The 114,859-nt window shown below is 56.2% G+C and overlaps 4 protein-coding genes and 1 long non-coding RNA gene across 11 annotated transcripts; 3 read left to right on the forward strand and 2 right to left on the reverse strand.

Annotated features, from left to right (window-relative positions):
- Window positions 1-27,270: 27,270 nt before the first annotated feature.
- On the forward strand, window positions 27,271-48,502 carry LOC131834844 (tripartite motif-containing protein 26). 3 transcript variants are annotated; one of them, XM_059179532.1, is made up of 8 exons: window positions 27,271-27,517; window positions 38,337-38,823; window positions 38,939-39,034; window positions 39,654-39,884; window positions 41,168-41,190; window positions 41,569-41,684; window positions 42,437-42,469; window positions 42,847-48,502. In XM_059179532.1, exons 2-8 carry the CDS (start codon window positions 38,386-38,388, stop codon window positions 43,530-43,532), a joined length of 1,623 nt encoding a protein of 540 aa, XP_059035515.1. In that variant the 5' UTR covers window positions 27,271-27,517; window positions 38,337-38,385; the 3' UTR covers window positions 43,533-48,502. The 3 variants fall into 3 exon arrangements, with proteins under 3 accessions (XP_059035515.1, XP_059035516.1, XP_059035517.1); XM_059179533.1 differs by lacking the exon at window positions 27,271-27,517 and adding an exon at window positions 28,230-28,361; XM_059179534.1 differs by lacking the exon at window positions 27,271-27,517 and adding an exon at window positions 28,261-28,328.
- Window positions 48,503-50,934: 2,432 nt separating this feature from the next.
- Window positions 50,935-52,377, forward strand: LOC131834847 (uncharacterized). Its single transcript, XR_009354974.1, has 2 exons — window positions 50,935-51,059; window positions 51,874-52,377. It is a non-coding gene; the product is annotated as an uncharacterized LOC131834847 (long non-coding RNA).
- Window positions 51,613-63,036, reverse strand: TRIM15 (tripartite motif containing 15). Its single transcript, XM_059179535.1, is given in 9 exon segments — window positions 51,613-52,343; window positions 55,284-55,456; window positions 56,276-56,308; window positions 56,665-56,780; window positions 58,370-58,392; window positions 59,122-59,346; window positions 60,466-60,561; window positions 61,512-61,784; window positions 61,786-63,036. Coding segments are annotated over 9 exon segments (1,050 nt in total). The 5' UTR covers window positions 61,882-63,036; the 3' UTR covers window positions 51,613-52,328.
- A 377-nt stretch (window positions 63,037-63,413) lies between these two features.
- LOC131834848 (tripartite motif-containing protein 10-like) lies at window positions 63,414-71,222 on the forward strand. Of its 4 annotated transcripts, XR_009354975.1 has the most exons (9): window positions 63,414-63,728; window positions 63,930-64,435; window positions 65,540-65,635; window positions 66,120-66,350; window positions 66,939-66,961; window positions 67,242-67,357; window positions 68,398-68,430; window positions 69,392-70,023; window positions 70,196-71,222. XR_009354975.1 is itself a non-coding variant. In XM_059179540.1 (8 exons), exons 2-8 carry the CDS (start codon window positions 63,992-63,994, stop codon window positions 69,907-69,909), a joined length of 1,461 nt encoding a protein of 486 aa, XP_059035523.1. In that variant the 5' UTR covers window positions 63,414-63,791; window positions 63,930-63,991; the 3' UTR covers window positions 69,910-71,222. The 4 variants fall into 4 exon arrangements, 3 of the variants coding, with proteins under 3 accessions (XP_059035523.1, XP_059035520.1, XP_059035521.1); XM_059179540.1 differs by having other exon boundaries at window positions 63,414-63,791; window positions 69,392-71,222; XM_059179537.1 differs by having other exon boundaries at window positions 69,392-71,222.
- Window positions 71,223-71,963: 741 nt separating this feature from the next.
- TRIM40 (tripartite motif containing 40) lies at window positions 71,964-85,243 on the reverse strand. 2 transcript variants are annotated; one of them, XM_059179542.1, is made up of 7 exons: window positions 85,059-85,243; window positions 83,388-83,725; window positions 81,486-81,707; window positions 79,283-80,451; window positions 73,522-73,674; window positions 73,234-73,253; window positions 71,964-73,066 (listed from the first exon to the last, which is right to left on the reverse strand). In XM_059179542.1, exons 4-7 carry the CDS (start codon window positions 80,015-80,017, stop codon window positions 72,916-72,918), a joined length of 1,059 nt encoding a protein of 352 aa, XP_059035525.1. In that variant the 5' UTR covers window positions 80,018-80,451; window positions 81,486-81,707; window positions 83,388-83,725; window positions 85,059-85,243; the 3' UTR covers window positions 71,964-72,915. The 2 variants fall into 2 exon arrangements, with proteins under 2 accessions (XP_059035525.1, XP_059035524.1); XM_059179541.1 differs by having other exon boundaries at window positions 73,234-73,256; window positions 85,059-85,238.
- Between the last annotated feature and the right edge of the window lie 29,616 nt (window positions 85,244-114,859).

A 114,859-nucleotide genomic window follows, 5' to 3' on the forward strand; every position in this document is an offset into this window, starting at 1 on the left:
TGCTCAGCAGGAAGCCTGCTTCCTCCTCTCTCTCTCTCTCTGCCTACCTCTCTACCTGCTTGTGATCTCTGTCTGTCAAATAAATAAATAAAAATTAAAAAAAAAAAAAAAACTCAAGTATAATGTCAAGTAAACTAGATGGCTTTTAAAGACTTTTCCAGTGCCCTGACTGTAGGATTCTGACTACTGTACGTTCAAGTTTTCAGTGTTATCCAGCTGAAACTCAAACTCCAGAAACTCATGTCCAAACTTGTCTTTTTGCCCTTTGTAGTAGCACAGGTAGAAACCACTGGACATGGCCATTTTTGGCCCTGCAGAGCCTACCGAAGACCCAGCCAATGTGCCATAAGCTGCCTTATGACTGTCAACTTTTAAATGCTGGTTATAACCCACAAAATTGATGTCATGATACAACGTATTGCAACAAACGCTTGGAAAAACACTGATTTGAACTATAACAACTTTACCACTAACCCTGAACTCTACCCAGAAATGCAACTCTAGGGAGCTACAAAGACCTCCTCTATGACCACTTGAATGTGCTGAAGAAGATGTACCATATGAGCACTAACCGAAAGACAGCTGGAGTAGCTACGTTAGTATCAGACAAACTAGACTTCAGAACAAGACACACTACAAGAAATAAAGACAATTATCACATTATAACAAAGTAGTCAATTTTCTTTTTTTTTTTTAAGATTTTATTTATTTATCAGAGAGAGGGGGGGGGAGAGAGCGAGCACAGGCAGACAGAATGGCAGGCAGAGGCAGAGGGAGAAGCAGGCTCCCCACCGAGCAAGGAGCCTGATGTGGGACTCGATCCCAGGACGCTGGGATCATGACCTGAGCCGAAGGCAGCTGCTTAACCAACTGAGCCACCCAGGCATCCCAAAGTAGTCAATTTTCTAAGACCCTTATCAAATACACGTGTCCCAGAGCTGCAAAGCACAGAAAGCAAAAAACTCCACAGAATTGATATGAGAACAGGTAAACCCACAAAGAAGCTGGACATTTCGACCACTCACAAATAAAAAAGAGGCACTTGGGTGGCTCAGTTGTTAGGCATCTGCCTTTGGCTCAGGTCATGATCTCAGGGTCCTGGGATCGAGCCCCGCATCGGGCTCCCTGCTCAGCGGGATCTGCTTCTCCCTCTTCCACTCCCCCTGCTTGTGTTCTCTCTCGCGCGCTGTCTCTCTGTCAAATAAACAAATAAAAATCTTTAAAAATAAAATATTGAAAAAAATGGGGGAAAAATTAGACAGACTGCCAGTAAGGTTGAAGAGGACCTGAAAAACCCTGTCGGCAAACTTGACCTGGTGAGATTTACAACACATTCTTCCCAACAAAAGCAGAAGGCACCTTCTTTTCAAGTGCAGACAGAATATTTGCACAAAGGGACCATATTGTTCACCATAAAACAAACATTAACAAACATAAAAGAATTGAAATTGTATAAAGTATGTTCTTAGTATGTAATACAATTAAACTAGAAATAGATAATTGAAAAATTTTGGAAAATCTCCAAACATTTGGAAATTAAACAACACACTTTTTAAAAAGATTTATTTATGTATTTGAGAGAGCGAGCACAGGCAGGGCGCAGAAAGGGAGAGAGAATCTCAAGCAGACCCCGCACTGAGCACGGAGGCCAACACGGGACTCCGTCTTAGGCCCCTGACATCATGACTTGAGCCAAAACCGAGTTGGACACTTAACCAGCTGTGCCACCAGGTGCCCCGAAACAACACGTTTAAATAAGCCATGAGTTAACAAGAAGAACATGAGGGCACAGCTTGTGATGAGCACTGGGTGTTAGCAACAACTGATGAATCTTGAAAAAAAAAGCTAATGATGTACCATATAGTGGCTGACTGAACATAATTTTAAAACAAGAGAAAAAGCGGAAAAAGGGGGGGATAAATACATATGTGCATGCGTACTTACTGGTGGGGAAAAGGAGAAAAGCAAGAGGGTATTAGAAAGAATTCTGAAATGAAGGTAAATAAAAATATAACATATGAACATTTGTGAAATGCGATTAAAACATGTCTATATGCAGGATGCCTGGGTGGCTCAGTCATTTAAGCCGCTACCTTCAGCTCAGATCATGATCCAGGGTCCTGGGAGTCAGTCCTGCACTGGGCTCCTAGCTCAATGGGGAGTCTGCTTCTCTCTCTGCCTCTGCCTGCCACTCTGCCTGCCTGTGCGGTCTCTCTCTGACAAATAAATAAATAAAATCTTTTTTTTTTAAGCATGTTTATATTAGACAAGGAATGTCCTCTAGTCAATTATTGAAGATTTCACTTGAGGAAATGGTAAAAAAGAAAAACAAATAAAACCCAAAGCAAGTAAAAGGGGAAAATACAGATAAAAACTGAAATCCTAAAACAATCTTAAATTTTGTATGGAACCATAGAAGACCCCAAAAAAACAAAGCAATCCTGAAAAAGAAACCCAAAGCTGGCAGCATCACAATGTCTGACTTCAAGCTCTATTACAAACCAGTCATCATCAAGGCAGTGCGGTGCTAGCACAAAAACAGGCATATAAAATGACATATCAGATAAAGGACTGGTATCCAAAATCTATTAAGAACTTCTCAAACCAAACAGCTGAAGAACAAACAATCCAATCAAGAAATGGGCAGAAGACATGAACAGACATTCCTGCAAAGATGACATCCACATGGCCAACAGACACCTGAAAAATTGCTTGACATCACTCGGCATCAGAGAAACACAAATCAAAACCACAATGAGATATCACCTCACACCAGTCAGAATGGCTAAAATTAACAAGTCAGGAAAGGACAGATGCTGGCGAGGATGCGGAGAAAGGGGAACCCTCCTAATGCACACATTGTGATTATAGTAAATAGTACTCCACTTTAGACTTAAAAATTACTAAAAGTAGGTATTGATGTTCTCACCACAAAAAAGTGGTAAAGGTGTGTGTTAGCGCAGTATGATGTGATTAAGGCGTCAGCTAATGCAAAGCTGGCGATCATGGGGCAATACGTACATGTATCAAACCGACACGCTGCACAAGTTCAACTGACAGTGTTATGTGCCCACCGTACCTTGCTCAGGCTGGGGAAATGAGGAAATGCCAGAGATTCCACAAGAAGTGGACAGAGTAATAAAAGAGTTTAGTAAAGGCTTCAGGATATAGAGTCAATATGGAAAATCAATTTTATTTCAATAAATACAAATAAATAAACAACTGGAAATTGAAATTTAAAAATAAAAATAGTACCATTTAAAGTAATAACATAAATCATGAAATACTAAGGTATAAATCTTAGAAGGTATGCATAAGACCTCTATCCTATAAACTAAAAAGGTGATAAAAGAAATCAAAGAACAGCTCAATAAATGGTGGAGTATACTGTTATTTATGGAGCCAAGACTCAATATTCTTAAGGTGTCAGTTCTCCCCAAACTGACCTACTGATTAAACGAAATGCCTATCAAAATTCCAACAGGATTTTTTGTAAAAATTGAACAGCTGATTCTGAAATTTTTGTGGAAAGGAAAAGACAGTATAATTGCCAAAACAATTTGGAAAAAAAACACTCAGAGGACTCACACTATCTGCTTTCCAGACTCCCTCGAAGGGTACAGAATTTAAGGCAGTGTGCTGTTAGAGAAGGAACGTGCGTACAGAGCAACAGAACGGAAGAGAGTCTAGAAGCAGGCCCCCACATTGGTATGAACTATCAGTGCTGGACAAAGGACTCAGTAGAAAAAGGGTAATTTTTTCAACAAATGTTGCACCTGGGTGACTCAGTGGGTTAAAGCCTCTGCCTTCGGCTCAGGGTGTGATCTCAGGGTCCTGGGATGGAGCCTCACATCGGACTCTCTGCTCATCGGGAAGCCTGCTTCCCCCCCCCCCACTCTCTCTCTGCCTGCTTGTGATCTCTCTGTCAAATAAATAAATAAAATCTTTTTTAAAAAAATGATTCAGGATCAACTGGATATTACATGCAAAATATAAAAAATAAACCTCGACTCATCTCTCACATCATGTACAAAAATTATTACAAGAGGGATCACAGACCTAAAGGAAAACCTAAAATAACTAAACTCCTAGAAAAAAACAGATTAGAGTCTTTGTGTCTTTCGACTGGGCAAAGACACTTAGATATGATGCCAAAACCACCATCCACACACTAAAAAATTGATAATTTGGACTTTATCAAATTTAACAACTTCTGCTCTTTTAAAGATTGAGAAATTAAAAATTCAAGGCACAGATTGCGAGAAAACATTTGCAAATCATTTATCTGATACAGGACTTTTTAAAAGATTTTATTTATTTATTTGAGAGAGAGTGGGTGACAGAGAGCATGAGCAGTAGAGAGGGGAGCAGCAGAGGCAGAGGGAGAAGCAGGCTCCCCACTGAGCAGGGATCCCAATGCAGGACTCGATACCAGGACCCTGAGATCATGACTGAGCCAAAGGCAGACACTTAACCGGCTGAGCCACCCAAGCACCTGATTAAGGATTTTATCCAGAATATTTAATAGCCCAATAAAAATATGATTAACAGTTTAAGAAAAAAAATCAGCGAAGAGCACACACACACACACAAATGTATGTAACAGGTGACAAGATACCCCATGAGAAGATGCTAAACATCACTGACTCTAGGAAAATATGAATGAGACATACTATACAATTAGGTATCACTACAGCTACTGAAAGGGCTAACATTAACAAACAAAAAACTTACAAAACCAAGAGCTGATGAGGATTTGGAGCTAGTGGAACTCTCACACACTACACACAGTATGTCAATGAGGGGCTCCTGTGGGGCTCAGTCAGTCAAGGCTCGGCCTTCAGCTCAAGTCATGATCCCAGGGTCCTGGGACTGAGCCCCGCATTGGGCTCTCTGTTTAGCGAGGAACCTGCTTTTCCATCTCGCTCTGCCTGCTCCTCCCCCTGCTTGTGCTTTCTCTCTGACAAATAAATAAATAAAATCTTAAAAAATAAATACATAAAAGAAGGCAGAATGGCACCACCACCTGGAAAACAGTGTGGCAGTTCTTTTTTATTTTTTTTTTTTAAGATTTTATTTATTTAGGGAGAGAGAGCAAGCGAGCGCAAGCAGAGAGAGAGGCAGGCAGAGGCAGAGGGAGAAGCAGGCTCCCTGCCGAGCAAGGAGCTGGATGTGGGACTCGATCCCAGAACCCTGGGATCATGACCTGAGCCAAAGGAAGCTGCTCAACCAACTGAGCCACCCAGGATTCCCAGTGTGGTGGTTCTTGTGAAGTCAAACAGACACCACCGGAGCCAGCACTCCCAGTCCCAGTACTGGTCCAGCAAGGGGAGTACATTCCTGCAAATGTTTCCAGCAAGTCTGTCCCCTCGGCCGAGGAAAGCATGAACAAACCGTGCTCTAGCCATACAATGAAATACCACACGGCAATAGAAAAACGACTGATACCTTCAATAACACGAATGAATCTCAAATGCATTCTGCCAAGAAAAATAGGCCAAACTCAAAATTTTATGATTCTAATTATACGAGAATCTCGCAGAGACAAAAACAGTGGGAACGAAAACAGAACAACTCTTGCCCCGGGCCAGGCTCACGCGGGAATTTGAGGGGAATGATAGGTCGGTTCTGCATCTCCGTCGTGCAGGTCGTTATAGGACCATACATCTATCAAAACTCACGGTACTGCATGTGAATACATGTTCACTGAAAAGGGGGGAAAGCCAACAGACAACTCAGCACTACACTGTGCTCCCAGAGCACCGGCTCAAAATCCTATCCCATTAATTTATTTGCCCACATGTCTCAGTTCAGATTCTTAAAAAGGACAGTGTTGTCTTTATTTATTCGTATCCCTAGTCCCTAGTTGTTTGCAGAACCGCCCTCATTTGTAAGGGGATTTAAAAAGTCTTTCTCTTTGCGCCAGTGACAACCTTTGTCGACTGCTGTCCGCCCACCATCCCTGGGAGACACGTGTGATCTCCATTCATTACGAGAGGAAACCCAGTCGGACTGCAGACCTGTGAAAAGTCACAGGTCAGGATAGGCAGAGGCCAGGACTGGACCTGGGGCCGTCCTTGTCCACAAGCCACCTTCCAGCCCTGGATGAACCGCGGGGCAAACAGGCCCCGGTCAGGGTCCAGGTTGTTCCCTGGGCTCTCAGGCCTCCACGCTTTCCCCACCACATGCAACTTCAACAGTTTTTTAAAAATTGTAATTGTCAAGATGGACTTCCCTCTGCATTATTTAAAGCTGATTTTATCCGACTTGGTGAATGACTAAACTTGAGGAGTTTGGTCTGAAAAAAAAAAAAAAAACCAGTTTGATTTGAAGAAGTCATCAGATGTCATATTCTTTTCTGTCGCCTGCTGATTGGGCACTAGAGCCCTGGGCTCTTCTATTCACCCAAAGCAAGGCCAGGGGCGCTGCTGGCGCGTGGGGGGAGGGGTCAGGGCCTTAATCGAGCCACGAAGCCCCCACTGGCACCACCATGCCCAGTAAAGCGGGATGACCATGATCACACACCCCGAAGCCATGGCAGGGGCTCAGTGAGATCGGGGGCACAAGCACCACTTTGCACAGAGACCGCTGGTCAGGTTTCCCGCGGCAGGTCCGGCCTAGGATGCGGATGACCGCGAGCCCCAACCTCACCCGCCGCCCTGCGCCCGCCGGCCCTCTTCTCGGCGCGGTCCCCGCGCCCGGTCGGTGGCGGAGCCTGACCCACCGGTCCTCCAACCCTCAGGCCCGGCCCACACTCACCTGGGCCCGGGCTCTCCGGGGCACTCGTGGCCGAAGGATGCTCGCCAATACTGTCTGTCCGCCCGTGTCCACGCGGCGAGAAGGCGCGCGGGTGCCGGCAGCCCCGGTTCGCGGACGCAGGCGACTCCGACCTCGCTCCGACCAGTCCCGCCGCCGGCTGCCTGGCCACGGGCACCTGCTGGACCAAGGTGGGCACTTCCCCCGGGAGCGGGACGGCTTCTCCGGGCTCGGGCAGGGCTGCCGCGCTCGTCATGCAGTGGCTCCCGCCCTCTGGCACCCCCGCGCCACTCCCGCGTTTTGAAGAGGTTGTGAACCCTTGGCGCCCGGCCCCGTGACGGTGGCACCGGCCGGCTCTAATGGGCATCCGAGGTGGGAGGGCGCAGAGCCAACGCAGGGAGGGCTGCTGGGACACCGGGCCGCGGGGTCCGGCTGACCTACGACACACTGAGCGCTTATCTGGACCAAACCTTACTTTTTCGCAGAAAGGAAGAATCGGGAGAGCCCGGTCACTACTGAAGACAAAGGCACCCTTCTGTGCTGAGACTCCAAGACAGCTACATCCATTGCTCCCCAGAATTCCTACCCCACCTTTTCCCTAGAAGAATGTGTAAGGTCCTAGCAATGCTTCGTGGGAAGCCAAGCACCCCCTTATTTCGCATCGCAGCCTGGGCGTGCGTGATGGCGAGGCTCAATGTCCCCTATAGCTGACCAGTCAGTCCGAGGACATCGGAAGCCCCCCAACCCCAAAGAGGAAGCCGAGGACAAGTAGTGGGTGTTAGAATGTGGGCCTGACTTTGGGGGGTCATCATTCAATCTGCTACTGAGGAAGTCCACACGAGGGAGAGTGAGCCACTTCCCAGGCCTAGAGAATGCAGAGGAATCCGACTTGTCAAGAATTTTTACTGCAGAACACGGCAGGGATGTCCATTATCACCACTGCTATTCAACATCGTACTAGAGGTCCTAGCCTCAGCAATCAGACAACAAAAGGAAATTAAAGGCATCCAAATCGGCAAAGAAGAAGTCAAATTATCACTCTTCGCAGATGATATGATACTATATGTGGAAAACCCAAAAGACTCCACTCCAAAACTGCTAGAACTTATACAGGAATTCAGTAAAGTGTCAGGATATAAAATCAATGCACAGAAATCAGTTGCATTTCTCTACACCAACAGCAAGACAGAAGAAAGAGATATTAAGGAGTCAATCCCATTTACAATTGCATCCAAAACCATAAGATACCTAGGAATAAACCTAACCAAAGAGACACAGAATCTATACTCAGAAAACTATAAAGTACTCATGAAAGAAATTGAGGAAGACACAAAGAAATGGAAAAATGTTCCATGCTCCTGGATTGGAAGAATAAATATTGTGAAAATGTCTATGCTACCTAAAGCAATCTACACATTTAATGCAATTCCTATCAAAGTACCATCCATCTTTTTCAAAGAAATGGAACAAATAATGCTAAAATTTATATGGAACCAGAAAAGACCTCGAATAGCCAAAGGGATATTGAAAAAGAAAGCCAACGTTGGTGGCATCACAATTCCGGACTTCAAGCTCTATTACAAAGCTGTCATCATCAAGACAGCATGGTACTGGCACAAAAACAGACACATAGATCAATGGAACAGAATAGAGAGCCCAGAAATAGACCCTCAAATCTATGGTCAACTAATCTTCGACAAAGCAGGAAAGAATGTCCAATGGAAAAAAGACAGCCTTTTCAATAAATGGTGCTGGGAAAATTGGACAGCCACATGCAGAAAAATGAAATTGGACCATTTCCTTACACCACACACAAAAATAGACTCAAAATGGATGAAGGACCTCAATGTACGAAAGGAATCCATCAAAATCCTTGAGGAGAACACGGGCAGCAACCTCTTCGACCTCTGCCGCAGCAACATCTTCCTAGGAACAACGCAAAAGGCAAGGGAAGCAAGTGAAAAAATGAACTACTGGGATTTCATCAAGATCAAAAGCTTTTGCACAGCAAAGGAAACAGTTAACAAAATCAAAAGACAACTGACAGAATGGGAGAAGATATTTGCAAACGACATATCAGATAAAGGACTAGTGTCCAGAATCTATAAAGAACTTAGCAAACTCAACACCCAAAGAACAAATAATCCAATCAAGAAATGGGCAGAGGACATGAACAGACATTTCTGCAAAGAAGACATCCAGATGGCGAACAGACACATGAAAAAGTGCTCCATATCACTCGGCATCAGGGAAATACAAATCAAAACCACAATGAGATATCACCTCACACCAGTCAGAATGGCTAAAATCAACAACTCAGGAAATGACAGATGCTGGCGAGGATGCGGAGAAAGGGGAACCCTCCTACACTGTTGGTGGGAATGCAAGCTGGTGCAGCCACTCTGGAAAACAGCATGGAGGTTCCTCAAAATGTTGAAAATAGAACTGCCCTATGACCCAGCAATTGCACTATTGGGTATTTACCCTAAAGATACAAATGTAGTGATCCAAAGGGGCACATGCACCCGAATGTTTATGGCAGCAATGTCCACAATAGCCAAACTATGGAAAGAACCTAGATGTCCATCAACAGATGAATGGATCAAGAAGATGTGGTATATATACACAATGGAATACTATGCAGCCATCAAAAGAAATGAAATCTTGCCATTTGCAACAACATGGATGGAACTAGAGCGTATCATGCTTAGCGAAATAAGTCAAGCAGAGAAAGACAACTATCATATGATCTCCCTGATATGAGGAAGTGGTGATGCAACATGGAGGCTTAAGTGGGTAGAAGAAGAATAAATGAAACAAGATTGTATTGGGAGGGAGACAAACCATAAGTGACTCTTAATCTCACAAAACAAACTGAGGGTTGCCGGGGGGAGGGGGTTTGGGAGAAGGGGTTGGGATTATGGACATTGGGGAGGGCAAGTGATTTGGTGAGTGCTGTGAAGTGTGTAAACCTGGTGATTCACAGACCTGTACCCCTGGGGATAAAAATATATGTTTATAAAAAATAAAAAAATTTAAAAAAAAAAAAAAAAGAATTTTTACTGCATTTACCCACATATTCCCCATCCCATGCATCAAAATTCTATTCTTTCCCAAACAAGTCCCCAAGGTGGGCATAACTGACCCGTTAGTGCTGAGAACTCCCCCTTCTCTGGGGCTCTGCTTGCCTGAGAATTACTGCTGGGCCTGGTCCTCAGCCTCCTGTAGCCCTGACTGCAGGAGGTGAGAGCGCCGTGGACACTGCAAGGAGCTGGGTCATGGGGCTTTCACACGTAGCCTCTAGTACTGACGATTACCGATTACCGTCAGCGCTGACCTCCTCCCGCTTCGGCGGCTGCCCTCAGAGGCGGCCCATCCCACTGCATTTTTCTAGTTCTCTTTTTCCTGTATCCCTCAGTCAGCTCGCGCACTGTGTGCACAGTGCACTTCCTTTCACCGACTAGGGGAAGTTGGAACACCACGCTCCCACCTATGCCAGGGGCCACGAGTGCCCCGCCCAACACTAGGTAATAAACACAGCCAGCCTGAGTGAATGCGGCTTCAAAACCCATAGTTGAGAACCTACTTCTCAGACTGCAGAGCTGGTAGCCTCTGTCACAGACGGTTCCCTGAGAGCCGACTCTGAAACAGAGAGCAGTGTGAAGGGAGTGGTAGGGAGTGCTCTCCCATCAACTCCGGCAGGGAGGGGAGGCCGAAGGAGGGCAGAAGCAGAAGCTGACGTGACACAGTCACAGCAGAGGCCTCAGGCCGTCCTGTGAGGAGCTGGGAGCTGAGATGTCCCTGCAGCATCTCCCCAAAGAGCAAAGAGCTCAGGTCTTTATAACCCCTTATTGACTAGAGGGCATGTGGGCAGCCACGGGGACGGGCGCATAACCTTGAACAAGACAACTGTCTAAGGCAAAGGACAGTCTTTGGAGGTAGCGTCCCCAAGACTCAGCCGCTGCGGGAATTGTACTTGGTCCTGACGGCGGGAAAATCTGGGAGGCACCCCTGAGCATGCATTACGCGACCCACTGCTGCTTCATCAATGGGCCCATATGCAAAGTAGCCAAAGCTGGTGGCCTCAACAGAAACAGACCTCCGCTCTCGGTCAGCGCTCAGCCTGAAGGTCAGTTCCTAGCTCCCAGTACAGCATCGCTCCTGAGAGACCCCAGCTAGCTGCCCAGGGACAGGCTCGTTTTACTGGGCCCTTTCCTCCAGGGACGTCCCAGGGATAGGCGCCCTGATAGATGGGGACAAAGCCATCACAGCCCAGCCTGGATGGCCAGCTGGGAAACTCGTATTCGCAGTTACGGCTTATTACATAACATGCACCATAGCACGTAACAAACAAAACTATGCCAAGTAAAATCCGCAGAGGAATCAGGCACACGGGGTAACGTCCAGAGGACGTCAGAAGTCCAGGACGCCCGAGCAGTCACACCGCACATACCGAATTCCTCCGGCAGCACCGTGTGACAGCATGGGGGACATGCTGCCCATCAAGGAGGCTTGCCCAAGCCAAGGAGTCCGGGTTTCCCTGGGAGTCACTCACGCAGACACACAGTGACTCTCCAGAGGGGAAGCAGGCATTCACCATAAAATACGTACGTCCGTATAAACTGTCCAGACGAACTGGTACAGCGTGACGCAAAACCCCCACAAGCACTTTCATCATCTCCTCTTCAGATTCCCGCCTCAGGGCTACGGGGTGGCCAGACAGAGGACACCCCGACACTGGACGGGTGAGTTCAATGGCAGGTATCAGCCACGCGTCCTCACAGCTCCCAGGACACCACACACCCGAGATGATCAAATACATGATGGACGGCACTGGCCCAGCCCTTTCTTGTGAGCTCCTGTGTGGGCATTTCTAGGTCCCCAGTGAGTGTCCAGCGACCCTCCTCAGAGAACATCGCCTTCGACGTAAGGTCATTTGTCAGTGTGCTCCTGGGCAGTCAAGTAAGGTCTCCCTGCAAAGGCTGTGCGATGGCAGAGTCCCCCACGGTGCGGCGTGCGGGGCACACGGGCTTTGCTCTGGTGACACAGTGAGAAACCGGGGACTGTGGGGGCAGACTGTGCGGTGCCATGAGGCGCGGCGGCGGCCCCTGGTTCCAAAAGGGCATGTGCTTGGCTTAGTGGAATGATTCTGTAGCCGTCGGAAAGCTGAAAATCAGTGCTCGGGGTACATGGGGCGGGCCGGTGCCTCGGACAGGAATGTGCACCCACAGGAGCCGAGTGGGGAGGTGACCACAGAGTGAGGCCCCCCGGGAGCTCTCCCGAATTTCCCAGACGTCAAGGCGGCACACGATAACTTCATGAAAGTAAACACGCAAGTCTGGGCCTTCTGCCACAGGGTGAAAAGCATGTTACCAGTCAGGACATCCCACAGGAAACAAAGTGCCAGTTCAACCAGCGGCCAGCTGTAAAGTCCCTCCCGGCACCACCACACACTCTGTGGCTTAAAACAACACAAGACTCATTATCTTCCCAAGGCCACAAGTCCAAGTGCGAGTTGAGAGGCTAGCTAAGCTACTCCAGGTATGGCTGCCGTGGCATCCACTTTCCGTGGCCTGCAGGGACCATCAGGGACCCTCGGACCTCCTATAAGGGCCATGCAGAGCAGCCCACAAAGTCACCAGCAAATGTCACCTCCTGTGAGGACTTCCCCAACCCACCTGTGATCAACAGTCTCCCCCTGCCTCCCAGGACCATGACCTGGTGCTGTCCTTAGATTACACCCCCGTGGATCCCCTCCAAACCCCTCTTGTGGTCCAGAATGACTAATCCAGGCTTAGCCCCGGAGCGCCCAAGCACTCCACTCACAGACCCTAATGCAGGCAGGTTCCCAGGTCCTGCCTCCCTCTCCGTCTCCACTCTCACTCGCCCTCCCCCTGAGGATCCTGTGCACCTCGTCTGGGACTTCTCAGTAAGAAGCGTCTCTATTTCCATTTCCCTCATGCTCTGTGGACAAACCACAGCTCACCATGCGGGACTCCATGCTTCACTTAACAAAAATTAATTTTAAAAAGTCGTGATGATGAGTCTTACAGGACTAACCTCAAGGCGTCAGTACATCTGATTGCTTCTGGAGGTTCAGAAGGGAGCACCCCTTTCTTCACCTGTTTCTGATTCCAGGGGCCACCGATATTCCTGGGTCTGAGGTTCCTTCTCCCACGTTTGCACCACTCTGGTGTTTTCTTCTCTGCTGCCGTCGAATGTCATTCTTCGTATGCGGACACTTGTGATTGCGTCTGCGCCCACCTGGACAATTGAGGATGTGCTCCTCATCTCTAGACCCTTCGCTTAACTCCCATCTGCCAAGTCCCCTTCTGTCGTGGAAGGAACATGTTCTGGGAATTGGGCACTGATCTCTTTGAAGCCTATTCTTCAACCTACCACACACTCTACCCTCTGGCGCACTAAAATTCATGTCCATCCCATATGCAAAATATGTGCGCCCCAACATTCCTAAAAGTCTCCACCCATGATAGCACCAAGGCAAGTCCAAAGTCTCATCGGTCTATCACCAGCTCAGAAGACCCAAACCTCGTAATCTAAATAATGAAACCAGGTCTGCGTGCTCTCTGGGCGTGATCCTCCCTGGGTCAAAATTCCACTCTGGGGAGCTTGGGAAGATGGCAGGGCCGGAGGACCCTGAGCGCACCCCGTCCCACATGCACCACTAGGTAGCAACCCCACCCGAGTCAATAACCCAGTGAGCCATCCGAAGACCGGCAGGACAAACTCACAACTCAATACAGAGAAGAAGCTGCATCTGAATGGCTGGGAAGGTGGGACAGGCAGAGGCAGGCACCTGTGCCCATGGGGAGGACACACGAGCCCTGCAGGAGGGAGCTCGTAGGGCGAAGACTAGTCCCCATAATATTTGGCTTTAAAAACCAGAGGGGCTGAGTTCCCCGACGTTTTAAACACCAGTGGTACTTGAGCCTGGCGCTGTAACAGTCAGCTGACCCCGCACCGGCCAAGCCTTGGAGGGTGAGTGAGAGCGGGGGCTTCACCCCCGTGGAGAGGGTAGCCTGCGTGGACAGACAGCACTAAAATGGTGGGGTTTGCGCTTCCAGGGGCAAATGGGAGACAGGTCTGTTCACACTGATTGCGGGCATGCCGGGGGGCTTCTCTAAAAAGGAGGCAGGAAGCAGGCAGCTGCCACTTCCTCTCTCCTCCCCCTGCATGAATACCGAGTTTCCCTGGAGCGAGTAAGGCTACACTTACAGTCTTGGTACAGGACCCTGGGCAAACTTTGTTAAAGCTGTGCCTGCGATCTACCCAGCTGCCGGGCACACACCCGCTGCCCGTGTTGGCTGGGCCACAGAGCCTTGGTCAGCCGCCACGCTGCGCCCAACGGCCCTCCCCCAGCCTCCGCAGCAGGGATCTTGTGTAGGATTAGTAACCCAAGACACATTTTGCTGACGCTGCCACCAGGCTCACAAGACCCCTGGCGGGCATGCCCTCTCGCAGCCCACCTGCCTGGGTCGCACTCACGCCGCAGAGAGCAAGCACGGGCCACAACAGGCAGAGCGTCAGTACAGACGGCTGCACTGTTAGAAGAGGGACTCAGAAAATACGCATGGGACGCTCTCCCAAAGTACCGGGTCCGGGCGAGCAGGGGACACCACCCTGCATGGCACACCAGGACCTCCTCTGCGTGAAGTCACTACTTCCAAGAGCAGAGGACAGAGTTGACTTGATCCACACACAGGAGCAGACCAAGGGAGGCAGGCAAAACAAGAAAGGAACAAGGCCGTGCCCAGATATGTCAGCAAAACAGATATAAGTAGATGCTTGATAGAAAATGTAAAGCAGGGGCGCCTGGGTGGCTCAGTGGGTTAAGCCTCTGCCTTCAGCTCAGATCATAGTCTCAGGGTCCTGGGAGCCATCCCGGCATCGGGCTCTCTGCTCGGCAGGGAACCTGCTTACCCCTTTCTCTCTCTCTGCCTGCCTCTCTGCCTGCTTGTGATCTCTATCAAATAAATAAATAAATAAATCTTAAAAAAAAAAAAGAAGAAAAGAAAAGAAAACCTGAAAGACTCCACCAAAAAAATTGCTGGAACTGATACACAAATTCAATAAAGTATCCAAGATACAAAATCCACATGCAGAAATGTGTTGCATTTCTAACACTAATAACAAAGCAGCAGAAAGAGAAATTAAGGAATTGATCCCATTTATAACTTCACTGAAAATCATAAGATACCTAGTATTAAGCCTCACCCAAGAGATAAAGCATCTGTACTCTGAAAACTATAAAATACTTATAAAAGAAATTAAAGATGACACAGAGAAATGGAAAAACATTCCATGCTCACAGATTGGAAGAACATCGTTAAAATGTCTATGCTACCCAAAGCAATCTATATATTCAATGCAATCCCTATCAAAATATCATCAACATTTTTAACTGAGTTAAAACAATCCTAAAATTTGTATGGAACCATAAAAGATCCTGAATAGCCAAAGAAATCCTGAAAAAGCAAAACAGGAAACATCACAGTTTGGGACTTCAAACTCTATTACAGAACTGTAATCATCATGACAGCATGGTACTGGCACAGATACACAGATCAATGGAACAGAATAGAGAGCCCAGAAATGGACCCTCAACTCCATGGCCAACTAATCTTCAACAAAGCTGGAAAGAACATCTAATAGAAAAAGGACAATCTCTTCAATAAATAGTGTTGGGAACACGGGACAGCCACATGCAGAAGAATGAGACTGAACCATTTCCTCACACCAACACAAAAATAGATTCAAAATAGATGAAAGACCTCAATGTGAGAAAGCAATCTTCTTGAGGAGAATACAGGCAGCAGCCTCTGTGACCTTGACCTCAGCAACATCTCCAAAAGCAAGGAAAGTTGGGGGGAAAAGGAACTATTGGGACTTCATCAAGCTCAAAAGCTTTTGCACAGAAAAAGGAAACAGTTAAAAAAACAAAAGACAACTTACAGGATGGGAGAAGATATTTGCAAACGACTATCAGATAAAGGGCTGGTATCCAAAATCTATAAACTTAGCAAACTCAACACCTGCAGAACAAATAACCCAGTCAAGAAATGGACAGAAGACATGAACAGACATTTCTCCAAAGACATCCAAATGACCAAAAGACACATGAAAAAGTGGTCAGCATCACTAGACATCAGGGAAATACAAATCAAAACCACAATGAGATCCCACCTCACACCCGTCAGAATGGCTAAAATTAACAAGTCAGGAAATGACAGATGCTGGCGAGGATGCAGAGAAAGGGGAACCCTCTTACACTGTTGGTGGGAATGCAAGCTGGTGCAGCCACTCTGGAAAACAGCATGGAGGTTCCTCAAAAAGTCGAAAATAGAGCTACCCTATGACCCAGCAATTGCACTACTGGGTCTTTACCCCCCAAATACAGATGTAGTGATCTGAAGGGGCACGTGCACCTCAATATTCATAGCAGCCATGTCCATAACAGCCAAACCATGGAGAGAGCGCGGGTGTCCATCAGCAGATGCACGGACGAAGGAGATAAAGAAGATAAAGGGAAGTTGCCCAGAGCCTGCACTTACCGCCCTAGTGCAGGGTCTGCGCGACTTCTGTTAAACATACACAATGGAATATTATTCAGCCATAAAGAGGAATGAAACCGTGCATGGACGCAGCTAGTGTATTATGCTATGTGAGATAAATCAGTCATAGAAAGACAATTATCGTATGGTTTCACTTCTATCTGAAACTTAAGAAAGAAAACAGATAAAGACATGGGAAGAGGGAAGAGAAAAAGTGGAGAGAGGGAAACAAGGCTTAGCAACTCTTAGTGATAGAGAACAGACTGAGGGTGGACGGAGGCAGGTGGGTGAGAAAAGAGGCTAAACGGGTGGCGGGCGTTAAGTGGGCGTGTGCTGGGATGAGTACTGGGTGTTGTGTGCACTAGATTCTACTCCTGAAACCAGTATTATAGTATCTGTTCACTAACTAGAATGTAAATAAAAACTTAAAACAAAGAAAGAGATGGATTTGTGAGGCTGAAGATGAAAAGGGAATTATCTTTTCCATTCAGTTAGCATCAGGAGAGACTGCAGAACCCAGCTCCCGCCCTGCCCAGCCAGTGAACCATGCACTCTGGAGCTCATGCAAGCTGAGGGCAGTTTTATTCCTGCAGACCCTAGTATCACTGCTGTGGGTAGAAAATCTACCGCCTCACCGGCACTTGGGCTGCAGCTTGGGAATTGCTAATACTGGTTTCCTGCAGGCTACCGAAGAGGGCTAAGTCTTCTTTAGTTACAAGTCATGCCATGTACTCTCGCCATACTTCACAGAGGTTTCAAAGCATTCTGTAATATGCCAGGCATGGATTAAATAAACCTCAGCACATTTCCTGGTACTGCATTGAGAGCCCCCGGAAACCACTTAGATCACATTGCATCCCTGTTTAAGGCTGGGTGGTCCTTCGGGGAAGGTAAAATCCAGAGCCCTAGGTCTTTCTCAGGAACGACCTAGACATTGCACAAGCTAGAATGGATAGATGGTTAGTCTTACATCCTCCAATTACAAAGAGAAAGTGCCGCCACCCTCCCGCCAACATCTGATCGACCTTTTTAGGTATTGGAGGTAAAACATCCTATGACTTTTGTAGCAAATTCCCAGACAAGCAACAAAACTTACACAGGACCCTGATCATGAGAAGCTTGGGAGGCACCAAAGCTGCTCTCACACGAGCCGTGCCATTGGGGTTCCTGTGTCCCTTTGCAATAGGACTGTGACCACTCTCCCTGTAATCTCTGGCGAGGACATTTTCTCAGCATCCACCAGCCCCGGTCTTGTGAACCCGAGAGCTACCTCCTACAGATGAGAATGGCCCCCTGGACAGCAGCTGTCAGTGAGCTTGAGAGCCAGAGGACCATCTCTCCCACAGGAAGGCTGCCAGTCTCCAATCAGCATCCTCATCAGCTGTGGTTCTATTGTGGGGCAGCTATGGCCACTTTCTTTTTTTTTTTTTTAAATATTTTATTTATTTGTCAGAGAGAAAGAGAGAGCACACGCAGGGGGGAGCAGCAGGCAGAGGGAGAAAGAGGCTCCCCACCAAGCAAGGAGCCCAATGTAGGACTCCATCCCAGGATCCTGGGATCACGACCGGAGCCAAAGGCAGGCGCCTAACTGACTGAGCCACCCGGGCACCCTTATAGGTAACTCTTCTCTTTTATTTTTAATCTCCATATGCTTTGGTAATTTTCTGTTTTAAAAACTTAATATCAAGTTATTTACATGATTCTATAGTCAAACAGTAAGAAGTTTCACAGGTATTTTTGCCCTAATGGTATGTGTGCATTCCTGAAGGAAAAAAATCACAAACAGCAAAATGTCCACAAAAATAATAGGATTACAGGGAAGCAGAGATCTCACAGCCAACTCAAAATCCTCACCTCTGTGACCATACCACCAAGACGGTAATTGCAATAACCAGTATAGTTTGGAAAAGACATATTAAATGCCAACTAGATAAAGATTATAACATGAAATAAAGGATTCCACACATCTAAGAGGAAAACATACAGAGACCTTGAGACTGTGAGGAAAGCTGGAGGCTGGTGGTGCACGCAGACGGGCGGGGGAGAGGCCCTGAAGGTTCGCGATGAGCGGCTGAGGTTTTGCACAAAATGAAGATGCCAGTTATGGCTGGCTTCCAAGGGGCCCCTGCACCCCAGTGCTTCTGAAAGACCCCCCCCCACGTTAACTAATTAACTGCTCTTTTGTTGTGTAAAAGTACCCCTCCTCCCCTTGCAATGAAAAGACCCTTCCCCCAGGGTTGAATTCAATGTAACTGCTCTTTTGCCTTTCTGTAACCGCTTGGCTTTTAGGGCATGACACTTGTCTCCTGTTTGAACAAGATACCTTCTCCTAATAGCCGGGGCATGGTCACGTAGGCAAGGGGGCTGCATGGTCTCGTAGGTCACGTAGACAGGGGGCTGCATAGTCACGTAGACAGGATGTCTTTCTGCTGAGTAATAAGGTCAAACTTCCCCTCTTTGTTTCCCCTTCCCGCCTTTCTTTTCCCGCGAGGGGGTCTTCCAGGGCCAATCCACTAACACCAAGTATGCCTTTTTTCAAATGTTCAAATTGTCAGCCAATCGCCCCGTCCCATCCGGGACTTGTTTGTACCTGTCTATAAAAATCCTGCACCACCCCAGCCTGGGGTGCTCAGCTAGCAGGAGCTGCTGACCACCTGCAGGCGCGCGCCGACCACCCGCAGGCGCCTGCATAACAATAAAGAACCTCTTGCTGATTGCATCCAGTGGCAGTGTTGGATTCTTGGGTAAGGGGATCCGCGGGTCTTTCACTTCCAGCAGCAAAGTCCATAATAAGCGAACTGGAAGACAGCCGAGAGGCCGGTGGGCAGAGGAACGGAGAGCGAACCTGCGCCCGGGGGCCGCAGCCGGAGGGCAGCGAGGCAGGCACCCGGGGGCGCCGAGTGCTGCGCAGCCAGCCCGTGGGCTCGCAAACCGCGCACACACCGGCAGACGGCGCGGAGGCCCGGGAGAGGAGCAGCGGTTCTCGGCGCAGGAAGGCCACCGCTTTCTGGAGGGCGACGTCGAGGAAGAGAGACCGCCCGGCCGAGGTCGAGCCGCGGAGCGCGAAACCGCACCCGCAGAAGCCGGCTCCGCGCACGGACGCTCCCGAGGCCGGGCGGGCGGAGCGCTCCTGCGGACCGTGTGGCCTGCGGACCCGCGGGGTCACAGGGACACCCGCGCTGTCGGGGGTGGCAGAGCCCCAGGCATCGGAGCGGGGAAGCCGGCCGCAGACGTGGAGTCCAGCCGTCACTTCTCGGCTCGGCCTTACCGCCAACTGGGATCCAGGGTCCAGTGGGCCGCGGCGCGGGCGGCAGACGCGGGAGACTCCCCGCCCTTCTCGGGAAGGATCTGCGGGCTTGGGAGACCCCAACGGACGTGCGCCAGACAGAGAAGCACTGGGCGCGGCCGGGGGAGCTGGAAGTGCGGCGGGAGACCGGGGACACAGGAGGGACTGACTGTCCCTCCCCGAGGGCGCACTGACGAGCCCCAGGGCGCTCGGCCTCTCCCCGCGCAGACTGGGGGCCGCCGTCTTAATTCCGGTCCTCCAGAGCGCTCTGGAGAGCCTCCAGGGAACAAAAGCTCCGGAGACCGGAACTGCGCGGATACCTAGACTGGCCCCTGGCAAGGGCAGGGCAATTTGGCCCGGGCAAGGACGTTTGAGAATCACAGCAACAGGCCCCTCTCCCGGGACATCAGCGAGGAGATCCCGCCGAGTTCTGATCCACGAGAACTGGGGAACCAGGGGAATGCAACACATAGGATTCATGGCTTTTTCCCCATGAGTCTTTAGTCTTGCAAAGTTCATTTTTTTAGTTTTGTTTTTTTCTTACTCAATTTTTTAAAAATTTTTCCTCTTTCCTATATTAACCTATTTTAACTATTTTATCTTATCAATGCCTTTTTAAAAATCTTTAATTTTTCATTGTTGAAGCGCCTGGGTGGCTCAGTGGGTTAAAGCCTCTGCCTCCGGCTCAGGTCATGATCCCAGTGTACTGGGATCGGGCCCTGCATCAGGCTCTCTGCTGAGCAGGCAGCCTGCTTCCTCCTTTCTCTGTCTCTCTCTGTCTCTCTCTCTCTCTCTCTGCCTACTTGTGATCTCTGTCAAATAAATAAAGAAAAAAATTTTTTTATTTCATTGTTATAGTTATATTCTCTCCCTTCATTGTATTTAACCTTATTTTTTGTATACAAATAGTATTTTTTTCTTTAAAATGTGGGGATACAATTTCTTCTAATAGATCAAAATATACCCTAAATCTAGCAAATGTTAGTTTATTCTAGTTAGTTTGTTAGTTTATTCTAGTTTCCAGCCTGATCACATTCTTTTCTCTCTTTTTTTTTCTCTTTTCAACCAACTTCTTATTTTATCAATTCCCTTTCAAAGAATATTTTTTGGCTTTCATCTTCACAGTCATATTCCATCCCTTCATTGTGTTTACCCTTATTTTGGTAATGTATATAAGTTTTTCTTTCTTTCAAATTTTGCAAGGCAGTTTCTTCTAACAGATCAAAATACACCCAAAATCAAGGGTATGGCTCTGTTCTAGTCACCAGTCTAATATATATATTTTTTTCTTCCCCTTTTCTTCTTCCCCCTGGTTTTGGGTCTTTTCTGATTGGCTAGCGTATATTTTTCGGGGGTCTTTGCCATCCTATTAGTATTTTACTCTCTCATTCATATATTCTTATCTGGATAAAATGACAAGGTGGAAAAACTCAACACACACACACACACACACACACACAAAGAACAAGAGGCAGTACTGAAGGCTAAGAACCTAATAAATATGGACATTGGTAATATGTCAGATCTAGAGTTCAGATGACGATTCTCAAGGTGCTAGCTGGGCTCGAAAAAGGCATGGGCAATATTAGAGAAACCCTTTTGGGAGAAATAAAAAAAAAAAAACTAAAATCTAACCAAGCTGAAATTAAAAAAAAAAAAAAACTATTAACGAGGTGCAATAAAATATGGAGGCTCTTACTGCTAGGATAAATGAGGCAGAAGAGAGAATTAGTGATACAGAAGACCAAATGACGGAGAATAAAGAAGGTGAGCTAAAGAGAGACAAACAACTACTGGACCACGAGGGGAGAATTTGAGAGATAAGTGATACCATAAGATGAAACAGTATTAGAATAATCTGGATTCCAGAAGAAGAAGAAAGGGGAGCCGAAGGTATATTGGAGTGAATTATTGTAGAGAATTTCCCTAACATGGCAAAGGGGAAAAGCATCAAAATCCAGGAGGCACAGAGATCCCCCTCAAAATCAATAAAAATAGGTCCACACCCCATCGTCTACTAGTAAAACTTACAAGTCTTAACGACAAAGAGAAAATCCTGAGAGCAGCCCAGGGCAAGAAATCTGTAACATACAATGGTAGAAATAATAGATTGGCAGCAGATTTACCCAAAGAGACCTGGCAGGCCAGAAAGAACTGGCATGATATATTCAGAGCACTAAATGAGAAAAACATGGAGCCAGGAATATTATACCCAGCTAGGCTGTCACTGGAAATAGAAGGAGAGATAAAAAGCTTCCAGGACAAACAAAAATTAAGATAACTTGCAAACACCAAACCAGCCCTACAGGAAACATTGAAAGCGCTCCTCTAAGCAACGAGAGCCTAAAAGTAGGAGACCAGAAAGGAACAGAGACAATATACAGTAAGAGTCACCTTACAGGTAATACAATGGCACAAAATTCATATCTTTCAGTAGTTACCCTGAATGTAAATGGGCTAAATGCCCCAATCAAAAGATATCAGAATGGATAAAAAAACAAGACCCATTGATATGCTATCTGTAAGAAACTCATTTTAGACCTAATGACACCCCCAGATTTAAAATGAGGGGGTGGAAAACAATTTATCATGCTAATGCACATCAAAAGAAAGCTGGGGTGGCAATCCTATATCAGGTATATTAGATTTTAAGCCAAAAACTATAATAAGAGATGAGGAAGGATACTATATCATACTTAAAGGGTCCATCCAACAAGAAGATCTAACAATTTTAAATATCTATGCCCCTAACATGGGAGCAGCCAACTATATAAACCAATTAATAACAAAATCAAAGAAACACATTGACATTAATTAACTGCCCCCTCACTGAAATGGACAGATCATCTAAGCAAAAGATCAACAAGGAAATAAAGGCTTTATTTTTTAAAAGACTTTGTTTATTTATTTGACAGAGAGAAACACAGCAAGACAGGGAACACAAGCAGGGGGAGTGGGAGAGGGAGAAACAGGCTTCCTGCTGAGCAGTGAGCCAGATGCAAGGCTTGATCCCAGGACCCCAGGATCATGACCTGAGCTGAAGGCAGCTGCTTAATGACTGAGCCACCCAGGTGCCCTGGATATAAAGGCTTTAAATGACACACAGATGGACATCACAGATATATTCAGAACATTCCACCCCAAAGCAACAGTATATACAGTCTTCTCTAGTGCACATTGAACATTCTCCAGAATAGATCACATCCTGGGTCACAGATCAGGTCTCAACTGGTATCAGAAGATTGGGATCATTCCCTGCATATTTTCAGACCACAAAGCTTTGAAACTAGAACTCAAGAGGAAAGTTGGAAAGAACTCAAATACATGAAGACTAGAGAACATCCTACTAAAGAATGAATGGGTCAACCAGGAAATTAAAGAATTTTTAAAATCATGGAAATAAATAAAAATGAAAATACAGCTGTTCAAAATCTATGGGACACAGCAAAGGCTGTCCTAAGAGGGAAGTATATAGCACTACGAACCTTGCTCAAGAAACAAGAAAGTTCTCAAGTGCACAACCTAACCCTAAACCTAAAGAAGCTGGAGAAGGAACAGCAAAGGAAGCCTAAACCCAGCAGGAGAAGAGAAATCATAAAGATCAGAGTGGAAATCAATGAAGTAGAAAGCAAAGAACAATGAAACTAGGACCTGGTTCTTTGAAAGAATTAATGAGATTGATAAACCCATGGCCAGACTTATCTAAAAGAAAAGAGAAAGGACCCAAATTAATAAAATTATGAATGAAAGAGGAGAGATCCCAATCAACACCAAAGAACTACAAACAATTATAAGAACATATTATGAGCAACTATACACCAGCAAGTTTGACAATCTGGAAGAAATAGATGCACTCCTAGAGATGTATAAACTACCAAAACTGAACCAGGAAGAAACAGAAAACCTGAACAGACCCATAACCAGTAAGGAGATTGAAGCAGTCATCAAAAATCTCCCAGAAACAAGAGCTCATGGACAGATGGATTCCCAGGGGAATTCTACCAAACATTTAAAGATGAATTACTACCTATTCTTCTGAAACTGTTCCAAAAAATAGTTGGAAGGAAAACTTCCAAACTCATTTTATGAGGCCAGCATTACCTTGATCCCAAAACCAGACAAAGACCCCCTCAAAAAGGAGAATTACAGACCAATATCCTTGATGAATGTGGATGCAAAAATTCTCACCAAAATACTAGCCAATAGGATCCCACGGTACATTAAAAGGATTATTCACCACGACCAAGCAGGATTTATGCCTAGGCTGCAAGGATGGTTCAACATGTGCAAATCAATCAGTGTGATACAATACATTAATAAAAGAAAGAACAAGAACCATATGATACTCTCAATAGATGCTGAAAAGGCATTTGACAAAGTACAGCATACTTTCTTGACCAAAACTCTTCACAGTGTAGGGATACATACCCCAAGATCATAAAAGCCATCTATGAAAACCCCAAAGCGAATATTGTTCTCAGTGGGGAAAAACTGAGAGCCTTTCCCCGAAGGTCAGGAACATGGCAGGGATGTCCGCTATCACCACTGCTATTCAACATAGTACTAGAGGTCCTAGCCTCAGCAATCAGACAACAAAAAGAAATTAAAGGCATCCAAATCAGCAAAAAAGTCAAACTCTCACTCTTTGCAGATGCTACAATACTATATGTGGAAAACCCAAAAGACTCCACTCCAAACTGGTAGAACTTGTACAGGAATTCAGTAAAGTGTCAGGAAGTAAATCAATGCACCAAAATCAGTTGCATTTCTATATACCAACAGCAAAAGAGAAATTAAGGAGTCGATCCCATTTACAATTGCACCCAAAACCATAAGATACCTAGGAATAAACCTAACCAAAGAGGCAAAGAATCTGTACTCAGAAAACTATAAAGTAGTCATTAAAGAAGTTGAGGAAGACACAAAGAAATGGAAAAATGTTCCATGCTCATGGATTGGAAGAACAAATATTGTGAAAATGTCTATGCTACCTAAAGCACTCTACACATTTAATGCAATGCCTATCAAAATCCCATCCATTTTTTTTCAAACAAATGGAACAAATAATCCTAAAATTTATATGGAACCAGAAAAGACCCCAAATAGCCAGGGAATGTTGAAAAAGAAAACCAAAATTGGTGGCTTCACAATTCCAGACTTCAAGCTCTATTACAAAGTTGTAATCATCAAGACTGTATGGTACTGGAACAAAAACAGACCCATAGATCAATGGAACAGAACAGAGAGCCCAGAAATATACCCTCAACTCTATGGTCAACTAATCTGCAACAAAGCAGGAAAGAATATCCAATGGAAAAAATAAAAACAAGTCTCTTCAACAAATGGTGTGGGGAAAATTGGACAGCCACATGCAGAAGAATGAAACTGGACCATTTCCTTACACCACACACAAAAATAGACTCAAAGTGAATGAAGAACCTCCATGTGAGACAGAAATCCATCAAATTTCTTGAGAAGAACACACACAGCAACCTTTTTGACCTCAGCTGCAACAACTTCTTCTTAGAAACACCGCCATAGGCAAGGGAAGCAAGGGCAAAAATGAACTATTGGGACTTCGTCAAGATCAAAAGCTTCTGCACAGCAAAGGAAACAGTCAACAAAACCAAAAGACAACTGACAGAATGGGAGAAGATATTTGCAAATGATATATCAGATAGAGGGCTAGTATCCAAAATCTAGAAAGAGCTTAGCAAACTCAACACCGAAAGAACAAGTAATCCAATCAAGAAATGGGCAGAGGACACAAACAGACATTTCTGCAAAGAAGACATCCAGATGGCCAACAGATACATGAAAAAGTGCTGCATATCACTTGGCATCAGGGAAATACAAATCAAAACCACAGATACTACTTCACCCCAGTCAGAATGGCTAAAATTAATAAGTCAGGAAACGACAGATGCTGGCGAGGATGCGGAGAAAGGAGAACCCTCCTACACTGTTGGTGGGAATGCAAGACGGTACAGCCACTCTGGAAAACAGCATGGAGGTTCCTTAAGAAGTTGAAAATAGAGCTACCCTATGACCCAGCAATCTCACTACTGGGTATTTACCCTAAAGATACAAACATGGTGATCCGAAGGGGCATGTGCACCCAAATGTTTATAGCAGCAATGTCCACAATAGTCAAACTTTGGAAAGAACCTAGATGCCCATCAACAGATGAATGGATAAAGAAGAGGTGGTATAAATAGATAATGGAATACTATGCAGCCATCAAAAAAACAAAGTCCTGGGGCACCTGGGTGGCTTAGTGGGTTAAGCCTCTGCCTTCGGCTCAGGTCACGGTCTCAGGGTCCTGGGATTAAGTCCCACATCGGACTCTGCTCAGCAGAGAACCTGCTTCCCCTCTCTCTCTGCCTGCCTCTCTGCCTACTTGTGCTCTCTCTCTGTCAAATAAATAAATAAATCTTTAAAAAAAAAAAAAAACAAACAAACAAAGTCCTGCCATTTGCAATGCCATGGATGGAACTAGAAATTATTATGCTAAGCAAAATAAGCCAATCAGAGAAAGACAACTATCACATGATCTCTCTGAAATGAGGAATTTGAGAGGCAGACCCGGGATGTCGTGGGGGGGTGGGGTGGGTAGGGAGGGAAAAAATGAAACAGGATGGGACTGGGAAAGGAGACAAATCATAGGAGACTCTTAATCTCAGGAAACAAAGTGAGGGTTGCTGGGGGTTATGGAGTAGGGAGAGGGTGGTTGGGTGATGGACACTGGGGAGGGTATGTGCTATGCTGAGTGCTGTGAAATGTGTCAACTGATGATTCACAGACCTGTACCCCTGAAACACATAATACATTTTATGTTAATTTTTTTTAAAGATGTGGTTCATATACACAATGGAATATTATTCAGGCACCAGAAAGGATGAATACTCACCATTTGCATTGACACAGATGGAACTAGAAGGCATTATGCTAAGCAAAATGTCCATCCGAGAGAGATATCATATGATCTCAGTGATATGTGGAAGTTAAGAAACAAAACAAAGGATCACAGGGGAAGCGAGGGGACAATAAAATAAGAGAAACCAGAGAGGGAGTCTATCACTGGAAGCAAACTGAGGGTTGCAGGAGGGGCGGGTACGAAGGAGGGCACGTGGTGTGATGAGCGCTGGGTGTTGTCCGCAACTGACGAATCACTGATCTCTACCTCTGAAACCAATTATATATTAATTAATCAGATTTAAATAAATAAAAGTGAAATGGGTGAATGAAGGACAGCCCGCGCACACAGCAAGTGAAAGAGACGCTGCCCGACGGGACCTGGCGCGGCGATGGAAGGCCCTCCGAGATGCGGGTTGAGCCGACCCGCAAGAAGCGGGCAGCCGCGTCCGGAGCTGGGACCCCGCGAGCGATGCGCGGGGCCTCCTGGCTGCAAGTGTGCGGGGAAGAGACCGACTGTCGCAAGCAGGGCACCGGGCCTCTCCGGCGGGGCGATCCCCGAACGGCCTCTGAGTGGGGCTGCGGGTCCCAGGGACGCGCGGGGGCAGATCCGTGGCCGAAACCAGCCGCCGTCGTCCGGGCAGCGCCCAGCGGAGCCGGCGCTCTGACCGCAGCCAGCGCCCGCGCGCCCCGGTCCCGCCCGGGAGGGGCGGGCCACACCCCTCGCCCGGGAGGAGACCGAGAGCGAGAGGACGGCCCGGCGCGGGGGCGGAGACCGAGGGCGCGTAGGTCGGAACAGGCACCCGCCACACCGCCACCCTAGAAAGCCGGTGCTTTCGCCTCAAACTCCTGCCCCACCCCGCGCGAGGGGCGGGTCCCGGGCAGGTTCTAGGGTTTGGGACCCTGAGAGCCACCCTCTTTGCCCCCGCGAGACGGCCGACCCGCGCCCACTCCGGGACCTCGCGACCACCCTTCCGGGCGGGAGCAGGTAGGTGGCTGGCGCGGTGACCCTTTCCCCGCCGCCCCGACCCCGCGCAGCCCGGGGGTGCGGGGGATGCGCCGGAGCCCCAGGAAAGCCCCCCCACCGCCGCGAGGGCTCGGGGCACCCCGGACCCAGCCACCGGGAGGGAGACAGCTGCACCGAGCGGGTCCGGGCCGCTAGCGCCTGGAGCCTCGCTTGTCCCTTCTGTGCAGTGGGGACAGTCGTGCTGCCCTACGGAAAGGTGTTTTGGGTAAAGCTCCTCGCGCATCGCGGACGCCTCGAAAAGGGGAGCTGATTTTTGTAAAAAACCCCCTTTAAGGACGTGCTTGGTAAAGGCCTTCCGGGTTCAGGAAGCAAAATTAGGCCAGGTTGGGGGCAGGGAGTCCCAGTTAATGCCCGGCCTGTGGCGAGACCCGCTCGGCCGCGGAGCCCCGCTCCGGCCTGGAGCGCGCGCAGGGGGAGGGCTGGGGTTCCGGCTCAGCTAGGCCTCGGCACGGCGCCCCTCTCCAGCGCCCCGGGAGCGCGCCCTGCCCGCCCCACCCCCGCTGCGGCTCCCGCGCACCCCGGCTCCGCCCGCTCGCAGGTCCGTGCGCTCCGGCCCTCGTCGCCCCGCCCCCTTCAGAGGCCCCCGGATTTGCCCGGTGATGGTGACGTAGAGGAGACTCGCGCTCCCATTGGGAGGCGGTGTTAGGCAGGAGCCAATCCGGGCGCTGATCCGGGGAGAAATCTCGGAGCCGCGCTCGGCGGATCCCGGAGGCCGCGCGGTGGGGACGCGACCCGGAACCGGCCGCGGCGGGAGAGCCGGGAGGCCCCCCAGGTCGGTGTTCGCGGCCGGGAGCGCGGCGGTGCGGTGAGTCGGGGAAGCCGACGCGGGGTCGGGGGCGAGGTGGGGGGCGATCTGCCGCGGCGCGCGCGCTGGGCCCGGGCCGGCCTGCGCCCCGAGCGCCAGCAGGTGCCCGGGGCCCCGGGCGGGGCGGGGGGGTGGAGGTTGTGCAGTAAGGCAGGTGGGGCCCCTGTGCTCGGAGCCGTGCACGAACTCCCTCCGCCGGCCGCGAGCGCCCTCCCTCACTATCTGTCCCCACTTGGCTCTCGAGGAAGGTCCGGCTTCCCTCTGCACCCTGGATCCTGACCCCACCGCGAGGATGGGGGAATGGCATCCGGTCATGCCTGCTGCAGATCGTGCGGGGACACTGCCCGAGCCTCCCCCAAGTTTAGAAGCAGCAGCTCTTTGAACAAACAGGCTTTATGGGTTTTCTTCCCCAACGTGCATTTTTTTTTTCTGAATAGATTTGTTTAGAACAACTCTAAGCTCATAAAAGAAATTGCAAAGATAGTAGGGTTCCCACATATCCCAGACCTTTCCTCCCTTGATTAACATCTTACGTTCTCATGATGCATTTGTTACAGTTAATGAACCGGTATCGATCTGTTATTGACCCAAGTCTGTCCTTCTCCCGACTGACCACGTGTCCACCTAAGCACCTGTTCTGTGGGTGATCCCGCCACGTTACCAGGTTGCATTTGGTTGTCATGTCTGGTGAGGCTCTGCTTGGCTGTGGGGTGATCTTGACAGTTTTGAGAAATGCTGGTGGAGTGTAGGGTGCCCATCTACTGGAATTGGATGTTTTTCTCCTGAGACCCGGCTCTCGCTTATTGGAAGGCTACTGAGGTGGGTTGCCCTGTTGATGACCTGGCGTCAAGGGTACATACTGTCCACACGATTTAAGACTTGATGTTGGTTGTGATCACCTGAGAAAGTGTTTAGCAGGTTTCTCGGCTGTCAAGTTACTGTATCTCGCGTCCCCCCCCCCCCGCCCCGCCATTTCACACTGTACTCTTTGCAAAGAAGTGACTGTGCAGCCCACACCCGAGGAGGGGCCGGTGCGCTTCTCCTCCTCGAGGACAAGTAGCTACACCCAGGGTTTGGAACTGTTTGCACGGCAAATCATCTCTCTTGTCCTTATTAACTTCTTCAACCCATTAGCACCAGCACGGACTCGTGGGTGTTTATTTTGTACTTTCGGGTATAATCCAATCCTTGATTTTGTTGCTCCAGTTGTTGTGGCTTTGGTTCCTGGGGGCTCTTCCAAGTTGGCTCCTGTGGCCTTCCCAGCGTGTCGTTTTATAGAGCTTTTTACTGTTGAAAGCACTTTGACTGGGGGGCGTCCCATGAACGTCAGTGTGATGAACTTGACAAGACTGTTCTTCCCCTCCTTGAGAGGTAAGTCAGGAAGCGGAGGCCCAGGAGAAGGTGATATCTTAGCCGTCTCTTTCCTGCAAGGGAGGGACAGGCTGGTGTCAGACCACCCCAGAACGCATCACGAGCCGCAGAGGAAGTCCATGGTCCGAACTGAGGTTTCTTGAGGTGACTCCAGACTTGGGCCTCGGGATCAGAATGGAAAGACAGTGGCTTTGGAAAACAAAGGCTTAACTGGACTGTTAGCCAGGAGGAAGTACAGCTCACCAGATCGGTACACATGAAACGTTGACCTTCTCCCCAAAACAGTGTGTGTGGAGGGAGGCAGGGGGAGATCCGGGAAATGTTTGTGGTCAAGAACGTCTAATCAGAGGGGGCCTTCTGCAGAAGCAAGATTCTGAAGGGGCCAAGGGAAGCCTGGTGGGGGTGGGGGTTCTGGAGGCATGGAGCACGTCTGTGCCAGGTCCTGGGGATAGGGACCGGCGAGGAATGGTGCCTGGGTTCACCCTCTGGCCGGGGGAGGTGGGTAGCCGCGTCAGCTGCTGGTAGTACTGTAATGACCCGTGGCACTTGCAGAGCTGCGGGAGCCTCCCAGGGTGGGGGGAGCCGTTCAGCTGGAAGGTGGGATGGGCATGGGGGCCTCACACGGGTGGTGTCTGATTCCAGCCGTCCACGATGTGCTGGGACAGAGACCATGTGCAGGCACAGGGCGTGGGGAGTGGAGGCCCTAGAGAAGGAGCTGTGTTAGATCGTGGGGGCTGTGTGGGCCCTGTGGTGCAGTGCTGGCCACGGCTAGGACGGAAGGGGGAGAGGGCCAAGAGGAGAGGGGTGTGTTCACGGCGCCTGGTAGGAGGCGGGCTGCACTGCACCAGATCTAAGAGGCGGTCGGGTTATACATGCTCCACGTGGAAAACGCGTCCCCCCAGTTCAGTTAGGATATGCTACGGATCACATTTCGGAGAGGCTGCAGTGCAGTGTGTGGGTATCTTACGTTCGATGAGAAGTGTACCCCCTTGCCAGTTCTCAGATCCCTCCTCGCTCCAGGAAGTGAGTGGTCGAGCATCTCCGTCTCACTAACCTGCAGATGGTGAGTTCCAGGCTCCACTGATGATCTTGAAAGAACTCGTCTGATAAGCTGGCCCTGTCCTGCCTGATGGCCAGATTGTGGAAACCAGCACAGAGGGTGCCTGACCCACAGATTCCATCTGTGTGTAGTAATGTCGGCCGTGACGTTAGGCTGCACACAACGCTCGTGCGCTCGCCGCGCACTGACTTTGGTCTGCCTGCACATGGCCTAGGTACCCCCCCACCCCCACCTCTTCCGGTCCTGTGGAGCTGTGCAAAGGTCAAGAACAGGGCCCCAGGCTGCACAGCTGAGTCGTGGCCGCTGGGTGAAAACGGGGTTTCAGTGGGGAGTCTTCCTTGTCAGCTTTGGTTAGAGTAACAGCCAAGGACGGAAGAAGATTCTGATCGTGTCCCCGGAGCTGCGAATGGGGCCCGAGCGCCAAGAGCGGCTGGGGCATCTGGCAAGCCCTGGCTGGTTGCATTCCACCTGTGGGGCGTGAGGGGGAGCCGCCACCGGGTGTCTATCTTTGTGTAGAGAAAGGGGCAGATATTTTGGGGGGGGGGGCACAAATTCTTTGTGTATTTCAGCCCAGTCACCTTCAATAATGTCCTGTGCTGTATCAGGCAGGATTCCCTTTTTGGGTCAGGTGACTCCTGGGTGCACGGGGCTGAACAGAAAGGCCATTTACTGCCTCGAGCAGTGGCACAGGTCAAGGGTCGATCCAGCTCCAGGCGCACGCAGCCCGAGGAGGGTTTTAAGAGGTGCCCTGAGGATCCGGTTTCTTCTGCTTCCTCTCCGGGTTGGCTTCCTTCTCCAACGGGCTGGCCCTCTGCTTTGCAGAACTGCTCTTGTAGCTTCAAACCGTGCTGATGTCGCCTCTCGAAATTGTTCTCGTCTCAGCAAGGACTCCTTGTGACTGGCAGACTCGAGTCGTAGCCTCGCCTCTGAAGCAAGCCCCGAGGTCAGGCAGGTATAGACCCATTCCCTTGCTCCACCGTGAGCCGAGGGGGAGCTGTGGGGGAAGAACCTGCTCCAAGGGAGCAATGTTAGCAAGGGAAGGGCGCGTGGAAGCCGGGCAGACCCCTCCCTGAAGGTAAAGCGCCTGCAGGGCGACTGCTGGGAGTGGGGAGCACGGTGCCGTCCTGCTGTCCTGCTGTCGTCTGCTGCAGGGCTCTGCCCCAGCTGCCCTGTCCTTCCCACTGCGTCCCCTCCCTTCCCTCAGCATTCAGCACGTACATGCACACACCGCGGATTCCCTTTCCCTCCTGGAGACGCACCCACGTCGATGCCCACAGCGGCAGGCGCTGGCAAGGCCGTGAGGCAGCATGAGCGCCCGTGGCCTGCCACTTGGAACGCACACTGCTACAGTCAGTGTGGGAACAGGGTGGCCCGACTGGGTCAAGGATGCATCTGCTTGCTTGTGTGTCCCAGGACACGTGTACGGACCTTCACAGAACGGTGTTTGCCATTGTCCCAAACAGGAAACGGTCAGGGAGCCGGGAGAAGGGGCCCGCAGGCACACTTCATCTTCGTGCGTGCCACAGACGCCGTGTATGTTACGGACAGGGGTTCGTGGCGACCCTGCAGCGGGCACGTCTGTCGAACCCAGTTTGCAGCTGCCGTTTCTGGCTCTGTGTCTGTGTGTCTCAGGATATCTCCGATTTCTCAGACTGTGCGTCGTTAGTATAGTTAATGTAGTTGTTACTGTGATCTCGTGGGCTACTGTGACTAACGCTTAGGTGACAGCAGTTCTTGGAATGAGTCATTTCGTAATCAAGGTCTGTCTTTAGCTCTGACACGACTGTGCACTTTGTGCACTGCCACAGAGCGTAAACACAGCTTTTGTGTGTGCTCCTGGCTGGCCCTGTGGCAGTATTCACTCCGTTGTGCTGGTCTGGGACCGAGCCGCCAGTATCTCCAAGGTAGAGTCACGTCGGAAAGCAGTGAAAATGAACAGAGGCAGCTCCGTCCTCGTGAGTTAGCCGCACAACATGGTGTTTCTGCGCACCCCTGCAGACAAATGCACTGCGATCACGTCTGTACCAGGGAGCCTAAAGTGTGCTTGACGAACGCACGGTGCGGTGTAGACGGGAGGGAGTGACGGGCATGGTCCCGCACGCCCCTGCCCCGCATCTCCCAGGCCTGCTGTTCTTGTCGCTCGGGGCACCGGGCAGTGGGGCTGTCTGTGCCGCGTCGTGGAGCTTCCGGTCAGACGGGAGGGGCAGGTGGGGAGGATGGCTGCCTCCTGCGGGTAAGGCAGACACGTCCGCGTCCACACGTGATAGGGAGAGCTGCCGAGAAACCGGAGGGTCCTGATGAGCCTGGCCTCACCCCTGCCGAGACGTGCACAAGGGCAGTGTGGGGGCAGAGCATGTGGCCTCTGCTTGTCCCTCAGGAAGGATCCGATGAGGGGGGTGGCTTTCAGCAGATACTGTGGGCTGGGCCAGGAGTGGGGCTCCCTGGGGGTGAGGGGGCAGCCCTTTCGGATGGCTCATGCGGCAGGGAGGCTTGGGCAGGGGGAGCGTGGCACCTTCCGGGGCCTGGAGAGGGGTTTGGTTTGGCCATGGGGTCAGGTCTGGGGGGGAATAGCGGGAAATGAGCCTGCAGACCAGGGCTGGGCGTCGCAGAGGCTGGAGGGAGATGTGACTTTGCCCCTGGAGCCGCAGAGAGCCTTGGAGGGGTTTCCCTGGGGTGGCCATGCGGACACAGGGATGTTTGAGCACAGGGAGGGGTGTGTTTGGAGAGCTGAAGGCCAGCCTTGGGGGCTGGCACGCTGAGCAGCGGAGGCCGGAGCCATAAGTAATCCTTGGGAGCCATACGTTTGTTGGGAAATCCTCGGGGTTTGTGGCCCCCACCATCAGCCCCAGTCCCAACCCCCAGAGTCTCACCCGGCCGTAGGACAGTGTGCTGGGGGCTCTGGGAGGGCAGGGATTTTGCCCTGTGTGGTGTCCCCAGTGCCCAGCACATAGTAGGTCTCCAGCACAAATCTGTGAACTCTTGGAGGAGCTCTGCCCCCGAGAGCTCCTCCTTGGCACCCTGAGGCCCGTCCCATGCCCCGCTGAGCCCTGGAGCGGTTCCCGCCGTTCAGAGCGCATCTCATTCTGGCCCCGGGGATCCAGAGCACGCTGACCCCGGCCCTGAGGAGAACCGTCACCCACCCATGACCTCAGGAAGGCACTGTCCAGGGGCCTGTGTCCCCTGAGGCCACCCAGCGCCAGGCCCATAGCCACGGCTGTAGACTCTGAGGGGCCCTGTGATGTCATCCGCCGCGCTGTGGCCGCTCATCCGGAATCCGAATTCCGTCCTCTCGAGGTTTGGAAGAGGTGTCACAGGCATTGACTTCGAGGGGAGTTTGCTCGTTGAAATGGGGCTTCACCGCATCGGGCTCCCTGCTCAGCGGGGAGCCTGCGCCTCCCTCTCCTGCTCCCCCTGCTTGGGTTCCCTCTCTCGCTGTCTCTCTGTCAAATAAATAAAATCTAAAAGGAAAAAAAAAAGCAATGGGGCTTCACCTGGGGCCCCAGGAGCCCCGGGTGGGTTTCCCACAGGGATGGAGCCCTCAGCTACGTGCTCTGATGATGGGAAAGGCGGGGCTCCTGTCAGACCCCCGAGGGAGGGCACGAGGAGCAGCCCTGGAGGCCAGGGTGCAAACCACGGCCCATCTGCTCTCTCCTCCGAGCGGCGAAGACTGCATCTGGGCTGGGTGTCTCCTGGGCGCTTCCCAGGGCATCCTGGGGGGACTGGTGCGGGGCAGCAGGAGCCACGGAAGACGGAAGGAGAGTTCGGGTCCAGAGCAGAAGTTGGCAGCTGTGAAGAAACAAGGGCGGGAGCTCTGACCAGTTCTGCGGCTGCAGGGCCGGCGCAGGGGTGGGGCGAGGCGTGTGAGGCGCGACTCCGACTGCAGCCTCCTTCCGCTGGATCTTGCGGCTCCCCGCCATTCTCTTCGGCAGGAGTCGTGCCGGGTCCTGCAGCCTCCAGTGTGCTGCCTGCACCTGGCCCACCTGGCCCACCTGTCGCCGTGGACTGAGGGGCCTTTCTGAGGTCAGAGAACAGTGAGGAGGGGAGGGGGGGAGGGACCGCCCACCCAGACAGGGAGGGGTGTTTCCAGCTCTGCCTGCCTCCAGTTCGCACCCAGCCTCTGGCTTCTAGAAGGGACGGAAGAACTGGCCACGCCGGAGTGGGGATGCGTGGCCTCTGCCACAAGCGCCCCCATGGATGACCCCAGGCTTCTGAATTCTCATCTGGGGACAGGGGTCTGGGTAGGCGTGGCCGTTGTGGAGGCTTTTTCCAGCTCTGGCTTTCTGTGGTTCCTGTCTGCCCCAGCTCCAGGCATGGAGCTTGGCATGACGGCCGCCCCCAGCTCTGGAAGCCTGAGAGATAGAATGTTCCAGAAGCGTGAAGTGGTAGAGAGGGCAGAATGTAGGGGAGGTACTGGGGGTCGGTGTTTTGCTGGCTCTGAATGTGGGGTGGGGAGCAGACTCCCTGGAACCCCTGTGTCTAGCGTCTACACTGGCCAGCCCACACTGTCCAGCTTGAGAAATGCGTCCACACACACGGCCCCATCTGAGCTTCCTGGTGTCCCACGGGCTGGGACAGCCTTGCCATGAGGCCCCCCACCCCAAGCTGTGCCCCTGGGCCACCGCCAGCCCTCACCGAGCCTCTGTGTTCTCAGGAGAGCATCGTGAGCGCTGAGTAACGTGAGACGTGCGCATGGCAGCCGAGGCAGTCTGAGTGCGTGCAGGTCACGCGGCCCTGCCTTGCGGGACCTCAGCCTTAATGTGCAAGCAGAAGCTGCCGTGGGCTCCGTCCGTGGGCTCAGTCCATGGACTGGAGTGGCGGGACCACGCGGGAAGTGCTGGCCGCCGGCCGTTCTGTGCACAAGCGCCTGTTCAGCTCCCCGGAAGCCACTGCTCTGTGCAGACGGAGCACTGGGCCTCTGCCCGCGGCAGCACCCTGATCGCCACCGGCGACCTTTAACGTCTTAACTGCCTGCGCAGCCTCATACCCTTCCTTTCAGGACGACAGAAAACCGTAGCCCTGTGCTCACAAGGTTCCCGTGTGTCGTTCTGCTGAGCCGCGCAAAGCTGCTGTCCCCAGCTCCGGAGGTGGAGGCATGTGTCACCCACCTGGGATGTCCCCCTCACGCCTTCCGTAAACCCCAGCAGAAGTTAGGAGCAGCCCCGTAGTGCCTGGCCTTCTGTCAGCCTCTTTCTCGTTGTCCCAAAACTATCTTAATGGCTTCTTAACAGGAAACAAAACAGGATCTAGTCAAGGTGTTTGCCTTTGGCTGTTTTTCCTCTTTTGGTCTTTTTAAGTCAAGAACAATTCTTTTTTTTTTTTTTTTTTTTTTTTTGTGACATTCACTTTTTCTTAAGATTTATATATTTATTTATTGGCGAGAGTGCACTGAGTGGGGAGGGCCAGAGCGAGAGGGAGACCAGCAGACTCTGCACTCCACGTAGAGCCCGACGCGCGCCCCATCTTACCACCCTGAGGTCACGACCTGAGACCAAACCAAGATCCAACACGTGGCCAACAGCACCCCAGCGCCCCCGACATGGCTGGGCCAGTGTCCTCTGGAATGTCCCGTATTCTGGATGTGTCCGTTTCCTCGGGATGTGCTGGGGCTCAGCTCCCTGTCGCTTCTGTTTTCTGTAAATCAGAAGGCATGCCCAAAGGCTCGGTGAGGTCCCATCAGGCCAGTTTGGGCAGGATGACTTCAAAGGGGATATCCTGTCTCCCCGTGATGCCCTTTGGGGAAGCAGATGCCGGGTTGTGCACCTGTGAGCGCTGTGGGCTTGGGCAGGGCTTTGGTGATCGCTGGACTTCTGCATTACCAAGGTTCCATGGCAGGCCATCCACGGGGGCCATCGGCAGCAGGGACATGTCCCCTGATCTCCCTCGTGGTCGGGCCAGCCTCTGATAATGAAGAGGGCTGCAGGGCGGTGTGCTGCGAGCGCCATCATGCCTGCTACACCGATGCGCCGCGTGCTTCTGTAGCCTGACTGGTTGGTACGTCGTGCCCGTGGGATTGCGGTGATGCGGGGTTGGCATGGAGCCTGGCTGCGAGCACCTGCTGTATGGGACAGGGCAGGTCTCGTGCGGACAGTGAGCTGGGGCCGAGTGTCCGTAGCAGTTACCCTGCCGGCCCCGCAGCCGGGACAGAGACCCACGGCCTCTGCTTTTCAGCTGCAAGCCACTCGGCAGTCACTGGGTGAAGGGCTCCCAGCCCACGGATCCCCAGCGCCGACCGCTGCCCTGTTTGTGTCGGGCCTGACGGCTCGGGTCAGATGACGTCCCCAGCCAGCATCCTGGACGCCGCCTGGTCTTTGTTCCTGCACATAGGCTCTGCACGCACAGGAGCCCTCCAGATCTGTGCCAGGGCGTCTGGTCCGAGGCGTGGTGACCCCACGTGGCTGGACCGTCCTGCGCTTTGTATGGCTCAGCTGTCGGACTGCGTCTGCCATGCAGAAGCAGACCCTGTCTCCTGTTTTATTTCTGGCTGGGGTTCCTCTGCAGCTCCCTCGTGTTGCAGCAGGGAAGGGAGCGCAGGGTCCCTGGGCTCTCGGTGATGGGCTGACCGTGTCCAGATCCCAGAATCCACGGCAGCACTGACTCGCCCGTGGCCCCAGGCACTCCCCTCACGCCACAGCCGCTGGCTACCCTCCTTGGGTCCCAGTGCCGCCTGCCACCAGGGACTGCAACACCCGTCCCTGTGGCGGCTTCGAACGCAGGTCCCCTCTTGCTGCCACGGTGCATGTCCACCCTGCTCTGTCCCTGCCTGCTCTCGCTAGATGTGGGAGGCTCCCCTTCCCTGGTTCCCCTGCAGATTCTCGGACTCAGCCTACTCAGCAAGCCCAAAGTCTGCATTTTATGATGGGCAGACTGAGAGGCTCAGAGCATGTAAGAGCGGTTCCTGTGGTCACACAGGACGGGGCAGGAGGCCGCCCAGCCCTGTGGAAGCTCCTCGGACAGGACGTGGGCTGGGGCCGGCAGGCACGGAGGTCCGTGGGGGTGCACAGGGCTGAGGTCCGGTCTGCGCCACTGCCCTGCTCCCTCCGAGGGTCAGATCCCCAGCCACAGGCCACAGTGACTGCCCGCTGGGAGTCCCCTCCACGCTGGTTTCCCGGGAGCGCGGCCCCACGGGCCACACCTGCCTACAGCGGGGTGGCCAGGCCGTGTATGGCGGCACACGGCGTCTGCAGGGAAAGGGCACGAGACCGAAGCCACGGCGCAGCCCAGGGCACGTCCCTGACTCTCCAAGCTTCTGGAGTCTGGGCTAAGAGCCTCCGCATCTCCTGGGCTCCGGTGCCCGCCCCCACAAGCCCCGGGGCTGCTTGCGCTCTGCCCCACGCAGTGTAGACGCGGGAGGTGTGTGGGTGACGCGTCTCCTGCTAACCCGGATCTCGCTCCGTCATAAGCTGTGCCTCAGAGCAGGTCCCCGCGGCGCGGTCGGGCCAGCCACGCTGTGCTCTCTCCCCGCACCCCTGCACCCGCTCTGTGCCGCGCCACCCCTGCCCCTGCCCCTCCCTGGGCCTGCTCCTGACTCTGCGTCTGTCTCCCAGGACGAGAAGCCTCGTGGGCGCAGCGCGGCCCCTCCCAGCCAAGGGCACCATGGCCACGTCGGCGCCGCTGCGCAGCCTGGAGGAGGAGGTCACCTGCTCCATCTGCCTCGACTACCTGCGGGACCCCGTGACCATCGACTGCGGCCACGTGTTCTGCCGCAGCTGCACCACGGACGTGCGGCCGGCGTCGGGGGGCCGCCCCGTCTGCCCGCTCTGCAAGAAGCCGTTCAAGAAGGAGAACATCCGGCCGGTGTGGCAGCTGGCCAGCCTGGTGGAGAACATCGAGCGGCTGAAGGTGGACAAGGACAGGCAGCCGGGGGACGCGGCCCGGGAGCCGCCGGACGCCAGGCTGTGCGAGCGGCACCGGGAGAAGCTGCATTACTACTGTGAGGACGACGGCAAGCTGCTGTGCGTCATGTGCCGCGAGTCCCGGGAACACAGGCCACACACGGCTGTCCTGGTGGAGAAGGCCGCCCAGCCCCACAGGGTAAGCCGGCTCCACCCCGCCCAGGGGCGAGGCCGGGCACTGCCCCCCGAACGCTTGTGGCCCGCAGTGGGGCTCCGCCGCAGCGCGCCCATCCCCGTGGCTTGTCTTTCCGCAGGAGAAAATCCTGAACCACCTGAGTACCCTGAGGAGAGACCGGGACAAAATTCAGGGCTCCCAGGCCAAGGGAGAAGCTGATATCCTAACTGCACTGGTGCGTGGGCTGCGAGAGCCTGAGGCCGCGGCCACGTGGGAGGGAGCTGGGGGGCCGCGTGGTGGAGGCTGAGCCCTGACGGTCTGAGCTGGGGGGCTTCGGGCTGGCTTCCTCGTCTGGTGTGCGCGGGTGCTCCTGCACACGTGGCACTCGCTGCAGCCGTGGGCCACATCCGGCAGCAGCTGTCGGGACTGCCAGAGTACGCAGGGGACCGAGGAGGTCCCGGCAAAGCCCTTCCTGTTACAGATGGGGGGACCGGACTCCCGAGGTGGTGGGGAGCCAGGGGCTTTGGGAGGGGGGTGCTGGCTGCAGGATGAGCACAGTGGGGAGGCCTGGGGCATCCTGGGGACCCTGTGTGCTGAGTCCTGCAGCCAGGGCTACCACACTTGGGAAGCAGAGACAGCACTTCGTGTTTGATTAGAGATGGGGTGCGAGGGCTGGCCCCGCATCTCCTGCAGGGGAGTCTGTGTCGGCGGGAGGCTGGCCCAGCCGTGCTCTGAAGTCCCACAGTGCACGGATAGGGGTGCGAGCCAGCCTCATGCGGCCCCCCCGGAGAAGCCGCCGGGGCTCTCCAACCTGGGGCAGGGCAGTCACCCGTCTCCCCTCCACACCCCTGCAGAAGAAGATCCAGGACCAGCGGCAGAACGTCATGGCCGAGTTTAAGCAGGCGCACGAGTTCCTGCGGGAGCGGGAGCAGCACCTGCTGGAGAAGCTGGAGGCGCTGCAGCAGGAGCTGACGGAGGGCCGCGAGAAGTACAAGAGCAGGGGTGTCGCGGAGCTGGCCCGGCTGGCGCTGGTCATCTCTGAGCTGGAGACCAAGGCGCAGCAGCCGGCCGCAGAGCTCCTGCAGGTGAGATGCCTCCGGGGCGGCCAGTCTCTGTCCCCCGTGCCCACATGGGACCCTGGGAGAGCCGCCACCTCTCAGGCTGTGACTTTCTCTACTGAAATGTCAGGAGAGTCACCCCCACCTGCCCCGCCTCCTCCCGTGGTCACACGAGCCCAAGAGGACGTGACCTGCATGGTGTCCCTTCAGAGGACAAAGTACCAAAAACCAGTTGGAGGGGATTGGAAAGTGCCGTGGGAGAGGAAGGGAGAGCTGGAGTGTTTGCGTCACACCGTCCATCCTCGCCACGACCACCACGGCTCCCTGGCCATCCACCCTGCAGGGGAAGCTACGGGCAGCCCGTGCTGCCGGGGTGGCCGAGGGAGGGCGGCTTCTCCCAGGGAGGTCTGGAGGAGATGAGCAAGGTTTTCTTTGGGATGGAGAGCAGGCCGGGTGCCCCGGCACACTTCCTGAAGGAGGCAGCTTTGATGCCAAGGGGGAGCGCCTTGAACTAGAGTGGAAACAGCACCGTGCCGCCTTCCTCCTGGAGCCTCCCTGGACCTTCCCCCTGTGGGCCAGGAGGAGGCTGTGGTGGCTGGGCAGGTCAGCAGTGGAGCCCCCCACCTCCTCCAGGAAGATGCTGTCCTGGCCAGCAGCCCGGCCTCAGGAGACACAGCGTGGCAGGCTCTCCAGGACCCACAGGGGAGCCGCCTGCTGCCTCTCCCTGAGCATTCTGGCTCGCGGATTGGGACTGGCGGGGGGTGAGGGCCCAGTATGAGAAGAACTCGCACGGGCCCAGTGCCCAGTATGAGAAGAACTCGCGCGGGCCCAGCGGCCAGGCAGGTCAGGAGCCCGGCCCCAGCTCCACTCCTGGGCCCCTTGTTCTTGTCCCTCGTTTGGTCTAAAATGTGTCTCTGGCATTTTCCACAAATTCCTCCATCAGACGGGGATTAGGTCTCTTCCTGCCCCGTTCTCTGCCCCCGGGGAGGGGCAGCCCCCCCGTTCCCCATCACGTGCGGTTGTGTGGGGGGCAGAGAGAGACTGGCTGCGGTGCTGCTGGGGGCTGACATCCCGACGGGAGCCCCTCCCGCTCCACCCGAGGGAGCCGCAGGGGCCAGGGGAGCCTCCGACGCCGCTCAGATGGAAGGCGCACCCGGGGCACAGGTGCCAGCATGGGGCGAGGGCACAGGGCGGGAGGAAGGGCCTACAGCCTTCTATTCACTGTGCACCCCTGGCTCCCAGCGCTGTGGCACCTCTGTGAGTGGGGTCTGAGGCCACTGGGCTGATGCTTGTGCTTTCTTCCCCTCCAGGACACCAGGGACTTCGTGAACAGGTAATAGAGCTTCCTTTCCATGAGGCACCGCCCCCCCACGCCCCCTCCATGGGACTCTTGGAACAAACGGGTCCCACCTCGGTTAGGGTTAGGGTTAGCTGGAACAGGGCTGGGACCTGGAGACTTGCTCTCTGAAGCAGCCAGGGCTCCGCCGGGGTCTGAGAGGAGACGGACATGAGGGCAGAGACATGCTCGCAGACAGAGTGTTCCGGATGCTCACGTCCCGGCCCAGCTGGCGGCTGTTCACTCCGTGTTTCTGTGCCCGTGTTTCTCCGCTGATGGGGGACGGTCGTACCTTTCCTTCCCGCTTCATGGGGGAACGGGAACGGGAGAAGCGCAAGGAGAGCTGAGTGGTGCGTCCGCCTGTCGCCTTCCCAGGTACCCGCGGAAGAAGTTCTGGATCGGGAAGCCCGTTGCTCGGGCGGTTAAGAAGAAGACGGGAGAGTTCTCCGAGAAACTGCAGTCCCTGCAGCGAGGCCTGAGAGAGTTCCAAGGTGGGCGTCGGGGTGCGCTGGGGTGGGGGCCGGGGTGCGCTGGGGTGGGGGCCGGGGTGCGCTGGGGTGGGGCCGGGGTGCGCTGGGGTGGGGGTCGGGGTGCGCTGGGGTGGGGGTCGGGGTGTGCTGGGGGACGGGGTGCGCTGGGGTGGGGGCCGGGGTGCGCTGGGGTGGGGGTCGGAGTGTGCTGGGGGCCAGGGTGCGCTGGGGTGGGGGTCGGGGTGCGCTGGGGTGGGGGTCGGGGTGCTCTGGGGTGGGGGCCGGGGTGCGCTGGGGGCCGCAGTGCGCTGGGGTGGGGGTCGGGGTGCGCTGGGGTGCACTGGGGTGGGTGTCGGGCCTGGCTGGGGGCCGGGGTGCACTGGGGTGGGGTCGGGGTGCGCTGGGGGCCGCGGTGCACTGGGGTGGGGGCCGGGGTGCACTGGGGTGTGTGTCGGGCCTGGCTGGGGGCCGGGGTGCGCTGGGGTGGGAGTCGGGGTGCGCTGGGGGCCGGGGTGCGCTGGGCTGGGTGTCGGGCCTGGCTGGGGGCCGGGGTGCGCTGGGGTGGGCGTTGGAGCTGGGGCTCTGCATGAGAGGAGGGGCCACGTCCTACTGTCATCTTTGGCCTCACTCTTGTGTCTCCTGGTTGTTTTCTGTTTTCTTCTTGGGAGGTCAGGCAGGGAGGCCCCATCTGGAAATCAATCCTGTCTGAGCAGAAAACGGGCCCATAGTTTTTCTGGGCGAGGGGGTCATTCCTGTCCTTTTCTCCTCCCCAGGGAAGCTGCTAAGAGACTTGGAATATAAGACAGGTGAGTGTCCAAGGGCCATTCCCAGTTCCCCTCCCATGAGGAACTCCGTCCGCACAGAGACTCTTGACTGTCCCCTGCTGCCCCAGGGAGTCCTTTCTCTTACGCGGCTGAGATTTCCCAGCAGCAAGTCTGTACCCCGCGCCGGGCCTCTGGTCTGCAACAGAAGTCCGTGCTTGACTGCCTGACCCTCGTCTGCACCATGTTCTCCTCCGCCTGACCGCGTGGCTTCTGTTCCGAGGCCGTCTCTGCTGCCGACCCCGCATTGCGCTCCCTCTGTGCCCTGCTGTCAGGTTGTGCACTGCACAGCCCTTGCTTGTAGGCTGTGGCAGCCCTGCGGGGCCCCCAGTGACCGCACTTCTGTTCCGTTGTGCCCACAGTCAGTGTCACGCTGGACCCGCAGTCGGCGAGCGGGTACCTGCAGCTGTCGGAGGACTGGAAGTGTGTGACCTACAGCAGCCTCTACCAGAGCGCTTACCTGCACCCCCAGCAGTTCGACTGTGAGCCGGGGGTGCTGGGCACGAAGGGCTTCACCTGGGGCAAGGTGTACTGGGAAGTGGAGGTGGACCGGGAGGGCTGGTCCGAGGAGGAGGAGGAGGGCGAGGAGGAGGAGGAGGGCGAGGAGGAGGAGGAGGAAGAGGCGGCCGGCGACGGCGACGGCGACGGGCACGAGGACTGGGAGACAGATGAGGACGAGGAGTCGTTAGGGGAGGAAGAGGCGGAGGCGGAGGAGGAGGAGGAGGTCCTCGAAAGCTGCATGGTGGGGGTGGCCAGAGACTCTGTGAAGAGGAAGGGCGACCTGTCCCTGCGGCCGGAGGACGGGGTGTGGGCGCTGCGCCTCTCCTCCGCGGGCATCTGGGCCAACACGGACCCCGAGGCTGAGCTCTTCCCAGCCCTGCGGCCCCGGCGGGTGGGCATCGCCCTGGATTATGAAGGCGGCACTGTGACATTTACCAACGCGGAGTCACAAGAACTCATCTACACCTTCACCGCTACCTTCACACGGCGCCTGGTCCCGTTCCTGTGGCTCAAGTGGCCTGGGACTCGCCTCCTGCTGCGACCCTGAGCCCACCGCTGCTTCCCTTCTCGGGGATTCCAGGACCGTGACGGGGAGGGGGGGTGTCTGGCCGCGGCACCCGGAGCAGGTGCACTCCCCGCCACCGCCCCGTGGCTCTGGCCCCTCGAGGCTCGCTCAGCGCCGCCGCTCCGTCCACACAGCCGCCTTCGGACTCGTCCCCCAGCCCCTGGGGGTCCCTGTGCGGACGTCTGACCCCAGAGTCCGTGAGAGCCCTCTGTGGCCTCGGCCCAGCTCTGCACACACTCTGTTGAACCAGAGACGAGACAGCCTTCCGTCGCCCAGTCTGGCGTGCCGTGCTGGCGTCCCCTGGGGGAGCACAGGTGACCGCACCGAGGCCGCCTGCTGTGCCCGGCGTCCCCCTTGCCCACATCCTCTCCGCTGCCAGCCTTCCCTGCCCCCAACGCAGCGTCCCCCACGCGAGCAGAGCAGAAGCCCACCACGGTTTCCAGGCGGTTTGAACAAGCTTCCGAGGTGCCGCGGAGTCGCCCAGCCTGGAGCCGGCGCCTCGATGCTCTGAGACCAGGGTCGAACGTCTGACCTAGGACCCCCGGAGCTGCTTGGGGGAGGGATCTGGATGCACGTGGCTCTGAGGCCTTGTGTGTGGTCAGCGATCAGTAAATGACCTGAGGGTGAGGCTTTGGGAGATGGTGACGGGAGTCCGGAACACTGCTCTTGGTGGGTCATCTGAGGTCACCAGGCAGACGCCCGTCCAGGCCAGCCCTCCCTTGGAAGCCCCGGCCCGTGCCCCCTGCACAGTGGAAACTTAGTCCGGATGACTCTGCAGGCCCCTCTGTCCTGCGACGGGGCAGTGGGGAGAGGAGAGGACGCCAGCAGGGTCCCCGGAGCTCGCCTTCGTGTAGGGTGAGGGCTGGACCGCGGCCTTGTGGCGCTCGCACGCTCCTGCTCCAGCCGGACACGCACAGCCTGTGTGTGCACCCGTCCCAGGCCTGGAAGCAGCGTCCCAGGCCCCGGCACCTCGGCCCCCACATCACCTGGCAAGGTCCCTGCTATTTCTGCCTCTAGTTTTGTACCCCCATGCACCTCCCGCAGGGCTGGGCACACAGCAGGTGCTCAATAAAGACTTGTGCAATGAGCAGACTGGGTTCATTTACTTTATTATAAACTTTGTGTGGCTCCAGAGTGGTTGCATGAACGGCAGTGGCCTGCGGTCCCTCCTGGGACACGCCGCTGCCCCAGGCAACAGCCCCCACGTCTCCCTGTCCCGCCGCACCAGCCCCGTGCTCTTCACCCAGCATCCGCACAGCCCAGGACGGCCCGTGACACGGCGACATTCTGTGGCACACCCAGAATCTTTCCGAGGAAAATGCACGGTGCCCTACCCGAAGGAGGCGCCCCCAGTGCCCTCTGACCCACGCAGCCCCCCAGCCGTCTCCTGTCTGCTCTCTGCTGGTTTTCTACTTGTCGTCTTCAACACAGAAATGGAAGATCTCATTTATGACTCTTCCCCCTTTATATTTTTCGTTTGTTCTTTTTGCTTTTCTTTCTAAATACAGATACGCAAAATGTGTCCCTATTTAGAAATAAGACACGATATTAATATAATGAGGTCAGTTAATCTGCATTCGAATCCTGCCAGACAATAATCACTAGCATATTCTTGAAAATTTACATTTATTTTGTTGATCGATGTGAATCATTTCCTGAAATTATGCTTCCTAATCTTTTATTTATGGCAAGATTTCAGAATTCTCAAAATGCCGCTTATCCTTTCTTGGAAAGAATTTTTACATAATGAAATTTCTGAAAAACTTTAAGGTGATCGTTGTATAATTAAAAGCTCCTGGTTATTAAATAGGGGACATTTGCATTTGAACAATACAGGAATGCTTGCAGATCCTGGTTTGATGAGTTTCCTGAGCGTGAAACTTCCAGAATAAAGCGTAGACGACGAGGTATCCGCATGCAACAGCAAAACCCTGAAAACATGCACATTATGCCACCACGTGAGGACAGAAAGGTGCCACATGGAACTTATCTAGATTCTTTTGGACATTTTTATTTTTTATAATCATATTTTTAAGTATTTATGGGACCTTCACCTGCACGTGTGGTCAGATCCACGTAGCATTTATCACGGGCGAGAAAAGAGCAGCCCCCTGCTCTCCCCAGGGCACTCCGTGCTGGGCATTTCCTCGATGCAGCGTTGGTGTGGGACTGTCCTCCGTCCCCCGGCAGCGGGGGCTCTAGCTCTGGACCTGGCTTTCTCGTGGGGTGCACACCTGTCCTGCCCGGTGGCCACGCCTGAGCGCAGTTTACCGAGTCCTGTGCACATGGGTCTGCGGGGACAGCCTGCTCTTCCTGGACGGAGGAACGGCCTTTCTCTCCCCTTTGGCTTCATTCCCTACGTCCGCATTACTAACCGGAGCCCAGCGTGTTCACTGGTTGTCCGCCTCCGTCAGCGCCAGGTCGTCGGCTGCTAGGGTCGGTGTTCTGTCCCGTCTCCCGCCTCCCGCCACCCTCCGTCTGTGCACAGCCCCGTGGGCTGGGCTTTCCTGTTTCTCATCCTGTGTTTTCCTCTTCTTCACGGACTTCCTTCTCCTAAGCCGGTGGCTTCCTGATGGGGCGCGTAAGTTGCTGTTTCGAGATGTTGAGTATCTGCAAGTTCAGGGCCTTTCGGTTCAGGGAAACATTGCTAAGTTTTTTCCTTTTTTTTTTTTTTTTTAATTTAATTTAATTTAATTTTTGTTGGTGTGTGTGTGTTCCAAAATTCATTGTTTGCCAAGTTATTTCTTGACAGTTGGCACCTCCTTCATTTTCTCTGCCGTCTCTGGCCTTCGTGTGGCTCCTGCACTGGTTTTCCGAGAGGCCGGGGTAGGCGAGGACGTTTCCAGGCCGGGACCTGGAGGGCGGCGGGCAGAGACCTGGAAGAGGACGGTGATGGGTGCCGAGCCGGTGTCCGCTGTCTAGGATCGCACGGGCAGGGGGACAGGCAGGGACAGGCTGGGAGGGGTCACCGCATGTCTGCAGCAGGGGAGGGGTTGGCACAGGCGGACCATGCCGGCCGCGGGCACCACACCGCCGGGTCTGGGGCTAGGGAGCCGCTCAGACGGCACGCGTGCTGCCCCTCCTACACCCCCGACACCGTTCTTCGTGGGGTGCTCCCTTCCTTCAGGGAGCTCGTCCCACGAGAGGCACAGACAAGTATTAAGCAGTGAGGAGCGCCTGGGGGCCCCAGCGGCTGAGCAGTGAACTCTTGGTCTCGGCTCAGGTGGTGACCCCCGGAGTCGTGGGACCCATCCCTACGGGGGCTCCGCGCTCAGCGGGCATCTGCTTCTCCCTCTGCCCCTCCCCACGCTCACGCTCTCTCTCAAATAAAGTAACAAATCTTTAAAAATAAATAAACTGAGCACAGCAAATACAAACATACCATACGTTGGAAAATAAGCATCATGGACCTAAAACACTATGGTTGCTTTTTGAAGGGGCGCATGTGAGGCTGCGCACACGCGATATGCCATTAGGCCAACGGCCTCAGGTCTGGGATTCAGGCGAGGGCAGCCACACAACAGCTGGGCCTGCTTGGGGAGTCCGGCTTGGGTCTCACTGGCATTGCTTCGGAGAGGTCTGTCGGCAGCCGGATGGAGAGCTCTCCCGGGTGAAGGGCTGTCAGAGTCGGGGCCACGCCAGAGACTTGGCAGTCAGAAGTACACAGGGGCCAGCTAAGGCCCTGGGGCAGGTGTGGAGATCGACACTAAGGGCGCCGTGCTGACCCCTGGGCGCTCCGGCGTCTGTCCACAGGCCGAGGAGGAGCTGGCAGAGACGCAAGCGGCAGCCAGTTGGGAAGAGGCCCGGCGCGGCCCAGATGACCCTCTAGAGCTGGTGGGGGTGGGGGCCGCCCGAGCGGTCATGGAGCTGTGCTGACCTGGGACTCCCCACCTCGCCCCCAGGGGTGCTTCACCGTCCCCCGGGCGGTTTGCTGAACCCCCCGCACGCATCTTTGTAAACAGTCCCTCCGCTAAGCTGGGCTCAGTCACCCCTGCTGGTAGAAAAACAGCTCTGGGCTGGGTGGGGGGGGTGTGGAGAGAAGGCGAGGAAGGGGTGAGGCTGCCGCTGCAAGCTGGGGCGGGCCTGAGACCCGCGCGTTTCCAGGAATGGCCGCAGGAGGCCCTCAACACCTGGCTTGAGCTGTTGGCGTGAAATTCCAGGCCCTTGACTGTAGTACGGGGGGGATAAGCCGGGGATGACTCAGGTAGTCTCCCAAGGGGTGTGACAGAGAAAAATCAGGGGCCCCCAGGGGCTCAGATCCTGATCCCCGGGGTCCTGGGATGGAGCCCCACACCGGGCTCCCTGCTCAGCGGAGCACCTGCTTCTCCCGCTGACCCTTCTCCCCACTTGTGCTCACTCTCTGTCTCAAATAATTAGATAAAATCTTTTTTAAAAAGACTATGTTTACCCTTAAGTTCGGGGTTCTTTGTATAATCGTTGGATGAATTATATTTTGTTATTCAAATATGGTCTATCTTTATTAGAAGAATCTTATTTTGTGGCTCCATTATTCTAGATCCTAATCATTTTCTGTGTCTTTGAGTATCAGTGACTGAAAGAAAAATCTTTTAAAATCTGCTGTTCTGTTCTTTTTGGAACTGATCATAAATTGTTAGATGTATGAGAGCTTAGAATTGTTATAGTTTCCAGATAAATTGTTCCTTTTACCAAAATGTACTATCCCTGTTTTTCCACCTAATAATACTAATAATACTTCTTGCATTGAAATAGGTCTTCTCTGACACTGATACAGTTACATCGACTTTCCCTTCACTATCACTGCCCAGTATGTTATTTTTAATAACATCAGGGTCATTGTTTTATCGCTTGTTTTGTAAACAGCAAAGCTGGATTTTTTTTTCCAGTCTAGAAACTGGTCTTTCAGCAAATAGGAGTTACTCTGTTTACATTTATTGTGATTATTGAGAAACCAATAAAATTTTATGATCCTATTTTATGATTTCTATTTGTCATTCTTTTCTGTGCTTTTTTTTTTTTTTTCTTTGTTGGGTTTTCTTAATCCCTGTGATTCTCTGCTCCTGGTTTTCCTTCTCTCCACCCATGAAGTCTTACACGCATGCTTGGATCAACAGGACGTAGAGTGTCACAGTGTCCCTCTGTCCTCCTAGACGGTGCGGCCGAGGAGCTCCTCCCGGTCCGGCTGACGGGCGATCCGTCTCACGGCCGCTGTCATTCGCCGGCCCGTGGTTGCTGAGGACAGTGGCTCTGGGATTCCTCCCTGGGTAGGGCCTGCTCTGGTCCTCTGAATTTTTCTTCGAGGTTTTCTTGTGTCTGGATCTGCAGTTTTTGTAGTGTCTGGATTCTAGTCTTTTGTCAGTTCTACGTATTGTCAGTGTCTTTCCCCAGTTGGTAACTTACCTCTTCACTCTGTTCTGGTGTCTTGGTAATCAGAAGTCCTTAACTTTAATGCTGGGGAACTTGTGGTGGGTGCTGTGTTTATTCCTTAACTTACCCACTGGTCTTACTGAAGTGGTCCTGCCTTACTGCATGGTCATGGGGTAACCCCCCACAGGACCTTCCATGTCCAGTGTTTCCCTCGTGTTTTGATGTTCACCTTATCCGAATCCGCCATGTGCCCACTTTGTTTTCGTGTGCCTGCCTGTGGGCCCTGCTACTGTTGGTCTGTGGGATTTGATGTCTGCACCCCTGTTTGCCGCTGTTATCAGCAGCGGCCGGGAGCCTCCCACCGTGCCAGGCGATGTCTGCTTGTCCCCGTCATGAGATAGCACAACGTGCATCCGTGGGTCTTGGCCCTGGTTCCTGGCACAGAGCTCCCAAACCCTCATACTGTCCTCCATGATAATGGTTCCAGGAGCGTCCCCCGTTCAGTGCGGTGCCTCTGGGCAGGCTCCTGGACAGGGGGCTGGTCGCCAGAGACCCAGCCACTGCAAGCTGAGCCGTTTGGGAGAGGGGCAGGGAATGGAGCTAAGGACGCACGTGCCCTCGGGAGGGCGCCCCCATGAGATCCCAATCACACGGAGTTGGGGGGCTTCCAGACGGCTGAGCACCCCCCACACCCAGGGGCAACACCCCAACTCCAGGGGACAGAAGCCAATGCGCCTGGGACCCTCCTGTAGGATCCCTGGGTGCCTTTTCATCTGGCTGTCATCTGCACCCTTTATCAGTCCTTCAGTCAACCAGAGACTAGTCAGCGCTCCTGACAGGTCAGTGGAGCCCGGGGAGCCCCCACGGGAACCTTTGGTCCACCATTGATCATCAGAAGCACAGAGGATGCTGTGGGCTGGCGACCAGCATCTGCGAGGCAGCGGGCACTCTCTCGGGACCGAGCCCTTCACCTGTGTGATCAGACGCTGTCTCCAGGGGGACGGGGTCAGAAGGGACATGAAGAACAGAACGTCCTCCTGGTGTCGCCGAGAACGGCTTGATGCAGGGAAAACTGTGCACCCGGTGACCAGAGGGAGGTGCCGCCCGCACACAGGACAGGAGGCTCGGCAGCAGCACACGGCAGGAGGAGCTGCGTGGCTCCCCACAGAGGTGGAAATCCGTGCTTCTCCTTACATGGGTGGTGTCTCCTTCCCTCCGTACAACAATCCCAAGGTAGGTGCTGGTTCTCGGTTTTCAGACCGGACTAGACGGTTAGGGGGGTTCAGTAAGCCTCTGGAAGCTCACAGAACATGAGCCAGTGCTTTCCGCTGAGCACAAGGGGCTGGGGAGGCCACGCACGACCTTGGCGCCCAGCCCTGTGGGAAACAAGGTGACGCCCCAGCGGGTAGAAGCCCATACTTGGGGCCGGGAGTGGACGGCTCTGTGAGGACAGGTGTAAAGTCGCAAGGTCTGGAAGGTGGGAGGGATCCTCCGTGCCCTTGGGCCCTGGGCAGAGGGGAGGGTTTCCCAAGGCTGAGCCAGGCGCCCAGCGGGAGCCCCGGTTCCCTAGGGCATTCACCCGACTTCTCCAACACCCAGCACACCCTTCTCCCACACCCTTCTGCAGGGCTCTCGGGCCCCACCCAGCCAGTCTCTGGAGCCCTCTACAAAGAGACGCCTGTGAGCCAATGATCCTGGTGGCAATGGCCTCATTGTCACCATGAAGATAATTAGCTCTGTGTCCTCTTTCAGAAGGGGGTGGGACAGTACAAAGATAACATTCACTGCTGATAGCCACCTAGTCCCAAACTAAAGGTAGTATACACAGCGCTTCTCTGTTTAGTTTTTTTTTTTTCACTCTTCTGTGGATTTGAATACTTTTTTTTTTTTTTTAACTCCCTATTGTGACCCTCCGGCAAGGAAGCTGCAGTGTTCTTTGAATTCAGGATGCCCCCAGCACTGGACACAGGACGCCCCCAGCACTGGACAAGCAGGAAAGCCAGTCCTGACCAGAACCTGTCCGGCCCCCTCTCCTTGCTTCACCAGGGGGCTGTGTGTGAGCTCTGGGCCTCGGTCATCTCCGTCCCCGAGTGTGGTACTGGACTTAGCCCAGATTTCTCACCAGATCACGGGCTTTTCAGTTGTATGTGAGAGAAAGAATGGGTAAGTGGAGGTGACCCGGCTCCTAAATAGGGCTTTTTTTTTTCCCTTTTCTGGAAGATGAATGGATAATGAAGAAGTGGTATATAAACACACACACACACACACACACACACACACAATGCAATATGACTCAACCATCAAAAAGAATGAAATCTTGCCCTTTGCAACGATGTGGATGGAACTAGAGGGTATGATGCAGGTGAACTAAGTCCGAGAAAAACAATTATCATATGATCTCACTCATATGTGGAATTTCACAAACAAAACAGATGAACAAAGAGGAAGGGAAGAAAAAATAAACTAAGACAAAACTAGAGAGGGAGACAAACCCTAGGAGACTCTTAATCACCGGAAACAAGCTGAGGGCTGCTGGAGGGGGGGGCGGGGGGGGAATGAGGTCGCTGGGGGATGGGCATAAGGAGGGCAGGTCATGTGAGGAGCCCTGGGTGTTGTAAGCGACTGGTGAGTCACTGACCTCTCCCTCTGAAACCAGTGATACATTATATTAATTATCTTATGTTAGTTAATTGAATTTAAGTTAAGAATTTAAAAATAATAATAAATAGGTCCTCTTTGGTGCACATTCCAAGGGTCCAGAGCAGTTTGATTCCCGCTCTGCAGACCACGCACTGGGCCTCCTGCGAGGGTCTCCTGAGCGTCTGCCCCAAGTCTTGGGCACAGCCAAACAGCATCACCTGCGGAGCCAACACCACACTCTGCACCAAGCCCGTTGCACGCTGTGACACTGTGATGTATAGGAACTATGCGTTTGACCAAAATATATTTCTCGTGTATTTTTGGTCTTTGTCCACAGTTCCGGCTCACGGCTTCTAAAACCTTGGAATTTCCCAAACCATCTCTTGTTACAATTTTCAGTCTCTTGTCCTCGGTTTCTGAAATCTCTTTCCGATCCCTGAGGGCGATGGGTGTTTTGTTATTGAAAACAGGCTCCCTTTACCCCAAGTGGGTTTATGTTAACAAGGCAACTTCCATTCATGATTAGAAGGTTAAAACTTTCAGTCCCACACCCTGATTTCTGGGGAGGGGAAAGGGGCTTGAAGTTGGATCCGTCACCGATGACCACTGATTTAATCAGTTATCCTACGTAATGAAGCCTCCATGAAAACTCGAGAGGACGGCGTACAGAGGACTCCCAGCCAGCGACCAGGATGCTTCCCCCGCCCTGCCGTGCTGGTCTTCAAGCTTCACGAAGACAGAAGTCCCTTCGCTCACCACCTCCCTTATGCATCTCTTCATCTGGCTGTTGATTCAGATCCTTAATATCTGCAATAGGTCAATAATACAGTTAGTAAACAAGTTTCCTGAGTTCTGTGAGTCACTCCAGAATATTAGTGGAACCCAAGGAGAGGGACATGGGAACTTCTGATTTATAGCCAGCGGGTGAGGCATCTGACGTGGATGGCAGTCTGGGGGGCCTGAGCCCATAACCCGGGAAATCCGACGCCGTCCCTTTGTAGATGGTGCCAGAATGGAGTGGAATCTGCCGGACACCTAGCTGGTGTCCACATCATTGGCCTCAGGGTCAGGAAAACCCATCTACCCCACATTGAGGTTGGGTTCCAGAACTGCATTACACCTATTAATCCATTTAAGCCACATATAATCCTATAGAGCAGGCATTTTGATTGCTTTTTCACAGAAGACTAAGACTCCGAGAAATTAAGTAACTTCCGTCTGGCAGAGCATAGGGTTTGACCCCATAACGACCAAGCCAAAGGGCTACGAGCTGTAGCAGGAACCGTCGGCCACAGTGATCCGCCACAGTGATCAGCCCCGTGGAGGTTATCAAGGGTCCCCAGACATACATGGGCAGTCTGGCAGTCTTGCAGTCTGGCACACAAGTCAGTACCAAACCTATCAAAAGCCTTTCTCAGGAGTCTGGGATTGAAGGTCCACAATCGGGTGTGCGGGGTGGGGGCAGTGATGTAGATCCCTGCTTGGAGGGGTCTGGTTGCAGCCCTAGCATCACCTGGGCACTTTCAGAAAATCTCAAGTCCCTCCCTACACCTTTGTAGTCAGAACTTGATTTGAATAAAACTCTCAGACGGTGTTAAATGCTATGGTTTGTAAAGCACTGAGGTAGATGGTGGCTCAGCCAAGAGGGTCCTGGGCAGGTTAAAGAATCTGTATGTGATTGTGAAATAAGTCAACAGTGAACTGTGTCGTTATCAGGTAAAGTCATCAGAAAAGTTGGGACGCCTGGGGGCCTCAGGCAGTGAAACGTCTGCCTTCCGCTCAGGTCATGATCTCAGGGTCTTGGGATCGTGCCCCACATCAGGCTCCCCGCTCAATGGGGCAGAAGACAGTAACTGCATGTTCTTTGCTGAAAGGAAGTATAATGAGACGTAGTTGACGTGTTCTGTAGAACACTCTGGCAATTAGAAGCCATAAACTAGATGTATGTATAGCAACATGCCTGGATCTTAAACCCGAGATCGTAGCTCAAAAAGAGGTAGAAACAGTCCTGTACTAGGTATCTGTTCAGAGCTCCCCCTGTAGCCGAGGACGTGTGAAAACATGAGAGTCGCGCCCGTGGGAGTGAGGAGAATGGGAAAGAGAATCTGAAAGACCCCCCGACCACCCGCAGGCGCCCGCGCTACAATAAAGAACCTCTTGCTGTTTGCATCCTGTGGCAGTGTTGGATTCTTGGGTAAGGGGATCTGCGGGTCTTTCAAATCCAGTAGAGAACACGAGGGGACCTGGCCTGGGCTGCTGCGGATTGCTCACCAGGACCCGTGGAATATGACTGAGACAGCTCTCTGCCCTGAAGTCCGAGGAAAAGGGGGGAACTGGCAGGAGTGGGAAATAAAGGGCACAAGTGAAGCCAGCAAGACGCCCACAGACAGGAAGGCCACCCCGCGTGCAGAGCAAAGCAGGGAGCGGGAGACCTGGCTGGGGCTCCAGGCTGCTGTAATCACGGTTCTTGGGCTGTGGACCGAGTCCTCCTACACACCCCACCTGGGTCGTCACAACCACTGCTCTGGTTCTCTGAGGCACCCCAAGTGCATGGCGGCCCCTCACATAAGCCAGCAGCCCAGTGCTCTGGCCAGAAGCGGACAGAGCTCAGCGCTCTCACAGTCCCAAGACCAGCAATGCTTACAGAAGCACCGAGCCCAGGGTTCACCCGCAGAGGCTACCTCGCCGGAGATAAAGGGTGGTTTACATCACAAACCCTGAGTTTCACATTGCTCTGCGGGATCACCAGTGGGTGATTTCCGCCCCCAAGCAGGTCCCCATCCTCCTACTCCTTAAGCTTTCAAATTCCATTTTCTTTCTTATGCAGAGTAGTTTAATTTTGGCCCGGAGCCTCCATCTGTGCCTATCCACACCCCTAAATTACCCGAGCCACTCACCTTAAATTTAGTCACACTTGGAAATACAGGGTAGGTGGCTCATTCGCTTTTTCAAAAAAAAAAAAAAAAAAAAAAAAAGGCTTGCTTGTCCAAAACACTAGGTCAGTGCGCAAGAAGTGAACCCAAGCCCCATCATCCAGTAATAATCACGGTAATAACAGTGACCATCCGAGAGGTGCCTTAGACCTGAACAGCATGTCATCTTAGGGAAGAGTGCCATCAGGAACAGGACTGCGGCCTGGTCGCAGAGATGCCACTGACCTGCGCAGACGAGACCCATGCCGTGCAGAAGTGTGGCGGTTCCTACACTTTATTAGACACCCTCTACCAGAAAGAAACGTGACCTAATGTCAGAAAGGAGGGGACGTGGGCGTCCCGGGGCAGGAGGAAGAGGCCCTGCGCCTGCGGCGTCTCCAAGCGCGCGGCGGAACAGAACCCAACAGTCAGCTCCGTCAACTCGAGCAAGCCCGGCTCCGCTCTGCTTTCCCCGCGGTGAGTATTTCTGAAGCTCCGGCAGTTGGGGGCCCAGTGGTGTTTTGTTCTCTTTTTCAAAAGCGCGCGGGCTCCCCAGCTTTGCCCGTGCGCGCAGGCAGCCCCCCGGTCTCCGCGGCAGCGCCCCTCGGACGCCGCCCTCCGCCGCGCAGGCAGACAGGAGCCTGTTCCCCAGACGGCCGAAGCCGGGCAGTGAGCCGGCGAGCGCGCGACGGAGGCGGGGTGCCCTCTGCGGCGGGGCGCAGCCGGGCGGGGGCGCGCGGGGAGCCGCGGGTGCGAGGGCCGCGGGTCTGCGCTCAGGCCCCGCCCCCGGCCCGCCCCGCCCACCGCCTCCCCAGGGGCTCGGGGCCGCACCTACCTGCGGTGGCGCCTTGAGAAGCAGCCGGGGGGTGCCCAGCGCCGCCGGGACACCCTCGGAGCGCGGGGGGCCGTGCGGCAGGTCCTGCTTGTCCCGGATGAAGGTCGCCGGCTTCCTGTCCTCGGTGAGGGCCCGGCTCCGGCTGAGGGCGCGCGGGTCCGGCGGGGCGGGCCCTGCGGGGAGAGAGCGGGGCTCGGGGGACGCGCCCCGGGGCGCACGCGGCGCGGGGGAGGCTGCGGTCCGTTCCCGGACGCAGGACCGCGGCCTCGCGCGGGGCGGGCCAGTGCGGCGCCCTGAGGGTTCGCGTCTCGGAGCGCGGCCGGCCCGGCAGGCCAGGGGGCCGGGGATCGCAGTCTGCCGTGGAACGAGATGCCCCGGTGGTCCTCCGGCACGTTAAGTCAAGTCGTCAAGTAAAGCAGACGCTGTTTTTTAAAAACCGTACATTTGGGGCGCCTGGGTGGCTCCGTGGGTTAAGCCGCTGCCTTCGGCTTGGGTCATGATCCCAGGGTCCTGGGCTCTCTGTTCGGCGGGGAGCCTGCTCCCCTCCCCTCTCTCTGCCTGCCTCTCTGCCTGCTTGTGATCTCTGTCTCTCAGATAAATAAATAAAATCTTTAAAAAAATAAAAATAAAACCCATACATTTGTTCAAGTCGACAGTCTGGCGCAATGCTGGGCGGAACACACACGCCCAAGCAAGAGTTTCGTGACTGTTTTTGAGGCGATAACATCCGTACAAGGACAAGCACGAACCGCACTAAGCCCTTCCGTGTGTGCGTTCCCCTAGGTCCTGGCCACGCATGGGGTCCGAACCAGTGCGTGCTCAATTTTAAGGAGAAGGAACCAGAACCAGCAGGCACACTGGCTTGCCATGTCTCATAACCAGCACAAGCGAGAGCAGAGCACCCAGTGGTCAGGCTCCAGATTTCGCAGGTGTAACGGCTCTGGACTGACTGGACGGAGGACAGAAGGAATCCCCACCCCCCAGCTGTTTACCTGAGTCTGTTTCCAGATGGTGCGCCAGGTTTTCTGAGAGAAACAGAAACAGAAAGCTGTGTGACTTGTGATTTCCCACAAGCATTCCCAAGAACAGAGCTGGGAACCGTGTGAGCCCAGGGACGGGGAATGGCCGTCTGCTCTGTGCCCTCTGCTGTGGTCTACTGAGACACAAGCTACCGTCACCTGCCTGGACACTCGGCCCAGTGCGGGTCCCTGCGGAGAGAAGATGCTCTCGGGACCGGTCCCACGGAGCAGACCACCAAGGGAAGGCTTAAGGGAGGGAAGACACCGAGAGCCAGGCTTGGCAGGCAGGGGAAGGTGGTGGTGGGAGGACACGGCTGTCCCGCCAGCGGGGTATGGGGAAAGCTGCCACCCCTCCTCTTTACCTGAGAAGGTCCTCAGCATCTCTGGGAGGAAGAGTGTTTTCCGGTGGAGATCTCGGATCTTCTTGATAAGGTCTGGAGAAATGGTCTCTGGACTCACAAAAGTCCTTGTCTCATACCTACAGACAACCAGCCCTTAGGAATTGGAGGTAGGGGCGCCTGGAGGGTTCAGGGGGTTAAAGCTTCTGCCTCCGGCTCAGGTCATGACCTCAGGGTCCTGGGATGGAGCCCCACATCCCTGCATAGGGCTCTCTGCTCAGCAGGGAGTCTGCTTCCTCCTCTCTCTCTGCCTGCCTCTCTGTCTACTTGTGATCTCTGGCAAATAAATAGAATCCTTTTAAAAATTAAAAAAAAAAAAAGAATTAGAGGTAGGTCTTCTAAGAGAATGTTTGGGGTCTATGGAGGCTAGAAGGGACAGAGGTCATTACCCTGTTTGCCTCTAGAGGACAGTACAATGTCGGTGGAGAAACGACCTTAAACTCCTCTTCCTAATCGGGTGCTGTTCCTTACTAGGGGAAGGGGGTGGGGAGGGGAGATGAGAGAAAACAGGTGACACCTCCGTCCTTGCCTGTCCCCGACCGCAGGACCACGAGCAGGCTCGGCGCCCTCATCAGACCAGCTAAAGGACTGCACAGCCCTTTAGCTCTATACCCCAAACACTCTTTGAAAGTTTGGAAGACACGGGACGCCTGGGTGGCTCAGTGGGTTAAGCGGCTGCCTTCAGCTCGGGTCATGGTCCCAGCGTCCTGGGATCGAGTCCCACATCGGGCTCCTTGCTTGCTCAGCGGGGAACCTGCTTCTCCCTCTGCCTCTGCTGCCACTCTGCCTGCCTGTATTCACTTGCTCTCTCTCTCTCTCTAACAAATAAATAAATAAAATCTTAAAAAAAAAAAAAAAAAAGAAAGAAAGTTTGGGAGACCCTTCCCAAGCCTCGGACCCCAGGTCCAGACCCTGTGGCTGAATAACAGGTGCCCCTCGCAGAGCACGGAGAAGGCACAAATGCAAACAGCAGAGGACAGCACGGGGCCAGGGGCTGCCCTTTGTGGTGGGTCTGCAGACCCTGAAGGACATGGGGGAGCCAGGAAAGGACTGGAAGCACATGCCAGTCTCCCACGTCCGTGCCACCGCCGTCCAGAGACAATCTCTCTCCTCGGAGTTACAGTTTACGTGCTCTTCAATGCTGACTCGACCAGTAGTTTTGAGAACTAAACAAATGTTCCTACATCAGCCTAAAAACACAATTATGGCTTATAATTTCACCTCCAAGGGAAAGCCGTATCCCTGATACCAAACAACTAGTTTAAAAATGGACTCTTGGGGGCGTCTGGGTGGCTCAGTGGGTTAAGCCGCTGCCTTCGGCTCAGGTCATGATCCCAGGGTCCTGGGATCGAGTCCCGCATTGGGCTCTCTGCTCAGCAGGAAGCCTGCTTCCTCCTCTCTCTCTCTACCTGCTTCTCCGATCGCCGTCTGTCAAATAAATAAAATCTTTTTTAAAAATAAATAAATAAATAAATAAATAAGAACAGACTCCTGGAGCACAGCCCTTTAGGTGGAGACTGCGTGTCTGTCTTCTGTCAGAGTGAATTTGCATTTCTGTGGGGGGCAGGGTAGAGAGGGCCTCCCTCGGTCTGTGTCCAGGGGAACAGAGGTGAGAGGAACAAAGTCAACAGCCGGGTGTCAGGAGGCAGGACTGGGGAGAAGGCCCTACCTGCTCTGGTCGGCCTTGACATCCTACAAAAGAGAAGGAACATGCACTCAGCGTCCACACGTCCTTCCCACCGGAGACTCCGCACGGCCTGTCCTCCTTATCGTCCGGCCTCAGAGCTCTCTTCCCAAGCCCTGTGTCTGCTCCGTTCCCTACTCATCACACAGCTGTCACATCCCGCCTCCCGCCTCATCTGGGACCCTGCTCAGGTCATGAGAGCTGGCTTCTTTGACTTAGCCTTCTCTGGGGACCGTGTTCTGCCTCCAGGGCTTGAGGGCTGCTGGGGAACAGGGTCCAGGCTCCAGTTACCCGCTGGACCCGATGTGAAACGGGATAAAAGAATGATAATCTGGGTGAGCCAGGGACCATGCTAAGCATTTCGTATGGACTGTTTCCTACCATCTTCGCAGGAGCCCTGTGAGGGAGGTGCTATTATTATCCCCACATTTAAGGGGGCTCATGAGGCTCGCCCCGGTCGCATGGCTGGAAGAGCCTGTCCTCAAACCCAAGGCCCCCCGACTGCAAGGTCCCTGACGCGACCACAGTGGGTGGACAAGTCATCCAGCCTCCCTGGGTCTGCAGTCTGTAAGCTCTCTGGGTCTGCAGACCCTCGGTGCGACCCGAGACCTGGCAGTCCCTTCTAGTCGAACCAACGGCCACTTGCCCTTCCCGCCTGTCCCAGCATCCCTGGCTCTCCGCCTGTGTCCCCTCCTGGTTGGCCCCTCTCCTAGCCCACGGGGTGGGCACGGCCTCACTTGCAGCAGGACGCTGGCTGGCTGCTGACTCTGCTCCTCCAGCTCCTGGGCTCCGAGCCTGGTGATCTCCTCGGAGAACTTGGAGTTGTACTGGTCCCTCTCCATGCAGGTCTGCAGCTCCAGCTCCCGCAGCCTGGCCTGCAGGAGACTGTGCTGGTCTGCCAACTCCCGCTGAAGTTTCCCAAACGCCGCATCCACCTGCTGCCTCTTGCTTTCAATGTGAGTCTGCGCGGGGTAAACAGAGAAACAGGCCAGGAGGGAGATGGAGAGGCTGGTCTCTAGGAGGGTCACCTGTATGTCACGACTCAGAGGCACAGGGAGTCCCGAGCTCTCTCAGTACTGTGGCGGAACGGGTCTCATAAGACTTGCCAGCGGTGAGGGCTGTGCCCCTGTCTTACCAGAGAGTCTAAGAACAATGCCCCAGAATGCCCTCAACGCTGTATTGAGCTTCTCAAACACCCTTCCCCATCTGCCACACGGCTCTCACCTCACCATGCCTTCCCTAGAGTCAGGAGGAGCCGGTGGGAGTCGTCCGTCCGAGAGCCACTGAAGGAACCAGTGTGGTTCGAGTGTGTGGCCTCGCTCTTGTCCCCTGACATCGCCCTCCGCACGGCATGCTTGGAAGGGAGCCGAGGAGAGCTGCGGGTCTCCCCCTGCCCCACAACTCTGTTCCCTTGGTCAGGGCACCCGAAATTCTCAGACTGCGGCTTTCCTCCTGGATGACTGTGTAGCTCAGAGAGGTGGCCCTACGGCTCACCCGACGTGCTCAGGCCAGCCCCCAGGTCAGCGACACTGACACCGCACACACCTACCCACCCCTTCCTATCTGAAGGCAGTGCCTTAGGGCACACCGAACGGGATGGGAAGAGTGGCTCTGGGCCAAGACACCTGGCTTCTAGGGACACCTGCTGGCTTAGTCGCGGAAGCGTCTGACTCGATTTCAGCTCAGGTCGTGATCTCAGGGTCCTGAGAGCCCGCTCCGTGGGCGGGCTCTGAGCTCAGCCGGGAGTGCGCTGCAGTTTCTCTCCCTCTGCCCTTCCTGTTTCTCTCTCTCAAATAAGTAAGTGCTGAGAGAGAGAGATCCGGACTGTAGCCACGTCATCATGACCGTGGGCTAGGCCCTGCGGGACATCCCGCTCCCGGACCTGTTCTCTCTGTAAAGCGGCTGAGAAGATGGGTCCTGGGCCAGGTCTCAGACCATCTCCAGCCGTGAAGTTCTGGGATCCCACAGCCTTGATCCCGAATGCCCGCGCAGAGAGGCTAGGACGTGAATGAGAACCGCCCAAGAGTACCTGCCGGAGGCTTCCCCCAAGCCCCTGAAGACCAGGTGTCAGAAGCTCTTACCAGAAGCTTTTGGAGCTTCCTGTCTTCCCGCCGCCATGTGGCCTCCATCTCGCTCTTCTCCAGGCGCGGAGCTCTCGACTGGCTCCGGAGACGGTCCTGCGGGAGAAGAACGGGCAGGGAGCGGCGGCTTCGTTCACAGAGAGCAACTGCTGCGTCCCTGGTGTGCCGCCGATGGGGAGAGAGACTCAAAGGTGAACAGGGCGGGCCTCGTCCTGCAGAGATCACCTGGAGATCACCTCCCGCCTGCAGTACAGGGAAGGCGGAGTCCCGGGTGGCAGCAGCTGGTGGGAACACGGCGGCGGGGCAAGGGAGGCTGCAGAGACAGGAAGCGCTTACAGCGGGCCCAGAGACGGGCTGTGCGTGCCGCACGCGCCTGGACTGTCCCTCAGGTGGCCCTGGGGCCCAGTGACCATGCCCGAGCTTTCCTGGCGCCGGGGACCCACAGGAGGGTTTGGCGCAGGGGAACAACACGGTCTGCTGCGTGTTTTGGCAGATTGGAGGATGCTTGGAGAGAAAGGACACAGGGAGGGCGTTCGAGCTGGAGCGAGTCTGGGCGCGGACCGCAGAGCCAGCATTTGGAGTGGTCGCGGGGGTAAGGCCGAGGCCGAGGCTCAAGAGCTGCTTCAGAGAAGATCACTTGTAGACCCAGACGCCGGATGGACAGAGCGAGCGGGGGGCCAGGTGGGCCGTGTCGTGCCCCCCCACAAGGAAGAGGGGCGCCTGCCGGCCGCCCGTGCTCTCCCCTCGCATCCCGCTCAGCCCAGCAGTCTCGGCCTCGGCAAGTCCCGTACCCTGTGTGGGTCCTAGGAGGCCAAGGTCACCCGCCCACAGTGGGCAGAAGACCGGGTCATGCACTCGTTCACGGATGCAACCTCTGTGCCCGGTGGCCGCAGGGCCCCATGAGGCTGGGGTCCCCCTGAGCCTGTGAACAGCCACACGTCCACGGGGAACCACGGTCTCATCCAGATCCCTCCCCGTGCCCTCCACGGCGGGCGACGGGACGCTGTCCCAGCCCACACAGGCCCCCCAAAAGCCGTCCATCTTACCCGGTAGGGCTGAATGGTCCCGTCGAGGACGGCCACAGGGTGGGTGCGGTGGGAGGGACCCTGCCGACAGACCACACAGAGCAACTCAGCATCGGTCTCGCAGAAGAAGTAAATCTTCTCACCGTGCTCCTCACAGCGCGTCTCCCCCAGAGGGCCCAGGGGCACCGGGACCATGAGAGGCTGGATGGGCTCCCTCTCCTTGCAGGGTACACAAGGCAGCGCCTGGCAGGAGAGCTGGGCCCCCATCTGGGAAGGTGGGGGGAGGGGCAGCCTGGCAGAAGGTGCGTCCCCGGGCGCGGGTTACTGCATCCCCCAGGGTTCCCTTGCGGGCTGGATGGGGGTGCTCCTCACGGGAAGGCCCAGAGGGCATCCCGCTGCCGCTGCCGTCCGCAGCCTGTCCGCAGAGGCCTCTGCCTCAGGCCACACAAATTCTGTCCCTGATATTTGTCACTCCTGCGTGAGTCATGGAGGGAACACAATAGGAGGCTGCAAGAAGGCAGGAGGGTTCGGCCTGGGAAGCCACCGGCCACCACCCATCAGCTGAGGAGGTTCAAACTCCAGGGCACTGGAAGTGACCCAGCATTTCCCAGCAGGGGCCTGGTCAGCCTGTCCTCCACTCCTGCCGAGTCCTTCTGTCCCTGGGGTGGGGAGCCCAGCATGTATGAGCTCACAGGGAGATGGGTTTCCTGGAACCCCACCCTTGACCGCTGTGGGGTGGAGAGTTCCAGGAGGAAACACAGGGAGGTGACATTGCTTCCTGTCCCCTGAGCAGGTGGGAGCCACCAGCTTCCACTCTCAGGTGTGCGCTCAGCGTCAAAGTCCAGACTGCGGAGGGAGGGGTTCTCCGGCCCCTCCTCTGCCTCCCTTCCCCGCTCACCTTACCCACCCAGGCAGGCCTCCTCACCTCTGCCGCCGCCAGCCGGGGAGCCAGTGTCCCCAGACCGTCCACTTCCGTTGTTAACAGCCCTTCGGGACAGGTGTGATTACCTTCAGTTGACAGCATGTGAACCGACTTCCCTGTGGTCATAGAGTTGGAGAGCTACGATGCGGGGGTCAGTCCAAGTCTCCTGTCTCAGGGCACGTGCCCCCAGCCCCTGTGCTGCCCCCACCTGATGGTCCAGGCCACGGTCCATCCACTCCTTGCATCAGTGCATGAAACCCAGGGGAACCCCATTCTGACACTAGCCATCCGCCCTGCGCTGTTTCCCTCGCTCTCCCCTGAGCTGCTGTGTGTACCCCATTTCCATCCCAACCGCCCTGGCCCTCCCGGGGGGTGGGGCAGCCACCCGCCCCCGGCCTCCCAGAGCCCGCAGCTCCGCGCCGCCACGGAGCAGGAGAATGCAGCGGGTCCCAGCGAAGATGCGCAGCTCACCAAATGATACACCTGTTAGAAGGGACGGAAAATACCTCTTTCCTCATTCTTAGACTGGTCACACGTGGAAATGATTGTATTGGGGGCTAATACTAAAATTAACTGCCCTTTTTAAAATACGGCCAGGTCCCTTCTTCTCTCTTTCCAGAAAATAAAATAAAATAAAATAAAATAAAATAAAATAAAATAAAATAAAATACGGCCAGGTGGAAACTTGAATTGCACCGGTGGCTCCCGTGGTGTTTGTGTGGGGGCACAGCTCTGGGACGCTCAGATCTGAGCACAGATGGAGGCCCACACCTCCCCATGCATACGCGGGGCCCCTGCGGTCGCAGTGCCAGGCTCACTCCAGAGCGGCGGGGGGCTCCAGGCGCCCCGCGGACAGACACCGGCGTGAGCGGTGGGTCCTGAACGAGTGCCGGTGGTTGCCAGTTTCCTTCCTGCTCCCCACTCAGGGCTGACTCTCGCCTCTGTGGAAGCCGCGGCAGGCCGGGGGCGTGTCTCTGAGCGCAGCCAGCTTATCTGTGCCCTCCCACTCGCTGGGCCGGCCGATACCGTATCTCCCTGGGGGCAGCTGGTCCTACCGCAGGAGGCTGGTGTGGCCTCTCCGGTCCCCAACCCGGTCTGCCTCCCACCCCAAACAAGGACTATCTCTGCCAGCTGTGGACGACGAAGATACGGCCAGCGCGGGTGCAGGGACAGGTCAGACGCCACGCCCTGGGCTGTGGGCTGCAGCCCAGACAGTGCCTGAGGACGGCTCTGGAATGCAGGCCCCTCCTTCCTCCCTCTCCTGGAGCGGGGGCGTCTGCTCCTTTGGGAGGAAGACAAGAGGACCTCGGCATCAGGTGGGTGCCTTGTCCTTGGGGGCGCGTGTGTGCGCATGTCTATGCGCGCGTCCGTGTGCACAGGTGAGTGTGTGTCTGTGTGTGCGCACATGTCTGTGTGTGTGCCTGCGCGTCCACAACCACCGGGGCGTCTGTGCGTATCTACGACGTGGCCGTGTCTGGCCGTGTGAGGACGAGTGTGTGATCTTGCTGTTTTCCCAGATCCTTCCAGCTCAGCCCCGCACAGAGAGTGACCTTGAGGTGCCAGCAGGCACAGCGGGTCCATGGCCGCAGCCGCCTCCGTGACCAGCCTGGCGGACGAGGTCAACTGCCCCATCTGCCAGGGCACCCTGAGGGAGCCGGTCACCATCGACTGTGGCCACAACTTCTGCCGGGGCTGCCTCACACGCTACTGCGAGATCCCAGGCACAGACCCTGGGGAGGCCCTCCACGGGGAGGCCCTCCCCTGCCCCCTCTGCAAGGAGCCCTTCCGCCCGGGGAGCTTCCGGCCCAACTGGCAGTTGGCCAGCGTGGTGGAGAGCATTGAACACCTCAAGCTGGTGTCTTCGCCGGACTCGGAGGCAGAGGACCTCTGCAGGGAGCACGGGGAGAAGATCTACTTCTTCTGTGAGGACGATGAGACGCAGCTGTGCGTGGTGTGCCGGGAGGCCTGGGAGCACCGGGCCCACACCGTGCGCTTCCTGGACGAGGCAGCAGGGCCCTACAGGGTAGGAAGGGCACGCGGGGGTCCGGGGCACAGCCTGCCTCCCTCTCCCTGGCCTCCCTCGGGCAGGAGCCCCAGGCGTGCTGCAGCACGTTCCGTGTTGCTCACCTGCGGCCACAGTTTCCGGGACGCAACAAGGGCGCGTGGACTGTTTGGGTGGCCACGGGGGTCCGCCCCGCACGTCTGAGGGTGTCTGCGCTTGGGGGACGATTGTGCCGACAGTGCATGCGGACATGCATGTGCTGTGGGCAGGGAGGCCTGTGTGCTCGTGTGGTGAATAAACCAGTGTTTGCGTGCAGGGGGGCACACGGGTGCGCGGTCCTCCCCGTCACCCACTGCGCGTCTGTGTCCACGAGCTCACCGGAGTGACGGGAGAGCATCATCTGTCTTCCTCAGCGTCCCTACGTGGATGTTTGTGTGTGTGAACCTGTTCCTACTCTACTCCAGACCAAGCCGTTTTTACAGCCGTGTGTCGGCTATTTTTATATTATCCAAGTGTCTTCTCCCGTCTGGAATCAGACACAGAAAACGGGTTCTATTCACAACAAGCGACTGTGTGTACGCGTTCCCTCGGACAGAGATGCGAGCAAGTCGGAACACGTTCAAGAAGGGCATATCAGGCTCGGGACAGATCCCAGGCCTAGCTTACCAGACACAAAACAAATTAGGGTTGTTGCTTTTTAAAGACTTTATTTATTTATTTGACAGACAGAGATCACAAGCAGGCAGAGGGGCAGGCAGAGAGAGAGGGAAGCAGGCTCCCTGCTGAGCAGAGAGCCCGATGCGGGACTCGATCCCAGGACCCTGAGATCATGCCTGAGCCGAAGGCAGAGGCTTAACCCACTGAGCCACCCAGGCACCCCAACAAATTAGGGTTTTTAAGCTGAAGACTGCCAGCCTCAGATGGGGAAACTGAGTCATGGGCTGTGTTGGCACCGGGAGAGGTTCCTGGAGAGCACAGCGAGAAGGAAAGGGCCTGGAGAGAGCCAGATGCTGCGGACAGTTGGGACACAGGTGTCGTCAGCCAGGGGGTGCCCCCTCCGTCGGGTCATGTCCTCTTCACCAGTCATTGCTTCTGTGTAACGTGCTACATACTTTCTCTCTACAGGAACAAATACAGAAGTGTCTTGAGTGTCTAAGAAAAGAGAGAGAGGAGATTCAAAGAATCCAGTCGAGAGAAAACGAAAGGATCCAAGTCCTCCTGGTAGGTCTCCGTCTGCTCCTGGACCTTGTCCCCCCCCACCGGGATCCAGTGGCCCCCTGAAGCCAAGGCCACGTAGCACGGGGGCTGGGAGGTCACTCTAGTGGCCACTCTAGCGGACGCCCACCGGAAAGAGCGCATCTCTGCTCGGCGTGAGGTGGGAGTAGGAGTCGGCAGGACCTCCCAGACCTGCTTTGAGGCTGTAAGGACCAAAGGCGATTCGGCCCAGGACACAGCCTTGTGCTGAGGGGAGAGCGCGCCCTGTGAGAGGCAGGAGGCAGGCTGTCCCACCCCCTCCCCGGCTAGGCTTCTAGAAGCCCCAACGGAAGGGGCAGCTCCCAGAAACCGCCCAGCAGGAGGGACCTGGGGCAGGGGTTCCAATTCTCCACCCAAGGAGGAGGCCGTGGATCTGGGCCGGAGGAAAGAGAAGGAAAGGGAGGGAGAGGAGGAGGCATCACCCTCCCAGACTCCCCCCCTGCCCCGTCAGTGTCAGGTCGCCACCAGGAGACAGAAAGTGGTCTTCGAGTTTGCACACCTGAGCCAGTTCCTGGAGGAGCAGCAGAGCGTCCTCCTGGCCCAGCTGGAGAAGCTGGATGGGGACATCCTGAGGCAACGGGACGCGTTCGACGTCCTGGTCAGCGAGGAGATCTGCCGGTTCAGCAGCCTGATCTCGGAGCTGGAGGAGAAGAACGGGAGGCCTGCCCGGGAGCTGCTGACGGTGAGACCCCCCGACCCGCAGCCGCCTCTGACTTCCCGTGCCCTCCCCTTCACCCCAAGGGCAAGAGAGGTCCTGAATTCCAGCGCCGGCTGCCCACACAGGCCCTGGTCACTCTGCATCCTGGCTTCTCACTGTCCCATGTCCATCGAACTGGAGGGCCCTTTCCTTACCTGCCTCTCGGGGTACTGTGAGATTCCAACAGGAAGATGCAGTGGAAAAGAGCAGTTTGAAAAGCATCTCATGCTCTGCAAAGACATGTCCCGTGCTGTTTCCGAGGCCGGGGGTGCTGTGGGGCCACCCAGCACTCAGGAAGCTCTTCCCGAGATAGCGGGGGGGCCCAGCGAGGCATCAGATGGGCAGCGTGATTGGGGGCCACACTCCCGGTTTACGGGACTGAGAGCAGGGGCCTTGGCCTCCAGCAGGCTGCCAGGTCCCTCTGCTGTGTGGTTGCGTGGGATCAGAGGGCGGCCTCTGTGACCCTGGACGCCTCACTAGCCCCAGAACTCAGCGGCTGCAGGATCTTGGGTGCTTTTCCTCTGTGGCAACATGGAGTTTGTCTGAACTCCTGCCCTCCCCTCTTTCTCCTAGGACATCAGAAGTACTCTGATAAGGTAAGCTGCCGTTCCCTCGTCTCCCGCAGAGCGCACCCATCGTCTCCCGCGGGCGTGCATACACGGCGTCACACGCCTGACTCTTGCATGCCCACAGCCTTGTCCCGTCAATGGCACAACTTCACACACACGCGGGCCTTTGCACGTGCAGCTGCCCAGCGGTGGGCAGTGGAGTGCGTCCCCGAGGAAGTGTGCCTGCCTGTGGGACCTGCTTCCCCTGTGCCCGGTTCGCAGGTGGCCAGCCAAGTCTGGAGACACCCCACTCTTTCCGTGCCCCTAGATGTGAAACCAGAAAGTGCCGGAAACCAGAGGCTGTGTCCCCTGAGCTGGGCCAGAGGATTCGGGACTTCCCCCAGCAGGCTGTCCCACTGAGGAGGGAGATGGAGATGTTTCTGGGTAAGAGGACCCCAGGGTTCCCCCGGGCACGGGGGTCCATGAAGCCTGGGACTGGGAACGCCCCCCACACTCCACCACTGCCCAAGGCTTGAGCGCCCTTTGGCTCGTACCTTCCGGGGCTTTCCTGGCTTCCTTGCACGTGTTGGTAAAATCTGCCGGTCGGGATAACGTAACACTGGAGAGCAGTAATAGAGATGAAGATCTCTGGAAAAAAATTAACTGGTCTGAAAAACAATTACACAAGTAAATCTGATCTGCTGACCTTGAACAATATAAAAAATAATGATTAACAAACCCGTCATTTTTAATAATTTAAAAAGTCTGCAGAGGCACTTGTCATACATGGTAAGTTTCTGATGATGAACACGGCTAATTAATAACCAGGCAGAGTGTTTCTTCGTGCCGTGGGGCTGCTGACTCTCTCGCGTCCCCCCTCCCCCCGGTCTGGCCGGCGCTCCAGGCCCCTGTGGGGACTGGGCCCGTGTTCCTGGAACAGGCCGTGCTGGTGGGAACGGGTGTGATGCCGGGCGTGACTCAGGTGTGCGGCTCTGGCAGCGCCCTGTCCCTGACGTCAGGGGATGATGCTGCCCTTTTCCATGTGGCCTGCCCACAGCAACGTCCGCTGGATGGGCCCACACTGGAACCCGGCAGCCAGCACGCCCGCGGCCAGGCCGTGAGGGACGTCGTCCTCTAATCAGATCTGACCTTTGTTCCAAAAATTTCCCAGGAGAGTGAGAACTCAGTTCGCCCCTTTATCCGTTCTTCTGATCGATGTCTCTGGGGCACGTGCTCTGCCCCACGTGAGAGGCTGCTCAAGGCAGACACAGCCCCCCAGGGCCAGGCGGCCGCCCCCAGACCCCAGAGTCAGACGCACGCTGTCGCTGCTTCTCCAGACGCTGATGTTCAGAAGCACGGGTCTGGGGGTCCGTCTGCTGTCCCTGTCCCGTGCCCCCAGCGCTGGGGCCAGTCTCCTCACCGCTGAGCGGGGTGTGGTTTCACGAGACCAACGAGAGCTCATCCTGGTTTGTTCCTCTTCACAGAGAAGCTGTGCTGTGAGCTGGATTCTGAGCCAGGTAGGCGGCCTGCGCCAGGATGGGCGGGGGCGGGGAAGCCGTGGGTCATCGGGCCCCTGCCAGGCGCCCCGGAGTCCCCCGCCCGCACGCACACACGTGCACAAACACACACACGTGCACACACACACACACACACACACCCTGTCAAGAAGCGCGTGTTCTCCTCTGCACCTGCCGGGCGGGGACAAAGGTCACATCAGCCGGACCAGGGTCATCAAGAAGGGCTTCCTGGGCGAGGGGACTCTGATCTGGGTTTGGAGTCACTGGAGAGCGCACTCGGTCTCCGTGGAATTTAACAGCACGGTTAGCGGGAAGGCAGCCCCCGCAGGAGCCACCCAAGGCACCTGTCGGCCAGAGACCCGGCGCCTCGTGCTGCTGGGCCCACGGCCACACCTGCATCTAGAACCGTCCCACCTGCGGGCCACACTGTGCAGGGTCCGTGCTGTGTTTCATGCTGGGAAGCGCCCTCTGACTCGGACGGATCTAAAATCACGGAGGCAGCGGGAATAAGCTTCAGGCGAGCCCGAGCACTTGCGGGGGCAGACCAGGAGTGGGCCTGCCCTCGGGACGGAGCCGAGGTCCTCTCGGCCCTGGAGGTCTCGGAGGCAGGAGGGGTGGGGGCCGGCGGCAGCAGGGCAGGCAACGCCTCGGGAGGCCACGCGTTGGCAGGGACAGGGCTGCCCTCCGAGGCTGGCACAAGCCGAGGACGGCGGGGGTGGAGCCCGGGCGTCTGTGAGCAGACGGAGCACGCCCCGTCACCGTCACCGGCCGGGCTGCTCAAAGCCCGGCCTCTGTCCCGGGGGGTCTGCGGGGAAGTCGGAGCAGCGGGACTCCTGCACGGTTCTGGGAGACACGCGTGCCGCAGGCCCGGGGACACGGAGAATGACACCAGCAGGCGGGGGCGGGACGTTAACCGCTCCCGCAGGTGCTACACAGGCGCTGCCATCTCTGTCCTCTGCAGCGGACATCTGCCTGGACCCCCAGACCGCCCACCCCAAGCTCCTCGTATCTGAGGATCGGCGGCGTGCGCAGTTCTCCTACAAGTGGCAGAGCTCGCCAGACAGCCCCCAGCGCTTTGACCGGGCCACCTGTGTCCTGGCCCTCGGCGGCTTCACGGCGGGGAGACACACGTGGCTGGTGAAGGTGGACCTGGCGCACGGGGGCAGCTGCATGGTGGGCGTGGTGAGCGAGGCCGTGAGGCGGAAGGGGGAGCTGCGGCTGCGGCCGGAGGAGGGCGTGTGGGCTGTGAGGCTGGCCTGGGGCTTCGTGTCGGCGCTGGGCTCCTTCCCCACGCGGCTGGCGCTGCAGGAGCAGCCCCGGCAGGTGCGCGTGTCCCTGGACTACGAGGTGGGCTGGGTGACCTTCGCCAACGCGGTCAGCCAGGAGCCCATCTACACCTTCACAGCCTCCTTCACCCACAAGGTCTTTCCCTTCTTTGGGCTCTGGGGCCGAGGGTCCAGCTTCTCCGTGAGCTCCTGAGAGGCGGTCACCCTCTGCCGGGACCAGCTCCCTGGAGGACGGTGCCAACGCCACCCCCGACAGCTCCCGAGGGACGGGGTGGAAGTCCCGCAGGGCGAGGACTTGGAGGACAAGGTGGGTGGCCCCCCATGTGCTGTTCAGGCCTGTTCCTTGACACCCGTGGCCGGCCTGGGGCTCCATGACACAGGAGTCCTGGGCTGGGGCCCGGAGACGGGGCTGGAGACCAGCCTGTGGCCACTCTGTGTGATCCGGGACAAGGCGCCTCTCCTCATCCGTCTTCTTCCAGAGAAACGAGGGTTCGTATATGTGCGCCTGCGGGAAGCATCTCTTGGGTGCTCCCGGTGAGCCAGGCAGGATGGGGCCACTGCTGCTGTGAAAATGACAAAAGTCTGGCATCTGCAGGAGCTCACAGACCAGACAGAGGCGGCAAGAGGACGTCACAGCGGGGGCCGGGGGAGAGTGCGGGGCACGGGGCCCGGCCCGGCCGGAAGGCTTCCTGGGAAGGAGTGCTGTAGACGCTGCGCCCGGGGAGGGGAGAAGGTCGGCAGAGGCCGGACTGGCTGGCCCTGCAGCCCTCGGACGCTGGGTGACCGGACCCTGCCCCTGCCCGCGGCCTCCTGGCCCCGACACACGTCAGCTGAGGTGCAAGGCTGGACATGGTAACCGGCGGCCCACACTGTCCCTTACGGCGGCCGTCACAGTCTGGGCTCGAGAACGGGCTGGTGGGCAGGATGAGGTCCACAGAGCTGCGCTGTGGGGCAGAGACGCGCCCGCGCACAAGGCTGCGGATTCCCCGCAGGGGGCACCGGCAGCGGCGCCGACGAGGCTCCAGGCCTGGACTCTCTGGTGTCCAGGGTCGGCGTGGGGAAGGGAGAGAGCCAGGGTCGGGGGCATGGAAAGGGAGGGACGTCAGCCGCCCCGGGGCCGGGGTCAGGGGGACGTGAGAGGCTGTGTGCAGAGCATGGTTCTCACGCCCTCTGTGGTCTGGGGCTCGTCTTCCACTCTGTGCAAACGTGTCGCTCCCTGCCAACCTCGTCAGCACTGTTGGCTCTCCTTAAACACAAACTGAAGTGGGGTCACCTCCCCACGGGCCTGGGAGCCCGTGCAGGCCAAGGCCTGTGCCTGGGGGTCTGCTTGTCCTTCTTGGGGCGCAGGCAGAGGACACGTGGGCCCAGGAGCGGCGGCTGCACGGGGCTGAGCGCATCCTCTGGGCACGTTCACGATGTCTATAAAATATATTTGGGGAAGGGGCACCTGGGTGGCTTGGTGAGTTAAGCGTCTGCCTTCGACCCAGGTCATGATCCCGGGGTCCTGGGATCCAGCCCCGTGTCGGGCTCCCCGCTCGGCGGGAAGCCTGCTTCTCCCCTTCCCACGGCCCCTGCTGTGTTCCCTCTCTCGCTGTCTCTCTGTCAAATAGATAAATATTAAAATATATATATATTCCCAGAAAACGTTATATTCAAATCTGTAGATGCGTGTAAGTCTCTCAGTGATGGTAATACACGCCCGAAGCCCCACACCTGGGGTCCACTGAGAACTGGCCTGTGTTTCTGTTGGTGTTGGCAGGCCTGGTAAGACACGAGTGGCCGGTCCGCAGCTGCGAGAGGATGGTGTGCAGTATGTCCCTGAAGCTGCCCCTGAGGAGTCCCGTCTCACGGGCGGGGTGAGGTGTGTGCAACCAAGGTCACGCAGTGAGGGCCGGAGCACCCATCTGGCCCACGGGCCTGAACCACTGTGGGGTGGGCAGGTCCCGGGGAGCTAGCTCACACGGCCACACTCCCCACGAAGGGCCTGCATCTGTTCCCCTCGCTGAGAAACGCAACTGCTGGTGACTCGGTGACTCGGGGCAGCTGTGGGGGCCTGCTTGTCCTGGACCGGCCCTCAGGGTCCCCACCTGCCCCACAAGAGCTCGGGTCTGAGCCACCTTCCTGGCTGTCACCCTCTCCAGGCCCCGTGGGAGGGCTGCAGCCTGTCTTGTCGGCCGTGGGTTCCCCTGAGGCTCTTGTCCCCACCCCCCGCCCCAGTAGCAGCACCTTCATTCACCAAGACAGAGATCGTTCCAAAGAAGAGCTTTGTTAGAACTGACGGGTGAAGGAGGAAAAGGGGTTTTCCGCCACAGCCAGGCCTCACGGGGAAGCCATGGCCGGTGGGGAGGGGCCAGGCTCAGAGGGAGAGCTCGCAGCACGCGGAGTGTTCTAGATGTTCCCTCATTTAATCCTCCCGACGCGGTGGTGCCCGCGGGAGCAGCCCCACCGTGCACGTGACAGAACGAGGCCCGTGCGGCTGAGCCCCCGGCCAGGTTCCCGCAGAGCCAAGGGCAAGGGTGCACAAGACTCGTCGCACACGCGGACGTGGGGGTTCGGGTCCAAGTCCGGCCGGGGACCACCGTCGGCGTCCGGCGTCCGAGTGTCTGGGCCAGCAGGATGCTGCCGCGGGCAGGAGCGGGGACCGCCGTCCCGGTGTCGGGGTCCGAGTGCCTGGGATGGGCTCACACCGTAGGCCGAACTGGTGCTTTTGCAGCCTGGCCTGAGGGCCCTGCTCCCTGTGGGCCGAGGGCCGGAGGCTGTGGCCAGTCGAGTGGCCGCCTGCGGGTCCCCGGCCCGGCCCTCGTGCTTCATCGGCCCAGCGCGGACGGTGTCCGAGGAGTCCTGCCTGCCGTGACCACACAGGGTAGCGCAGCCACCAGAGGGACACTCCATGCCCTTTGTAGTTGCGCAGTCTAGCCACAGTCCTGCTCGTGGGAAGGGGTCATGGAGCCCTGGAGCGCATGTGGGGGACGGGGCGCTCCTGCCCTAGCACGACATGGGGAGACGCAGGCCCTGCCGTCTGCTCGCGGGCAGCATGGCGGCCTCAGGCCTGACGTGTGCGGGGTCAGCTGCGAGCGTGAGCAAGTCTCGGGAAGGAGGCTCAGGCATCTGGTCCGACTGGCGGGGACGAGCCCAGGGGGTCCTGCTCGGGAGATGCGGGGGCCCAGAACCTCCTGGGCCTGCCTCCTGGGGGACTGGCCTAGCAGAAGGAGGGGGAGTTGGGAGGCGGGGGTGGGGGTTGGGGTGAGCCTGGGCGGTCCAGGAAACAGCTGGTGGCAGCCACGCAGGACGGCAGCAGGGGGCTCAGCATCCTCTCCTGCTGCAGGCCCTCTCCACTCTGCGGAGTGTTCCTAGAAACCAGGAAACCTCAGCCGTCCTGCTGCCTCGGCCCCGGCGTGCTGCAGGGGGGCCCGAGGCGGCGGGGCAGGGACCCCGCCAGACCCCGGGGAGGCCAAGCGCAGGCACATGTCTGTGGTGTGGATGTGTGGGCGCACAAGGGGGACGGGACGGTCCCTACCTGTCCAGGAAGTCGCCGACCTGCTAGCATAGAGAGCGAGAGAGAGTCAGTCAGTGTGGGCTGGGCACCTCGCTTCCGCCACCTCCAACCCCTCCGGCCCGTCCCAGGCCTCGCAGATCCCAGGGGCCCCTCCTGGCCCCCTGCTCTGCCCCACGTGTCACCAGGAAGCAGGGCTCTGTCACCATGGCCAGCAGGGACCCCCGCCACGGAGCAGGAGCACGGTCTCCATCCTCGCCGTCCACACCTGCAGCAGGTGGGCGCCCAGGCCTTCTCCAGAGTTCTGCTCACCTTCATGAACTCTCTGAGCTTCAAGTCCTGCAGGCACAGGGCCACCAGGACCAGCATGTCGTCCAGCAGGAGCGGCCTGTTCTTGGGCTGGTCTGGCCGCTGCCCGAGGGGGGCTTCCTGCTGCAGGCTCTCCCGCTCAGCCTCCACCGGAACCTGTGGGATGGATCCCCAGAGACTCAGTTTCGTGGGGGCCCCTCACCCCTGGGCCTTTGGGCCCTCCCGAGGCAACACCAGCGCCCTCCCCTCCCCCGCCCCCCCCCCCCTCACGCCATCAGCAGAGCCCACCGTACAGGCGTGTCGTCCATCACCGGCCTGGCGCTGCCCACCTGTCCGGTGCACATAGCCAAGAGGGACAGACTGGTCCCCCCACAGGGACAAAGGCCTGCGGTTTGTGTTTTCCGGGGATGAGCAGCTCGCGGGCCCTGACGGTGCCTGGGAGCCGGTGAGTGGGACTGGCCTCCGCCGCGTGTCTAAACCCCACTAGGAGCACATGGCTGGACTGGAGCCGAGTCCCTGGGCCAGTGGACCCCGGGGCCGAACCCAGCACCCAGCTCCTGGCCCCCAGGACCCCTCCCGACACACCCATCAGGCTGTTCCAGACACACAGGGGTCAGAGCCCAGCAACCGGCCGCCAGGACCCTCGCAGGCGGCCCCTCCCGGGACCCTGCGCCTCCCCCCAGCCCGACTGGAGGTTTCTGCCCTCCTGTGCCCTGAGCCGGCAGAGCTCTCTCCTGTGTCTCAGCAACCTCCCCAATCTGTTGGTGAGCAATTCCTAGAGAGACACACAGTGGTCTATCCGCCTGGGGCCTGGGTGGTGGGAGGGCCTGATCACGCGACCTGGTATGGGACAGTTCTGCCAAAAACTGAATGCATGGTGCTTGGGGTCAGGGGCACGGAGCTCACCAGATGGAGGACGACGGGAAAGCAAAGGCAGAGGCGTAACTACGGAAAATGACAGAGTCGCAGGACTTTCTCCCTGGACTCCGGGGTGTTTCCTCCCAACACCCAAACGCTGCGTGTGGACCGCCGTGACCGCTGGCACAGTACGCCAGCTCAGCGGACTGACCCCGCGGAGCCACACAGTCCCGGGCACCCCTTCCCCTTCCTGGACACAAGCCTCGTGGCTCGCAGCCCCACAGCCCCAGGAAGGACAGCTTCTCTCAGTCTCAGATCAGTGTCTCCCTGGGTCCCTGGGTACCCTCTGAAGCTGTGGATACAGTAAAGGGTTTCAGTGCCCTGAACAGTCTGCTTTCAGGGAAGCAAAGCTAAACGAAGCTGGTGCTGCCACAGACACAGGATTTCATGGTTTACGTGCACGGTAAGGGGGTGTCCCCAAGGGCAGCCCCAGGTGGGATCAACTACAGGTGCCGGCTCCCCTGCGGGGTGACAGGCCCACGAAGCCGCACTGGGGACACGGCACAGTCCTGGGGACAAGAACCCACAGAACGTGGGAGAAGTGAGAGCTCGGGGACAGACCCAGGTCACAAGGAGGTCAGAAAGGAAAGTAGGACATCATTGGTGAGAGAACGGACAGGGTCTGGAGAAGACCACGTCGTGAAAACTGACTCCCGACGCAGAGAAGACCTTCCTGCGTCCAAACGGGAAGACGGCTCTCGACGGAAGGAAGACCCCAGCGTGAAGGTAACCCGGCAACGTCAGCAGAAAATATCGTTAGAGAATCAGTCGTGACCTGTGGCGTCTGAAAACAAACCCTCATCAACATTCACTATTGCGGCTTGGTGACGACACCGTGCACAAAATTAATAGCGAAATGCCAGGTTGAGAGAGGACCGCCCAGGGTCCGAAACCAACAGGAGACTCAGCTGTGGGATGTAGAAAGGGAAGCTGGCGCATCAGGACGAGGACAGGAACCCGAGAGAAGGTTTGCGAAGAACATCAGTCGTTGATTCGCAGAAGAGGGCGCGCGAAGGGCTCTCGTGCGCGTGAACGGACGCCCAGCTCACCAGGGACCTCGGAAACGGACGGTTACACGGCATCGAAACCTTGTTTGACGCCCGTCAGACTAACACAGATCTCACACCCCGTAACGCTGGGTGACGGGAAGGTCCGTCTGACCCGCAGGCTGGCCACGGGCGCCCGGGCTGGGCCCCCAGGGTGTGCCTGCCTCAGGGAGCCTCGGATCCTGTCTCTGGGTCGGTGCCCCGGGGGGGCCCTTCCTCAGTTGGGGCTAAGCGGCTCGCGGCAGCACCGCCGTGCCACAGAGAGTGGGGGTCCCGTCCATCTGCTCCTGGGAACGTGCAAGCGCAGCGCGGCAGGCAGGAAGAGCAGGAAACAGGAGAGGCCTACGGTCGTGTCGTGTTCACTCAGCCCGTAAGCACGCGAGGCAGCATATGTTCTACCAAACCCTCTACAAATAAGAACCCAACACAGACGCGCAAAGGTTGCCCTGGGGGGAGACGGACGGTGATTAAGTGGAAAACCCAGCAAGCCCAGGAGGGCGGGTGTGGGCCGAAGAGAAGCACGGGAGGCTCGCTGGAGAGCGGCGGTTTCATGCATTAGGTCCCTCCCGCAGGGTCAGGAAAATATTTTCCGGAGATTTTGTCGCAGCTGCTGGCTGTTTATTAGGAGTGTTTTCTAATTTTTGTCATCTTTTGGCCTCATTTTCCCTGGCAGACTCTCAGAACTTACTGCTTCGCTCAGGGAGAAGTGCACAGGGAGACGTGGCGCTCGGAGGACACCACTTGGGAAGCTCTTCCTCACCGCAGGGGTCTGCGGAGGACCGGAGGTCAGAGGCCGGAGGCCGGCAGAGACGCCCAGCAGCCAGAGGCCTCACCTGGGTCCCCGGCCGACTCTTTGTCCGCCCTCCAGGCCACCTTCCAGGCCCCGCGTTCTCAGGGCCCCGGCACAGCCCAGCCACGGGCTGGCTTCTCTTCGGAAGCTGCTCCCTCCAGGTCCGGAGAGCTCTGGGAATGAAATCCATCTAGACGGCCTCTTTTCGGGCCTCCTCTTCTCTGAGGTGACTGTCCCCATGTCCCTCCCCATCCCCACCCCCGCCCACCCTTCCTTGTCCTGGTCCTCTCTAGACTCAGTCCGGAGGACATTACATCTATCTCCTTGGATGGAGACACCTTTATGCAGGGGATCCCGTGGCTGGATTCTAGGGATCCTACCCCAGGCTCTCTGTGGAGATCCACACGTCTCATCCTGCCGCATGTCTAGGACCCTAAATGTGCCCCAACGTGGACTCAACTTGTCCTAAATGAAGTGATGCCTCCTTCAGACCTGCCCTCCCTTCCATTTCCACCCAGGTTCTCGCCCCGGAAACTCGGGAGGCCCCTCGGGTCCCTCCATTCCCAGGCGGTGTATCCTGCCGACGGCTGTCATAAACTCCTCGGATGTGACAGGCTTCTCGGGACTGGGTCTGTGTGCACCCTCGCTCTTCCTCGGTCCCCAACTGGCCAGCTTCTCTGCTAGGTCCCCGCCAGGCGCCACTGGCTCCCCGAGGCCCACCCGCCCCCCCCCACACGGGCCACTGTGACTCCCATCTCAGAGCCTGGTTGGTCTCCCTCCCTCTGCGGCAGAAGCCCCGCAGCAGGGACAGCGCCTGCCTGTCCGTCCTTTGCCAGCAAACACGGTCTTTCCTAACACACTCCAGGAGCTTACTGGGGTCTTTTGCAAGGGAACGAACATTGTTTCTTATTTTAGTCTTCCTGTCCTATTTAAAGCGGACTTGAGGACGAGGATTCTGAATCACCTCTGGGCTTCCTTCGAGACTGCGCAGCGTCCCACACAGAGCAGAGCTGGAGAAGCCTCGCCGTGATTGTGCCGGCCTCTTCGGCTGTGGGACACCTGTCCCAGGGCCCTGCACGGAGAGAGCCGGCCTCCCTGGCTTTCTAGATCATATCTCCACCTGCCCATCGTCCCCTCCGATCTGGACTCCCCCTCCTCATCCTATACCATAACACATCCTCAAAGAGTCAATATCTAAATGAAGATTTTGAATACTCACCTTTCATACTGAACAGAATGAAACCCTGGTGAAAATATGTCCATTTTCCACCCAATCGAATACTAACTGGATTGGGGCTGAAGGGTGGGCAGGTCTGTAACGACAATCTTAAAGCCAAGGGGCAAAATAAACATAGTGGATATCCACAAAAAATCTAACACGTAAGAGGACTGGGAGGGTCCTGAGACTCAGCCAACATTAACACATGGTGCAAAGGTGTGCGTTCCGACTGGCCAGGCACACAGGCAGAAATAAACAGAAGGATGGGCCACCTGGGTGGCTCAGTGGGTTAAAGCATCTGCCTTCGGCTCAGGTCATGATCTCAGGGTCCTGGGATCGAGCCCCGAATAGGGCTCTCAGCTTAGCAGGGAGCCTGCTTCCCCCTCTCTCTGGGCCTACTTGGGATCTCTGTCTGTGAAATAAATAAATAAAATCTTAAAAGAAAGAAAGAAAGAAAGAAACAGAAGAACAGGAGTCAAGAAAGTAGACAAGCGTATGTGCCGACACAGCAGATTACAAGGCTGGGATCCAAATCCGCGGGGCCACTCTGGATTATTCAATAAAAAGGTCGGGAAAAACCAATCTGAACTTGGAAGGTACCTCACACTGTCCCCAAAGTATTCTCTTGGAGACCCCAAGTCCTCTAGAACATGTGTTGAAGGATCGTCACCCAGACAGTCTATGCAATCTCAAAACAAAACAATAACCTTGAAATAACCCCACGTCTGCTGCTCGTGGCGCCCTCACAGAGGGCCATGCGGTGGCTGAAGAATTCGTAAGAATCCATCTGGACACACTGATGGGAAAATGGGTAAATGTCCACGGTGTACTTTTAGATGACAAGAAGGAGCTACCCAACAAATGGAGAATCCTTGGGCTAGGTGGGTGTGGGGCGTTTCCAGAGGGCGTTCACAGTGTTCTGAAAGAGGGAGATGCAGAAACCTACCCATGCTTACCTCCGGGAAGCAGCAAGATTCTCATTTCGAGCTCGTTCCTTACAGTGTTGACTGAATGTATTACCAAGAGCGTGTAACTTTTATGATAAAAATTAAGATAAAAATAACCACTGTAAGCAGGCAGGCAGGCAGGCAGGCAAAGGAAGAGGGAAAGAGAATCGTGTACCCATTTCCAGGCTTCAGTACATTGGCGGGATCGATAAATACCATCTGGTTTCACTCATGTGTGATATTGAAGAAACAAAACGAACCAGCAAAGGAGGGAGAGAGAGAGAGAGAACCACAGAACAGCCTCTAACTCCAGAGCACACCCTGACGGCCACCAGAGGGGCGGGGAGGGGGTGGGCAGGTGGCTGCTGGGGGACAGGGGGTCCCGCAGGGAGGTGATGTATACCTGAGCTATGTTGCACTGCGAGCTCACTACGCCGGAATTCAATTTAAAGACCATAGTTCCAAAGTCTCATGAAATACACGTAGACAGCCGGGTCCTCACCAGCATATGCAAAAGCTGATCCCACTTCTCACCGAACGTCTAGTTGTATCAAGCAGGGGACCCTAGGGTCTGGTCCTGGAAGAGCTGCCTGTCCTCAGGCCCACGCCCATCCCCCTGATGAGCAAACTGAGGGCCTCTCACGCAGCCTGGGACGCAGCGCCTCAGGCACTGCCACTCCTAGATCCCGTCAGCAGACGGACGCTGGGGCACCCGCTGTGGGGCAGAGTCTGATGAGGGTCCGAAGCAGGGGAAGCGGAAGGTTGGAGAAGCGCTGAGTTTCCAAGCGTGTGCGGGGGCGGGGCAGGAGGGGGCATTACCCCGTGGGGCAGGAGGGGGCCTTACCTCGCAGAGGCCGACCACGCCGTCTCCCAGAACCTCCTCGGAACAGGGCTGCCGGTGCAGGGGGCGGCAGAGGACTCCGGAGGCCGAGGCCTCGGCAGTGGGCAGAAGCAGGGGGTCGGGATAGAAGAGGGGTGTGCCCTCTGAGCTCAGGGCCCCCCGCAGGGGCTGCTGGCAGGTGGGGCAGACGCGCTCTCCCTCGAGGTCCTTCCACGGAGGCACCATGGCCCAGGCGGTCCTCCTGTCCACAGGCCCCCCTTCTCCTGTGTGGTTCTGGAGGGGCCTGTGCACAGACCACCAGGACAAGAAGGCCCTGATGGAGGGGGACAGTCCATGGGCAGCAGAGGAGGCATGGCTCGGCCCCCCGGGGTCCGACAACTGCCCATTGTCTGCGACCAGGGCCGCGGCCCAGTCATGCACCCCATGGGTCTGCACCTGGCAGAGGTCTCTGCTAGGCCCCGACGCACACCCTCCAGCCTCTGAAAACCTCTCTTGATCTGTCCCGCGTGGGGCGCCAGCAGACGATTCGCAGCCACTTCTGTTGTCCTCTCCAGAGCCTTCTGTATTTGCAGAGCTCAGAGTGCCCGGAAGGCAAGACATCCTCAGCCTCAAAGCTGACTGTCTCCGACGGGTGGGCAGCGGAGAGAAGGGGATATTTTCAGGCATCCTCGCCCACCCGGGACTGCAGGAGCCTGGGGGCCACGGTGGCAGCGTGTGGCTGCGGCCATCGGCATCCATGTCTCTCCCTCTCGGTCAGTGTCCTTTCCTGGGCAACATGGATTCCACGATCAAAGCACGAAAGAGAAAGAGGGCGTGTAGGGCCAACCCCGGCCGGGCAAAGTCCGAGCGCCTCTTCCTTCCTTTCAGAGCGTCTCCAAAGAGGAGCCCAAGACGGCCGCCCTTGCCTTAAACATTCTCACTGCCACTTCTCCAGACCACTCGCCTCCCCTCGTGCTGCCCCTCCAGGCCGTCCTCTGGGCTGTCCAGGCAGAAGGCCTTCGGTGAAGGCTCTCCCCGGCGCGAGTCGGGAGCCCTGGGCCAGAGGGGAGGGGCCCCTCCTTCCTGGAAACTCGGGACTGCCGGGAAGGTGAAGCCCGAACCGCCACCGGGGTGGGGTCTAGGGCACTCGAGTGAGGTGAACGTTGGCTGGGGAAGGTGTGGCTGGTTTGCACCTGGGGAGGGAGAAGGTCTCGGTGTAAACAGGACGCAAGCGAGAGCCAAGTCCCCAAAGCCCCACCTGCGCAGCCCCTGTCGGGTGTCCCGGAAGCTGCCTCTCCGTGCGACCCGGGACGGCCCCGCCCACTGTCCTGGGGCTGACCCCCGCCCTGACCCCAGAAGTCCCTGACACCCGCCTGATGGCTCTGTTGCTGGCTGTGACTCTGGGCCCTGAGTCCAAACCCCACATGGAGTGGAGAAGTGACTAAATAATAAAATCTTTCAATAACAGGAAGAGGCTGGAAACGTGAGGTACTTGGGAGGGCCTCACTCCACGGCCCCTCCCTGTCACCCCCTCCCCGGCCGCAGCCAGTCACTGTCCCCAAGCCCAGGTCCCTGACTTCCCCTCGTCGCATGAGTGAGTTGGCATCCTTCTCAGTGTCCGCACCACCTCATCGTGCGGCTTCCCCCGAGCCGGGGAGCTCGAGCCCTCTCCACCTCCCTGCCAGTCCCCGTGAGCTGCCTCCCCAAACTCATCCGCTTGGGGGCTGTGTGCACCCCGCTTCTCCCCATCCCCCCGGAACACCCAGTACGGAGCCCCTTCAGCTCCGTGACTTGCTCGGTCCAGCACCTCCCTCTGAACCGTGGTAGACCTGGGATTTTGCCTCCTGAAATCAGCAACCCCGGCCCGGACCCGAGCTCCTCTGCCCGCATCTGTTCCTGTCTCTAGCCCTTGACCCTGCCACGTTCCTGTCCTGTTTCATGATGCCAGGTGGGGAGCCTGCCCACGGCCACACAGGGAACACGGAGAGCCGGGACCCAGATCCCAACATGTGTCGCGCTGACCACATGCTTCCTCGCCCAGGATGTCCCATCTCAGAGCTCAGCAGACGCTTGGTAAGTGGACCGGACATCAGTAGCTGGATTCTGGACAGACGGGGGCAGAACAGCACCTGACACCGTCCGGCCGTGTGTAGAGTCACTCGGTCCTATTCTTGGGTTTCCCACTGGCTAACTGAAAGACTACAAGGCAGGCGTCCGCCCTACCCACCTTCACACCAGCTCAAGAACATGTCGGCATGGACATCGTGCAGGGAAAGACAGAGTCGACCCCATTCAGAAAGACGTGCATGGAGGGAGCTCGGCCAGTGACACCTCGATGGCACTGCACGGTGGCAGATGGTGACTGTCCTCCAGACGGCGCATGTCACACACCAGAGACTAAATAACATTCTTGTCCAGTCTGTGTCAGTAAGAAACATCTTCAATCTCTCTGTGGAAAAAAAGCCACCATCACAACATCAAGAGACAAATGATCAAATCAAGCTGTAAAAACAAACATGTTTACAACGCTCGTCAAATTCAGACGGCTGCTTTGCCAACACAGGGAGACACAGGGAGCCTCCGAATACACAAGCAGTATTAGCTGTCGGTGGGAAAACTGGGAGCGTACGTGGACGCTTCACAGAAGAACCACAGAATATCTCTACCTCATAAACGATGCTCAATCTCGCTCACACGAAGAAAACCCCATTAAAGTGACACTGAAATCAAACGTCCGGACGATGAGAAGACAGGGTGGGTACTTTTCCCGGGGACCCCCACCTGCACATTTTAACCTGGGACAAAGTTTAAACCATTACTTAAGTATTTTAGTATTTTAGAAGAGGGACCATCAGGGGCTAGAATGATAAGATTCTAGACTCAGCAAAACGTCTGGGTGTCAGGACTCCTGGTGGCCCAGTAGGTGAAGCATCCGGCTCAGGTCATGACCCCAGGGTCCTGGGACCAAGTCCTGCGTCCGGCTCCCTCCTCCGTCTGGAGTCTGCTTCTCCCTCTGTCCCTCGCCCTGCTTGGGTGCGCTCTCTCTCTCCCTCCCTCTCAAATAAACAAAATCTTTCTTTTTTCTCAAATAAACAAAATCTTAAAAAAAAAGGAAGAGTGTAACTCAGATCCTCACTCCAGAGCTGGAGAGCTCCTGTTCCGGGCCCATGTCCCCTGACAGGCGACCACGCGTCACAGCTGGAAGTGGAGGGTGCGATTATCCCCTGCCCCACGGCCACGCAGCGTAGCCTCGCACAGAGCGCGTGCTCCGGGAGGTCTTGAGCGAGTTGAGCTGCTGTAACATATTGCAGTCAGGAGTCGCGTTGGGTGATTTGCCCCGTTTCCGCCTGCTTGGACCCCTGGTTGCCGCCTCGCTGGGAGGGAAGGCCCGCGTCCGCCTTGCGGCCGCTCTGAACTCCTCACGTTAGTGTGAGCCCCGCTGGCCGGTTTCCTGCTCACCCTCGGGGGCCCCGCCGACAGCAGGGCAGGCTGTCCACCGCGTGACCGCTGCCTCCCCGGAGGACGGCCGGCGGAGACCCGGCCCCAGGCCCGTCCAGGAGCAGCTCCGAGCCCAGATCCCCTCTGATCTGCACTCAGGCGTGCGGGGGGACGCTCCCCCTTGCTGCCCTACCACCTCACTTACCACCCTGGGACCTTTGCCACCGCCAACCCACGACTTCAGCTCCTGCCTCGCTCCCTGAGCGATGGGATTAAGTCTCCCCTTCTTTGCACGCTCTCCTCTAGCTAACACAGGGGTGGGCATCTCAAATGCTCCTTCTGAAAGTCTCCAATTAAATCCTAACCAGGAATCCTCGGGACGTGTCCTCAGCCTGCCTCCAAATTGACCACTCAGAAACGTTCCCTCATTGGGAGTCCCACACTGGAAACTGCCTTCTCTGCTGGCCCCTAGGTTCCCTTTCCCCTGCTGTGGCCGTCCCTGGAAGGACAGCTCCCCGTGCTGGGACGTTGGGGTAAAGGCCACAGCCAGCCGTCCCCTCTGTCCCTTGGCAGTGGCGCTGACACGGGGCCGTGGCCTCCCTGAGCCCCAGAGCCAGCCAGATCCTTCCTCCTGCCCCTTGGAGACATCATCAGCACCCCAAATTCAAGGTAGCTTCTGAATTATTCTTACCTGGTTCCCTGCCCCCCAGTCTGGCACAGGTGAAGGAGGGGTCCTTCAGCCGTGCGGGGCCCTGTCTCTCTGTGAGAGGCAATTGGTGCTGTCCCAACACAGGACGCAGATCTGCGCACCTCTCTGGAGGGGACCACGCTCCACGCTGCCCAGACCCAGGGGCGCTGTGACGTTCCTTTCAAGGATGGTTTCCAGAGGTGGGGATGGTTGAAAATAGGTGATGGGGCGCCTGGGCGGCTCAGTCCTTGGAGCATCCAACTCTTGATCTCGGCTCAGGTCATGATCTCAGGATCCTGAGTTCGAGCCCCACGTGGGCTCCATGCTGGGTGCGCAGCCTACTTTAAAAATAAATAAAATTAAAAACTTAACTAAAAAATAAAGAAAATAAAAAGGATAGCTTTAAAGCTGGCATTGTAATTCCTCAGGGCAAGAGATTCCCGCCTGAGGCACGTTAACTCAGTGTGTAGGTTTGGGGAGGAGGAGGGGCACACAGCCGTGCAAGCCAAGCGGAAGAAGGGTCCGGCCCGGGAGAGACAGCCGGCAGGGCGGCCAGAGCCGGGGGCCAAGGCAGGAGGCTCGCGGGTAAAATGTCAAAGAAGTGAGAACGGAGCCTCAAGTGTTCTGCTCTGGAATTAGGAAACGGAAGGTCAGGGGCGCAGGAACTGCAGCTGCGAGACTCAGGGGATACCTCAGGACCGTAGCGAAAGCTGGTCTCCTGGAGGCCCCGGGATTCTACCCGATGGCACGGAGGCCGCGGCCTGAAAGGAAGGCGAGAGTCCTCCTCCAGGTGGTTAAAGGGTCCTGGAGTCCTAAACTCCGTGTGATCCCACTCGTGTGGAGCACATGCACAGCGGGAGGACCACAGGGGGAGGAGGGAAAACTGAAGGGGGAACTCAGAGAGGGAGACGGACCATGAGAGACGCTGGACTCTGGGAACCAAACCGAGGGTCACAGAGGGGCGGGGTGGGGTGACCGGGGGATGGGCACGAAGCAGAGCATGAGTGGTGATAGGCCCTTGGAGATACACGCAACTGATGAAAGACTGACCTCTACCTGTGAGACCCATAATACACTGCGTGTTAATTTAACTGAATTTAAGTTAAAAATAAATAAAATTAGCTGAAGCTGGTGGAATAAAAGAACATGCGGAGTAGCTGCTCCTGAGAATCCCAGACAGACCAGCCTTCGTGGATACTTTGACAGTCACGGTTGTAGGAAGAGCTGTACGCCCCAGGGGCACCTGTGTGCAGGGGTGGGGGTGCTGACTGTCAGCCCTGGGTTGGAAACACCTGTTTCAAACAAAGGACAGAACTACGCAATTAGCCCCTTCTCTGGAACTGGGGACTTTGTGAACCTCCAGTTCCAGACTTCATGGAGGGAGGCATGCAGTGTTGGGAGGTGAGGCGGGTGAGGGCGGGCAGTGTGGCGGCCAGGGTGCACAGCGGGGGAGCACACGGGACGGTCCTCCACCAAGCTCCTCATTCCCACTGGCCCTTCCCAAGCCCCACCCCGCGATGTACCCCAGCCACGTGTCCATATGGTCCCGCTCGTTTATGCAACGTGCAGAACATATTAGAACCGCAGTGCAGATTGCCATGTCTTCTATTTATTTTCCTTTGTGTCAGGTGGCATTTTGGGGGGCGATCCAGCGGGAGAGAAACAGAGGCTTACGTGGTTTGGCGGTGCTGAGATATGGGGGTTCATCAGTTCTTGCTGGGTGTCTTTGTGTAGAAAGGGCTTTAAGGAACACCTCTGCCGTCCACTGACACCACTCAGCCGACTTCGGGGCAGAAGCGCCGGGCCCAGTGGATGCGTCATGGTAAGACTACGTCGTGTGCCTCCCCGAGCCGGCACATCCTCCCCAGCCTAGACACGGTCGACTGAAAGTGCACGATTCAGGCCATCGGTGTCTGGTCAAAGTGGACCTTCCCTTCTTCAGGAATATATCTATCCCTGTTTGTATTACTCTATACAATTATCTACAGCATAAAATAAAATTACATTTCACATATTTTTGTATGAAATCAACAGAAGTTGTTCTGATATCAGAAAGTGAACAAAAGGGAAAAAATTTCAGATCAAACCCAAATCAACAGCTGAGGAGGAAATAAATTTTTAACTAGAAGAAGACACTCCTAGAGCCCTTGAAAATCAATTGAGGAAGAAGAATAAACCTACAAGCACACCGAAATTTTTAAAATTTCATGTTGATTTAGCATGAAATACTGGCATCCACAAAGAATCTAGAACTCATAAAACACTTTTGCAACAAGGAATTAAAAATAAACACATCGATGACCTTCAGCAATTTAAGGTTTGTCACTGCCCAAGAAAACTTGAAATGCCCTGAAATCATAGAGCTCATGTAAGAATCTCTTGACAGAAGTTTTCCCCAAGTTAACAATACTGAAAATCGACATTACCAATAATCACTATAAAGCTGAAATTAACTTTTCTAAACTTTCCATTTGAAAGCCTGCTAGAGGAAATACCAATTTATTCACTCTTGTCGGAGAAAATGTATTTAAAAATTCCTGTCAAATAAAGATGGAATCAAAAGGTACTAAGCTAAAAATAGAGGGAAAATATACAAGTGGTCAGACAGTTAAAAATGTGTGGTTGTTTTGGTGTTTGTGGTCAGCTTTTTAACATTTTTTTAAAAGATTTTATTTATTTATTTGAGAGACAGAGATCACAAGTAGGCAGAGAGGCAGGCAGAGAGAGAGGAGGAAGCAGACTCAGAGAGCCTGATGCGGGGCTCAATCCCGGGCCCCTGGGATCATGACCTGAGCTGAAGGCAGAGGCTTTAACCCACTGAGCCACCCAGGCGCCCCAGCTTTTTAACATTTTTAATTCGTCATCGTTACAAGTAAATGTTCCCTTTGGCTCGTTTACATTTTCTCATTTTGAGATCCTTTTATCTTTTTATTTTTTTCCATTTTATTTTGCGGGACTTGAACTCACCCCTGAGATCAAGGGTCACACGCTCTCTCCCCTGGGCCAGCCAGGGAGCCCAGTCCTCTTTCCTGACGGGGGTCTAGCAGTGCGTCTGCTTCAAGCCCCACCAACCTGGGGCCGCCCCCAGTCCTCCGGCCCGGGCAGTCTGGGGACCCTGAGCCGGCCACAGCAGGTGCGGGCAGCGGCAGGTACGTGGCGCGGCAGGCGGGGCGCAGCGGCAGTTAGCGGCCGCGCCGGGTGCAAAGCGGGGTGCGCGCCCCGCCAGGGAGCCCAGCGCCCCGCCCTCAGGAGCCCGCGTTCGGGCCTTTTCCGTCCACCCGCGCGGCCTCCGACTTCCAGGCAGGGCTCCCCTGCATCGAAAGTGGGGCAACAGTATCGGGATTGCCCCCAATCCGTTGATTTTTTACAACGCCCGGAGTCCCCCAGGCGCGGGGGCGCGCGCCTGGCTCCTTCCCGAGCACGCCCACCGGCCGCCCGCGCCCAAGCACCCCAACGTTCCTAACGGCCTCCGACCGCCGTCACCCAACGACAGACAGTCCCCCGACCGGGGCCACTCGGCCCCCACACGCAGCCACCCTCCGCCGCGGAGCCGCCGCCCAGGGGACAGTGCCCCGAGTGTCCGCGCCCACCCCGCCCGGCCCGTCTGTCCCGTCGGACCCGCGCACCCGGCCCTGCGCGCCCGGCCCTGCGCACCCGGCCCTGCCCGGAGCTGCCATCTCCGTCGTACAGATGGAGCGGCGCGCCCCCCGCGTCCTGAAAGGCTGGTCACCAAGGCCAGTCCCGTAATGGACTCTGGCAAAGATCAACACCGGCTTTCCCGCAGAGAGGCAGCCTCGGAAAACCGCCTCCGAGCAGGTTCGCGGCGGGACCCTCAGCCCTTCCAACACCCTGCCCCAGTCCACTTAGCAAAAGCTCTCGGAGCGGTTCAGCCCAAACCAGTGGACGGAAGAAGCAGTGTCCAGAAGCGGAGGCCGCCGAAATCTTTGCTCGCTTACAGGTTTTTAATGCATCATTAGCACCACGGGGCGTTTTCTGTTTGGCTCCTCTTTCTGCCTCTAGAGCGGACTCCGCTCCAACCTCCTGTCACATCCTGGTCTGCAAACTGAGACCTATCAGGGGCCCTAATGTCACAGCGCTGCTCCTGATGCGGGTGCTGCACGGAGCTAGAATCCGGGGGCCCCCACCTGCGCGCCCACGGGCTTCCTGGTCCTGAGCCTGGTCAGGAAGGCTGATCCGACCCCAGCTCTTCTGGACGCAAGATTCGGGGTGCGGGGGGCTGTGTGCGAGCTCAAGACTGGCCTGCTAAGGGAAGCAAAGACAAGCAGGTGTTCTGAAGCCAGCCCCCGGGGAAACCAGAGCCTGGGTCAGAGGGGTTTCCGTCTCCACCGGTGCGCTGAGGAATTGCGACTTCCTGCAAGTGAAGACAACTAAAAAGTCTGGATAAAATATTTTTGAAGTGTCTGAAAAATTAAAATTCGGGAGAGGAAAGGGTGCTGTAGAGGGGAGCCTGGCCCCTGGGGTTGCTTCTGTCTGGGGACATTTGCTGATTGCTGCAGGCTGCTGAGATCCCAAGCTGTATTTCGGGCAGCCTTTAAAGGAGCTAGAAATGAAGTCCCAGGCCCCTAAATCTCGTGCTGACCTTGTTTAAGGTGACTCTTGGCTTGTGTTAAAAACGAAAATCTTCCTGGGAAGAAACTTAACATCATTGTAGGCTTTGAATGACTTTTTCATATACTTTTCCAAATATCTCGCTCACAAGCAGAGATAAGTGGGCTCCAGAGGGAGAAGAGAGCAGGACTAACAGGATGGGACCACGGGGGCTTCAGAAATCCGGGCTGCTGGACACAGACCAAGCGGCAAACGTGCTGATGCTACACTCCGGGAAATCAAAGTCGAGCTGGGAACACGTGGCAGACAGCCAGGAATTATAACAAGTGGCAGAGCAGAATTGGAGAAAAATCTTTTTAAAAGACTGACACAGTGTGGAGCCCCAAAGTCCTGAAGTCATGGGAATGGATTCTGGTGGGCTCGGTGGCTCAGGGTGAGCCCAGGAAGTGGGAAGATCTTGGCATCTGGAGAGAGCAGCTCCCTGCTTCCCGACTGGCTTCCTTCACAACAAAGTGACAGAGCCAGAAAATAAAATAGTAATATCATTCTTATGATGTAATTCCATTTTTTTAAAAAAGATTTCATTTATTTGAGAGAGAGTGAAAGAGCGTAAGAGGGGGAAGGCAGAGGGAGAAGCAGACCCCTGCGAGCAGGGAGCCTGATGAGGGACTCCACCCCAGACTCCAGGATCATGCCCTGAGCGGAAGAAGTCGCTCAACCAACTGAGCCACCCAGGGACCCCTGATGTAATTTAATGTTTAAAGAGTTATACACTTACACACTTTTTTAAAGATTTTATTATTTGAGAGAGAGCACGAGGTGGGGAGGGGCAGAGGGAGAGAGAGAAGCAGACTCCTTGCTGAGCAGGGAGCCCGATGCGGGACTCGAGCCCAGCACTCTGGGATCATGGGATGAACTTGATCCCAGGACCCCAAGATCATGACCTGAACTCGATTCCAGGACCGAGATTCTGACTGGAACGTGATCCCAGGACGCTGGGATCACTACCTGAGCCAAAGGCAGACGCTTGACCGACTGAGCCTCCCAGATGCCTCACACTTAAATTCACTTAGTTCAATAATTAAGACATAAAAAAATGTCCGTCGAGAGGATTTACAAGCACCCTGCCTCTACTCACCCCTCGGCCACGACCCCATCCCTGTCACACAGGAAACTCTCTTGTTTTCTGTGTGTCCTTCCAGTGTTTCTTTAGCAGTAAATCAAGTATATTATTTGTGTTTCTCCCTTTTACTAGCAAAATTTTGCACCCTGAGCGTTGTATTTTCAGTTAACGAGGCAGCCTGAAGATCTTTGTCACTTCAGCACAAAGGCCTCTATAAAATCCTCAGTTAACATAGCAACAAGAATCACTATCTTGCCCCAGGAGCCGGGGTGGGTTCCGAGGACAGCAAGATGGAGAGACATGGTCATGGGAGCCTTGACTCTCCCAGTCTTAGAGGGGAAGCCTGCCAGGGATTCAGCTTTGGGCAGGACGACGCCGCGTCCCCGTGCGCACCGTGGACTCATGGCAACAGCCAGCCGAGGTCCCACGGCGCCGCACATGGTCCGCTCGTTGGGATGCCGGTGAGCGCAAGGCTGCCTGGCAGGAGACTGACGGCCTTGTCCCCGCAGACGGGGCCTGTGCAGCTAAAGAAGGGGTGTCGGGGGCCCCTGTGAAGCCACCAGGAAAGCAGACAGACAGAAAAACTGTCCATTTTAACAGCTTCTTTTCTGTCTTCGTCTAAAACCAATAAAATGTCTTTTTTTTTTGACAAGTTAAAAACATGACTAAGAACATTTTTACCACAACTAAAAGAAGGAAATCTTGGAAGATTGGAAGACTGAAGTAACTATCCCGTAGACGAGAATAGAGTTTCTTTTCTGCGGGAAAAGTTCAGAGCCCTTGGACATTCACCTTTTTACCCAAGGCCAGGGTCAGAAGCCTCTGATCAAAGGCCATTCTTTTTTTTTTTTTTTTTTTTTTTTTTTAACAATCTCTACACCGAACATGGGGCTCAAACTCACAACCCTGAGATCAAGGTCCATGCTCCACCTGCTGAGCCAGCCAGGGTTGTGCGGTCTCCAGGAAAGCCTCCACCATCCCAGGCATACCTTCCAGGGGAGCTGACGGGCTTGGCCTTCTGTACCCCCCAAGCCAACCCCTGTCTAAGTAGAAAGATTGGGAAACATGCAAAAGATTATTCCAGCCGACGGCCAAGGAAACTCACTTGTGGTGTCGTCAGATAAAACATGGAGAGGAAGCTCAGCAAAACTTGAATTTCAGATAATTTTGTTAGTATGTCTCAAATAACTGCATTATTCATTCTCTGAAATTCAGACTTAACTGCGGGTCCCGTACTTTTTCTCTGCCAAGTCTGGCATCTGACTTGACACATGTGGGTGACAGAGAATCCATCCGAGGGGACAAAACAGTTTGTCCTGAGAGGAGCCAAAGATGAGTCTGGGCAGAGGTGGGGAGGCCGCCGGAGGCCGTTAGTGCAGACGCTGTCCTGCAGACACCGCAAGGGGACGGAAGCTTTGGTGTAAGATTTGTCGTGTTATTTTCTAATTGTAAAAGCACGTACATTAACTGCAGTACATCCAGAGCACGAAGGGGAGATGATAATCAGCCTAACTCTGCTGGCCCGCCGTGACCGGGTGCACACGTCGCTGGAAAGCGCCCTCCAGCAGGCCTACCCGCTGGGGCCTGTTCGGGCGCCCTGCTGAGCATGGAACCCTTCCCTCCTCCTCCACCGCCCTTCCTGCTTCCCCTTGCCTCCAACATAGTCTCGTCTGGTTGGCTGACTCGTCCGGCTGTCCCCGATGGCCAAGGTCACCGGCGCCCAGAGCTGTGTCCAGCGGGTAGAAATGCCGCCCGGAGGGGTGCATGGTGGGGTTGGCACTGGAGGAAGCAGCCGGCCCGGAACAAGACTGTGGCGGGGACACGGAGGCGGGAAGCATGACTGTGGGGGGTGGTGCACGGAGCAGGAAGCCCCCTCCCACAGCTCCTCGAGGAGCTGGGCACTGAGAGCTGGTGGGGAGACACAGGCCCGCCCATAGACCTGTGGATAGGGGAGTTAGTCTGGACGTCCGTTAGAGCTGCCTCACTGCGTGGTGTAAGCAACGTATTTATTTGCTCAGGGTTCTAGGGGTTAGAAGTCCAAGATCAATGTGGTTTGGGGCCTCTCCCCTTAGCTGGCCACCGGCCAGCTTCTTGTTCTGTCCCCACACGGCCGTTGCCGCGTGCAGAATACTGCTGGTATCTCTGTGCTCACAAGGACACCAGCCAGATTAGATTAGAGCCAGCCTCCGCGGCCTGCTCCTTCCCAAGCCCTGCGGTTTAGGACTTTGACATGTGGGCCACGCCCCTGCACTCAAGTCCCCCCTGCAAACACCAGCTTGTCATCTGCCCCTCCAGCTGTGGGATTCCTCCCGAAGGCGGTCCGTCCATCCGTGGGGGCCTTTATCAAAAGGGCTCCGAGCTGGGCTCCGCGAGCTGCCCTGACAGGCTCTGACAGGGCTCTGCTGAGATCCTTAGCGGCAGCGCCATTTCCTGCCAGTCTGCTCTGACGTCATGTACTGCGCAAGTAGTGTGATGCCTGGGGGTGGGGGACACACAGTGTTAGGGTTCCCCAGAGAAACAACCAGTATGATGTCTGCAGAGAGGGTTTAGGAAATGGGCTCAGGCGGTCGTCAGGACCAGCCAGCGTGAATTGGCGGTGGCGGAGCGGGGGGTGCAGGCCAGCAGGTAGAGAGCCCAGGACGACTTGATGCTGCAGCTGGAGGAGAATTCTCAACGGCCCCCACCCCAGGGAGGGTCACCGTACTCAGAGTCCGCTGGTTTACACGTTAATCTCACCTAAACACATCCTCACGGCAGCACCTGGACCAGCATGAATCTGACACCTGGGTCCTGAAGCACGGCTAGATTCGCAGTGAAATTACCCAGTCCGGTGATTTAAACAAGCTCTTGATGTTTTCTTTGGAGAAAAATCTGTTCAAGTCTTCTGCCCACTTTTAATTGGATTATTTGTTTTGGGGGTGTTGAGTTGTAGAAGTCCTTTATGGAGTTTGGATAGTAACCCTTGGGATTTCATTCATATGTGGAATTTAAGAAACAAAACAAATGAGCAAAAGGGACAAAAAGAGAGGCAGACCCAGAAACAGACTCTGAACTACAGAGAACACACGGATGGTCACCAGAGGTGGGGGCGGGGTGGGGGGAGCAGGTGATGGGGTGAAGGAGAGCACCTGTCCTGTCGAGCAGAGCAGAGGGGCCTCTACGGAAGTGCCGAACTGCTGTATTTACACCTGAAATCGATACTACACTGTATGTTCATGAACAAATTCACTAATAAAAAGTAAATTTGGGGGCGCCTGCATGGCTCAGTACGTTAAGCCTCTGCCTTCGGCTCGGGTTGTGATCTCAGGGTCCTGGGATCGAGCCCCGCATCGGGCTCTCTGCTGAGCGGGAGGCCTGCTTCCTCCTCTCTCTCTGCCTGCCTCTCTGCCTACTTGTGATCTCTGTCTGTCCAATAAATAAAATCTTTAAAAAAAAAAACTAAAAAATTTTTTTAAATGATCCATCCCTTTAGATAACTGAGTGGAGTGAGGACCAGGTCTTTTTGGGCTTCTACCCCGACCCTGCTAGCAGCTAGATTGGAGCTGGGGTGTTAGGCAGCCTGCGATTTCCCCTGGCAGAGGGCGACATGCGAGGCTGCCGTGGAACCCGCCCCCCCCCCCATCTGCACTGGGACAGCAGCCTCTACACGATGCTCATGTGTTTTATTTATTTATTAAGTAGGTCCCACACCTAAGGTGGAGCCTAACACAAGGCTTGAACTCACAACCCTGAGGCCAAGACCCGCGATCAAGACCTGAGCTGAGATCTAGGGTCAGGTGCTTATGAGACACAGCCACCCGAGTGCCTCTCCTGATGCGTCTCTCCAGGGAAGAAAAGCAACCACACAGATGTTGGTTTTTTAATCCCATGACCGTTCTGGTTTTGAGCAGTTCAGTCCCTGTTAAATTGCACTAACTGTTACTTACGAATGGACTTTATGAGCCCATGCATTGACTTTTATGGTTGCTTTTCACCGGTCTTGGTTTGCATGTGTCGGATTCTGCAGAGGACTTTCGATTCTGCAGTCCCTGTGCGTGGGGTCAGATGAGAACCTCACCCAGTCCACCAATTCCGCACACATTTCAGCCACCAAGGTAGTTCAAACAGAGCTGTTTTTATTTCAGTTTCTAATTCTTGTTTTTTAAAAGATTTTATTTGTCAGAGAGAGCCAGTGCATGAGCACAAGCGGGCAGAGCAACAGACTCCCTGCCCAGCAAGAAGCCCCATGCGGGACTTGATTCCAGGACTCTGGGATCATGACCCAAGCCGAAGGCAGCAGTTCCACCGACTGAGCCACCCAAGCGTCTCTCTAATTCCTGTTTCTAATGAAGCAAAATTTGTCTCTCCTCGGGGAGCCAGGGACAGGATTCCTCTGTGCAGGCCTCCCTTTACCTAACTGCCACTCCACAGTCCTATCCCGAATCTGGAAACATTCTGCTTTTCTCAATGTGCTTCCTGGCCACCACTCGCTCACCGCTTACATCATTCCCTTGACGCCTTCTGACCGAAGACTGCGACCATTCACACTCCTACCAGCAACGTGTGAAGGGTCTGATTTGTCCCCATCCTTATCAGCTTTTACTTAAAAAATAAAACCACCAATCTGGCAAGTACAAAGCTTTACCTCATTATTGTGTTTGTATCTCCTTATTTGTATTTTCCTGAGTTCTAGGGACTTTGAACTTTTTAATTTCAGAATTTAGGAATTACTTTGAATTTACTTTTATCCTTTATTCATTTTTTAATATTTTTCCCTTTTTAACTGAACTGTTTTATTTTGAAAATGTTAATATGGAAAAGAATAGAAAATCACATAATAAGCATCCTTGTAACCGCAGCCCAGAGTTAACAGATGTGAATATTTCACCATATTTGCCTCAGGTTTTTGTCAAATAAAATTAGATGTTAGAGATGTACTGGAGGCGCTACACCTTTTCCTGTCCCTCCCAGAACAAATGCAGTCACATGTCTAGTGTGTGCCCCAGGCCTTGTGTTTATGTTTCCATCACTTATATATGGGGCCATGAACCCTATGGAGTATTTGCTGTGTTTCTACATGTGCATAAATGAGGGGTTCCTGGGGGGGGCTCAGTGGGTTAAAGCCTCTGCCTTCAACTCAGGTCACAATCTCAGAGTCCTGGGATTGAGCCCGGCATCGGGCTCTCTGCTCAGCGGAGAGCCTGCTTCCCCCTCTCTCCCTGCCTGCTTATGATCTCTCTCTCTCTGTCAAATAGATAAAGTCTTTAAAAAAAAAAAAAAAAAGGGTGTGTGAATGATGTCATGCTCATTATTGTGCTGAGACCAAGCCATATGAACAAACACAAATCCATGGTTTTCCAGCTCGGGTTCTGCCCCCCAGGGCAGACATGAAGGGCACAGGAAGACTTCCCACCCTGGACCCGCCTTATAAGAAACGCTGAAACGTGGTCTTTAAGCTGAGATGAAAGACCACTAATTTGTAAAATGAAAACCTAGGAAAATAGCACACTGGTAAAGCCAGGCATAGAGTCCGACTCAGAACACTGTAATGCAACTACTTAACACTCGCATAAAGGTTAAAGGACGAAAGTATTAACAATAACCATAACTACAATAACTTGATCATGGATGCTCAATAAAAAAAATGTAAATTGTGACATCAAAAAGCATAAAAGGGGGAGTGAAGGGTAGTCTTCTGTACGTGATCAAAAGTAAGTTGTTACCACTTTGAAGCAGACTTTCACAACTATCAGATGCTTCAAGAAAGCCTCAAGTGACACAAGGCTTGTCACCTCTCGTAGATGCGCACGCCATAGAGGGAAAGGAATCAGAGCTTGGCGCCATGGAAAATCACCAGTTCACAAAGGGAGGGAGCAACGCAGGGAAAAGGGAGCTACCGAACATCCGGAAAACAATGAACAAGACGGGAACACTAAGTCCTTACCTATCAACAATTACTTTACATGGAAACGGATCAAATTATTCAATCAAGAGGCACAGCGTGGCTTACTGGGTGGACAAGACCCAACGGTCAGTGCCACCGGCGGAAGACTCCCGCGTCGGTGGGAATGTCAGTGGGTGCAGCCAGTGTGGAAAGAACTATGGGGGTTCCTCACAAAGTCAAAAGTAGAACTACCGTACAATCCAATAATTCTATTGCTGAGTATTTCCCCAAAGCCAATGAAAACGTTCATTTGAAGGGACAGATGCGGTCCTGTGTTTATGGCAGCACTACATGCGACAGCCCAGAGAGGGACCAGCCCACGCGTCCGTCTGTTCACAAATGCACGTACCCATCAAGGCAGTACACACACACAATGGAACATTCCTCAGCCACGAAAAAGGAGACCTTGCCACTTGCCACAACAGGGAAGAACCTAGAGGTATCACGCTAACTGAAGTAAGTCAGACAGAGAAAGGATTTCACGTACATGTGGTAGAAAGAAACCAAACACACAAAGAAACAGAAACATACTCATAAATGCAGAGAACAAACCAGCATTTGGCATGAGGAGGGAGGTGCAGGGTGGGCACAACAGAGAAGGGGCTGGGGAGGCACAGACCTCCGGGGTTACAGTACGGACGTCACCGTGACGGAAAGTCCAACACAGGGAGCACCGTGAGGACTGATGTCACAACAGTGCGATGACAGACGGTAACCGTACTTGCGATGGCGAGCACGGCGCGATGGGTAGAATCCGGACAAAGGAAACGGTATTTACATGTGTGTGTGAGTCCATGAATGCCCTTCAGCCATCTGAGGGAAGGAAACCCTGCCATCTGCCGCAGCAAGGCTGGTCTTGAGGGCATGGCGCTGAGCCACTTCCAGGGGAGGACAGACGTGGTGTGTTCCCTGTCTCTGTGGAGCTAACGACATGGCACTCACGGAGACGCAGGCAGTGGTCGACCGGCTGGGAGAAGTGGGGACCCGCTGGTCAGAAGGCACATGCTTCCCGTTAGAGCACGGATCTGTGCGCATGGGGGCTACAGTTAACAACACCGACCCTATACTTGGAAGTGACTGCACGCATAGATGGCTGGTGTCCTTACCAAAACAACAGCAAAATGGTAATTATGTGGGGTGAAGGATGTGTTTACTGATCTCACCGTAGTAGACATCTCACAACACGTAGGCGCATCAAATCATCATGTTGTGCGCCATAAACCTTCGCGATGTTCCACGTCATTATCTCTCAGTAAAGCTGGGGGAGGAAAAGGTGCAGGCCTCCAGGGGCCGGGCAGACAAGAGGTAATAGGGAGCAGCGGGACGGTAGCCACGGTCTCCAAAGGCATTTACATTGCCATTATTTTTAAAATCACCAAGCCAGTCAAGAAAAACCTGTCTAAAAGGTGAATTCTGGGGGTGCCTGGGGGCTCAGTCGGTTACGGGCCCAACTCTCGACCAGTTCTGTTCCTTTTAGCGTTTGTTCTTCTCGGACAGGCAACACCTGGGGAGAGAACACTCCTGGACCCCTTGTCGCCTTGATAAGCAGAAGCCGCAGGTTAAGGCACCCACCACGCCCCGGGCGGCAGGAACAGCTGTCTGCCGCTGTCGGCGAGGGGCGTGCGGAAGCCTTCCCGCCGCAGGCCTGCGGGAGGGGCATCTCTGCAGCGGGGGGGGTGGGGGGGTGCTCCTGGGCACCCTGGGGCGTGAGGCCCCGGACAGGGCGCAAGGTGCAGCCCGACGGCGCAGGGTGCAGCCCGACGGCGCGCGGGGCCGGCAGCTCCGCTGGGTCCTGGGGCCTGTCTTCCGGGGAATGAGCTCCGCTTCCGCTTCTCGGTGGACCGGCCCAGGGGTGAACTGAGGCCGCGGAGGGCCTGGGGCGGGGGGAGGCAGCGACGGGCGGCACGGTCTGCGCGCGGTACTCAGACCCGCACAGACGCGGAGGGGCTGCGGCCTCGCGCCCGCCCCGCTGCTCTTCCCCCGCGCGCCGTTCCGCGCCCGCCCCCGGGCTGCGCCCCCACCCCGTTCAGTCTCGCCTCCACCCCTCCCGCTCCGTCCCGCGCTCAGCAGCGCTTTCTGGCGGGATTTCCGCGGCTTTGCTCCGGTCTCCTGCCCTGCCCCAAAGATGCAGAACGACTACTCCTGCGTCACCAAGCCCCGCCTCTCAGCTCCCCGGTGCCCTCCTACTGCGGGCCTCGCGGGCTGGGAAAACCACCCTCCAGCGTTGCCCCTAGGGACGGTTTCCTTAAACCCAGCAGCTCGGAGAGCGCAGGCCTGGCGGAGGGGGGACCCGCCGAGGAGAACAGCGCGTAGAGGGGCAGGGGGGCTGGTGGACGGGTGCGGCCCGTGGGGGGGGGGCGGAGGGTGCGGCCGTGGGGGGGGCGGAGGGGTGCAGCGCGTCGGGGGCGCGAGCGGAGGGGTGCAGCGCGTCGGGGGCGCGGGGGCGGCGTGTGAACCAATGAGCGCGGCGTCGCGGGGCGGGGGCCGGGCGGGGGCCGTGAAGACTCGCAGAAGGGACGCGGGTGTGCCCGGGCACCTCCGGGAAGGAGGAGCGGGGGCGCCCAGCGCTCCGCCCCATACTCGGCTCCTGACTGGGCGGCGGTGCGCGCTCGCGGGTAAAGTGCGCCCTGAGAGCCGAGGCCTCCGTGTCCCACTCTCTCCTTTTTCGCTATTAGCCGAGGCAGCACTTTCGCCCGGCGAGGGGGCCCGAGAAGAGTAAACCCTGGCCTAGCCCATCCCTAACCCGACCAGGCGGCTTCCTCACACCCTCCTCCTCCATCTCCCCCAGCCCCTCACCAGCCGCAGAGTGAGGGGTGTGCCATAACCGGGAGACAGCGAGGCCCCAGTCCTAAGTGTCCAGCAGAGCCTGCAACCACCGCTGCCGTCGGGTCGGGGCACGGCCCCTCTAGTGGGGGCAGACTAAGACTCCAACCCAAATAACAGTCCACGCATCCCTGTCTTGGCGGGGCTCCGCTGGAAAACTACCCGCGTTCAGCAAGTCTGAGCCTCGACACCTCTTAGGTCTGCCCCGAATCTTGCTTTAGATGTGAGAATCAGGGACCCCAGGAGAGGGGAAGGAGGAGGGGACTCCTTCACCCGTGAGGCGCCCCCGCTCTGCACCCACACAGCAGCACGTGGTGAGATTAGTGCTCAATTACAAGGAGGCTACGACATCTCTGGGGACAAGGAGGGCGTGGCTGGAAAGAGAAAGCCTCGGTCCGGCAGCATCCGGCGTGGAGATGGGAGGTAGGGGGCTGGACAGCCTGACCCGGGGCTTCCCCTTCCTCCTCACCATCCCGCAGCCCCCAGGACTCTGGAAGAGGCCTCGGCCCACCCGGACCTCGTCATTTTCCCGGGTCTGAAGACATTAGCTCTGGACGCCCCTCCTCCGGGCGGCTCGGACGCACCCACGGATCCAGCGCGTGCGCCGGGCGGTATGGTGCGCGGGGGTGCCCTAAGCCTCTCCGCAGGCTCCACGCCTGGGAGGCGGAGCTCCGCGGGGCCTGGGGCGGGACCTGGCTGGCGGGCGTGGCCTCGAGCTGAGTGTGGGCGAGGAGCCCGGCAGGCCGCAGGGCTGGGCGCCCGCCAGGACCGCGCTCCGGGGTGTGCCCTGGTGCGTCGTCGAGGATCCCGAGTGCGGGATGCGGCCTTCCACGACCCCCACCAGCAACCGCCGCTACACCGTCCACGCCTCCTGCCCTCTGCAGGTGCCTGTTTCACGTCGCTCGGACGGTCCTGACCTGGAACTGTTCCTTTGCCTTCCTCTCCGCCTCCGCCCCGTTGTCCCCTCACTTTGGGTTGTGCTGTCCAGGACCCCTTGAAAAATGTTACCTCTAAGTGCTACCTAGGCCAGGCGCGAAGTCTCTGACCCCGCCCTAAATGTCCCTTCTTGCCTCCGGTCTCCTTCTCCCCACCACGCCTGTGTCCGCCAGGACGCGCGAAACACGGGAACAGACTCCGCACACGGCTGTTCATTGCTGCACAATGTGCGATAGGACAGACCAGACCGGACACAGAGCCAGCAGGCTGTGATGGAAACACTGCATCGGGAAGGACCTAGCTGCGTCCTGTGGCCGCGCAGACACAGAGGAGGCACAGCAGCACGGGGCCACCCCACTCTCCTCCCTCCTCCGTCACCCCCTTTCCCCAGGCCCCCAGCGGACACTGGATGTAGCCTTGGCCCATCTGGATCTCATCCTTCCTGAGGATCTGAAGAACCTCCCCTTGGACAGTAGTTCTCCAAGAGACTCAGCCAGGTCTGCCCCTCGCCTCCATTTTGCAGATGAGGAGTATAGGATGTCCTCCAGGATCTATTAACTTAACAAGGGGGGGGGGGGACAGCAAGGTGGGAACAGACACCTCAGAGAAATGTAAAATACATATTTGTCTGCTTACTTACAGTTTTATAAGCGGAAGTGTAAACAAAAGGCTAACCAAAACAGTGACCTATGGGGAGAGGAAAACCAGGGGGTAGAGACGGAATTGGTCTTTTCTGTGTGCGCCCTGTCTTGTAGCTTTGAGTTTGGAAACATGTAATGTTTTACATCATTACAAAGTAAAATGAAACAAGACAAATCGAACCTGTGTATGTAACTGGTAACTTAAACACCCAGAGAGGCATTACTTAAAAGTGCCTTTAAAATGCAGTAGGGGAGGGGCGCCTGGGTGGCGCAGTGGGTTAAGCAGCTGCCCTCGGCTCAGGTCATGATCTCAGGGTCCTGGGATCGAGTCCCCCATGGGGCTCTCCGCTCAGCGAGGAGCCTGCTTCCCTTCCTTTCTCTCTGCCTGCCTCTCCATCTACTTGTGGTTTCTCTCTGTCAAGTAAATAAATAAAATCTTTAAAAAAAAAATGCAGTAGGGGAAAAAAAATTAAAAAATAAAATGCAGTAGGGGTGCCTGGGCGGCTGGGAGGGTTAAGGGCCTGGCTTCAGTTCAAGTCTTGATATTAGGGTCCTGGGACTGAGCCCTCCTCAGCAGGAAGTCTGCTAGACCCCCCCTCTGCCCTTCCCCAATCCCACTGCCCCTCCCCCTGCTCATGCTCTCTCAATCTCTCAAATGAATAAAATCTTCAAAAACAAATAATTAGAATTAGTGAGATATATTGAAAGAGAATTGCAAATAAAACATTTTTTTCATTTATCATCCTGGTAATAAAAAACAACATTGGTGGGTCCCTGGGTGGCTTAACGACTTGGTTTAACGACTGCCTTCAGCTAAGGTCATGATCGTGGAGCCCTGGGACCGAGTCCGGCCCGGGGCTTGCTGCTCGCCGGGGAGCTTGCCTCTCCCTCGCATCCTCCCTCCTCTCGTGCTCCTTCTCTCTCAAATAAATAAATAAAATCTTAAAAAAAAAAAAAAAAAGTCTTGAGTCCATGATCACCGCTGAAGGGGGTATTGGATGTAGGAGAGTTCACCATAGAATTGTTTGTCATTTTGCTTAAGAAAACAGCTGACACGTTTACAAAAGTGAAAACATTCTCCAAGTGTGGTCTCCCAAGTGTGGTCAATATTTGGAAGTGAACCCGACTCCAAACCCGGACATTCTCCCGCAGGGGCTGAAAGGTGCTGGAAGGGTTCCGAGTCTCACCTGAGACTGGTTCCACCCGGAGTGGGGGTGCGTGTCGTTCCCCATTCACAAACAAACCCGCCTGCTCCTTCTACTTCCTCATACTCGGAAACCGAAATCAATCTCAGGTCCGGACGCATCTTCCCCAGGAACCCTCACCGCCACCCACAGCAAAAATCTCCATTGATCGAGCCGCCCCGCGCCGCCCGGGGAGGCGCCGGCCGGCTGCGCGCCTAGGTGGAGCCCCCCTGGGCAGCAGGTCCGCGGGGGCGGGGGTGCGGTGGCCCGCGGTTGGTAGGCGGCGGCCGTGGGGGGTCCTGCAGAGGTAGGTGGTGCTCCGCGGAGTTGGGGGGGGGGGGTCCCGCGACGGTCGGGGTTCCCGCGAAGGTGGGTGTCCTGCGGGGTTGGGGAGCCCCACGGAGGTGGGGGACCGGGGGTAGGGGTGGGGCTCCCGCGGAGGTGGGGGGTCCGGGCGGCGGCGGGACCTGCGTGCAGAGCCGCCGGAGCCCGCGCAGACCCCGGAGCGGGTCGGCTGGGCAGGCTCCCCTCACCGCGCGCCAGGCCTCGCCCATGACGTCAGCGCCCTCTCCTGCCCATAGGGACGTAGGTGAGGACTGGGGACACGCACCCCTGTGCACGCTCATTCAGAATCGTGCCCCTCTTGTTGACCTTGCTGTTTCACGACCCAGGCCATCCTGGACGGTCCCCCCCCGTCCTAACCCCTGACACTCGGCGCAGACTCTAGAACGGGGTGGTTGACTCATTGACTAAATTGAAGCCAACCCCCAGAGTCTCTTTGCCGCAAAGGACTGATGTCTTGGAAATCTCACTCAAATTTTGTGGACCAGCTTCAGCCCACCTCCTCCAGGACGCCTCCCCCAGGCAGGCTTCCTGGGTGTTCCTGTCGGGAGGGTGTACACTCCCAAAGACGTTGCCCAAAGATGTTACGGGGCGTCCGCACTGACCACACTGTGCGCAGCCGGAGACAGAAGCAGGATTGACTGCCGCGGTTCACTTCCCACCGCCGTCTGGAGCTCCAGGCTGAGGGAGGGGGTTTCAGTCTGCATGCGCCCCAGCGGTCTACACCTGCAGCTTCAGGGGGCCTGCTCCTGTGTCCGTGTGTCCAGGGTTGTCTCTTCTCCAGAGCCCAGCTGCACTGCACTCGTGTCCAGTCCCCCGGAGCCCTTGCTCGGGAAGGCCCTACTGCCAAACGGGGACACAGTCGGAGGCGCCAGAAGTCAGGACCTCCGCACAGCTTTCCAGCACACACAATCTGGTCTGTGACTCCTCCTGCCACCCTCTGGAGAGTGTCCTATGAACAGGAGGGAGATGATGGCCTTGGAAAGAGGGCTAAAGCCAAGATCTGGGATGACAAAGCATGGGGACAGGACAGAGGATGCCTTCCCCAAGAGGAGCCAGGGATGGAGGCCGGTATGAGGGGACTAGAGGGAGGGCAGGCAGGGTCTTCAAACACTGGAAGAGGAAGCAGCATCCTGGGGGTCCACCCAGCACCCGGGGGCTGAAGGGCCCTCTCCGGGGAGGGAGGGAGAGTGAGCAAGAGCTCCCCAGGCTTGGGGAAGCCCCGAGAAAACTGGGGTAAGTGTGACGGAGGGACCAAGTCTGAGCCCCTTTCCCCATCATTCAGGGGTGAGGAGGGGGTGTGGCAAGGCATGTTCCTGATGATGGTTCAAGTTCATCTGGTCCTCTTGTGCCCCACCCCACCCCCAGATCTGGGCCATCGCACTGCCCTGTCTGGGTCTTGTCCTGGGGCTCCAAGCTGGGAGGGGGGTGCCTGCCGCGGGGCTCCACGCTGCCCCCCCCAGACACCTGGCCCAGGCCACCATCCCACCATTGCCTGGAGCAGGCCCTCTGCCCTCATCTGTACCAGCCTCACCCCAGGCCCAATCCCTCCTCTGTGAGTCAAGCCAAGGTCACCCCGTCCCCCACATCTTCTGACAGAGAGATCAAAGGGCTTTCTGGAGACCACACACAGACCCATCACCATTGGATTAGAACGGCCCTGTCAGCTGTTCCTGTTTTTCCATGTCTCCATCCATCAGTCAATCTTGTGATTTTACTCATTCTAAAGTGAGCCGCAGACAAACGTTGTTTTAAACCTCTTTTTTTAAAAAGATTTTTTTTATTTATTTGACATAGAGAAATCACAAGTAGGCAGAGAGGCAGGCAGAGAGAGTGGGGGAAGCAGGCTCCCCGCAGAGCAGAGAGCCCAATGCAGGGCTGGATCCCAGGACCCTGGGATCATGACATGAGCCAAAGGCAGAGGCTTTAACCCACTGAGCCACCCAGGCGCCCCTCCAATGATCTTTTAAAAGATAATCTGCACCACATCAAAAACGAATGTACTATATGTTGGCTAACTAAACATTCTAAAAAATTTTTAAAAATAAAATGTTCAAGGGGCACCTGGGTGGCTCAGTGGGTTAAGCCTCTGCCTTAGGCTCAGGTCATGGATTGAGCCCCATGTCAAGCTCTCTGCTCAGCGGGGAGCCTGCTTCCCCCTCTCTCTCAGCCTGCCTCTCTGCCTACTTGTGATCTCTGTCTGTCAAATAAATAAATAAAATCTTAAAAAAAACCAAAATGTTCAAGTTTTTTCCGATAAACAGCAAATGTTGTCAACAACAAGAAGAATAAAAAGAAGGTCATGGGCCAGGGTCTTTGGACAGATAGATGCTCCGGGCTCCTTTTTGCTGAAGTGTAAAGACTTGGAGAGCCTCTTCAGGTGCCCCAGCCCGGCCCCTCCCCCAGCCAGCTTCCTGTTTTCTCTCCCGAAGATCCAAGGCTGTGAGTGGCCCCTCTCCCCATGCTGTGCGCTCTCCCAGCCAGCTCTGGTCCCTTCTCATGGGACTGTCCCCAGTCCAGACATCCTACTGGATCCTGAGCATCCTCGTGAGCTGCCCCCAGGCCAGGCCTCAACCACCATGTACTTCCGTGACTCACAACCACCTGTTTCATGTGTCTTCCCACTCTGGTCCCCAACGGACAGCTTCCCCAAAAATCAGGGATCCCACTTCATTTGCCGATTGTCCTTGGCACCTGCAACAGGCTGGCGTGTGTGCGCGGCCAATAAATATTTGTTGGATGAATCCACAACTGGTTCCGGGCCTCCTGCCGGCTCCCCGGCCTTGGTGCCATCTGTGCCCACACAGCCTGGGTCCAGGGCCTCAGCGTGGGTCCAGCGGGTCTGAAGGAAGACAAGAACAGTGCAGGCCCGGCAGCAGGAAAGAGTGGGCACCGCAGGGAACGGTGCAAGAGAGCCGCAAAAGATCAATTCAGGGCTAGCTCCAAGACAGGGAACTTTATTTTGAGTTAAAAGTAATCAAAATGCAGCAGATGCCAGAAAAACTGTCTTCCAGGTCCTCCCTGCCTAAATTTCCGTTGGAAAGGAAAGGCTGTGCCTGGAAGAAAGCTGTTCACAGAGGCTCCCCTTGACCTAAGAAACGCACCTGCTTAATGGGCCACCTTTGTTTTCAAAACACCTCCCCTCACCTTCCTGCCAGAGGCCCTCTTCCCCTTTGCAGCCTCAGACCCTCCCCTCTCCGTGGGGCTATAAGCCCCCTGTGGTCTCATTGCCTTTGGGATTTCCAGGTCTGCACGGAGCCCCCATGCCTTAGCTGTTACCTTTGGTTTTCTCCTGTTAAACTGTCTCCTGTCGCTTCAGTTCTTAGTCCGGCCGGTGGGACCTTGACGGTGAGAGGAAGGTCCCTGGCCGGGTTACAGGATTTGGGCGTGCCTCGGCTTTGTCAGACCAGCTTCTGGTCGGCAGAGGCTGCTCCTCCGTTCTGGGGGCGGGGGGAACTGGCATGAGTAAGGGGTTGAGGCGTGTGTCTGCGTAGATACCAGTTCCGTGTAAACACCTTCTCCAATAGAGCAACTCTCAGGTTAACCTTAACCTCCCGGTGCCCAACCCCCAGCGGCCACACAGTCCCGGGTCTCCCTGGGGCTTTCAGCCCTCGTGGTCACCACCCCCTCAGTCACGGCAGGGGCGGTGACCCTGGGCAGTGGGGAAGCTGCCTTGGGTGGCCTCGGCCGCAAGCCCTCCCTCTGGGCTTCTGGCCTGCGGTCCTGGCCGGGCTGTTTCTGTTTGTCACCCTCCCCGGTATCACAGCCTCCCAGGGACTCCAGAGCTACTCATTTGAGCCCCCGAGGAAAACCTATTAGATACGAATTCTTTGTTGGCTTTGTGACAGTGACCTCTGACTGGACAGGTTCAGCTCCCTGGACCCCAAGGGCCTTGTTGTCTCTGCTCCCTGCCTTTTGGGGTGATGACCTCACCCCTGCCATCAGTTTCTGGGATCCAGTGACTCACCGCAGATCCCCGGCACCTGAATTCCCCGGGGATGCTTTCTAAGGACATGGGGCCATGACCTTTCCTCCTCAGCCCAGAGCTTCTGTCCTCGAGTGCCCTCCTGCACCCACGGCCCCTGCCCCTGCCTCCAAATCCGTCTTCCCACCCCCGGACCGCACAGTCCCGCTGCCAGAGGTGGCTCCCCCCCATCGCAGTTTCTCGCCCCAGCCCGTCTCCCTGTCTGCTTGTCTGGGTTCTGCCTGCTGGGCTCACCTGCAGACCTCAGACCAGTTACGTACGTCTCTGGGCTTCAGGCTGGGCATCTGTCAAGCGTGGGTGGTGGTCATTACCTCTCACTGTGGTCCCGCAGGGGAGCTCTCTGTTTTTGTTTGTTTGCTGCTGAGTAACTAGCACGTGCATCCGCTGGTGAGGAATGTAAAAGGGACAGGCAGAATGAACGTCCCGAGCCCTAATCTGACGGCCCCCCCCAGGACATCTGTGCGTGTTCACACAGCTCTTTATGCACACGCGCAACTACATGTGTGCAAATGGGTATGTGTACGTGTTTGCGAAACCGCTGTGACATGAGGGGGCTGGTGAAGGGGTCTGTGGCTACCAAACAAAGCTGACCAGTAGGCGGGCCTAAGGGTGCGAGTGCGCAGTAGTGGTAATGTTTGCGACAGAGGCCAACACCACCGGCAAGTCTTCGAAGAAGAGGTGGAGGCCGGGCTGGAGCTGCGCGTGCTTCTCCTCGACCTGCCTCACTGCCTGTCTATGAGCGCGTGTGTAGAACTGACGGCAATCCTGAAAAATAACTGCGGCTCTGAGTTCCCTTCTTCCCCACCAGCTGCCCACTCCCTCCGCAGACCAGGTGCCCACATGGACCCCTCCTCCTCTCCTTACCTAGGACGGGCCGTGGGCTCCCTCTGCCTCCTGCCCCTCTCACCCCTGCAGCCAGGACCACCTGTGGAACCAGTTCAGTCAGACAGTGTCTCTTCCCACTTACAAGCTCTCTGAGCCTCGCTGCCCCCCGGAGCAGGGTTGGCTTGAAGTCCTAAGAACGGCCAGCCCCAGGGAGGACCCCCGGGTCCCCACCACACCTGGGATCCCCCAGCTCCAGCCCCAGGCAGGACCCTGCCGCCCCCAGCACAACCGGGATCCCCAGGCAGGGCTCCACCACCGTCCCCCGCCCCCCGCACCTGGGACTCCCGACGGCTGAGTCCCCAGGCTGCCCAGTGGCCCGTCACTCTGCAGACACACCTTGCTCCGTTTTCCTCAGATGAAACCCTTACTGTGTGTGGGTTTCTTTAATGTGGATCAGAACTCACAGCACAAAATAATTCTGCAATTGCTTCTTCTTTTAAACATAGGTCTCAGATGGGGCGCCTGGGTGGCTCAGTGGGTTGGGCCTCTGCCTTAGGCTCGGGTCATGATCTCGGGGTCCTGGGATCGAGCCCTGCATGGGGCTCTCTGCTCAGCAGGGAGCCTGCTTCCTCCTCTCTCTGCCTGCCTCTCTGCCTACTTGTGATCTCTGTCAAATAAATAAATAAATAAACTTTAAAAAAAAAATTGGGTCTCAGAGATTTTTCATGTCAACCCAAATAGATCTTCTTCGCTCTTTTTTTTTTTTTTTCTTTGTTCTTTGAAACTGCTACGGGAACTAAACTCCATACTGTCTGTAAGAGCATTTGCCTGGCACCTGGCACCTGGGAACGCTCCACGTTTGCTTCACTTCAGTGCCTAGCACTCCAACACAATGGGGAAACACGCGGGACACTTCTGAGCAGGTGACAGGTTCAGTGTCCCCCATCCCGGCATAGATGACACACTCAGGGTCCCTGTCCCCAGCCAGTGGTAGAGGACATGCTTGGTGCCCCGTCCCCCATCCCACATGACATGCCTGGAGTCCTTGTCCCCTGTCCAGCGGTAGAGGACACACTGGTGCCCCTGTCCTCCATCCTACCATAGGTGACACACTTGGTGTCTCTGTCCCTGGCCAGCAGTAGAGGGCACTCCTGGTGCCCCTGTCCCCATCCCACATAGATGACATGCTCGTGTCCTTGTCTGCCACCCAGCAGAACTCCCCCACGCTCCCCAAAGCCCTGCCATGCACAGGAGAAGTAGCTCCTTCCTTCAAGACCGGACGGGTCACTTCCCGAGTCAAAGCTGCCCTCCCCCAGAACTGAGCCCTCCGCCCTCTGGGTCCCCTCCCTGTGCCGTCCCTGTGCTCACGTCACCCCTGTCAGAGGCTCGGCTGGTCCAAACACGGTCAGTGCTCAGCACACCACGAGGAACAGCCAAACTGCCCCATGTACGTGTGTCGGACAAAACCTTACCTGCCCACAGACGGACCCTCTCTTCCACCTCCCATGTCACCAACAGAGGCAGCAGCAGGCGTGGTGTGAGCGCCGAACATCCAGGCTCTGGGTCACGTCCCGCCACCTCTCTGGGCCTCAGTTTCTTACTCCAAAATTCCTACTTCATAGGAATGAAAACTCCAAATGTACGAAGGTGCACAAAAAAATGTAACGAGTATCGGGGCACCTGGGGGGCTCAGGTCATCATCTCAGGACCCTGGGATCTCTAGAGCCACGTGCCCTGCTCAGCGGGGAGTCTGCTTCTTCCTCTGCCCCTGCCCCCCCCCTCAAATCAATAAATAAAGTCTTCTTGAAGACTGTGGCAAGTATTCCTAGACCGTCTGCAACCCGCCCTGACACCACCTTTTCCCAAGCCCTTGCTCCTGCGCGAGGCCTCACTGTACTCGCAGCCGCGCTCCTAGCTGCCCCCACCCCCCACCCCGTCCGGAGGTCCGGAGGTGTCCCAGAGGCCCCCCCCCCAGCGCGGTGGGCCCTGTCCTGCCCTGGTCCTCGACAGTGTCCACTTCTCTGCACCCCCATCTCTCAGGGCGGCACAACCCCGGTTTCAAGCGCGCCCGCAGGTGCTCAGAGACCCCAGGGAGGAGGCGCGGGGCCGCGGCTCACGGGGCGGGGCTGGGGTGGCAGGACCGCGTGCGGCCGTGGGGGCGCCGCCCAGGCTCGGGAGGAAGTCGCAGGGAGAGGCTCCCGGCTCATCGTTGGGCCGGATGCCAGCAGCATGCCAGTGATGTTTGGGCGACAGGTCACCGGGGAAGAGGAAGGGCCGGAGACGCTTGCGGGCTCCTCTCAGCTCCCTCCAGCGCAGGAGGCTTTTCTAGGTCAGTCTCTGCTGTGCCTTCACGGGCTCCCTGCTCTGCCCAGCTTCCTTTCATGTTCCTGTCTGGGTTTCTCTGACTCACAGTCCTTGCCTCCGACTGTCTTTGTGCCTCGATGGCCCTGAGGGGAGTGGGGCGGGGTGGGGGGGGGGCACAAAGCACTGGCATCCCCGCCCAACTCTGCCCCTGCAGCCTCTGACCCGGACAAGCAGGCCAGGCCCAGCCTCTCCCTGTCACCAGGCTGTGCACTGTTCACCAGGCTGTGCACTGTTCCGGACTGGTGAGTGAAAGGCAGAAGATCCACAAAGGGGCTCTGACGATGGCCGGTCGCTACACACACAGGAACACAAGATCAGTGCTCGCTGGGGGCCTGGGCTCCCCTGGGGCTGTACAGTTCCCGGAGCTGCAGGGTGAGGGACCGTCGGAGTGTCGGAGTGTCGGAGTGTGTGTGGGACAGGCCCTCCGTCCCCACCAAACCCACCCCTCATCTTACCCTCCCTCCCTGGAGCCCCTGCTTTGCTCACATCCCAGGGCCAGCCCGGCGGGCAGCAGGCCTTCAGTTCCCCATGGTCCGGCGTCCCACAGCCCCCCTCTCCTTGCCGCCTGCATCCCACAGCAGGCCCCCCACCATGGACCAAAGCCTCCGGTGGAACCAGAGCCCTCCGGTCCCTGCAGACCCCGCCCACTCCGCTGCCCCCTCCCAGGGCTCTTGACGCCGGCCCTCTCCCTCCGTCGGACCACTCAGGGGACAGGCGACGACAGCGGCCTTCCCCTGCTTCACGTCCCGGCTCAGGTGTCACCTGCTGACATGGTCGCACTGACCGACCTACCCCATGCTCCAGCTCCGGCATGTCCACGGACCCTGCCATCTGCTCCCATTTTACGTCTCTGTCCCCCCAGGACAATGTGATTCCCACGGGGGCGGATTCCTGTCTGCTTCCCCCTCCTCAGGGCCGCCAGCTCCCAGCAGAGTGTCCGGCACATAGCAGGGGCCTCGGCGTGTCTGCTGAGTAAATGCATATGAACATCTCCTCTGGCCACCCAACAAGTCTTTGACACAAGTATACATGTTCCCACTCTGTAGTCACAAAGCCAACAAGAGTTGAGTCAAACCTTGGAAACCCTGAGTAGGGTGTGCGTTCCTTCATTCTGGGCAGGTTCTTACCTGGTTTAGTCCCCTGGCACAAGGATGTACAATGAGGTTCCCGCTTGCTGCTCCCTCCTCCAGCCTCAGCCCTCCCTGGGACCAGGGGGGAGTGGTGGTTCCCCAGTCCTCTGGGAGACCGCAGACCAGCCACCATGCGAGTCCAGTCCGCACACCGCACCCCCACATGGCTGAGTTCCGACCGCAGGAAACGGGACAACGACAGCGCCACGGGAGGGTAAGCCTGGCAGAGACGCAACCGAGGAGGCAGGGAGAGAAGGAGCCAGCAGGTGAGCGCCAGGGCAGGGGGTGGCCCACCAAGAGGCCGAGACTGCTGTCCTGCTGAGGGGGTGTCACATTGTCCTTACCTCCTCCCCTGTGGTCCCAGACCAACACCCAGTGTTCCTCAAGGGCTTTGCAGGAGCCCTGTCCATTCTGGGAGCTCGGACTCACCCTGGATGTCTGCCTCTGCCCAGGGACCCTGTGGGTGGCCTCCCATCTACAAAATGGACCTGGAGCCAGCCTGCTCCTCTCCAGCTCGACCGGCTGTCATCGCCTGTCCCCTGACCCATGGCAGCAGAGCCTGCCTGAGTCTGGGGGACGCCCCTGGGCCATGCTGCTTCTCAGTGGAGACCCTGTGTGACCCGGTCTCTGCTGACTCCCCCGACCTCCTGCTCACCGTGCCCCAGCTGCTGTACATCGGCCCAAACTCTTCCTTTCTTGTGAGTCAATGCTGTTCCCTCTGACTGGAATGCCCTTCCCTCCCTGCTGCGCCTGATAAATATTCATTAAACGTGGCCTCCCCAGAGAGCCCTTCCTCAAGGCCCCCGTCCATACTAGGGCCCAGCGCTGGACCCTTGTGGGGTGGCCAGCCTCAGCAAATAAAAACACAAGACAGCTCCTTAAATCTGAATCCCGGACAGAGAATGAACCGTCTTTTGCAAGGATATTCCCCATATGACATTTGGGGGATACTTATACTTACTGTTTATCTGAACCTCAGGTTTGACTGAGTGTCCTGTGTTTTATCTGAGGAGCCTACACTGTGGTCGGCTTCATTCCCTGCTCGCTGGAGAGGCTGGAGACAAGAGGAACCTCTCCTTCTCAGCTAGGGTTCTACAGGGTAGAATTCATACGAGATCCGAGAGGCGAGGCCCTCTTCCCACCGCGGGAGGGGTCTGTGGGAGCGATGGCTCCGATGACGGCCCTTGAGGCAGAGGGTCGGGTTAGAAGCTCATGCGTTCTCACGGTCCAGGCCTCACAGTGATGCTTATATCACCATTCCCTGCAGGAAATCCTCACTGCCTGTGCCCTGAGGGCGGAGTCTGCCTCCCCCTTGGGGCCTGGGGCTTTGGTTCCCAGCAACCCCCCCCACCACCACCATCCACTGCCCTGGTTGGATAGGCCGGGGACCAGTCTGTGTCCTCGCTGCCGCGGGCTGTGGCCGAGGGTCTCAGCGCTGGCGTGCCTGGGCATCACCGTCTGCGGCTGCTGCTCCCGGTCAGACAGGGCCTCCGTCCGCTCACACACGAGGGCGCAGCGCGCCGGCCTTAACTGTGGCTGTGCAAGGGACTAGAAGCAGCCCGCGGCTGCTTGGGGACGAAGACCAGGAGGGTGGCCCCACGCCCAGGCGCGCTCCCAGGACCAGCTCGGTCCCCCGCGGACCTCAGTTTTCCATCTGCCACGTGAAGATTCCGGCTCCACCACATGGTGTGAATGTCCCTCTCACCTCTCACGTTCTGCAAAGCCGCGGTTCTCGAACGTGGTGGTGCGAGTGGGACCGGCACCCAGCGAGCTGCGTCCGGCGCGCTGCCCAGGGTAACAGAGGCTCGCTCTGGAAGGCTCGCTCTCCCTGACGGGCCAGTGCCCACGGACACGGGTGTTCTCCTGGTGCGTGTGCAGGCAGAGGAGGACCCGGCTTGCCGCAGAGAAGGGGGCGAGGGCTGCTGGGGCCGAGCGGGGGTCTGGCCGCCCTGACCGGGCCACGGAAGCCAGTGCCTGGCCCGCTTGGTACCCGGCCACCTCCCAGGGGACGACGGTCCTGGTCCCTCTTCAGCGAGATCCGCTCCCCACACTGGGGGGCTGGGGGAGGAAGCTCTGCTCAAACCTCCCCTCCTCCGAGAAGCGTTTGCTAACCCTGTAAAGGTGGTGCGCCCCTCCTCCGCTTCATTCCCTTCATATTAGCCACTTCACCGCTGCGGAGCACTTACGCATCTGTAATTACCTTGTCCAGGTCCCTGTTTACTTGCTTATGGTTAGTCTTTCCTGGCAGAGTCTAATTTGCCAGCTTGGTCACCACCAGCTCCTACCGCAGGGCTCAGCATGGGAGACACTCAGGGAGTGGGCACGGGGCGAACGGGGCTCCCGGAGGAGCTGGTGGGACAGGAGGGGAAGGACAGAGAGTGTGGGCACGGCGACCCGAGGGGGCGGTGGGGGGCGTGGACAGCACACAGGAGCTGAAGGAGGAGCGCCACCTGCGTGGCAGCGTACAGGGAGAGGGAGCACGGAGGACGCTCCCAGCAGGACAGGACAGAGAAAGTCAGTCTCCAGAGAGAGGGAGCAGTGTTTCAGGGAAAGAGGCAGTGGGTCTGAACCCCAGCCCTGGTCCTGCCTCGGACCAGCAGTGGGAGCCAAGCACAGCCCTCACGCCGCGACTCCCGAAGCCGGGCCTTGGCTCTGGGCAGGTGGACGGTCTGGTGAATCTGGTCGCATCTCCGTCCTCCGGGGAAGCTGTGGACCCGAGCAGCAGGGGCTGCCCCAAGGAAGGCTGCCTGCACTGACAGGTCACCACTGTATGAAAACACAGCACAGGCAGCAGTCTTTTTTTGAAGAAAAATGAGTCTTTAGAGAAGCAGCCAAGGTTGAAGACCATCTTTGGGAAGGGGGCATGGGGAGTGGAAGCCGAGAAAGGAGCATGGTCTCCTTCACTCACGCCTCTTCTCCCCGGAGCTTCCTTTTCCCACGTCCAGGTCTCTCCCCAAAGATGCTTCACATTTTTTGTGCAGGCTCTTCCATCTCTTTCCCACTTCATTTACAAGTCACCTCCTCCAGGAAGCCTTCCCGAAATCATTTGCACTCTTTCTCCAATCTGTCAACATAATCCTCAACCCACTCTTCCCCACTCAACGAGCCTTTAAGACGCGGAAATGACAGACCTCGGGCGATGGTGGGCGCACCTGTGTGCATGACCACACTCCCTAATTCAGTCGTGGTGGATTCTGGACCTGCCTTGTCACACTCCCTAAGGGCAAAGACCATGCCTGCCCTGTCCCCCAGTCTCTCAAACATCTCTTTGTTCCTATCTCTCCCCCTCGAAGGCTCCTGAAGACTTGTGGACTCTGAAAGGACAGGGGGTCACTGAAGCGGCGGAGAGACAGACTGAAGGAGAAACACAAACAGAAAGAAGCAGGAGGAGGAGGAAAGAGCCCAGCCCTGGGCCGAGGCCGCACGCCCAGCACGCCCCCGTCTGTGCCGGGGTAGGCACTCCCCCAGCACCCAGCACCCCGGGGAGACCTCCTGAAGGGCTGGGGACAGGTGTACAGGAGAAACCTGCATCGGCGCGGCGCCAGCGGAGGCAGGATCCAGGCCCGGCCAGCCAAGCCCACACACAGGCAGTCACCTCCCCCCCACCCCGCTCTCTGGGACAGGAGGAGCCCCAAGTGGGGATGAGAAGGTCAGGGGCAGAGTTGTTAGGGCTTCTGGTGGGGGGGGGGGGTGAAGGCCTTGAGAAGGGGACATTTGCTGGCCGTGTCCACCCCTCCTGTTCCCCGCTGTACTCCGTGTCCTGCAGTAAGTGCCACAGAAAGGCTGCCGGAAGCTGTGACACGTGTTTGTAGCAGGGGGTGAGGGGGACGACCAGACCATGGGCCCAAGCCAGGCTGAAGGCTGTGTCCCACACAGGAGTGTCCCCTGCCCCACTCTGGCCTCTGCCAATGAGGAAGGACTGTGACTGGGGAGGGCAAGAAGCCTGGGCACATTTGAAAGTCTAAGCAGGGGCGCCTGGGTGGCTCAGTGGGTTAAGCCGCTGCCTTCGGCTCAGGTCATGATCTCAGGGTCCTGGGATCGAGTCCCGCATCGGGCTCTCTGCTCAGCAGGGAGCCTGCTTCCCTCTCTCTTTCTCTCTCTCTGCCTGCCTCTCCATCTACTTGTGATTTCTCTCTGTCAAATAAATAAATAAAATCTTTAAAAAAAAAAAAAAAGAAAGAAAGTCTAAGCAGAGTCTGTCAGAAGAGCCTCTCTCCCTGCCCAAGGGGTGGCGGGCAGTTCAGCGACCGGGCACGTGTTCACCCAGACCTGCCGTGTGCAAGGCACTGTTCTACGTTCAGGCCAGCAATGGGAAGCCAGGTTCCTGTTCCCACAAAACTACCTACTGGTAGATAGAAACAGCTCAAAACATAGAAACAGATCATTTCAGATGGTGAGAAAATCCACGAAGAGAGTAAATCCGGGTAAAGAGATAGTGAGTGTCTTTGAGAAAAACTACTGGAGATACAGTACTGAAAGACGTCCTCTGGTGGCTATGTCCCATCTGAGCTGAGCCCTGAAGGACGAGACGGACCCAGTTACGCCCAGCTCTGGAGCCAGAGGGGCTCCCCAGAAGCAGCCACAAGAGCAAAGGCCCGGCTGTGACATCAGCCTTCTATGCTCAAGCACCAAAAACAGAAGACGTCCCAGTGAGCCCAGTGAGATGGGGAGGGCAGGTTCACTTGCCCCACGGGTGAACACTGGAACCTGGAAAGCTTTTAAAACTCCCGATGCTGGGGTACCTGCATCGGCGTGGCGCCAGCGGAGGCAGGATCCAGGCACGGCAAGCCAAGCCCACACAATGGCTCAATGGGTTGAAGCCTCTGCCTTTGGCTCAGGTCATGATCCCAGAGTCCTGGGATGGAGCCCCATGTCAAGCCCCATATCGAGCTCTCTGCTCAGCGGGGAGGCTGCTTCCCCAACCCCCCCACCCTGCCTGCCTCTCTGTCTACTTGTGATCTGTATGTCAAATAAATAAATAAAATCTTTAAAACAAAAACAAAACAACTCCCGATGCCTCACACATCCCGAGATTCTGTTTCTTTGATCTGAAGTGTGTCCTGGACACGGGGAGTTGAAAAGTTCCCCAGACCATGCTACTGCACGGCCCAGCACAGGTACCACAGCAAGGCCCGGGGACCCCCGACAATGTGGGTATCCGCAGATGCCTGGAGGCCTTCCCCCAATGCTCCAGGCCCGATCTAGAAAGGACCCAACGTATAACAGGACTTGAGTTGGGGACGGAACCAAGAAAACGAAGCAATCCAAAGGAAGACAAACAAAGAGAAGGGACCAGGGAAATACAGAAAACGTGATGAAGCAGACGGCCCCAAAGGATGAGAGATGGAGGGAAAAGGGAAAGCACTCGGATTCCTTTGCAGCTTGTGGCTACAGCGTGATCACAGACTCGTGTCTGAACTCTGAAGTCTAAGATGGGTCCCACTGTGCTGAAGTCAAGATGTGGGCAGGCCTGGGCTCCTCCTGGAAAACCCTGCCTTCCTCCTCCGGCTTCTGGAGACCACCCACTCCCTGTGCTCACGGCCCCTCCCTCAGCCCTCCAAGCCCACGGGGGGACTGAGGACCTACCGCACTTCTCTCCCCTGCTGTCCTCGCCTTCGGGGGTGCTTGTG

Source organism: Mustela lutreola, chromosome 6 (assembly GCF_030435805.1).
Source record: "Mustela lutreola isolate mMusLut2 chromosome 6, mMusLut2.pri, whole genome shotgun sequence".
NCBI classification, from domain to species: domain Eukaryota; kingdom Metazoa; phylum Chordata; class Mammalia; order Carnivora; family Mustelidae; genus Mustela; species Mustela lutreola.

What these genes read in the sequence shown, in the direction of transcription:
- LOC131834844 (XM_059179532.1), top strand. Translation starts at nt 38,386, where the DNA reads ATGGCCACGTCGGCGCCGCTGCGCAGCCTGGAGGAGGAGGTCACCTGC. An exon ending in AGGCCGCCCAGCCCCACAGG is followed by an intron (nt 38,824 to 38,938) that starts GTAAGCCGGCTC and finishes GTCTTTCCGCAG; the next exon opens with GAGAAAATCCTGAACCACCT. An exon ending in CGGCCGCAGAGCTCCTGCAG is followed by an intron (nt 39,885 to 41,167) that starts GTGAGATGCCTC and finishes CTTCCCCTCCAG; the next exon opens with GACACCAGGGACTTCGTGAA.
- LOC131834848 (XM_059179538.1), top strand. Translation starts at nt 63,992, where the DNA reads ATGGCCGCAGCCGCCTCCGTGACCAGCCTGGCGGACGAGGTCAACTGC. An exon ending in AGGCAGCAGGGCCCTACAGG is followed by an intron (nt 64,436 to 65,539) that starts GTAGGAAGGGCA and finishes TTCTCTCTACAG; the next exon opens with GAACAAATACAGAAGTGTCT. An exon ending in TGAGCTGGATTCTGAGCCAG is followed by an intron (nt 68,431 to 69,391) that starts GTAGGCGGCCTG and finishes TGTCCTCTGCAG; the next exon opens with CGGACATCTGCCTGGACCCC.
- TRIM40 (XM_059179541.1), bottom strand. Translation starts at nt 80,017, where the DNA reads ATGGATGCCGATGGCCGCAGCCACACGCTGCCACCGTGGCCCCCAGGC. An exon ending in GCGTGGTCGGCCTCTGCGAG is followed by an intron (nt 73,675 to 79,282) that starts GTAAGGCCCCCT and finishes TCCATCCCACAG; the next exon opens with GTTCCGGTGGAGGCTGAGCG. An exon ending in AGCTCAGAGAGTTCATGAAG is followed by an intron (nt 73,257 to 73,521) that starts GTGAGCAGAACT and finishes TCTCTATGCTAG; the next exon opens with CAGGTCGGCGACTTCCTGGA.